This window comes from Brachycentrus maculatus, unplaced genomic scaffold (genome assembly GCF_059751285.1).
Source record: "Brachycentrus maculatus isolate JH-2025_06_01 unplaced genomic scaffold, ASM5975128v1 h1tg000105l, whole genome shotgun sequence".
Taxonomy (NCBI): Eukaryota; Metazoa; Arthropoda; class Insecta; order Trichoptera; family Brachycentridae; genus Brachycentrus; species Brachycentrus maculatus.
In genome coordinates this window covers 1320516-1464694 of record NW_028280859.1, presented here as the reverse complement: position 1 = coordinate 1464694, position 144179 = coordinate 1320516, and the positions used below count along the sequence as shown (strand labels likewise).

Below are 144179 nucleotides of genomic sequence, written 5' to 3'. Positions count from 1 at the left end.
TTAAACGAACATATGATGAAGGACAAAATGGAAGTCTGGGTATTTACGAACTGTCATAGGCTGGTTTATGTGATCACTTTATACACGTGTAGCATTCACCATTCTATCCATGATTGACAACTACACTACTCGAATTTTCGTCACTCATATGCGTATATATGTATATATAAAAATAAAAAATAAATATATATATATATATATATATATATATATATATATATATATATATATATATATATATATATATATATATATATATATATATATATATATATATATATATATATATATATATATATATATATATATATATATATATATATATATATATATATATATATATATATATATATTTATATAAATATTTACTGTTATATTTACGGTTAGTGATATTTACTTTTTCATCTCTCGATTTTCCTTTTTTTATTTTAGCTAAGCCAACCCCAAGGTAGATGACTCCCGGGCAGACCACCAGAGATATTGCTTGACAGCTGGGAATCGTTATCGCAGGAGGTTAATTCCTCTTAAAAACAGGCCACGAGGCCTACACCAAAACAAGAAGAAGAAGAGATTATGCAAACCCGCGAAATTAAGGTATGTATTTTTGTATTAATTTACGATCGTAATTATAAATTTGAAAACTGTCATGTCACCCGTGCATCGATACATTAATTTCAATAATCGGCAGGAGAGAAAGGTAGAATTTAAAATTAAATTATTATCAATGTCCCTTTGGAGCGAATAACGTATAAATACGCCCACTCCAAACAAGGACATTAAGGACCTTACAATATTTGACATGATCCCTTTATGCTTTGTATTGTAAGGCGAACAATTTATGACTAAAAACATTGTGTCAATGGTAATTTATTGTCAGCCTCAAATAAGCTCAGGTAACTCTTGAAATCGTTAAATAGCAGAGAGCTTCATTAAATGCACATAAAATAACGATATTCCTATTTCTTTTGCTGGACGGTTTTATGAGTGGATTCTAGATTTTGGAATTAGTATTATTTTAATATAAAAATGTTTTCTTCTCTTAAATGTTTTTCGCAGATACTTTTTTTCTTCTCTTAATGTAAATAACGGTGTTTTTTTGTTTTTAAATATTAGTTACTAGTTCTCTATTACTTTAGTCTTTAAGTCATTGTTTGTGTTCGTCTTAAATTGTATTCTGTTTTTTTATTTTTATTTTTGGAAACATTGTTATTTTTTTTTGTGTTCTTATTGTTTTTATTTTATTAAAATTAAAAGAGGTAATGAGGGGATCCCGAGGGGTGGGGACGAAGTGTCGGCCTCTGTCCGTACATCCTCCTCCCCCCTCATTAATTGAATAGAGCAATATTTATTTCTTCAGAAATATTTTGAAGATTTTCCTCTATGTGCAGCTGACAGAGAGTCCCTCAGGACTCTATAACTGCTGCGGGTGGATGGTGGGCTCAGATTCCAAAAAAAAAGATACTTTGTGGCACATTTTATAAACTTTATAAAATTAAGCAACTTTGTTTTAACCACGTTTTTTTTATTATGAGTACACTTTAACCTACCGATTTCGACAATAACCTTGTCATCATCAGGGTTTATTAAAAAAAAATGAAACAATAATAAAAAAAAAGTTGTTAAAAAAAGTTGTTTAATTTTATAAAGTTTAAAAATGAAATACTAACATAAGAGCGATTTTGAGTGTATTAATATAAACACGGCTAGTTTTGAGAACTAAAGATGTATTTTGTATTTTAAAAGTTTGTGGTATTGTAATATAACACTTTCCTTATCATTCATCGTCATTAAAGTGGTATTACACAAGGTGAACGATGAATGATAAGGAGAGTGTTAACTAAAGATGTATATATTTATTGATTTATCATCATTTATTTTTAAGTTTCTACATAAAACACTGTTTTTAAGGGTCTATTTAAACAAACATATAAAATAAAATTCGTAATAATTTTTTTGCCTTGTTAGGGCATTATCAAACTGTTGCTGATAATGCTCTAACCCTGTAAATACCCAGACTTTCATATTCTTCTTCATCTATGTTGAAACGTCAAAAATGTAAAAATAACTCCCAAGTGGAAAAAACATATTTTTGAAAAAGTATTGTATTTGGACACACTCAAAATGTTGTCTTTATAAAATTAGATGAATTTGTTAAACTTTGTGTTAGTGTTTTTAAATAATAATTTGAACCATCAAACTGCATCTATAAGTTTCTACTGTTGCTAGTTTAATAGGTTTTTAATTTACCATCATTCAAAAATATCCTAAGTACTTAGAGAAAACCCAGATTTGTGAACAAGTATTTGGACACAATCAAAATGTTGTCTAACGTAATAAAATTGTTTTTTGTTGTAAATTTGGCGTTGATTTAGTTAGAACTCCATTTTGAATCAAATATTAAATATCTTAATCAAACACTGATTTTTAGGGTCTACTAAATTGAATTTTATTATTGAAAACACAAAAACAAAACTTATAACAATTGTTTCGCCTTGTTTTACATAACAAGGCGAGACAATTGTCACAAATTTTATTTTCAACGTACAATTTAGTTTTCCCTAAAAATCAGTGTTTGATTTCAATCTTTAATATAAATTTAAATGTCATAAATTTATTATTATTTTGTGTTAATGTTTTTAAATAATAAATTCACCAACCAAATCTTAGACTTTTTTAAATTGCTTTAATATATTTTTAATTTACCATCATTCATTTCTACTGTCATTTTTCGAATTTAGGAGATTGAACAAAAAATCCCATTGTGTTCCCTTTTGTCCGCGCGCGGCGCTTTGTTCGCGATAACTCAAAATAGGATTTCATTTTTGACAATTCCACCCGCCAATCGATTCCCGAGGGTTCTAAGGGAAGCCGATGGCGATTTTTTCCCTTTTCTGCAGCGGGTGGTCGTATTTGTAAATGTCACAGTCACAGCTCACATAAATTGCATAAAAATGTCAACGGGCCATTACAATGATCGTTAAGTGCAAATTGCAAACACCAGGGATCGTACAGTACGCCCGCAATATGTTGGCACCAAATCAGTTTTTCTTTAAAAAAGAACACATTTTAAAAAAAATACGCACACATAGGTACACGACGGAAGCGAAAACTTTTTTTTTTTAAATAAAAGAATTTGAGAGATTTAGATGATTGCAAAACAGGAGAGTTTCTCAAAAGAAATACAACCATTCAAAATTAGCATAAATAATCACAAATCACGATCATAAAAACTACTTACTCAAAGTGTGATACCTCACATCTCTTGGATTGGAATCAACATCGAAAAAAAAATTCAATAATGTGCCCTAATCGAGTTTTGCCGTGCCGAGGGCACATTTATAATATTTGTTTATGAATTTTATTACAGAAAATTGTTTATGACATGCAATCAAATACGACATAGCCGAAATGATTCGATCTATTTAAAATCTACCCATCTCCAATATCCACTTAAAGATAGCTATTTTATTCATTTTTTCTGCTAAATGTCCCACCTTCGATTAATATGTGTATTATACTAACTAACTAACCATCACGCCGCTTCTCCGCAGGGGTAAGCAGAGAGAATAGAACGCCACACCACTCTGTCTTTGCAAACATTCTTCGCCTCTTCCACGTTCATGCATTGTTTCGGCTCCTAACCTGACCGCTTTCAAGTATTTGACATACCTGATCGTGCCAAGTTTTTCTCGGTCTTCCTCTGCTCCTCTTTCATAAAATTATCCATCTATAGGTTAAACAGTCACGGCGACTTTACACATCCCTGTTAAACACCTTTAGATATGCTAAACCAGGATGAAAATTAACTACTTACCCTAGTGCTATCCTAGTACAAGGATGCAATGCCTTGTGTATTATCATACTCGATATCATTGTATTTATGTATTTCGTAATATAATTTACGTGTATATAAGGTAGTAGTTATGCATATAGGTACTAATGTGGTAGAAAATTATTAGTAATAACTCGCTAGTACTTTGACTATGGTTTATTATAAATAAGTATTACTAGGTAGCTCTTAGTGAGCGACTGGTTTCTTGGAGAGGCAAATCTACATGGAATGCCGCTTGTCAGTTTACGCGGGTATTAACTCAATTGCGGCTGTGTGTTGTCACCACTGTGTTACTAACATCCCCACTTTTTTTGTCATTATAACGCGACTTGACTCTACCTTCGCCCGCAAAGCAGGGCCGGCGCTAGCGCAGACAAAAGGCCCGCGCCCTCGCGAGCGCTATTATTCTACTCGCACCATCTCCTCCAGCCACTTGGCGCTCCGCGACTAATGCGCCGTAATAAGTCACCAGTGTTTCGGGCCACACTGTCCGACTCAGGATGACAATGGGGCACAATAGCGCACAAAGGACACCGGTCCTCGAAAGTACCTGTTACCTGGGCGCAAACACCGGGTGGACAGAATTACGTGACACCATTTTAATTTTGCAAAAAAATAATTACAACTATAATAAAAAGAGCTTTGAGGTAACATACTTCTTGTACCATCCGACGCCTCCTTGCAGGGGTAGGCAAAAATAATAGAACGCCACCAATCATACCCGACGATTATTCCGACTCCTGAGCTGAGTATTTGAAATACACGATTATGCCAAATTTTCCACGGTCTTCCTCTGCTTCTATTTTCAAACTACGATTTCCTCATAAATTGGTTTTGCCGTTCTTTCGTCACTCATTCGATTCACATGCCCAAACCATCTCAACACACAATACTCAATTGTATCGGTAATGCTTATCACAGCCTTGCACACTTTCCTTATTTCGCTATTCAAGCATCCATCATATATCGTTTTTATTTATATTCATTGTATTTCATTTGAGAATTATACAACTTATACATAAAAAAAATATAAAATAGTTAGATTTACGCTAATACTTACATTTATTTTTTTTGGCCACCCGATACTCCAAAAGCACCTAACGAACTTGGTCAACCTGTCGTGTCTCCCACGGGACCCTGTACCTACCTGGGTGCCCCCCTCTTCACCCCCTCCCTCCCCCCCGACCCTACCTCCCGCTGGCGCTTGTGGCGTTACTTCGTCACGGATATATTTTTATTTTTGAACAATAAAAATCATTATCCTTAATGAACTAAATGACTAAATAACGTCACCAAGGATTCAGAACCATTTGAAGAGTGAGTGTTTTTGCCTAGAATTTTCACTCATGAATTACATGAAATTATAGTAACTTTAAACATAAAGAGTAAATCCACTCACGAGTAGGCATAGGCTATGAAAATTAAAAAGTTGAAGCCTGAGTAGGGTCATGATAAGCGGTGTAGCATAAGCCGTAGCTAGATTTCAGAGTCACTTGGACGTTCGGTAATTTAAAAAAAAAACTATTTGAAGAGAAGAAAAAAATAGATGTCTCTAGTGAAGTTCTAGTGATTCATGAACAAGGTTTCTAAACTGGTTCATATATATAGAACTTCCAAGAATTTGAGTAGTGTGGTTGTCAATAATGGGTAGAATCGGTGAATGTTACACGTGTGTAAAGTGATCACTTAAACCAGCCCATGACGGTCGTCAGCCCCGTAAATGCCCAAACTTCCATATTTTTCTTCATCTTTGATGAGATGTCAAAAAATAATAAGAAAAAAATATGTAACTTAGGGATGTTATTGCTTTATTTTTAAGGTTTGTGATAGTTGTGGATGTGCATTTCTTCCTCTTTTCTTTTCTTCTTACATTTTACTTAATTTCCTTTTTTTCTTACATTTTTGGTATGATAAATGGTCAACGAGCTTATTCTAAGCTCTTAAGGCTGAGATATCAGTCGTTAAAGAACGCGAACGTCCGCGTTAGAGTTCGGTCGCAATTCCGCGTACATTTTTTTTAAGATACACAAATTGAAATTAAATTTTTTAAGTTAAAATTTGTTTGACTCCAATAACTCCTTTCTTTTCAAAACTATATAGATTTGATTCGAAGAAAAACTTAATTTTTCAATACATTAACAGCAAAAAAATCGATCACGTCAAGAAATTGATTTTTACCTGGGTTTAAAGAAAATTAATTGCGATTTATCGTATATTGGGCCTTAAAGAGACTTTAAGAGACTCTGTTTTAAAGCTCCCCTCTTTCCTCTTTTTTTTAGTATGATTTTATTTATTATTTTAAGATTTGACGTTTTTTTGCAGCCAGTTGGAACTGCCATCTATCGTATAAATCTGATGCAGTACCATTGAATGCGGACAATGAATACTTGCATATTTTAAAAATTAAAAAAAAAAACGTTATTTCAGAAGTACATTTTCAATATATTTTTATGAAGAAAAAAAACTTTTTAAAAATCATAAAACTATCTGTTGAAACATCGAAATAACGCTGTATTGATATGGTGTAGTGCCCTATGCACCATTGAATACGTACAAAGGATGTACGAATATTTACGCAAATATTTTTTTTATTTATTTTAGAAGTAGATACTAAGCTTTTTTATGAAAAAATGTAAAACTGACTTAAAATTGATCTTCATATTACATGTATTAATATCCATAAAATTCTCATGAACAGCCTATTTTAAGTCTACGTAAATAATTTTACGACTTCCTTTGCAGTTTTCCTTTATTTTTTCCTGTTTCTATATCCTTTACACAGAGCTTTTAATTACTTTTGTTAATACGTACTCCTCGTGAAAGTAATTCTCAGTTACGCTTATTGTGGTATCCTGGAATAAAATCCTTTTAATACGTGAGAAAATATAATTTGTGTTGAGTAAATAAGCCTCGTTGGAGGACTTACGTGTGTATTTTATATGCAGACCCTTATTATCGAAACAATGCGAGATCTTGTCGTTATCGTATCATGTAGAACAAAAATAAATGTATTCAATATTAATCCAAAATATTTCATTGTTATAGTTTTAATGAGTAGTCTGGTATATGAAAAAATTCTTTAATTCCAAATCACTTATTCCTACGTATACCTTTTTTACAGTTTCTTTTATTTTGTGTTTTTCATTTGTAACTAACTAACCATCACGCCGCTTCCCCGCAGGGGTAGGCAGAGAGAATAGAGCGCCACACCACTCTGTCCTTGCAAACATTCTTCGCCTCTTCCACGTTCATGCATCTTCTTATACATACTCACCGAATCTTACGACTCCTAACCTGACCACTTTCAAGTATTTAACAAACCTGATCGTGCCATGGTTTTCTCGGTCTTCTTCTGCTCCTTTTTCCAATTACATTAGCCACATAAATTTGTTTAACCGTTCTTTCCTCACTCATTCGTTCTACATGTCCAAACCATCTCAACATACCTTTCTTAATTTTACCGATAATGCTCATCTCAGATTTGCATTCCTTCCTTATTTCACTATTCGCACATCTATCATACATCGTTTTGTCGCACATTCTAATGAGAGAACGTATTTCGACTGCATTCAGTCTACTTTCATCCTTCTTCATTTGTTTTTTTTTTAAATGATCAATTATAGTTTTACTTGATAGATACTATTATTTCTTACTTATATGATTCCATATTTACTCTAGAATTACAAATGTTCTCATCAACAAGTGAAAATACAAACTTTTGTTTGTTATGTGAAATTCAAAGAGGTATCATAGAAGGTACATTGAAATATATTGAAGGTGTAAAGGCAAGTTACCTAACAACATTGAATTTCATTTGTGTTTTCCTATGCCTTAAGAGCCAAAATTCAAGTATAGGTACAACGTGAAAATAAAAATAAAAAAACGAATCAATATGTTTTTAATTGAACTTTTACAAAGTAAATACTACGATTTCTTAAAACACATTCGTTCGTTAAAAACGCGTTTGATGCATTCCGTATCAATTTCAAACACCGCGGAATGCGTCACAATAGATTTTAAGAACTTGGTGGTATTTACCAAGCAACACTTGAATTAAAAATGCTAAGACTACATAGTGACTACCAAATCAATGAATAAAATTAAATATAAGTATACCATTAAAACATTTTCCAGGTGGTAAATCCTGGTATTCTCAGACTTCCATCTTCTAACATATAAACGATAGATGTTTCATCTCCAGTTGAGTCAGCTATAATATTGATGTAACATCCGTAGAAAGTGAATAATGCAGTGTCTGATAAAATAAATAATATAGCTTTGACATTTTGTTAAAATAAACAGTAGAAGTTTTTAAAAGGATCAAAGTCGATTTTTTTTTCTCTCTTTTAAATTCAGTCGACTTGACTCGAGTATAAGTACCCAAGCACAGGATGGATACGCGTTAAAAGTGAGCGTCCTTACAATAATTAGATTTAATTGCTGCAGTACAAATATCAATCAGGATTTCACGCCATCCTTATAGAATAAAATATAATAAATTCGTTACATCAAGAAAAAATCAAATATAGGGTCTGGCAGGCTAAATTATGAAATAAATATATTTGTATTTCTCATTTGAGTTATGGTTTTATTTGTGATGTTATTACAAGGATGAAAGTAGACTGAATGCAGTCGAAATGCGCGAAGAATGCGCGACAAAACGATGTATGATAGATTTTCGAATAGTGAAATAAGGAAGGAATGCAAAGCTGAGATAAGCATTATCGGTAAAATTAAGAAAGGTGTGTTGAGATGGTTTGGACATGTAGAACAAATGAGTGAGGAAAGAACGGTAAAACAAATTTATGTGGCGAATGTAATTGGAAAAAGGAGCAGAGGAAGACCGAGAAAAACATGGCACGATCAGGTTTGTTAAATACTTGAAAGTGGTCAGGTTAGGAGTCGTAAGATTCGGTGAGTATGTATGAGAAGAGGAAGAGGCGAAGAATGTTTGCAAAGACAGAGTCGTGTGGCCTTAATTCTCTCTGCCTACCCCTGCGGGAAAGCGGTGTGGTGGTTAGTTAGTTAGTTAGGTTTAAAATATAAATTATGATTTAATTTTTCTCATACATAGCATGTGAACATTGGTGGACTAATTGCAATAAAGCAACATCTTACAACTAACCAACAAATAACCAATAATTATGCTCAAGCTATAAGCTATTATAAAGGAGTTTGGAATAAATGGGAAAATTCATAAATTAAAAAACTTGGCCTAAATTATTCTGTGTACAACATTTTGAGTGTGTCCAAATACTTGTTCACAAAATCTGGATTATCTCCAATTACAGGAGTTATTTTCATATTATTTTTTGACATCTCATCAAAGATGAAGAAGAATATGGAAGTCTGGGCATTTACGGGGCTGACGACCGTCATAGGCTGGTTTAAGTGATCACTTTACACACGTGTAACATTCACCCATTCTACCCATTATTGACAACCACACTACTCAAATTCTTGGAAGTTCTATATATATATATGAACCAATTTAGAAACTTTGTTCTTGAATCACCAGAACTTCACTAGAGACATCTATTGGTGAGATGTAAAGAAGCTTTTTTAAATAATGGGTAGAATTGGTGAATGTTACACGTGTGTAAAGTGATCACTTAAACTAGCCTATGACGGTCGTCAGCCCCGTAAATGCCCAGACTTCCATATTCTTCTTCATCTTTGATGAGATGTCAAAAAATAATATTTCAGTTTACATGATTCAAAATAAAACACTTGTTTAATACCACTTTTTGAATTTATTAAAGCGAACATGATTAATTTCGAGAACTACAGATGTTCTCATCAACAAGTGAAAGTACAGATAGTAAGTTTGTGTATATATATTGTAAGAATATTTTAAACAAATTTAAATTTTAAACAATAAATGGTAGTCAGAATAATTGGCGTATATGTATGAGAAGATGTATGAATGTGGATGAGTCGAAAGTTGTGTGCAAAAACAGATTGGTGTGGCATTCTATAATATCTTCCTATCTAAGGGGAAGCGGCGTGATAGTTAGTTTTTTTTTTTTTATATAAAAATGGAGTTCCTATATAATAATCGCCAAATCAATGAAAACGAAATAAATAATGCCAAATGTTCCCTTAATAAGGTAGTATTTTACAAAAATGATTCTATTTAAATTACATACAATTATTATTAGTATTATTAGGTTTTGTACGCCTCCGTAGTGTAATGGTCAGCGCGCTCGGCTACCGTTCTGGAGGTCCCGGGTTCGATTCCCAGAGGGGGATATAACAAATATAAGTGATACATTCACTCTAATATTTATTCAATACTACCCTGGACTGGTGCCTGAAGCGGAGGGCTGATCACCTTTCCTTCGTGTGTTAACGATCAAGATAACACTGCGTTTATATGTTGCAGTGCCCTATGCACCATTGGGGTGCGGATAAGGGTTTGAATGAATTATTAACGCGTAATACGGAAAATAATCGAAACACATTTCTAAAATGTCCCGAAGCATTCCTCGAAAATCGTTTAACGCCGAAGACAGTCAAAGAACACGACATAAAAATGTCGGACAACATTGTTTAGATACTAGATTAAAAATAACAAGGGACGAAAATGTCCAACAACATTTTTGGGGACACGTTGGCGGGCACGAACAAAGAAGACCACGTTTTTTTGTCACCGTGTAACCCAGGAGACGTTCAAAGGACACCGATGACATGTCCCCGTGTAATAAAGCGATTCTAGGGACAAAACAAATTCACACTCTAAAACACAATACGATAAAAGATAGTTTAGAATGTTATCTTATTGACGGTGGGTCAAATAAACACATATAAATGGTGAGATACGGCCAGATTCGTCTCGGTAAACATAGCTGCGGGATGCTTTGGTCCACGGGGTGGCTGTGTAAGGGATCGCCGGTTCAGGGTAGGGGGTAGATGGGACTCGAGATGATATATACATTTGAATAAATTATTACATAATGGTGAAAGAGGGCCAAGGAAAACAATGAAGGAATTAAAATGATTTAAACATGTCCAAAGGTGCACCTACTCTCATATAATATAATACATAATATTTATTTTATTAATTTTTCGTCATAAATGTATTTAATTACAAATTATAATTTACAACAATAAGCGTTCACTAGGTTTTCACATGCCAAGTACACATACAACAATACTTATAAATGAAACTTTATAAAATTTTATTGTTTATGACAACAATTATTTTAACAATATTTTGAGTGTGTCCAAATACTTTTTTTATTGTTTCGGCATTAACTTTGTGGTAAGACATGTTTAAATTGTTAAAGGAAACACTTGTTTTTTTACCACTTGAGTTTATTTATGTCAACTAGTTTCGGAAGCTAAGCTTTTATCTTCAGGTCTAAATGTTAAATAAAACATTAAAATGTTTTTTTGTTATTGATTATTATGTTTTAGTTTACATTTAGACCTGAAGATGGAAGCTTAGCTTCCTAAACTAGTTTCATTAATAAACTCAAGTGGTAAAAAAACAAATGTTTTCTTCAAAACCCCAAATACTTGTCCACAAATCTGGATTATCTCCAATTATAATTGGAAATTCTTTATTGGTCATTTATTTATTATTCAAGAACAATGTAGGTACTTACAAAATTTGTTCATATATATAGAACTTCCAAGGATTTGAGTAGTGTGGTTGTCAATAATGGGTAGAATTGGTGAAGGTTATCCGTGTGTAAAGTGATCACTTAAACCAGCCTACAATGACGGTCGTCAGCCCCGTAAATGCCCAGACTTCCATATTCTTCTTCATCTTTGATGAGATGTCAAAAAATAATATAAATTTTTCGTTCATTCGAACCCTTATCCGCACCCCAACGGTGCATAGGGCACTGCATCATATAAATGCAGTGTTATCTTGATCGTTATCACACGAAGGGAAGGTGATCAGCCCTCCGCTTCAGGTACCAGTCCAGGGTAATATGGAATAAATATTTGAGTGAAAAAATCATTAATATTTATTAGATCCCCCTCTGGGAATCGAACCCGGGACCTCCAGAACGGTAGCCGAGCGCGCAGACTATTACACTACGGAGACGGACAAATATAAAATATATAACTAAAAAACAATACTAGGAATGATTTTCATCATTCCTTTGGTTTTCGCGAAGAAACGAATAAGATCAATTGAATACACAATAAGAAAAAACTTAAATCATCTAACACATAACGCTCACTCCTTTCAAGAACGTCATAAATCAAAAATGGTCAATTTTCAGTTGTGCATGCATTCGAAAGCCCAGAAAAATGTACTTTATCCCAACAAAAGAGGCATATTTTTAACTTAATATTTACCCGCTACAGGGCATAAAATGTTGTTTTTGCATTTTGAAGAAAATGTATTGTTTAATTATTTTTATAAATAAATTAAATATTTTTCAAATGGAGAAAAAACCTTCAGGTTTTACCTAAAAAGATCTGTTGCACAGTAAAAAGTTCAATAAGTGGCTTGATATTTATTTTTAATACATTGTGTTATATTTTAAACTTTAAAATCGTTCTCCTGAAAAATCAAGTATTTTGATTTATGACGTTCTTGAAAGGAGTGAGCGATTTATAATATTTTCATCTACCATTTGGTTTGACTGTTTTTTTTCATAGATGAAATCTCTTATTGATCATTTAGACACGAGATAGGAATATTACGCCGCGATTGTCAATAGCGAATATTACAAAGGGGGCGTGCTGGCGAGGGGTGACGGCTGACGGTGGATCAATCCCCAGAGATGGAGATGGGAGCCCAGGGTTCGCATCCTGCCGAGTCATCGTGCTACACTGTTGTGTGTGTCTCAGCTAAGCGCCGGCTGCCAGGGACGAACTGGAATATGTAACAGGCATGACGAACATCTCGATAGTCAGACAGCTGAATACAATTTATGATAGACCACATTTTATCAACAGTTGCCACTTATCAACAGTTGAAAATAAAATTTTGCATTTTCAACTTATGATGAGAACATGTGTAGTTCTCGAAATTAATCGTCTTATACATTAATAATTGAAAAATGGTCTCAAAAATGTGTTTTTATTGTTTTAGTTTTATCATCATATTAATACACAACGTTTATGCGTAATCAATCAACAATATAATTATTGACAATATTCCAAGTGTCCAAATCTCTGTTCACAAATCTATGTTTATCCACTTAGGATCAACAGGATAATCATGTATTCAGGCGTCTCATAGTTTAAAATAATTCGGGGAAAAGCTTAAAATACATGTATTTCATGAATTTCTACTAAATAAAAAAAAACTTATTTTACTTAATAATAGATGGCGCCGAGAGCTCATAGATAAGGTGTGTATTAAATTATTTATTTATATATATATATATATATATATATATATATATATATATATATATATATATATATATATATATATATATATATATATATATATATACATACATATATATATATATATATATATATATATATATATATATATATATATATATTTATATATATATATATATATATATATATATATATATATATATATATATATATATATATATATACATATATATATATATATATATTTATATAAATATATATTTATATATATATATATTTATATTTATATATATATATATATATATATATATATATATATATATATATATATATATATATATATATATATATATATATATATATATATATATATATATACAAATTTGAGTTGTGTAATAGTCAATCATGGGTAGAATGGTAAATGTTCCTCGTGTATCAAGTGATCACTTAGTAACCAACCTATGACAAATCTTTACCTCTGTAAATACCCAGGTTTTCATATTCTTCTTCATCTACGATATGTTATGATGTCAATATAAATAATATCATATTTGTTTAAACATGCCCCAATTCGATTCTGTCCGACTGTAGGCACTTCTCCAGATGACGTGAGCGGACACCCAATACAGCATCATCATCCTCTCGTTCCTGCTCCTCTCGCGATACTTATCTCCTTCGGACATCTGACGGCGGCTTTCTTCCTCCACACACTCGCGTCTTGCATCCTCCCGGCACGACTCCTTCTAATTCTAATGCACATTACACACTGGTCTGCATGTCATTTCCCATAGGCCATTAGGCACTGATATTCGTATTTTGTAATGACTTATCAATGCAATTATAAGGGCATGATTATTATTCTGCTCAATAAAAAGGCTTCTTCATCTCACCAATAGATGTCACTAGTGAAAATTCTAGCGATTCTTGTACAATGTTTCAAGCATTGGATCATATATTTATATTGAACTTCCAAGAATTTGAGTAGTGTGGTTGTCAATAATGGGTAGAATTGGTGAATGTTACACGTGTGTAACATTCACCAAGACCAATTTAACGTTTAAAAATATAATACAATGTTTTAAAAAATAAATATCAAGCCACTTATTGAACTTTTTACTGTGCAACAGATATTTTCAGGTAAAATCTGAAGGTTTTTTCTCCATTTGAAAAATATTTAAGAAGAAAGAAGAAAAAAATAATTAAACAATACCTTTTCTTCAAAATGCAAGAGCAACACTTTCTGCCCTGTAGCGGGTAAATATTAAGTTAAAAATATGACTCTTTCGCTGGGATATATTATATTTTCTGGGCATTCCAAAAACATACACAACTGAAAATCGACGATTTTTTATTTATGACGTTCTTGAAAGGAGTGAGCGATTTGTATAAAAATACAATTTTGAAAGAGAGAAAGGCGATAAATGAATCTCAATGGGAATATTTTTTTAAAAAGTGGACTCGCAGTTAAATTTAGTCGGTTATTTTATATGGGTATATTATTAAGTCTTAATTGATTGCTTTACTTTTTTCTAATTTTTCTACATTATCTTTATGTGTTTTATTACCATATCACGAAGTTATCAATGCTTTTAATGTACAAAATACTGTTCTTAAAAATTATTTGCTGTTTTATTATTATACTGTATTATTTCAAGATGAAACAGCTACTACATACCATTGTTTTTGTGTTAGCCACTAAATCTAGACTAGACTGTCCAAGTTGTGATGAGACTCCCTGAATATTAATGAACGGACGAAGGATCCATGTACCTTCTACTAACTTATGCAGTGGGCAACCACCCAACTTTGTACCTAGTGCGGTACCAACTATCAGACGCTTTGTGATACATGAGTACGTATTGAAAGGGGTGTAGCCGGGATCTAATATTGTTATCTATTAAATATAAAAGTGAAAATATATTTATATTGACTACTACTACTACTACTACTACCATCACGCCGTTTCCCCGCAGGGGTAGGCAGAGAGGATGGAACGCCACACTCTTCTGTCCTGACATACACTCCTCGCCTCCTTCACATCCATACATCTAGTCATACATGCCCTCCGATTACGCAGACTTTTGATACCGCCAGATTTTAGGTTCTGATTGATCTGATCGTGCCAAGTCTTTTTCGGTCGTCCACGTTCTGTTTTCCCTCTCACATTCGCCACATATATTTTCTTAGTCATTCTCTCGCTATCCATTCGCTCCACATGTCCATACCACCGCAAAGAGCTCTTTCTAATATTTTCAATTATTCCTCGTTCAGCCTTACATTCCTTTCTTATATCTTCGTTTTTAATTCTGTCATACAATGATTTTCCACACATTCGTCTGAGGGAGCGCATTTCTTATATTTGCAAGATGTTAGTTATACTTCGACCCGAATGATTGTACTTTTTGTAGGTTAATATCTCAACAAATATGATATATATTTTAAGGAGTGTTAGGTCATCTCATGACTCATGATTGATTTTCCAGAATATCTACGCCTAAGATCAGTTTTTTGAGTGCCATTTTTTCAAATTTTCATATTTAGGGATTTTTATATATGTTTTACAATACTGAATAATGATCATTTTACTGAGGTCACATTTTTAATTTTTAGTGATGCATAAGCTGGCCTAACACCCCTTAAAAGCAAAACGTTGGATTATGGGACACCCTGTATGTATGAGTTCCAATAACACTGGCCAACAATGATTTTGTAGCTGAAATTTTGATAACTGATTTGGACTAAGTTAATCGTTCTTATTCAAAATCTATATGGTGACAAGCTTGTATCACGTTGTTTTGATGTTACAGTCATATTATTGTTAGTATGTGGTTGGTATCTATGACATGTTTTAGTCTAAGGTCTAAGGGATTAAAAAAAAGTATAGATAATTATGGAGTTACAGTGGAAATATGTAAATTAACTTATTAATATTGAATACGACAGCATTATATGTTAATATATATTTATACATAAATAATAAGATAAACTTTAGTCAATATCAGAATTAAAAATATTCGTAACTAAAAAATCTGACGTACTACATTTTTTTTGCTTTCGTTTTTGAATTCAGTTATGCAAAGTGCATTAAGATCAGGTATTTTCATGCAAGTTACAAAAGTAAAGTTGTAAATTGTTAGCCAGTGTAATTTGAGTTTTTGTATACATTTATTTAAATCACAATTTTTACATATCGCTCACTCCTTTCAAGAACGTCATAAATCAAAAAACTTGATTTTTCAGGAGAACGTTTTTAATGTTTAAAAATATAACACAATGTATTAAAAATAAACATCAAGCCACTTATTGAACTTTTTACTGTGCAACAGATCTTTTTAGGTAAAACCTGAAGGTTTTTTCTCCATTTGAAAAATATTCAATATTTTCAACAAAATAATTAAACAATACCTTTTCTTCAAAATGCAAAAACAACATTTTCTGCCCTGTAGCTGGTAAATATTAAATTAAAAATATGCCTCTTTTTCTGGGATAAAGTACATTTTCTGAGCATTTCGAAAACATGCACAACTGAAAATTGACGATTTTTTATTTATGACGTTCTTGAAAGGAGTGAGCGATATGTAGAACATTTTTTTTTGCAGAGACCCACCAAGCCATTTTTTGTGTCTTTTCAGCGGAGTTCTTTTTTTACATTTTTTATTGTTTTTTTAACCTAATAAACACACAAAAAAAGAGAAAGTTAGTAGCATGGTTGTAAATCATGGTTAGCATGGCAAATGTTACACGCGTGTAAAGTGATCGTCTTACCAGCCTTGACAGGTCACAAGCCCTGTCAATACTCACACATCCATATCCTTCTTCATCTATACTGAGATATGAAAATATAATAATATTTATCACTTATTTCAGGATGCACGCCTTGCCTAGACGAAAGTGAATATTGCATGAGCTTGAGGGTAAGTGGACATATCACAGCTACCCCCACCCTTATCCTTCCTTCTCCCCCCCACTGGGTTCCCACCCCCCACCCATCCCCTGCTCAGACCCACAGAGGTCAAGGGATATATCTTAGTCTGGGTCAACTGACTGGGAACTGATACCGTAGGTATATTTGCATAGAAATAATTTACTACACATTTATATAAACCTATCAGCGAAAGCTTAACTGGCAGTACACAACGGAGTCCTGGTTCCGACCCTTATGCATGGAAGTGAAACATGGAGTTGGCTAAAGAAGGATGAAAGTAGACTGAATGCGGTTGAAATGCGATCTCTCAGAAGTGTTTATCTACAAACATTTTGTTTTTATAACTATGTACTATACATAATTGTTACCATTAATATTTTCAATAATTATAAAATTGATGAATTAATTTTTAAATCAAACACAGATTTTTTTGAGTCTACTTAATTGTATTTTATTAAAAACAAATAAAAATTAATATTGTGACCATTGTTTCGCCTAGTTATTGCATTTTCAAACGAATTCGCTTAAGATGGTGGTTATATACTAATATTATTACCTTTTTTTGTAAAAAAAAAATAAGTAGGTACATAATTTTAGTTAAAGATTTTTGGGAAATTACAAGACAGTATGCCTATTCGTATAATGTCTCAACTTTGTTCCGTATAATGAGACAAAGTCATCTGAATTATTATCTTAATTAATATTAAGCCGTAAAACCCGGAAAAAATCCGTCAGGACATCTGTTCCGCCCTTGTCAAATGAGAACAACTTAATGAACTTTCATTCCGTATATGTTTAAATGATATCCTAGCGGAAATGAATTTAAAAAAAACTCATATAAAGACAGTAAGGACACAATAAGTAAAACAAATTCCTTTTTTTGTCCTCCGCCGACTGTTGTCACCACCTGTTCAATAAAATATAAAAGGAGACCCAATGACATTTAAATTTATTTCACTTTTTATGTGAAACTAAAATTCTGCGATTCTAAACATTTTTCTCGCCATAAAACTTAATCGCCGGATTTAGTTCACTTTGTGGCAAAAAAAAACTTTTTCTTCTTCTTCTTTTAACCCTTATCCGCACCCAATGGTGCATAGGGCACTGCATCGTAGCGACGCGGTGTTATCTTGATGGTTAATTGCACGAAGGCAAGCCCTGCGCTTCTTGTACCAGTCCAGGGTGATATTAAATAAATATGAGAGTGAAAAACGGCCATATTTATTTTGACCCCCCTGGGAATCGAACCCGGGACCTCCAGGATGGTAGTCAAACGCGCTGACCACTGCGCTACGGAGGTGGTGGTAATAAACTTTAGTTATTGAACAAATAAATAGATATATTCATGAAAGACATGGAAGTTTCACAACATTTTGAATGTGTCCAAATACATGTTAAAAAATCTAGGTTATTTTCTTGCGTTTTTAAAAGTATAAATATATCCATAATAAAAATTTATGGTTTGTTTGTGAAAACTTTTATTTATTTAGCGGAGAGGGTATCTTTTATATCAGATTATTTTATATGCTGGAAATTTCCTGATAACTGATATCAAATATTAATGAAGCTTATAATTTAGCCAGTAATTTTATTCACAACATTTGTGTCCAAAACTTTGTTCAAAAATTCTGGATTCAGATCCTCCGTTTTAAAAGATTTTTTAATTGATAATGGAAAAAATGTCACACACCTATATTTTATGAAAGTTTCTGCAAATATTTTTTTAACTTAGAAGTATGTAGCATGTGTACGATTATTTAAATTGAAACGTATATATAACTTCCGAAATTTGATTCGTGTGGTTGGCAATCATGGATTATAAATACCATATTACATATACATACACTGATCGCTTAAACCATCCTATGACAAGCTGTAAACCCTGTTTGTAAATTCCTTGACTTCCATATTGTCGTGAGTTATCAATTTAATGTATCTCGTGTTATTTTAGTATTGAAATAATTTGAGATTTTTTTCTACCCAATTATTTATTGTAAACTCATTATAAAGTACCTTATTTTACCAAAAAATAGATTTAAAATAATTATTTCTTTTTTCGTGACAAAAAACATGTCTTATCACAATTAATTTTTTAATGAACCTTATATCATGGCTATTTTAAAAATAAAATCTAATAGCAACCTACAGACATGTTACATACTTGTAAGTACCTTTATTTCCACTATCTAACCATATACTATCATATATTATAATAGTATATATTTTAAGTCTTTTTTGCGTGTTCGGTAGTTGCAGTAAATGTATTTATAAGTTGTTTCATTTCTTTCAAAATACCGTATAGCAGGTAATAAAGCTATAATTTCTTAACAAACCTATTGCAAAAAAAAAACAGAATACAAATGGACCAAGTAATGAAGATTTAACACGTCTAAATCATCATTAACCCTCTTAATGCCAAAGGCAGAATATATTATAACACATTGTAAAAAATAAAATTGCAGGGTTAAAACCCTGATAAGAATTGGCATAAGTACAAAAGATCGATAAACTGCTGAGAATTAAAATGAGCGTAACCAGTACGTGGTAAGATGATTAGATATATTTAAATTGAATTACAAAAACAGTTTAAAATGATCAGATGATTTAATTTGAGAAATTAACATATTTAAAACGTGCACTCATAATACAAGTGTAATCGGAATGAAATTATTGGTACCGTTTTATAATTTTAATTTTTAATTTAAATACATGTGTTGATACGTTACGTGACTAAAGAACGATGAACCTTTGGAAATATCCTGAAGGAATGGTAATTTTATAGTCATTTCAAAAGTTCTTGATATGCTTTACTATATATGTATGTATGTATATGTAATGTATATACTCGTATATCTAACAGTTTACGAAATAATATTTTATAATGCAAGGATATTTTTTTTTCAAAATAATAAATCAACAGAATTATGCAGAAAAATATGTTTAAATCAACTATAACATACGAAGTTCAGCAATCCAGGAGAAAATTTAATATAACATTATTATAAATAACATTATTAACAATACAAAAATAATAAATTAAACACGAAAAATAACGTTACGTAAAATACAAAATTAATATGGCTAACTAACCATCACGCCACTTCGCCGCAGGGGTAGGCAGAGAGAATAGAGCGCCACACCACTCTGTCCTTGCAAACATTCTTCGCCTCTTCCACGTTCATGCATCTCCTCATACATACCCGCCGATTGTTACGACTCCTAACCTGACCACTTTCAAGTATTTGGCATACCTGATCGTGCCATGTTTTTCTCGGTCTTCCTCTGCTTCTTTTCCCAATAACATTCGCCTCATAAATTTGTTTTACCGTTCTCTCCTCACTCATTCCTTCTACATGTCCAAACCGTCTCAAAACACCTTTCTTAATTTTATCGATAATAGATGTTAATATTAATATGGCAAATTAATATGGCATGGTATGTATATAGTGTATAATCAACATTTTGTGGTAATATCTCTTTTTTAAGACTTTTTTTGGTCAATAATATTTCTTAAAATCCATGGGACAGGTCATCAATTCTGTAAATAAACAGACTTTCTTATTCTTCGTCATCTATGTTGACGTATCAAAATTTATTTTGTGTATATTTTATCCGCCTCCCTAGTGTAATGGTCAGCATGCTCACCTACCGTTCTGGAGGTCCCGGGTTCGATTCCCAGGGGGGTTTAATAAATATAAGTGATTTTTTCACTCTAATATTTATTCAATATTACACTGGACTGGTACCTGGAGTGGAGGGCTGATCACCTTTCCTTCATGTGTAATCGATCGAGATAACACTGCGTTTACAAGAAGCAGTGCCCTATGCACCATTGGGGTGCGGTAAGGGATTTATTTTTTTATTATTATATTTTATAAGTACTACACGTATTTTTAGAGTAGATATCAAGCAAATATATTGATAGATTTATATTATCCACTGACACTTCGTGATGGAATTGCATTTTTAATTTATTATTAGATTAAAACCAATATTTTTATCATATTTTTACCAGTCTGATGATGTCGGTAACGACGAAACCCGGTCGCTGGTCAAATAAAAAAGTGGAAAAGCTAAAAATATTGGTTTTAATCTAATAATAAATTAAATATATTGATGTAATTTGTTCGTAAATAAAAAAAGTTTGATATTCCCAGATCAACCCAACTCGTAAAACATCGAATGGTTCTATTTAATATTTTCAACAAAAGACAAAACATCCCGCGGCTGATATGATAAATTATGCCATGGGACCGAATAAATATCCAAAAATGTCAATTATATCTCACCACGGCGCTTTTTATTTCCATTTAAAGTATTTTTTATCCTGGCAACAAAATGTGGCACGCTTTTGATAAAAAATCGGGAACAATATGTTCATCGTAAACCCTCGATAACGGATAATTAATCACTTTTTTATTTTTTATTTTAAAACAATGGATATTTAAAGAATGTTGTTCATAAAATGTGTAAGTATACGCAGTATCTAACATATGAATAATAAAAAATAAAATGTTCTAACCATTACGTAGTTACAACACTTTGAGTGTGTCCAAATACTTGTTCACAAAATCTGGATTATCTCCAATTACAGGAGTTATTTTCATATTATTTTTGACATCTCATCAAAGATGAAGAAGAATATGGAAGTCTGGCCATTTACGGGGCTGACGACCGTCATAGGCTGGTTTAAGTGATCACTTTACACACGTGTAAAATTCACCAATTCTACCCATTATCGACAACCACACTACTCAAATTCTTGGAAGTTCTATATATATGAACCAATTTAGAAACCTTGTTCTTGAATCACTAGAACTTCACTAGAGACATCTATTGGTGAGATGTAAAGAAGCTTTTTACTAAGCAGAAACTCTTATATTAGTATGTGAGGTCCGAATCCTGGATTATAATCACACACATGAGAAACGCCAGAAAATACCATTTTCATTTTTATTATTTAAGCTTATAATTTGACCAGATAATTTATTTACAACATTTTGAGTGTGTCCAAATACTTGTTCACAAAATCTGGATTATCTCCAATTACAGGAGTTATTTTCATATTATTTTTTGATATCTCATCAAAGATGAATAAAAAAATTGTTTTAACCATTACGTAGATCAGCTGTCCAAACTTAAAACACAGTAACGGACATTTTTTTGTAGTGCGTTTTTTTTTGCATTTTTGGACTAAGTAGAATCTACTCGGTCAAAAAATTCAAAAAAACGAACTTCAAAAAAAATTTCCCTTACTGTGTTTTGAGTTTGGACAGCCGAGATTCTTATTCATTACGTTATCATGAACAAATGAGCAAACCATTTTTTTCCTCCTTCTTACTCCATTGCTCATCCAAGAGTGCATAAGGCACCTTATTTTAACGATGTAGTGATAACTTGAACAAACGTGATCAATCGAGTTTTTCAAAAAAAACTTGATCATGCCAAGTTTCAAGTTTTCCTCGATATGTTCCTTGCCACTTCTCCGCAGGGGTAGGCAGAGAGAGTAGAACGCCACACCAATCTGTCTTTGTAAAACAATCTTCGCCTCTTCCACGTTCATTAATCTCGTCATACATACCAGCCGATAATTGATTCTACCAACTGACACAACCATGCCCAAGTACTTGAAATACTTGATCATTACAAGTTTTCCTCGGCCTTCCTCTGCTTCTATTTCAAACAACATTCACCTCACAAATTTGCTTTTCTTTTATTTCTTCACTCATTCGATTCAGCTTGATCATGTTTTAACTCAGTGTTGCATTATTTCCTTTTACCACCATTTGAACAATTATCATTTTACACCGTTTTGCCGCACTTTCGTCTGAGAAATCGCCATTTGATTGCATTCAATCTACTTTCATGCTTCTTTTGCTAACTCCATGCTTCAGTAAGTTTTGGTATCAGACCTCCATTGTGTACGGCCAGTTTAGCTTTCGTCATAAGCTTTTTTTTGCTTTAACTGACTTCAGTGCACACTTCACTCTGTTCCCAGCACTGACCCTTCTTTCAATATATTTACCAATATTTCCATCCCTAGAAAACATACTTTTCAAATATATGAAAATATCAATTGTTCCACAATTTCCCCTCCACTAATATTTTACACCCAGATCTACATTCGTTTCAATAAAAAACCTTATCGCTCACTCCTTTCAAGATCACGTCATATATCAAAAATAGTCAATTTTTAGTTGTGCATGTTTTCGGAATGCACAGAAAATGTACTATATCTCAGTAAAAACGGCATATTTTTAACTTAATATTTACCCGCTACAGGGCAGAAAGTGTTGTGTTTGCATTTTGAAGAAAAGGTATCGTTTAATTGTTTTTTTTTTAATATACTTAATATTTTTCAAATGGAGAAAAAACATTCATGTTTTACCTAAAAAGATCTGTTGCATAGTAAAAAGTTCAATAAGTGGCTTGATATATATTTTTAATACATTCTCACTGACGATCTCCTGAAAATCTTTTTTTTTATTTATGACGTTGTTGAAAGGAGTGAGCGATATTTTAAGATTTGCTGCACATTCATCAGCAAATCACACATAACTTTTCTTGCACACATTAAACCACATTGTCACCAGCTCCTGTAGATGTCCTCTACTATCGCCAAGAAACACAGCATCTTCAGCATACAAAAGGCAACAGACAGCCAAATCGTTCTTCTTAAATTGTACCCACATAATTATTAAGAACCATATTAAATTTGTTATATTGGTAGATACAAGGACCAATTTTTTATACGCAATTAAAATTATAAATATGTATAATATTGTTCTATATTCTTGTTGTTTGTGTGGTCAGGTCCTTTGTGAAAACAGGCCGACAAAGTCAAGCCCCCCCATGGCCCATGAGACTCTCGGCCACTCGTCCTAAAACTGTAACACCTTTAGATTATATTTGTATTTAAATAATAAAATCAACATTTAATGCCACAGTGATATCAACCGTAAGGTTGATAACCGAATCGAGAAGTGTTTACACATCTTAGAACACCTGAGAGAAGTTCTTAATTATAAGAATTTTATATTATTTATTGATTCGGTATTAACTTAATGGAATGACATGTTAATTTTTTTATTTAACACATTATTTAACAATACCGCTTAGTGAGCTTTATTTCATTACACACGACTAGTTTCGAAAACTAACAGTTTTTTGTTCACACATGTGTTCATCTACAGGTGAAAAGTAAAACAAAAGTATAGTTTTACTTTTCACCTGTATATGAAAACATGTGTTAGTTTTTTAAACTAGTCATGTGTAATGAAATAAAATTATGATTCGTACTGATATTTCTTGTTGGAACTACATTTTATATGATAAAACAATAATTTAATCGTTTTTCCACTTTTTTATTATATTTTACCAGTGGCTAGGTTTTATCATTACCGACATCATCAGACTGATGTCGATGTGATAATTGATGATTTAAACATGAAACGTGATGATTTAAATATTAAAATATAAAATACTTGTTCGACCACTTCTTTTAAAATTTACAAAAACACTAATAGTTTTAACAACTACAAATGTTCTCATCACTTGGTGAAAATACTAAAAGTTTGTATTTTCGCCTGTTTTTGAGAACATCCGTATCCCATGCATCATGTAGTAGGGTTAAGAGTTAGAAATGGGATTTTTTAATTTCACATATTAATTTAGTGTAAGTAGAAAAAGAAGATATATTTTAATAAAATTATGGCGGAATGAATTAGTATGTAAAATGTTAAAAAAATGTTTCGTGTATAAAAAAATCGCGTTCCAACCCTCTGACAGTTTGAGAACCGCTGGTTCGACAGGGAGGGGGCGGCGCTAGGGCTTCCCAGCAGGGCCCTGGGGAAAAGGGGCGCCGAACATCATTATCGTCGATATATCATTTTTATATATTTATAAGCTGTTCCCGCCATACATTCATCTTGCGCGTGATATTCCGATTATCATTTGAATACATCTTGAATCAAAACATTACGCTATTACATCTGACCTTTGATCACCGTTTTACAATGCAATTGATAATAATACTTACAACTTACACGCTTAGAGTGTCAGAAATGAAGACCCTAAGAAGCATATCTGGCAAGAATTTATATGACAGAATAAGAAACACCAGGATAAGGGAAATATGCAAGATCAAAGATGTCGTTAGGCGACGAAGGAGACAATGGTGTGCGCATGTGAGGAGAATGGAACCATCCACACTCCCCCACATTGCACTGTACGACTAACCCCAAGGTAAACGACTCCCGGGTAGACAGCCAAAAAGATGGATCGACAGCTAGGAATTGACATTGCAGGAGGCTAATCCCTCTTAAAAACAGGCCACAAGGCCTAAGTACACCAAGAAGAAGAAGACTTGCAACTTGTGTCGGGTTATGGTCCCGTAGTTAGCGTCGCGGTATCTTGAGTCAGAGTTTCTGGGTTCGAACCCACTCTACCAGAATTTGATACTTATTTTTAAAAATGAGCCGCAGAAATAGTGTGAAATTAAAGTATTTTTGTAAATAATAGAAACACAAATTATTCTGTTTTTCAAAAAAAACATTTTGAGTGTGTCCAAATACTGTGGAATTTCTGGAAAATCATGTATGACAGAATTAAAAACGAAGATGTAAGAAAGGAATGTAAGGTTGAACTAGGGATAATTGAAAAGATTACGAAGAGTTCTTTAAGGTGGTATGGATATGTGGAGCGAATGAGCGAATGATGACTAATAAAGTAGGTATATGTGGCAAATGTACTGAATGAAATCTTGTGGTGTCAAAAGTCTGCGTAATCGGAGAGCATGTTTGACTTGATGTATGGATGTAAAGGAAGCGAGGAGCATATGTCAGGACAGAATAGTGTGCAGTTCCATCCTCTTTGCCTACCCCTGCAAGGAAACCGTGTGATGGTAGCAGTAGTAGAAGTAGTAGTTCATTACATAAATGGATTGATGCAGCTATATTTAAATACCTAGTCAAATGAAATAAATGTATAAAAAAAATTATGTAGGTAATAAAATTAACTGGTCAAACTATAAGTTAAAATAATAAAAATGAAAATGATATTTTCTGGCGTTTCTCATGTGTGTGATTATAATCCAGGATTCGGAACTCACATACTAATATAAGAGTTTCTGCTCAATAAAAAGCTTCTTTTCATCTCACTAATAGATGTCTCTAGTGAAGTTCTAGTGATTCAAGAACAATGTTTCTAAATTAATTCATATATATATATATATGGAACTTCCATGAATTTGAGTAGTTACAATGATTAAGAAAAAAAATGTTTTTATACCACATGAGTTTTATTAAAGACTACTAGTTTCGGAAGCTAAACGTCCATCGTCAGGTCTGAATCATTTTTAATATAACTCAAGTGGTATAAAAACAAGTGTTTTCTTAATCATTGTAACATGTCTTACCACAAAGTTAATACCGAAACAATAAATTAAATTTGAGTAGTGTGGTTGTCAATAATGGGTAGAATTGGTGAATGTTACACGTGTGTAAAGTGATCACTTAAACCAGCCTATGACGGTCGTCAGCCCCGTGAATGCCCAGACTTCCATATTCTCCCTCATCTTTGATGAGATGTAAAAAAATAATATTAATAAAATTTGTTGTGAGAAATACCAAGTTTTGTACACCAAGAAATGGCAGTACAAAACTTAAGTCTTATTAAAAAAATAAAAATAAAAACAGGGCAGAAAATAAATATGGATAATGAACATTACATCGTGTGAACGTAATTGATCCAGATTTGTTTGCATTATTAATTTAGCCGTATAAGTGAATAATTGCAGGCCGGTCCGGCGGCTCAGTGGTTGCGGGCGAGCTTCGGCCGACAAGTACCCGGCTTCGTATCCCCGCGGGGCATCATATTTCTCGCGAGACGGGGTGACCAGGCTTTTGCTTAATTCGGCCCATTTTAAATATTACAGAAAATAAAAATATTCAAACTTGACGCAAACGAGACTTGAAGACACCAAAGAAAAATACGTTGGGCGTTAAACTCTATTTAATGAATGGGTGTTATTAATTGACAAGATATTAAATCATCGATTTAATTATAAACATATATAAAATATTTTAGTCTTCCGGTTTTGAGACGTACCCGTCTCTTCGTCAGGACAATCGCTATATCAGGATGCAAACATGCAAACAATACTTTACCTCACTACCATAGCACCATTATTGTACAAATCTACAAAATATTAATCACATGCGTTTTGAATCGACCTAAATGCACAAAGGACTGCGAACAACGTGCACTAAAAGTAGGTACCTACCCATTACATATAAAAACAAAAATAAATTGGTTTATTGCAAGATGTTGCTTTTGGGCAATAAGCCAGCCAATGTAAAAAAAAAAAACTGTAATACATGAAGTTAAATAAAAAAATATTTCTTACCTACTCTTTCTTTTCGTTATTTTAATTGATAAAAAATAAAATGATTTTTATTATTTTTAAATACAACCATTGAAATAAACAATGAAGTTTTTAATTTTTCATTTATAATTTGTTTTTTTTTTGTCAATACTTTTGCACAAAAAATATCTGCTCTCTTATTTCAAACGAATGTAGATATAAGGTGATAAACATTTAACCAGTAGATATAACAAGTCTGTTTTTGGTTGGTTGAAAGATATTGCTTTTTAGCAATGAGTCTGCCAATGTACCTACATATATTCTGTATAAGAAATATAATTAAAAATAAATTAAAATTATAAAATTAACAAAAATTACAAATTTTGTTTCAAACCACTTTTATTTCCTACCAACTGTTTTCCAACATTGTCATATTTAGGGATGGATAGGTAAGTACAATGAGTACGTATGTATACGTATCCGTCCCTGAAGATAAACAGATGCTTGTCGAAACCGGTTGGAAAAATAATACTAAATATGAAAGTGTTTTTAAACAAAGTTAGTTTTTTTTTTTTATTTTATAAAGTTTACAAAATGTGCCACAAAGTATCAACGAAAATATTATAATTTAAAAAAAAGAATATTTCCCTGTCGCGAAGCGCATTTCCTATATTTAATATAATACCTACAACCGGAAACGAGCTCATTACGATATGTTTACAAGTCAAACGTGTTGATCGCTTCACTACGCAGCAGTCATGCTTCGGACTTTCAGTTGGTAGAGTTTATTCACACTTTTCCAGAAAAAATATTTATTTTCAATATTGCTAGTCCAAACGCTTGTTTACCAATGTGAATTTCTGCATTTAGGAGTTATATTTATATTTTGGCATCTTAACATAGATGAAGAAGAATATGGAAGTCTGGTTTAAGTGATCACTTGATATATGTGTAACATTCACCATTCTACACATGATTAACAACCATACAACTCAAATTTTGGCAGTTTTATGTATCCTTGACATGTGAGCTCTCGGCAGCATCTATGGTTGAATTGAATAATTTTTATTTTTATTTAGAAGAGAACTTTATGAAATTATTATTCTCGAATTATTTCACATACTAGGAGACGCCCGAAAATGTGATATTCAATTTTAACTAAACTATATATTGCATGTATACATACTGCACCAAGAGTTATTTTTGAATGGTCAATGTAAAGTTACTTTCAATTTATATTCATATTGTCGTATAAAACTAATGTCCCAATATAAATACTTTATTTGTACAACAATAAAAAAATAATTTCGCGTAATATCTAAAGCTCTATTTTCGATAATAATACCTCAAGGGCGGTTAAATACTAATATATATTTAATATATAAGCCTTCCCGAATAAAATGTGTAATTAGGCGCCATCTATTCGCAAATCGCTAAGTGCGAATTTCTTCCCAGATATATGCCTCACCCCTCCCCCCTCCCCCCTCCCGCGCTGCTTCTGTGTCCTTTGTTCTTACACATTTCGCGAAAAATCTCCAGAAGCGCGACAAGGACACGGCAATACGCACCGACATCTCCCCCGCTCGCACTCGAAGCAAATTCTGTCCTTTGCCGGGTCACACATATACATATATAAAAAACTCTCAAAAGAGACGGCGCTATACGGACGACGAACTTCGAACTGTGTCCCGCGCGCTGCATCCCCCTCGCACGCGCTATAAAAATGTCCAACCTTGTCTCCTTCGCGGCCTTGTTATCTCACTCCCTCTCGCCCTCTCTCTCTCTTTCTTTCTTTTCGAGAGTCAGCTCCGTCCCTCTCTGTCACTCGCCCGGACAGTCCTGTGTGTGTCATCTCTTTAACGACAGCGCGACGCATTGCCGTCTCTTTCTAACGCACATAAGCCTCCGGGCCTCGCTGTAACTCCGTCTCTCTCTGTGTCGCGGCAATGTCCTCGCGGGCGACAAAACGGTACCGCACATAGTCGTCCCATTCCCGCCGGCGGGAAAAATTTCAGATGTCACCTTCTAGAGAAATTGGTGAAAAAATGCATTTTTTACGATTTTTTCTTACAAATAAAGTGCGTTGCATTCATAAGGTCGATATGTGATAATGTAATACGAAGAATTGCAGTTTTTTTGTTTAGATTTTGCTGTGAAAACAGCACGGTTCATTCGGTCGTCTTTTATCGGTTACACTTTTCGTCAGTCTTATAGTGTTGTCTCGTTCTGTCTTGCCGTCTGCCGTATCGTCCGTCTCCCTCTGTCGCCACGGGAGGCGGGGGCGTCGTTGTCGGCGATGGTTTTGGCTCAGTCGCGCCAAGCGCTCTGTGTCCGAACGTCGGTTTTCGCGGTAAACTATTGTAAAATTTTCTTCTGTACAGTTTTCTAGTGACCCTCCATTGCGGATTATGCGACAGCACACATGATTCAGGTCAGTCGAGACATGTTGCAGTACTAAAATGATTCAAATTTTGACATGGGGCGCGATCGAAATTCAATCGGTTCAACTGCCGAATTTTCTTTCTCAGCTGTCAAATTTGAGTGGTTATTTGTTTTCTTGTTAGAATGAAATAAAGTGACATTGGAATCTCATGAGAATTCTCCTGACATCTTAACTGTAAGACCTCTCTACTTTATAAAATTATTTAATTTATTAAATCACACGTTTTACAAAAAAAAAAAATTTTAGCTTTTCAAAGAAGTTTTCTTTTATATAAGTGAGTATATAAATTAATATAATGTTAGTTTAAGAAATGCTCAACATGAATTTATAAATATATGGGTATTTTTTGTACAAAACAGACAAAAATAATTTTGGCAAATAGGCAACTTTTGTTAAAATTTTATACCTACCTTGTGAGCAAAAAAAAAATCTTAGCAATTATTTTTGCTTTTTTGATTAAATAAATAATTTAACGCATATATTTACGCATAATGCATATAATTATTTCCGTATTTGATGATAATTTTATCGAAGTAAGTATAGATTAAAATCTATTATTTTCCACCCTCATTTTAGACGATTGGGCACTAGCAAGAAAGGCTATTTTAAAATCATTAGTAAATATTTTATGTATTTTTTTTTTGCTAATTTACACTTGGTTCATTTAAACGTCTGATACTCTTACTTATTATAATATTTTGTTCTCAATTTTGAACAATTATTTTATCTTAAAAACGAAAGCAACATTGTACAAAAAATGAATTATGAAAAAAAAAGTTAAATATTATTTTTTCTTTTTCTTATTATGATCTAATGGTGCCAAAGACATGACATAAAAGTGATGTAGTGTTATCTTGATAATTCATTGAAGCAAAGTACGTAATGCGATCAATGTTTCCTCCCATTAGTCTCCAGTCCTTAGCATATTATAATCAAAATTTTATTACGATATAATGAAATGGCAAAAAATATTTGTGTATTTATAATTTAATTTCTAATAAGTTCATAATACAGACAATCATTTTTATGGTGGTTTTGATAAATAAACGTCACCGTAACGTTTATTAGTTATTGAATTTTCCATGATGGTGGAATTGTGTCAATCCAATCGATATCTATTTATATATTGTATTTATTAAATCATCTAATGAATAACCTGACAGGCATATTATAACTTCAAGCAAAGTATATAACTAAATACCAAGACAATTTATTTATCAGAATCTATATAACTATCATCCTACGGATGATATACCGATATATGCCATATGTTATAGATGTCACGACTAGATATACCAGAAGTTTTTAATTAAAAAAAAAACATAACTTTTAAAAATTGATTAAAAATGTATTTCAAATACTTGAAAGTGATGAAGTCAGAAGTTGAAATAATCGTCAGTTATGTATGAAGAGATGCATGAATGTTGAAAGGGCGACAATTGTTCGCAAAGGCAGATTGGTGAGGCCTCATATTCTCTCTGCCTACCCCTGAAGAGAGCTGCGTGACGGTTAGTTAGTCGATGATTTTGTTCTTGACAAAATGCAACCACTTTATGAAAATTTGTTTTTAATACCAGGTGTATGATTTTTACTAACTAACTAACTAACCACGACGCCTCTTTCCGCATAGGTAGGCAGAGAGAATAGAACGCCATGTACCTACCTATTTGCAAGTATTCTTCACCCCTTCCACATCCATGCATCTTCTCATACATATAATATAAAATAAAAACCCTTACCGCACCCCAATGGTGCATAGGGCACTGCTTCATATAAATGCAGTGTTATCTTGATCGTTTCCACATGAAGGAAAGGTGATCAGCCCTCCGCTTCAGGTACCAGTCCAGGGTAATATTGAATAAATATCGTAGTGAAAAAATCACTTAAATTTAGTTGACCCCCCCTGGGAATCGAACCCGGGACCTCCAGAACGGTAGCCGAGCGTGCTGACCATTACACTACGGAGGCGGACCTCATACATACCGCCGATTATTTCGACTCCTGTACCGGCCGCTTTCAAATATTTGACAAAACATTTTTTTAAAGTTTTTCTCGGTCTTCCTTCGCTTCTTTTTCCAACCTCATTCGCCTCATAAATATGTTTCACTATTCTTAGCTCGTTCATTCACGGGAACTCGTATATTGAATTATTGATCAGTTTCGTCTATTGAAAATTAGCTCGTGATACTCGAACAGAGGCCGATAGTAGCTCTAAATATAGTCCTTAATAAAAATAGAAATTCCATTAGAAATTGTTCGATATTTAATAATATCTCCGCACCGCAATTCCCCATGTCCAGGAATGACGAGTCATATTTCACACGACATTCCTTGCAGTGGAGCGTTTCGTGTCGGTTTCCTGGTGTCGTCTTCAAGAAAGCAGTTTTTCTCGTTTAGCCCGTATCAATACGCCGCGGCGTGAATATATCAGAAACCGGTTGCAATTATTATCATCGGGCCTCGTACTCGACTGCCCATAACAGCTAACAACATATCACCAGTGGCGTGCATGGAGAATTCATTAGAATAGGCGGTAGAGCTAGATAGTAAGGTAAGCTTCTTCTTCACCAAACCCTCGTCCGCACCCAATGGGGCATAGGGCACTGCATCCTATAAACGCAGTCGTTAACACATGAATGAAATATGATTAGCCCTCCGCTTCGAGGTAAGCTAGGTACTACTTACTATGATAGGCAGTAGAGGTAGGTAGTAATGTAAGCTTTTACTACTTACTAGGGTAGGCAGTAGAGGTAGGTAGTAAGGTAAGCTGGTACTTTACTCCATTTTGAGTGTGTCTAAATACATGTTTACAAATCACCATATATGTTCCTAGTAAAATTTTAGTGAATTCAAGCAATATGTTTCGAATTTGAGCAATAGAATTAGAAGTTCCAAGAATTTGAATACCGTAGTTGTCAATCATGGGTAGAATTGGTGAATGCACACGTGTGTAAAGTGATCACTTAAACCAGCCTAGGACGACTGTTGTAAGCCCCGTAAATGCCTAGAAATAGATAGGTACTACTTATTCGGGTAAGGTAGGTACTGGTTGCGTTTTTATACGTCACACGGGTAAGTTAGGATAGGCACTGATTTTATGCCTGCATGGAATGCACGCCCCTGCTTTCCACGGGTACTTATGAATAATTTTATTCCGTGACAAGGAATCATTACGCGGTTACAATGCCTCGTAAAATCACACTGGACGCTATGGGCTGCGGTCGCATTTTCAATAAATAAAAAATGAAACTTGTTTTTAATTTTTTTTATTTTATGCAATTCGGCAATCTGTCAATTATCCGTCGATAAAATTGAGATTTTTATTATGTTGACGCCTACATTAAATGTAAAGAATAACACGTGTCAACACCTTGAATTTTAAATCCCTACCAGGGCAACATAACATTACGCTTATCACTTTTATACATGACTTTTTTATACATTACTTTATTATACATTACTTTTTATATGCATTACTTTTTTATCCATGACTTTTTTATACAATACTGCGATATGGCATATAATATAAAACAAAGCGTTGTTTATGCAAAAATGAGATTTGTGAAGAATAGTGGACTATTATTAATTCAATTCAGTGCCTTATGCACCATTACATGCAGATAATGATGAAGATATAATAATAAACGGATAGTAGTAGATTATAATTTTTCAGAATTTCAGCACTTTTGGCTACCATGCTGGAGGCCCTGTGTTCGATTCCCAGAGGGTTCAAATAAAAAAAATATGTGTTTTTTTTATTCGAATATATATTTCATGTTACCCTGGTCTGGTACCTGAAGCGCAGGACTGATCACTTTATCTTACCTAAATATAATAAACGATCAAATCAAAATTGAGTCAAATTTATGCAGTGCCTTATGCACCAATGGATACGGATAAGAGTCGGTAGTAGGTTGATTATACGAAATAATAAAATTAAAATACTCAAAATTATGTGAATTTGCCAATAGGTAACAACATTATGTTTTGTCGTTACTTGTTCAAATATGTTTTTAAAATTTGCAATCATGTTTGTTTATGGGTTCCTTGCAAATTGTCAATGGTAAGTTGAACCTAATATATCGTTCACTCCTTTCAAGAACGTCATAAATCAAAAACTTGATTTATTCAGTAGAACGTTTTTAAAGTTTAACAATATAATACAATGTATTAAAAATAAATATCAAGCCACTTATTGAACTTTTTACTGTGCAACAGATCTTTTTAGGTAAAACTTGAATGTTTTTTCTCCATTTGAAAAATATTTAGTATATTTTAAAAAATACTTAAACAATACCTATTCTTCAAAATGCAAAAACAGCACTTTCTGCCCTGTAGCGGGTAAATATTAAGTTAAAAATATGCCGCTTTTGCTGGGATATAGTACATTTTCTGGGATTCCGAAAACATGCATAATTGAAAATTGACGATTTTTGATTTATGACGTTCTTGAAAGGAGTGAGCGATATATATATTTGCTGAATATTTTCACGCATTTTAGCTCATTTCAAATATACTGAAAATGTAAATTTCATTAATTGATTCGGCAGTCACTTTGTGGTAAAATCTATCCATTTTTAATTAATGTTTTACTTAGTAAATACCACTATTTCTTAAAATCTACTGTGACACGTGTTTCGATGCATTCCGCATCATTTTCAAACACCGTATGTGAAGCTAATTCTAAACTTTAGAGTTGGGTCCTTGGGACGTTGAAGGTTGAATAGGTAATAAACCAACTGGAAAAGAATCATTTACATAAATAAAACATCACATAAAATTACCAAAAAATTCCCAAATAATATAAAACCAGCATTTTACACAAAAAATAATTTAACTAAAATCTTTAAAACACAAAATAATCCTGAAAATATATTGGACAATAGTGGCATATACATATAAATTAAACTGCGACTGTGGAAGCTCGTATATTGGTATGACTTCCCGAAAATTCAAAACAAGAATCAGGGAACATGAATTATGTTTGAGAAATAATAATTTTTCGGAATTCGCTAACCATTTAATAGATAATGATCACAAATTTAACCACAACAACGTAGAAATCCTAAAAATAATCAATACGAAAAGCCATAAACTGCAGCATTTTGAAACAATAGAAATTCATAAGAATATAAATAACAATAAACCCATAATTAACAATATGACAATGACTAAAGCCTCCCCCCTTTTGTCTATGTTCCCTCTGATAAGAAATAAAAATAAAAATAAAAATTTAATTAATAAATAAAAATAAGAAACAGCTACAACCCCCTCTTCAACCTTCAACGTCCCAAGGACCCAACTCTAAAGTTTAGAATTAGCTTCACATACGGTGTTTGAAAATGATGCGGAATGCATCGAAACACGTGTCACAGTAGATTTTAAGAAATAGTGGTATTTACTAAGTAAAACATTAATTAAAAATGAAAATGTAAATATCTAGGCAGAAACGGCTATCACAAAAACGTTTTCGGGTGTATATTTTTATTATTTTAAAATCAAGAATAGGTACCTACCTCGTGATTATTTATTTTTACAGTCGTTATCATGTACTTACAAACATATTTTGCAACATATTAAAACATTCAAAACTAGACTGAAAAAATGCAATTACAATAATTTAATTGTTTGGCCAGGTCTTGTGATATTTTTTATTTATTTATTTGTTTCGATAGTATCTCTTATTATCCATAAGTATACTGTGACCTTATGGAAAAAGTATTATTACGATTACAATAATGATTATAATAAAATTTAAAATATAATTTTTATTGTTATTATGATTATACAAATTTATTTTGTTTGTGCACATGTCTTATAAGTAACTAACTATGTTTAATATTAATTTTCTCTTTTGAATATCAAAACATACACATATCGCTCACTCCTTTCAACAACGTCATAAATCAAAAATCGTCAATTTTCAGTTGTGCATGTTTTCGGAATGCCCAGAAAATGTACTATATCCCAGCAAAAGCGGCATATTTTTAACTTAACATTTACCAGCTTCAAAGCAAAAAGTGTTGTTTTTGCATTTTGAAGAAAAGCTGTTGTTTAATTTTTTTTTTAATAAACTAAATATTTTTCAAATGGAGAAAAAACCTTCAAGTTTTCTTCAAAAGATTTGTTGCACAGTAAAAAGTTCAGTAAGTGGCTTGATATTTATTTTTAATACATTGTATTATATTTTTAAACTTCAAAAACGTTCTCCTGAAAAATCTTTTTTTTTTATTTATGACGTTCTTGAAAGGAGTGAGCGATATTTTATAAGGTTAAACATCAGCACTAGTGCTGTTAATCTAAATTTCTTGTAAATTAAAACGATATCAATACCTACCTACCAAAAAAACGTGTTTTTGAAAATATTACAATTTGATTTAAAAAATTCAATATATCCATTGATTACACTGGCCAACAATGATGCTGTAACTGAAATTTTGATGACTGATTTAGACTAAGTTAATTGTTCTTATTCAAGGTCTATATGGTGACAAGCTTGTATCACTTCAAATTTTGATGTTACCTACATATTATTGTTTGTATGGACCACATACATTACAACCGTAATAGTGGTTGGTATCTAGACATGCTTTAGTCTAAGGTCTAAGGGATTAAAAAAAAGTATTGATAATTATGGAGTACCAGTGAATATATATTAACTTATTAATATTGAATACGATTGCATTAAATGTTTTTATAATATATATTTATACATAAATAATAAGATAAACTTTAGTCAATATCAGAATTAAAAATATCCATAACAAAAAAGGCTGACGTGCTACATTTCTTTTGCTTTCATTTTTGAATTCAGCTATTCAAAGTGCATAAGTGCAAAGTGCGTAAGTTACAAAATAAAAGTTGTAAATTGTTGGCCAGTGTTATCTTTGCATTAAATCCCAAAAACGTATTATTTTTAGTATAGAACTGCCAGCAGTTCTAAAAATATTCATATGAAGTTTACTCAAAACATTTTTAATGTGTGAAATACAGGGTTTTGTCCATTCAAGAGTTATTTTTACGTGAGTTTTTTGAGAACTCAGCATCGATAAAAAAAAAAATATAGAAGTCAAGATATTTTATATATGACATACTATGGGCTGAAATTTTTTATTTATCGAGAATTATAAATATCTAAGGTAAAATGAGTAATTCGATCAATACTGACCAAATGTTTTGTAACAAGTGCCTGGGATTTATTCATATACATATATATTCATTTCTGAGTACCTACTGACATTTTTATTTGTAATTATCATTAAGACCCATTTCTTTATGATATCAAATTTATGTGAATAAGGTTATAGAATAAATTTATTATAAAAACACCACACATATATCTATTTATATGTCTTTTTGTAACACGTGTGTTACATCATGAATATAATACACGTTTTGTATAGAAAGAAAACAAAACCATACAACATTTTGAGTGTGTCCGAATATTTGTTCACAAATTTGGATTATCTCAAATAAGGAGTTATTTTTTACATTATTTTTGACATCTGACTTTTGACATAGATGAATGAATATGGATACTGATCTAAATGAAAGCTTAAATAATAAAAAAAATATGATGTTTTCTAGCGTTTCTCAAGAATGTGAATATAATCCAGGATTCGGACCTCATATACCTACAATGAAAGAGTTTTCGCTTGATAAAAACTTTTCTCATCTCACCATAAATGTCTCTAGTAACTGTCACACACTGTGTTTCGAGTTTCATCAATATATCTAAAAGTTTAAAGTATTTGAGTAGTGTGGTTGTCAATCATGGATATATTTGGTGAATGTTACACGCGTGTAAAGTGATCACTTAAACCAGCCTATGACGGTCGTAAGCCCTGTAAATGCCCAGACTTCCAAATTCTTCTTCATATAGGTATATTGAGATGTCAAAAATTATGTATTTAAAATATAACTCCTAATTGGAGATAATCCAGATTTGTGAACAAGTATTTGGACATACTCAAAATGTTGTATAATTATGTGTTTTTTTTAAATATTCATATAAGTTTATCTAGATTATTTTGATATCAAAAAGGTACCTACCAGACCCTAACACATTTAAAACTTAAATTCCTTCTTAATCCCTTAAATTTTCCTCACCCAACCCTCAGACATTCCAAGTACTCTCGAGAAATGTTTTCAGACATCCTCGTTCTCTCCGTTTCTATTCCGATCACACGCTCTCCCCTCGATTTTTTTCTTTTCATTTCTTTTCCGATCTCGTTCCCACACCCCTACACCCCAGACACCCCCACCGTCCCCTAACTAGCTAGCAAACCGCACGAACCTTTTTTTTCTTCTTTCTTCTGTATACTTATACCTTCTTACAGTACCTACTTGTGTACAATACATAACTTCTGTTTGAAGGTCGTTTCGACGGAATTAATTTCTCTACCATGTAATCATTTTGCTTTATAAAAAAATTAATATATATATATATATATATATATATATATATATATATATATATATATATATATATATATATATATATATATATATATATATACATGTTTATATATAAATATATATATATACATAAATATATATATATATATATATATATATATATATATATATATATATATATATATATATATATATAAATATATATATATATATATATATATACATATATATATATATATATATATATATATATATATATATATATATATATATATATATATATATATATATATATATATATATATATATATACATGTATATATATAAATATATATATATACATATATATATATATATATATATATATATATATATATATATATATATATATATATATATATATATATATATATATATACATATATATATATATATATATATATATATATATATATATATATATACATATATATATATATATATATATATATATACATATATATATATATATGTATATATATATATATATATATATATACGTTCATTACATGTGACTACAACCTGCTGATGTATCAAAGAATCTTTCTTATCTTTCCGACATTTATCTATATCAAATGGCGAAGGCAAAATAGCCAATCTAATGCTTCATGAGTCTTTTCATGGTAACATCGAATTGAAGAGCATACACAGTGCGTACCTACATTGAGAAATAAATCAAATAATACATTAAGTCTAATATATGTATGTTTCAATATGTTATAACATGAACTGCGAAATATTTAATTTGAAAAAATACAAATCTTTTTCGGCGTTCCATCTTTAGTAAAAAAAATTAAGGACCTATTTATTAATAGATGGTTTCGAATTTGAATTATTTATTTTTATGGTTTATTACGATGGTTTAAGTTGGTTTCGAATTATCCCAGTTTTGTTATAATTATAAATACCACATTTAATAGAAATGGTCATATTACCTTTTTTGTTAAATTGACGTATTTGACTCTGTATGTATTATTATGGACTAGTTTCAAATCTTCAAACACACGTGTTAAAATATGATACATACAATATAAATCCGAAGCCGTTTCCTGTAAAGAATTCATTTTAAAAAAATGGGTAAGAAAGTAGGTAATTTTACCTTTTTTTTATCTATAAACCGTTTTTTTGGTCAGTAAATTACAAAATATCTTTTTTAGTTGTCAACAGAAATTATTGATACCGAAATAAGTACGGGCTATATTTTTATATTCACATTTATAAATTATTTATTGAAATCTTTACTAAAAACTTTATTTGCATTACACTGCTATGACTATTAATTTGGCGTTATAACATATGTGAAATTTATTGCAAACATAACATTTAATATTACCATCATTAAAATAATATTATTTATATAAATGGATTTAAAAAAATTTAATTGGTCGAAAATAATTTGATACAAATTTTAATAAAGCTTGTTTATACCTATTTAGATTAAAGATTTCGTCATCAAAATGTATATTGTTCATTTTTTTTAATTACCTAACGTCCTAGTGACTCTGAAATCAAGCTACGGCTTATGCAACACCGCTTATCATGACCCTACTCAGGCTTCAACTTTTTAAGTTTTATAGCCTATGCCTACTCGTTAGTGGATTTACTCTTTATGTTTAAGTTACTATAATTTCATGTAATTCATGTGTGAAAATCTAGGCAAAAACACTCGCTTATATCGTTCATATGCCGATGTAAAATATTAAAATAGTATCATATGAAATTAAAACAATTTATTTTCCGCGATACCTTCACTGCCATCTAGCGGCCATTTCCCGAAACAAAACTCTCGAACAACTGAAATTTGAGATGTTTTATTTTTCTTCATTTTTACGTATTGGAAATTCATGACTATATACCCAGATGAGTATTTCAGTTTTAAATTTGATCAATCAATTATTAGCTTTATATATAAGCTTAGTTTTACACTAAACGTTAAAAAATATAAATTAATAAATAAATAATATTCACTTGAAATCCATTTTTTTAAACTCATTTAAAAAAATTACTTGCAAACCATCATACCGCTTCTCTGAAGGGGTAGGCAGAGAGAATAGTACGCCATACCAATCTGGCATTCCAAACAATCTTCGCCTCTTCCACATACATACATCTTCTCACATATACCTACCTGCCAATTATTCCGATTCCTGATCTGACCACTTTCAAGATTTTGAAATACTTTTTAATAAGTAAGTATGTATTATATTTGGACACACTCAATTTTAAATATAAATATATGTAGCGTATCATTAAATACATGTACATTAATTGATTTAAAAATTGAACAAATTTAAAAATGGTTAAAAACAGATATAAGTTCCTTTTTTCTTTTCGACGTATCACTCACGTAGTAGATGTTTGCTAAGTTTTTTTCTTTTTCATCTTTTTATTTTTTTAATTATTTTTATTTTTTATTTTTAGTATATTTTTAGTTTTCTGTTAGTTGTTGTTATTTGTAGTTTATATTAACACTTTTATTCTTATTTTATTTCTTATCATATCTATTGTATTCTTGCCAGTACTCTTTACTATGACCTAAATTATATTGTATACCCACACACAGGCCATGCCTTTGTGGGATCTTTTTTTTGTATTTATATTATACGTTTTTTTGTATTTGCATTTATTTTATGTTGTAAAATGCAAAAGAATTTAAAATAAAGGAAAAATTACATATAAAAAAATCATTTGACTTTTGCATTCTGGATGATTTATTGGCCATCGTAAACACTGTTTTAATGATTGTTAAATAATAATTAAAATGTCGTGTATTGAAAATAAAATAAAGTACATACAGAATGGGCCATTATGTTTTTTTTTTCTTGCATTTTCAGTCACAAATAATGAGAATACAAGCACATATTATAATGTTCGCTCAAACATCCTGTTTTTCTACGGCTGAGATATCACGACTTTACATATGTGTGTTCACGTAATAAAATATATCGGTGATAAATTAAACAATATAATGTATACACACCTATAATTTAGGGGCTATATATAATCAATTGAGTTTTCTGTAGAAATGTCACGCCAGCTTGATTCGCACCAATAACAGGTGTAAATCTTTGCAAGAAATTCAAATTTGTTCTAGAAACTAATTTCAAATGGACCAATAAAATAATGTCGTCCCGTGACACGATCTGTAGTTGGCGTGATTTTACTCTCACCATTTTTTAAATAGAGAAAGCACGCGTTTTTAATAAAATATGTAACTAAACTAACAAACTTGTCCGCCTCCGTGGTGTAATGGTCAGCGTGTTTAGCTACCGTGCTGGAGGTCCGAGGTTCGATTCCCAGGGGGGGGGTGAGAAATATTAGCGATTTAATACTCTAGTATTTATTTAATATTACTGTGGACTGGTCCCTGAAGCGCAGGAGTGATCACCTTGCCTTCATATAGTTAACGATCAAGATAACATTGCGTCAATACGATGCAGTGCCCCATGCACCATTGGGTGCGGATAAGGGTTAGAGAGAGAAACTAACAAACTAACCAACCAACCTTCACACCGCTTCCTCATAGGAGTAGGCACAGAAAATAGAACGCCACACCACTCTGTCTTTGCAAACTTTCTTTGCCTCTTCTACATTCATGCATCTCCTCATATGCACCATTTTCAAGTTTTTAATATACCTGATCATGCCAAGTTTTTCTCGGTCTTCCTCAGCTCCTTTTTCCAACTACATTCGCTTCATAAATTTGTTTTATTATTCTTACCTCATTCATTCGTTCCACATATCCAAACCATCTCAACAACTTTCTTAAGTTTATCGATAATGCTTATCTCATTTTGCCTTGCATTTTTTCCTTATTTCACCATTCGAACATCCATCATACATTGTTTTGCCGCACATTCGTCTGAGGGAATATATAAAAATTATAAAATTAATAAAGGTCATAAAATTTGTGCTTTGAATAAATAAAACTCGGGTCAGGTCAGAAGTTGAAATAATCGACGGGAATGTATGAGAAAATGCATGAATGTAGAAAAGGCGAAGATTGTTTGCAAAGACAGAGTGGTGTGGCTTTGTTTTCTCTCTCCCTGCCCCTGTAGAGAAGTGGAATGACGGTTAGTTATTTAGTTAGTTATCTATGAAGAAATAAGTGTGAGCGTCACTCGACTTTGAATGAATATAAAACCCATAAAGGTCCATTGTAAATCTGCCTAAAGTGATTGGTATATGATATCCATGGGGAAATATTTTTATATGACCAATACGTATTTATTACATCGATACATTTCGCGACACGAGTGATCTAAAGACATCTGACCATACTCATTTTATGGCATCGAAATAAAATATACTAATTTAATGGGAAATACTCATACCATGCCGACATCGTTACAAACTTTAATAAGAGTCATTTCGCCGTAGAAAATTGTCGATTTATAATTTGGTCACCCAACTAAATACAGGACCAGAGATTCGATCAGTTCGTAATGACTCAAAAAAATGGTCGGTAATAATGACAGTAATAAAAGTGGTCAGTAAAAATTTAAGGTTATGGATTGCAGTCAAATTTTTTTTTACTCATTTTAATATTTTATCATGCCCCGCGGTGGCGATAAGAGATAACAAAATATTATGTGTATAACAGAATTATCTGATAGTTACATTATTTATATATCATTATTTCAAACCTTGGGGTGAAGTGTGCATGTCTATGGTCATTTGGTACATTTTATAATTATTTTTTTTTAAATGAAAGTGAGAACATAAAATTAAGAGAAATAAAAGTATACTGAAAGTAAAATAAAGTATAATTGAAGTAAAAATAAAAATAAAGTATATTAGAGGAGATAAAGAAAAGAAAAAATAACAGTATTAACTTAAATTAGGGTATTACGTCTAATGGTATTGGAACACTGATGATGAGGAAGACGGAAACGTGCAAATGAAGACGATTATTTATTTTTTGAAAATTACAAAGTTATAAGGGCGAGAAGAACAAAGCGACGCCAATAGACAAAGAGCGACCGCGACGTATGTACGTTTGAATTTTAATCTTATCTGAGCACACAAAAAATTGTCCTCCACAGATTTTAAACAATATACGATTTTGAAGGAGTTACATGTGGTGGGATAATATTATAAACAACTAAAGTTGATGAACTGCGTCTCCTTGTTCTTCTCGCATACGTTCATGAATACAATTTTAATACTCAAATTCATATAAAAAATACACAAATTTGGAAGGAACATAAGGAAAATATTAAACAATTCATTCGATCTACATTCATTAAATTATATTAAAATGTCGTCCATAAAAATACTATTTTTAATGAAACCATGAATTATTGGCCCTTTTTCAAATCATAAGATAAAAACAGGTGAAGGCATCAAGGTCGTAATGATCTCGTCTACTAAGTAGGTAGTGGGGACTGCATCCATCCTGCTAAAGCTCTAATTTTTATGATGCCCTGACAAAAGCTTCTATATCGATGGCGAAGTAGATCGAAGAAAGAGTTACTAGAGAATCATAATTATTTTTACACAAAACAAATAAATAAGTCATTATAAAATACAACAATTTCCATCATTAAACATGGACAAAAGTTTGCAAATATATAATAATAAAAAAACCCTTATCCGCACCCAATGGTGCATAGGGCACTGCGTCATATAACGCAGTGTTATCTTGATAGTTTTTACACATGAAGGAAAGGTGATCAGCCGTCCGCTTCAGGTACCAGTCCAGGGTAATATTGAATAAATATTACAGTGGAAAATCACTTATATTTATTCGAACCCCCCTGGGAATCGAACCCGGGACCTACAGAACGGTAGCCGAGCGTGCTGACCATTACACTACGGAGGCAGACAGAGAATCATAATTGTTTTTATACAAAAAAGTCATTATAAAATACAACATTTTTCATCATTAAACATGGATAAAAGTTCGAAAATATACAATATAAATTTATCTTTCTTGAATTTGTATAAATTTTACAAAATTCATCGCAGGTTTCGAGTCTGACAACGATTATATAACACGTCTCAGACATTTTTTAGAGTTTAAGAAAAATGTTACAACTACCTATGGAAAATCATTTTAAACACACGTGTCAAGTATTAGAAGTGTGTTTTAACATTGTACGTAGTATTTACGGAACTGCTTCCGGTCTCGTTATATTATTTTCGTTCAGCTCCGGAAGCTATCGGTAAACAGAAGACGATGTTTTCCTTCACGCGAATGAATCCTAGCGTATTCATCGAACATTAAATGGATGATACAACCTTGGCACACATCAACTTATAATTACCTTTGTATAAACATATGATGTTAAAATAATATTTTAATTTACGATCACGTTACTAACAATTATCTATGTATGTATACACATATTTGTGGGGCTTGATTACAACCTGAGCAATAATGCGTTTATAAATCACGATTTGTAATTTTTATTTTGTTACAATTATAGTACCAAATATGTATATATATATATATATATATATATATATATATATATATATATATATATATATATATATATATATATATATATATATATATATATATATATATATATATATATATAAATATATATATATATAAATATATATATATATATATATATATATATATATATATATATATATATATATATATATATATATATATATATATATATATATATATATATATATATATATATATATATATATATATATAAATATATATATATATATATATATATATATATATATATATATATATATATAAATATATATATATATATATATATATATATATATATATATATATATATATATATATATATATATATATATATATATATATATATATATATATATATATATATATATATATATATATATATATATATATATATATATATATATATATATTGTTACAAAAATATTACACTAACTGGACATTTCTGGAAATCTCTTGACATTTCATTTCCGTCTTAATGGTCAGTACGCTCAATGTAATTAATGGTCAGTACGCTCGCACCGCACTCGAGGTCCCGGGTTCGATTCCTAGGGTGGGGTTAAATAAATAGAACTGATTTTTTACTCCTATATTTATACAATATTACCCTGAACTGGTACTTGAAGGGGAGGGCTGATCACCTTGCCTTCATTTGTTTACGATAATGATAGCACTGCATTTATATGATGGAGGATGGATAATCGGAGCATGATGCAGTGCCCTATGCACCATTTGGTGCAAATAAGGGTTAACAGATGAAGAAGATATTTCAACTTGTAAAATATCTAATTCTAGACACGCTATGCCTCTCCAAAAAAGAGGCTAAGCTCTTGTGATTGGAGAGCGAACACTCGTTGTTTATTGATGTAACAGCATACCATGAAATGCAAAACAAAATACAAATTCAAATGCAATATGGATGTTCAATAATAATTTAGTGAACAAAGTGATCACTCAAGCCAGCCAAATGCCAGGTCTTAAGCTCTGGCATGCTCAGACTCCCACCTTCTTTCGTGTACAAACGTTAATGTTTCATCTCAAATTGAAACATCTATAATATTGAAGAAACAGCATACCATAAAAAATGGCAAATAAATAAATATATAGGTACATATTTGGTTTGGGAAAAAATTACACGTAGTTATTTGAATAGGGTAACACGACTAATTATGGGCAGTCTTCAAAATTTTCGACAGTTCGATCGATATTGGACACAAAATTCGTATGAGTACCCGTGGGTACTTATTAATATGAATTACTAATGAACTTCTAATTATGGACATACGCACACACACACATTAGGTGTGTTTATTTAAATTATCTAGACTAAATTTATCGTTACTTATACCATTAACGTACCTACAATGTAATTATTTAAATATTTTTTAGCTTACTTTTGCGATAATTACGTTCTTTACAGATAAATCGTTAAAAAACAATCTTGATACAAATATTATCTTACATTTTATTAATTATTTCCAAAAAAACTGAATATTTTTTGTGTCAAAAAAATAATATTACATTGAATTGAATTGAATGTAGAGGTATGTAAAGTATTCAATTGTTGAAATAATTCACAAAAACTGCAAGACATAATAAGGTCAAAATAATTGTATGGAAATATTACAATACTGTTGACAGTTAGCATATGTACATATATACAATCATGGACGCAATTTTCCGACAAGATTTAATTCGATGTTTTTACACCAATCAATTTCAATTTTGAAACGATATTTATACAATTTACGTAAGTAGGCAAGACTGATGATTTCGTGATAATTTTAACTTTTCGACAAAATATCGTGAACACCAATTAGAAAAATATCGTTTATTTAGTTAATCTGCTTAAAGTATAAACATATCGCTCACTCCTTTCAAGAACGTCATAAATCAAAAATCGACAATTTTCAGTTGTGCATGTTTTCGGGATGCCCAGAAAATGTACTATATCCCTGCAAAAGAGGCATATTTTTAACTTAATATTTACCCGCTATAGGGCAGAAAATATTGTATTTGCATTTTGAAGAAATGGTATTGTATATATTTTTTTTAAACACTAAATATTTTTCAAATGGAGAAAAAACCTTCAGGTTTTACCTAAAAAGATCTGTTGCACAGTAAAAAGTTCAATAAGTGGCTTGATATTTATGTTTAATACATTGTATTTTATTTTTAAACATTAAAAACGTTCTTCTGGAAAATCAAGTTTTTTTTTATTTATACATTGAGTGATATGCAAACGATCTTTTAAAAAAAATTTAACACGATTTTAAATGAGCAAAATGCAATACCAAATAATTCCTTTAACTTGAATAATTTGGATCCAAGTATTTTAATGACCATCCCACAGATATGAAAAATTGAAAACATGAAAATTCTAAGAAAATAATTAATGCATTTTATACTTGATTGCAAGAAGAAAAGACACACAACAAAAAATAATACAAAGAAGCCAATACTTTTATATTAATAATATGCAAGTATAAACATTAGACATTAAAATGTTTAAAAAAATGCCTTATATGTATATGTTGATAAAAAAAAACACACACACACCAAATTAAAAAAAAAACAAGAAAATTTAATCCCTCACAAACATAAACAATAAATAATAGGTGTAAGTCCTTCTTCAAGCACAAGAGTAGATTTAGTCTTTTTTTTGGAGACATAATTTTAAGATTGCCGAAAAGAGAATTGTCTAGAAATTGACTAAAATTAATATATTTTAGTGTAATTACAATTTATTAAATAAATAATGTGTACATACCAAATATACACCTCTGATAATGTGGATAGAAAAATTTGTCTTTAAGTGTATTTATGACATACATACTTACATGTTACAATGAAAATCCATAATGTTTTATTTATCAATAAATTATGACGTACGTTCATTCACACAACATATAACAGTTTATCATTCCGAAATTGATTGAAAATAAATTTTCGATTATAAAAGTGTCCACAGACAATGCCAAATATTTATGGCGATAAAAAGTTTATTGTGCTTGAAAAGCAATTATTACCGATTGACACAATTCGAATGGAAAATCTGGCTATAATGGAACTCATAACCAAATCATTTTGTGAACATATCCGCTATTTTTGATTCGTGCTAATTTGTCGAAAATAAATTCATCGAAATATCATTTTGTTCGTCGACAAACTACTTAAATAATCAGTATATTTAAAAGTTACAAAAAATTTAGTAGTGTGGTTGTCAATCATGGGTAGAATTGGTAAATGTTACACATGTGTAAAGTGATCACTTAATCAAACCTATGACGGTCGTACTCCCTTAAAGTGCCCAGACTTAAATATTCCTCTTTATCTATGTTGAGATGTTAAAAAATACACAAAACCTATAATTATTATATTTTGACATCTCAATATAGGGAAAAAAGAAAGAAATTAAAATAAAAAATAAAAAATATATAATTTTATTTTAAACATAGATGAAGAATAATAATGAAGTTTGGGTATTTACTGAGCTTGTGACCTGTCATAGGCTGGTTCAGTGATCACTTTAAATACGTGCAACATTCACCATTCTACCCAAGATTGTCAACCACACTTATTAAAATTTTTGAACAATTTCTAGAACTAGTACTATGACTTCATGTCGCTTGAAAGGGTGCCTTATGCACCACTGAGATATGGATTAGTGACAGAAAAATACTCAAATTGTGAGTTGAACGAGCACGATATATTTTTTTCCATAAGCAAATAGTGTGCGTCAGAAAGATCCTCAGGTGATTATTTCGATGAAAATCTTCGTTCGAAAAAATTCGATTATCGTTCATTTCGGATAATCGTAATTCGATTTTTTTGCGGTCCCTGAAATCGGAGCAAAACTGGTTCACAAGAAAGGCAACAAAACTCGAAAAAAAAAATAAACAAGCAAAATGTCAAGTATGCAAGAGTATTATAACGCCGTCGGTAAATCTCGGCACGCGATCCGCAAATTATTATCATTATAGTTGAAAATACGTATATATATAACGAACGATAATGAAATCCCTCTCCTATTGTAGCGTGTCGCGTTTTCGTCCAAATATAATTGCATCGACTCAATTAAAACGATATTATTCTACTTTTCTACAAGTTAACAGTGTAAGCTCCTAGTGCATGTGATTTATATTCATATTAATTACGTCCGTAGAATGAAAAACACCTATCTCTCCCTTTTTTCACATCTTAACCTAGATGGAGACGAATATGTAAGTCTGGGCATTTACACGGTTATGACCGTCATAGGCTGATTTAAGTGATTACTTTACACACGTGTAATTTTTTTTTATTCTCAATTCTTTTGCCTTATACAACATTATATAAATACAAATACAAAAAATATATAAAAATAAAATAAATACAAAAAGATCCCACAAAGGCATAGCCTGTATGTGGGTATATAATATAATTTAGGTCATAGTAAAGGGCACTGGCAAGAACACAATAGATATTATAAGTAGAAATAGAATAATTTTAATGATAAAATTGTCATGTCGCTTCACGTATGAGTTTGGGGCAGTATCTATAATTATTTTACATACTGCGAGACGCCTAAAAATATTATTTAAATTTTTAAATGGAGCTTTTTAATAAATTTACCAATGTAAATACGACAAAACAGTGAATAAAAAATTGTAATTGGAGAAATCCCGATACGCGACATTCTACCCATGATCGCCAACCACACCAACCAACCAACCATCGTGTGTATGTAAGGTTAGAATCTTTGATTAAATTCACATACTCAAGTCCGGCCTGAAAACATGATTTTGAATTTTTTATGCAGCTCATAATTTGACCAGGTGATTTATTAACTATCACTCTTTAATTTTCATTTTACTCGTTTTATTAATAACATTTTTTCGGGATCTTAGTATACCATAAGGTTCATAATGAAGCTAAACGATTATTTTTTTTACACCACATAAAATGCTGTTAAAATTATTTATTATTTTTCTAATCGTTCGCTTTACATTTTTTTTAAGCTGCGTTTGATAGACTTGATATTAATTACACAAAAACTTTAAAATACTTAACTCAGAAAGAAAAGATTAACATATTATGTGTATTTTTTGCCGTATTTTTTTTTGTTACTACCCTGTATAATTTTTTTTAAATGCAACAAAAAGCATATATTTTGGACGTTGATATATCTAATATTACATTTCAATGTACTTACTCCTGCTAAATATGGTACTTCCAATATCGTTAACAAACTGCTATACCTAATTACCATACGCAATGTTCCAGGCTCGCTTCCCGGCTATATCAAAGGAATAATAATAATATTAAATATTATCATTATTAAAACATAAGTAACCGCATATTAAATTGATGTTAAGATGAAATATTATCAAGAAATTCCGCATTATTTTTTTTTTCTCATTCATTTCCTTCTCCATCTTCAAGAGTCCGTTGATCTGCAGTTACATTAACTATGTAAAACAGTAATAATTAATGTTGTTTTTGACAAAATTAATATTTACGTATAATTTCACATTTCTAAATATTGTTAATTTTAAAAATTAACATGGTTCTTTGATGCAATATCCCAATTTTGTTGCATTCGTCATTTATTAAGCATAAGTATGTAACTCATCAGACTAAGATATTTCATTTTTTAACGTTATTTATAATTGGTGTGATTACTTCAATTCAATGCTTATCCTAAGGGGCTTGTGTTGAAAATGTGAATCAAGTTGTGGCTGAGTAGGGATACAAACATAGAGCTTCTGGCTCAAAGTCCGCCACATTGATCATGGGATCAAAACCCAGCTCAAATACTTTTGAAGCAAAACGATGTATGATAGATGTTCGAATGGTGACATAAGGAAATAATGTAAAAAAGTTAAGAAAGGTGTTTTGAAATGGTTTAGGCTTGTTAATCGAATTAGTGAAGAAAGAACAGTAAAACAAAATATTGAAGCGATTGCATTTGGAAATAGAAGCAGAGGAAGACCGAGGAGATGCATAAATGTGGAAAAGTCAAATATTGTTTTCGAAGACAGATTGATGTTCTATTATCTCTGCCTACCCCTGCGTGGAAGCGGCATGATCCTTACATAGTTAGTTATTTGGTTAAAATATATGTATTGTTTTTTTTTTTTTAATAATGGAGATAGGTGTGTTTCATTGTGCTCATGTAAATTATGTCTACTGTTTTTGTCTTTGGAGATCATTAAAATGTAATAAAGTGAGACAAATTTGTGATATGTATTCCGCTGTTGTTTTCTCATACAAATCTATTTTTTCCATGCATAAGAAACAATGCTTTTAATGTTTTACAACGTTAAATCAAAACAGAGTTATGACAGTTTTCTTCCGACGCGAATACGAAAACATAATTAATAATTGTACCAATTTCTTATTATGTGGCATATAAATTTAATTATATTTTTAATATTACTGTTAATTTACTGTAATAAATATCTACCTATGTATCTGTATCTTTGATGAGCAGAATGTATCATATTATGTAAATTATGTAAACTAGGTTTCGAGTTATGTTTTCAGGCGTCTCCTAGTATGTAAAATAATTCAAGAAGAATCTTACATACATTTCATGAAGGTCTCTGCTAAATAAAAAAAACCCACTCAACGCAACCATAGTTGGTGCTAAGAACTCACATGTACAAAGTGTCAATTAGAGAATGTATATAATACAACTTTCGAAATTTTAGTAGTGTGGTTGTCTATCATGGGTAGAATGGTGAATATTACAAGTATATAAAGTGATCACTTAATTCATTCACTCAAACCCTTATCCGCACCTCAATGGTGCATATGGCACTGCATCATACAAACGCAGTGTTATCTTGATCGTTAACACACGAAGGAAAAGTGATCAGCTCTCCGCTTCAGGTACCACCAGTCCAGGGTAATATGGAATAAATATTAGAGTGAAAAAATCACTTATATTTATTTGACCCCCCTGGGAATCGAACCCGGGACCTCCAGAACGGTAGCCGAGCGTTCTGACCATTACACTACGGAGGCGGACACTTAAAACACCCTATAATATATAATAGGTTGTTAGCTCTGTCAATACCCAGACATCCATATTTTTCTTCATCTTATATGTCTGATGTCGAGTAGGATGATGTCAGTAACGACGAATTCCAATCAGTGGTCAAATGGAATAAAATTTTAGTTTGTTACTATCCATCCAAGATATATGAACCATGCGTCTACTGAGCTGCTTATATTCATTTATTATAATATATTATTAGATTAAAACCAATATTTTTAGCTTTTCCACTTTATTTTAATTTGACCAGCGACCGGGTTTCGTCGTTACCGACATCATCAGACTGAAGATGTCGGTAACGACGAAACCCGGTCGCTGGTCAAATTAAAATAAAGTGGAAAAGCTAAAAATATTGGTTTTAATCTAATAATATATTAAAAATGCAATTCCATCACGAAGTGTCAGTGGATAATATAAATCATTTATTATACTTCTACTACCTATTATTACTACCATTAAGCCGTTTCACTGTAGGAGTAGGCAGAGAGGATGGAACGCCACACTCTTCTCGGCTGTCCAAACTTAAAACACAGTAAGGGACATTTTTTGTAGTACGTTTTTTTGCATTTTTGGACTATGTAGAATCTACTAAGTCCAAAAATGCAAAAAAACGTACTTCAAAAAAAATCCCTTACTGTGTTTTGAGTTTGGACAGCCGTTCTGTCCTGACATACACTTCTCGCTTCCTTCACATCCATACGTCTTGTCATACATGCCCTCCGATAACGCAGACTTTTGACACCACCAGATTTAAGGTTCTGATTAATCTGACTAATCTGCCAAGTCTTTTTCGGCCGTCCTCATTCTATTCTCTCGCTCACAATTGCTCTTATATTATACTACTTTTCAAATAAATATATATTTTTGCCTATTAATATAGTGTGTTCATAATTTACTATCCGCGTGTTTAAATTTGCCGTATTTATACAAATCGCTATTATTTTCAATCAAATAAGTTTCCTTCTCCTATATTTTAACATTTTTCTCACATTGCTTATTAATTTATTTATATTTGACGGAAGTTATAAACTAATTTACGTGTTGTTTTGGACCTTCAACTCACCGTTTAAATTATTTCACCATAATTGTGAAGACAACGAACATCGCATGAGAATCATTTTTCTTCGGGCATTTTAAACAAATTGATAAAATATATATACGGATATATTTTTTTTTAAATTTTAGAGTCATAAAACAAAATGTTCTTCATTTAAAAGTTACATGACTGGGTCCTCTTTAAAGTTTACAACATTTTGAGTGTGTCCAAATACTTGTTCACAAAATCTGGATTATCTACAATTACAGGAGTTATTTAAATGTTATTTTTTGATATCTCATCAAATATGAAAAAGAAATCATGTGGTCAAATTATAAGCTTAAATGATAAAAATAAAAATGGTATTTTCTGGCGTTTCTCATGTGTGTGATTGTAATCCAGGATTCGGACCTCACATACTAATATAAGAGTTTCTGCTTAGTAAAAAGCTTATTTTCATCTCACCAATAGATGTCTCTAGTTAAGTTCTAGTGATTCAAGAGCAAGGTTTCTAAATTGGTTCATATATATAGAACTTCCAAGAATTTGAGTACTGTGGTTGTCAATAATAGGTTGATTTGGTGAATGTAACACGTGTGTAAAGTGATCACTTAAACCAGCCTATGACGGTCGTCAGCCCCATAAATGCCCAGACTTCCATATTCTTCTTCATCTTTGATGAGATTTCAAAAAATAATACATCTTTAAAATATTCACCTCCCCGACGCACACACTTGTCTACAACATTAAGTTTTATCTACTTTTGGAAACAGTCCTGGAACACTTTTGTGATGTCCTTCACAGCTCCTTCATCGAATTTACCTTAGTAATAATAATAAAATTGGATAACTTATATAGCGCCATTTTCGTAAAAAAATACCTCAAGGGCGCTTCACTGTGTTACCTTAATCTCGGGAATCGTCTCATATCTTCTTAAATATCAGATAAGAATTTAACATGATATTTTAAAATAATAAAAACATCAAATTTTATGAATATAAATTAAAATCTCTTGAATGTTTTTCGGTAAAAACATTCATCTCTTGAATGTTTTTACCCACTTTGTGGCACATTTTATGAACTTTATAAAATTAAACAACTTAGTTTTTACCACTTTTTATTATTAGTACACTTTCACCTACCGGTTTCATCAAGAACCTTGTCATCATCAGGGTTTATCAATTAATTCTAAAACATTAAAAACATCAAAATACTCATAATTAATTACATTCCTTTACCAAAAACTAAATCCAATAACTTATAAAATTAGGATTTAGTTTTTGGTAAGGGAATGTAATTCTAATTTAATTATGAGTATTTTAATGTTTTAGAATTTAATAAACCCTGATGATGACTAGGTTCTTGTTGAAACCGGTAGGTTAAAGTGTTCTAATAATAAAAAAGTGGTTAGAACAATGTTGTTTAATTTAATAAAGTAAATAATAATCAATATTTATGCTGCATATTTTTGTAAGGAAAAATGTTGTTGTTCACTTTGTGGTATGTAATATGTATCTATTTTTAATTAAATTTTACATGGTAATTATTACAGTTTCTTACAATCTATTGTGACACGTATTTTGATGTATTCAGTATCATACGATGTATGATAATGATGCTGAATGCATCGAAACGCGGGTCACAATTGAATTCAACAAATAGTATAAATTTAATAAAATTTTAATAAAAACGATAAAAAAATATGATAGCTAACTGATTAATTTGAACAATTTTATTAATCTAAATAATTGTATCTAATTTGTTTTATTTTCTTATTTTTTTATGTTGTATTTTTTTATCTGCCACCAATGCTGAATTCACATGTCGCTCACTCCTTTCAAGAACGTCATAAATCAAAAAACTTGATTTTTCAGGAGAACGTTTTTAAAGTTTAACAATAGAACACAATGTATTAAAAATAAATATCAAGCCACTTATTGAACTTTTTACTGTGCAACATATCTTTTTAGGTAAAACCTGACTGTTTTTTCTCCATTTGAAAAATATTTGGTTTATTTTTAAAAAATAATTAAACAATACCTTTTCTTCAAAATGCAAAAATAACAGTTTCTGCCCTGTACCGGGTAAATATTAAGTTAAAGTATGCCGCTTTTGCTGGGATTTAGTAGTTTTTCTGGGCATTCTGAAAACATGCACAACTGAAAATTGACGGTTTTTGATTTATGACGTTCTTGAAAGGAGTGAGCGATATGTCTCAAAGTCACAGACGTTTGACTTTTTGGGGCCAAAATTCTGAAAGTATTCGTGCGATAGAGTGCATATTTTCCCGAGAGTATCAATTAGTTATTCCACTTCATAAAATTCATTATAACGTCACTCAAAAATCAAATCTTTTTAATTTACATTTCGGGTAACGATTCTAATTACAGCTCCATTAATTACATCGAAAAATTAATAATCAGTCCGTTTCTCTCATTGTCTTATCTGTTCCGAATTTTCGCTGTTCAATGCTATAATATTTCCATCACCTGTCGCATAGTCACGAATGACACTTATATTACTTACTAACTAACTAACTAACAAACCATCACGCCGCTTTCCCGCAAGGGTAGGCAGAGAGAATAGAACGCCACACCACTCTGTCTTTGCTACATTCTTCGCCTCTTCCACGTTCATGCATCTTCTCATACACACCCGCCGATTGTTACGACTCCTAACCTGACCACTTTCAAGTATTTGGCATACCTGATCGTGCCATGTTTTTCTCGGTCTTCCTCTGCTCTTTTTTCCACTTACATTCGCCTCATAAATTTGTTTTACCGTTCTTTCCTCTCTCATCGTTCTACATGTCCAAACCATCTCAACCCACTTTCTTAATTTTATCGATAATGCTTATCTCAGCTTTGCATTCCTTCCTTATTTCACTATTCGCACATCTATCATACATCGTTTTGTCGCACTTTGAAATCTTCCACCCTTCCACATTCATGGATCTCCTCATTCATACCTGCAGATTATTTCGACTCCTGACCTGACCAAGCCCAAGTATCAGCCCAAAAATGATTACAACATTTTTAGTGTGTTCAAATACTTGTTCACAAATCTGGATTATCTCCATTATAGGAGTTAATTTTCCTATTATTTTTTGACATCTCATCAAAAATGAAGAAGAATATCACAAAAGTTGTCTAGATCTCACCAATAGATGTCTCTAGTGAAGTTCTAGTGATTCAAGAACAAGGTTTCTGAATTGGTTCATATATAAAGAACTTCCAAGAATTTGAGTAGTGTGGTTGTCAATAATGGGTAGAATTGGTGAATGTTACACGTGTGGAAAGTGACGGTCGCCAGCCCCGTAAATGCCCAGACTTTCATATTCTTCTTCATCTTTCATGAGATGTCAAAAAATAATACTAAAAATACTTATTCATGCCAAGTTTTCATTAGTCTTTCTCTGCTTCTATTAACAACCACATTCGCCTCGCAAATTTGTTTTACTATTCTTTCTTCACTCATTCGATTCACATGCCCAAACCATCTCAACAAACCTTTCTGAATTTTATCGATTATGCTTATCTCAACTTTGCATTATTTTTTTATTAATATAAAGGATAAAATATTATTCTAGCCCGTACCTATCGGCACCTAAGTGGTGTACAAGGCACTGTATTAGAACTACGAGGCAGAAACTCGATCAATGTTGATTATATTATATGAAGGCCAACTTAAATCAATATACTTGATATAATAGAGATGACGTAGGTGAAGAAGCTTGAAGTGAATGAAATTATTGCTACATGGAGAAAGAATAGTTGGTAGGAAAAGGTGTATACCAGGAATGACTAGGGCTCTCGGGGTAACATACCCGTACTAGCAAGACTATGAAACTACCGCGAAGATGTAGGTACAAGCTTATATTAGAATATAAAATATAGTTATATTTAAATTTGAAAAATTAAAATTAAGTATTTATTTTGTATTTGTGGTGTTAAGTATACTTACTAAAGTTTTTTTTCTTATAGATATGAATCGCGAATTAAATTTAAGTAATTTTATTTTTCATATTTATCACTAAGAAGCGTGTACGGACACTTTGTTTTTGTAAAAACGTATCAATAACAAAATCTATGCAGATTTTTAATTGGGGAAAAATAATTGGAGCGTTTCGATATGTAAAAATTGTATATAATCCTAAAAATTCAACTGTACATTACTTTTAATACGCAACATGTTTACGTATACAGGGTGGCAACAAAAGAAAAAATTATAATTTTTTTAAAAAATTTTTTTAACTGTATCAGTAAGTTTCGTCCAGTTCAAGATATAAGAAAGAAATGTATGGCTGAAATTAAACTAGGGATAGTTGAAAATAAAAAGTAACGAAAAGTTCTTTTTTTCTTGAATATTTTTCTCGGATACTTTGTGGCACATTGTATAAACTTTATGAAATAACACAACTTTGTTTTTAACCACTTTTTTATTAAAGAAAAATTCTTCCACATTCATGTATCTCATCTCATACATACCCGCCGATTATTTTGACTCCTCACCCGGCCTCTTTCAAGTATTTGACATAACTGATCATGCCAAGTTTTTCTCAATCTTTTTCTGCTCCTTTTCCATCTACATTCGCTCATATATTTTTTACCGTTCTTTTCTCACTCATTCGTTCCACATGGCCAAACCATCTCAACACACCTTTTTTTTAATTTATCGATAATGCTAATCTAAGCCCTGCATTCGTTTCTAAGCTTACCATTCGAACATCTATCATAAATTGTTTTGCTCACATTTGTCTGAGGGTTGCATTTCGACTGCTTTTATTCTATTTTCATTCTTTTCTAACTCCATGCTTCGCTTCCATATTTATTACTTATTTATTTAATTTTTTCCCTATTTATTTTCATCAGGTCGTAAGTTTCGGAACACCGTGTATATTTTCACTTACGCTACCCATCCATCTAGCCATATGTCTAAAACGGCTAAATTTAAATATCGTCTTTAATAGCGGCAATCTTAATTAAAATCCAACCGTGAAATTTCTTAAATAACGCATTATTGATGGCTATAAACTTGTAACTGGTATACATACCTGTACCTATATATACCCATGTATACAGTGGGTATATGGCTCTAATACACGTCTGCTTAATACGCGTGAAGTTGGCCGGCAGTGAAATGTGTCAATTCGGCCATTTAGTACATCTGCGCGACAGCCACAAATTTCATTAAAAATAACACATTACAGTTTCGAGTCCGCCACTGTAATTAACTGTCATTTTCGAAAATCGAACGCCATAGATGAATTTATTTTGTAAGTAACGCACCAGATTAATTATCGTTCATCTACAGGTGAAACCGAAAGTAGAAACCGAACAAAAATTTAAATATCAATAATAGATCGTCAAAGGCTTGATTAAGCGATCACTTTACACGCGTGTAACATTTACCAATTTTACCCTCATTCCGACATAGATGGCTGTTGTGAACTCACGCATACTGTGTTACGAGTTTAATCTATATATCTAGAAATTCCGAAAATTTGAGTAGGTAGTGTGATTAACAATCATTAGTGTAATTGGTAAATAGTAGGTACCTACACGTGTGTGAAGTGATCACTTAACCAAGCCTATAACGGTCGTAAACCCTGTAAATGCCCAGACTTCCATATTGTTCTTCATCTTTCTTGAGATCTAAAAAAACAACTCCCAGTTAAGTGATCACTTTACTAAGCCCATGACAGGTCGTAGGCCCTGTAAACGCCCAGACTTCCATATTATTCTTCATCTTTATTGAGATATCAAAAAATGGATAAAGGCTATTATTATTATGTATTATCATGTTAAAATATGATAAGAATAAAATAATTTTTAAATGGATTTTGATTGTAAGAAGAATTTAAACACATGAAAGATATTATCTATCTCGGTTAAGCATAATTTACATCAAAATCAATCTCATCTTATAAATATTGTTCTCTTATTTATACATATTTTCGTATATTATGTATGTACATACATACGTAATTACGCTTCACACGGTTAACATGTATTTTCTCGTACATACCTACAAAGTTGTAGGTATATCCATTTGGTGTACGCAACGATTAAATTAACACTTCAAATGGTTCCGTTAAGAAAAAATGGTATTACAGTCATAAAAACAATAATAATTTATCACGCAAAACCCCCCTTATCATTCCGCCATAAGGAGACAGGAGCGCATTCATTACTTTTCAACGGAATTCGGGAATAAATTATTTTTTTACTCGGTATGAATATTGGATTTAAAATACTCTACAAATAAAACATGAAATATTTGTGATTACGCAAAAAAATGTTTTCCCAGGTGAAAGCATTTATCAAAGGGATAAAAAGAAGCACGCGCGTATTCGTATGCTACGTTAGAACAATTTTTCAAGGGAATCGGTGAATATCTTGAGGAGATTTAATATTTTGAACGAACCACCGTTTACATTTTTACTTATATATGGATTATGTACCTCTAAAATATAACTAATTCCAACATTCGTTAAGTCGCAACTTAATTTTCTCTAATCAAGGTAACATTTTACGATTTTTTTGCATTGAAAAAATATGTTTTTCTTCGAAATAATTGTATAGTTTTGAAAAAAAAGAGTTATTGAAAGGTGTAGAGTTAAAAATTTTAAAAAAACTTCTCTCATTCTAAAAAAAAATATCCAATAAAGATTCTTTAAAAAAATTATACAATGCAAACATACTCGTAGGTATTGCTACGAAAATAATATTTTTTAAATTTTATTTAATGTTTCGGAATTCACTTTGTGCTAAGACATGATGAAATTGTAAAAGAAAAACACGTGTTTTTTTCTACTTGAGTTTATTTTATTACAACAACTAGTTTCGGAAGCTATGCTTCCGTCTTCAGGTCTAAATATAAACTATAGCATATTTCTATAAATAAGGAGTGGGGTAAGTTAGGGAGAGGGGGTTTAGTCAACTTAGTCACCCCCTTGACTAACCCCTCCTCCCTATTTATAGAACTATGCTTTAGTTTATATTAAGACCTGAAGATGGAAGCATACCTTCCGAAACTAGTCGTTATAATAAAATAAACTCAAGCGGAAAAAAACAAGTGTTTTTTTTTACAATTTTATATTTTTTTCATTGTTTTTTTTTTCTGAATCCGGATCTGTTGATGCCCGTAATCTGATGCGCGTAATTTGATTACATTTTCATACACACCTCTTGTCAAGCCACAATAATTATGCTATTAGAGCGACACAGGACCATCCCTGCCCCGTGTATAAAATCATACAACTTTGTAAAACTAAGGTCCAAAGCATGCTTTAATGATAATTTGGGTGTATGATAATAATCACCCTCACAAATATGATAAAATGTCGACATTAAGTTAAGTGGGGCAATTTTGTCGCTATGTCGAAGAATTCAGACATGTGATTTTGAGATCTGTGATGTTTTTAACTCTTTACTGACCGATTTTCCTTATGAAACATACCTACCTACCATCACTGATGAGGATGTTATTTTCGTGGGTATTAAAAGCTGTAATTTAAAATTTATTACGTTCATTATTTATACTTTTAACAGATGGCGCTGCCATTTGAGGTCAAAATATATATATTTTTTTTTTTTAAAACATGTTTTACCTGTCTTCAAATCCTTATCTGCACCCGATGACGCATAGGGTACTGCATCATATAATCGCAGTATTATCTTGATCATCAACATATGAAGGAACCGCGATCAACCCTCCGCTTTACAGCCATTTCACTTAACCAGTCCAGGGTCATTTTGCATAAATATTAGAATGAAAAATCACCTATATTTACTTGACCCCACCCCCTGGGAATCGAACCCGAGACCTCCAGTACGGTAGAGTAAGTTATGTTAGTTACCTAAATCGAATGTATCTGCAGATCACAGTGGGGAAGTACCTAAACCTATATTTGTACAGACCATGTCATGCATGTATGTACATTAACGCCAGAAAATACAATTTTCATTTTTATTATTAAAGCTTATAATTTGACCAGATAATTTATTTATAACAAATAAATTATTGTATAATGTTGTAAATAAATTATCTGGTCAAATTAAAAGCTTAAATAATAAAATGAAAATGGTATTTCTGGCGTTTTTCATATGTGTGATTATAATCCAGGATTCGGACCTCACATACTAATATAAGAGTTTCTGCTTAGTAAAAAGCTTCTTTACATCTCACCAATAGATGTCTCTAGTGAAGTTCTAGTGATTCAAGAACAAGGTTTCTAAATTGGTTCATATATATAGAACTTCCGAGAATTCGAGTAGTGTAGTTGTCAATAATGGGTAGAATTGGTGAATGTTATACTTGTGTAAAGTGATCACTTAAACCAGCCTATGACAGTCGTCAGCCCCGTAAATTCCCAGACTTCCATATTCTTCTTCGTCTTTGATGAGATGTCAAAAAATAATGTGAAGGTAACTCCTGTAATTGGAGATAATCCAGATTTTGTGAACAAGTGTTTGGACACACTCAAAATGTTGTACATAACATAAGATAAATCATCTGTTTTTTTTTAATGCAGTTCGTAAACAAAAGATTGCGTACCCCTAGTCGGGGTCACGCAGGGGTGCGTGCAGAAAATAGATACATATCGCCCGACTATTGCAAGCGCCGGCACGCAACCTTTTCAAAGATATTTATAACTATCACTTAGATACGTCCCAGGCCCGGTGCAGAATTAACAACGCGAACTCCCAAATACCCACCCCACCGCTTCCTCGTAATCACTACCTTCTGGACGGCTATCTTTTCTTTTGTTTTATAATGGTTTAATTCACCCAAACTTGTAATTTAGTTTCATTCATTCAAATAAACAGGCAACGAAAAAGAACTCTTGATTTTTTTATCTGGCTCATTTGAGATGCGCAGGTAACTTGGTTAGTTTTTTTTTAATTACCTAACGTCCAAGTGACTCTGAAATCTAGCTACGACTTATGCAACACCGTTCATCATGTCCCTACCCAGGCTTCAACATTATAAGTTTCATAGCCTACGCCTACTCGTGAGTGGATTTACCTAGTAATTCATGAGTGAAAATTCTAGGCAAAAACACTCGCAACTTGGTTAGTTAGTGTATTTTGTATGTTAAAATCATTGTTAACTTTGTGGTATTGTTATATAACACACTCCTCTTATTCATCGTTCACTTTGCGTAATACCAATTAAAAACACTACTTCATGAATAACCGGTTTCGGAATAATCATTCCATCATCAGGTCAAATAAAGACTATGTATACACGGGTCCGCCTCCGTAGTGTAATGGTCAGCACGCTCGGCTACCGTACTGGAGGTCCCGGGTTCGATTCCTAAGTGGGGGGGAGTCAAATAAATATAAGTGATTTTTTCACATTAATATTTATTTAATATTACCCTGGACTGGTACCTGAAGCGGAGGGCTGATCACCTTTCCTTCATGTTTTAACGATCAAGATAACACTGCGTTTAAATGATGCAGTGCCCTATGCACCAGCGGATGCGGATAAGGGTTAGAAGAAGAAGAAGATACACGGGTCTACCAAACAATAAATAAATGACTCGACTACAATCAGTGTTAAAGGCTGCAGCTAGACTGATTTTTACAGTTGCTACATTCAGTCACATCACTCCACTACATCACTAATAGCAACGGTTACGCTTTCCCGAAAGGGTAGTGTATAATCTCTCTCTGTCTTCTTCTTCTTCTGTGTGTGTCATGTCAAGTCCCTCTGACGTCGACTATCACTTGAGAGTAATTATCCTTGTCTTGGGCAGCACTTAACCACGTCTGATCCCCGTCCAATCTCATATATTCCGGAGCCAGGAGATCTGCCTTCTGCCCACACCTCGTTGACTCTCTATTTTGCCTTCTGTCTGCTTCATATATTTAAATTCTGTCTGCTCATATATATATATATATCAACACAGCTCTTGAGTGTCCGAAAAACAGCTGTGAATTCCAGACGAATTTGTAGATGTCATCACACTCCTCGATCGGCTACAAATGCTATAGGAAAAATTATATTACCAGCTCGCAATCAGCGCACTAAATTTGGCGAGCGCGCCTCTGTTGTTGCGGGACCGATAGCGTGGAATGCTACCATCAGTAGTTAAAAACAGTAAAAGTAAGATGATCTTTAGAAAAAAAAGACGCATTAATTTGCTAAATATTTTCCATAATTTTTTTTTTCCCCAATTAAATCCTGTAAATAGTTGTAAAAGGAATTACCGTCAGCATTCAGACATAATTATTTTAATTTATTGATTCGACTGTCACTTTGTGGCATAATATCTATCCATTTTTCTTTTAAGTTTTATGTGGTATAAATACCACTTTTTCTTAAAATCTATTTTGACACGCGTTTCGATGCATTCCATCATTTTCAAACACTGTTGTTTGAAAATTGCATTCTTCAGTGTTTGAAGATGATGTGGAATGCATCGAAATACATGTCACAATAGATGTTTAGAAACAGTGGAGTTTACCATGTGAAATTTAAATTAAAAATAATTATTTTGTTTGTGAAAATATTCCATTGCGGCCATTACATTTATAAAATGATATAAATACGAGTATTATCTTTGGAAAAGCGGTGTTTTTTTTCACTATAAATATAAACGCGGATGATGAGTATTAAGTATCATAAAATTAGTTTAATTTTGGCCAATTTATTTGGGTACAAGCCGTGTCCTCTGCGAGAGTGGCCCGTCGCTTGACAAAACACTTATCCTAAATCCAAATTTGATATCCCCAAATGATAGCTAATCCTTCGGAGGAGGACCACTCGTCATTATGGTAATGGCACCTCTTGTCTCCCTATAAAGCCGCGACCATTATAAATTTGATATAATAAACGACTATAAACTTTTCCGATTAGTATGAAATTGAAGGATTTGAAGCCATGGTAATTTCAAAATTACAGTGTCCACCTCGGGCCAGTTTTTGAATCCTGATTTTAATTCCTTCCGAAAAAAACTTGTTTTAACCTTGAATTTTTTTTCATGAATTGATTCGGTAGTCACTTTGTGGTAAAATCTGTCCATTTTTTATTTTACTTTTAATTAATACATACCAATATTTGTTAAAATCTATTGTGACACGTTTTTCGGCGCATTCCGTATCATTTTCAAACAAATGATACGGAATGCGTCAACACACGTGTCACAATAGATTTTAGGAAAAAGTGGTATTCACTAAGTAAAACTGAAAATTAAAATTGATCATTGTATTGACTTTTTTTGAAGTTAATTAACATTAATGCAATCCATAAGCATAATAATAATAAAAAAAATATATTTTTGAGGAGGGAAATTTGGCATGATCAAGTACTTCAAATAAAATTGAAAGTGGTCAGGTCAGGAGTCGTAATAATTGGCGTGTATGTAACATATGAGAAGATGTATGAATGTGGAAGTAGTGAAGATTGTGTGCAAAGACAGAAGATTGGGTAGCGTTCTGTTCTCTCTGCCTACACCTATGGAGATTGGAGTGATAGTTATATCTTTAAAAAAATTCAATCAATAATTGCAATAAAAATACAATTTCGTATTTCGCTAGAATCGTTGTTATTATATATTTTAAAAGGCTGAAATATTTCAGCTTTTCAATATACTTATAATAAAATAAAATAGTAAGTTATGTTTTTTTTATCAGTTTAATATTGAGTTTTTTTTTTCAAATAATATTTTAACAACGGCCGAAAAACCGAGCGCATTAGGGTGGGTTGTGATGCCAACAGCCAGCACTGACAAATCAAAACTCTTTCCATCCTTTTTCTATCGAAAATTATAGTCCCCAATAATCGTTCGTTTAATTCCGTTTTGTATAAACACAGACGGTACCCACGCGAGGGACATTATTTCCAACGGCACACAAGACGAGACCTCCAAATTACACTAATAACACGGGACTGCACCTGTTAGTGCTAGAAATGCTTAAATTGTATCATTTGCCGTAAATGCATGTCTGGGTCAATCCTCTAACCCTTTGTTTCTGTGCATATGTTGGCATGTGGGACAGGCGAGTGAAGGTTAGATCATTTCACCTGCCACCATATACGAGAATAGTAGGCAGAAAATGACAAACATTTAATACAATATAATAAATGATTAATAACTCAAATGGCAGTAAAAATCTACGTGCCATATTTGAATTCTTCTTCTAACCCTTATCCGCACCCCAATGGTGCATAGGGTACTGCATCATATAAATACAGTGTTATCTTGATCATTAACACATGAAGGAAACAGTCCATGGTAATATTGAAAAAATATTACAGTGAAAAAATCACTTATTCATTTGACCCTCCCCACCCCCCCCCCTAGTAATCGATCCCGAGACCTCCAGAACGGTAGTCGAGCGTTTTGACCATTACACTATGGAGGTGGACAATAATAAGGCTCAAAGTGTGCCATATTTGAATAACGCTCTATAATAAGGCTCAAAGTAAATAAGATGTAAAGCCCTTTTAAAACCTTTTCAATCAGGCGTAAAACGAAAGAAAATGGTTATAAACTAGATTGTTTTAAAAATATTAAATAGTTATGCACATCCTTATTCCCATTTTATAGATATCGAGACATTTATATGCTTGAATACTGAAAAAAAATACTAGTTGACTTATGGTATAAAACTCAATTATGAAATGAAAAAAAAAACAGAAAATCGAGAAATAATATGGTATGATTTGATAAAATAAATTATTACGTTCTGCGTATAGAACTATATCCTAAGCGGATACACGGAGCACTCTGATTGGCTAGAATAACCTACATATCAAAATTGTTCATTTTGTACCGAGAAAAGCTTGATATTAGTTTTTTTTAATCTCTTCTAGGAATAAAATATTATTTTGTATTACAATTTAAAAATTCCTTCCTATCATAATTATTTTATATACCATATACGGGTTAAACGCATGTCATGAACATATGGCTTGAATGTAGGTACATAATGACACGTCACAGATAAACGTTTTTTTACCACTAAAATACATCATTCTAGCATAGTCAAGTGTCTTTTCTAAGAATGGCAATTTACTAAAAAAAAATAGGGACTAAATTATAATGTGAAAATAATTGACAGATTCTTTCGACTCACCCTATGCTCCCATTCGTTTAAGCCCGTAATATTATATTTAAGTAATGGATGGCTGACAATTTGGGTGCCTAGTAGGTACTTCGTACTTACCTAGATTTAAAAAGATTCGGTTATTTTAAAAGGTACGCGATGTAAACGTCATTTAAACAGGTATGTATGTCAAAAAGTGATTTCCAAAAAATCATATAATATACATTTATACGTATTAAATAAAATAGAAAGATGTTATAATTATTATTTATTTAAATTTATTAAAATGTTCAATTATTATATTTTCTCTTCACTTTTCAGGTGAAATTCTAAAAATATCTATTCGAAGTTGAAAATTCACAAATTGTCACAATTTTTACTTTTATGTATTTTTATTAATAAAATACAATTTAGTTGACTCTAAGAATCATTGTAAGATTTTAATATTTAATATTTAATAAATATATAATTATTATAATAAGTAGGTACCAGTTAAGTACTAACACATCTTCGATTTAAAAATTATACAACTCACCCCGTATTTTTCCTGTAAAATATTTTATCGCCGCTCTTTGGGATTTGAATAAAGAATACCCTTTGGATAATGCACACAGTTCCAAATTTGAAGGTGAAATTTAGCATAAATAATTGGCACCCACAGCGGCTACCGAATTGTCGAAACGCAGCCGTGACGTCATTATGACGATTGTAATCGGATACAATCGGCACATTGCGTGCTGGAGACCGATTGATATAAATCTCGCAATTTGATATCGATTATACACGTCTGGACATAACCACACGCTGTTTCGGACTCATACTTCAAAATTTTGTGAGATTTTACTCAGAGACGAAAAAATCTCACAAAATTAGCATATTTTCTGCAAAATGTTTTTTTTTAACACTTTATCATTCACCGATTTCGGATTAACCATTCCATCTTCAGGTCAAATGTACACTTATTATATGTAGACTAATGATATCCAAATGATGTCATAATGTCCGCCTCCGTGGTGTAATGGTTAGCGTGCTTATCTACCTGCTAACTTTCCAATATTTTTTCTCTTCGTGAGGTTCAATGCTCCGATACATGATCTCAATCGGAATATTGTGTGACAACAAAGGGTTAAGGACCGGTTCGGCGAACTCTAAAAAAAAATTGGCACCGGTTCGCTAGAACCGGTGCGAACCTGTTGAATCCCAACACTGCCTTTAAATTGTGAAAAAGTTTTTGGAAACACTCAAAATGCTGTGAATACTAGGAACATTTGATTTTTCATTTTCATCGGATATTAAAATCAGACCTCAGTATGTGATATTTGACATATCGCTCACTCCTTTCAAGAACGTCAAAAATCAAAAAACTTGATTTTTCAGGAGATCGTTTTTAAAGTTTAAAAATATAATACAATTTATTAAAAATAAATATCAAGCCACTTATTGAACTTTTAACTGTGCAACAGATCTTTTTAGGTTAAACCAGAAGGTTTTTTCTCCATTTGAAAAATATTTTGTTTATTTAAAAAAAATAATTAAACTATACCTTTTCTTCAAAATGCAAAAACAACACTTTCTGCCCTGTAGCGTGTAAATATTAAGTTAAAAATATGCCGCTTTTGCTGGCATATAGTACATTTTCTGGGCATTCCGAAAACATGCACCACTAAAAATTGACGATTTTTGATTTATGACGTTCTTGAAAGGAGTGAGCGGATATCTGGACCAAATGGTCTTAGTAAGGTATTCTTAACACGGGAAAGGTGTCTTTTGAAACCAACAAATATTTATTTAACAATTAGTATGAGCAAGGCCATTTTAGTTATTATATTCACATTTGCTTGATAGCTTTAACGTGGAAATCTCGTTGTATTATTGCGATAAATTTTAACAAGCAAACATTTAAAAAATTATGTTAAAAAAAATTAGACACGCTGAGTGACCAGACTATCGATTTTAAGGCGCGAACTAATTACCGACCGCAAGAAAAATCAGGGATCTGTTCTTTTATTTATCCTTGTGATGTTACAAATTATTAGTCAGATATTTCAACAGATGTCATAAGGCCAAGGATTGACGTATTATTTTATTCATTGTTCCACACCATGAAAAAATCCCTCAAAGTTGAACTGAGGTTCGAAACTTGGGGCAAAGTAAAAACACATACGGTTATGTCAGCCGCGTATGGGGCATGTTTTATTAAAACACATACGGTTATGCGAGCCGAGTGGATCCGGTTAATTATCCAATATTTATATTATTTTATGACATCTCAACATAGATGAAGAAGAATATGAAAGCCTGGGCATTTGGGCTTACGACCGTCATAGGCTGGTTTGAGTGATCACTTTACAAACGTGTTACATACACCAATTCTACCCATGATCGACAACCACACTACTCAAATTCTTGGAACTTCTTTATATATTTTTTAATCTCGAAACATTGTATTTGAATTCAGTAGAACTTCACGAGAGACATCTATGGTGAGATGTGTGTTCTTTCCATTGATATATATGTGACGTCCGAATCCTGGATTATATTGACATACTCGAGAAACGCTGGAAAACACGATTTTCAATTTATTCAAGCTTTTAATTTATCCAGTTAATTTTTTTAATAACTCCTAATTTGAGATATGTATGGAAGCGAAGCATGCAGTTGGCAAAAGAAGGATGAAAGCAGACTGAATGCAGTCGAAATGTGATCCCTCAGATGAATGTGCGGCAAAACGATGGTTGATAGATGTTCGAATGATGAAATAAGGAAAGAATGTAAGGCTGAGATAAGCATTATCGATAAAATTAAGAAAGGTGTGTTGAGATGGTTTGGACATGTGGAGCGTATGAGTGAAAAAAGAACGGTTAAACAAATTTATGAGGCGAATGTAGTTGGAAAAAGAAGCAGAGGACGACCGAAGAAAACTTGGCACAATCAGGTATGTCAAATACTTGAAAGCGGCCGGGTCAGGAGTCGTAATAATCGTCGGGTATGTATGAGGAGATGCATGAATGTAGAAGAGGCAAAGAATGTTTGCAAAGACAGAGTGGTGTGGCGTTCGATTCTCTCTGCCTACCCCTGCGGGGAAGCGGCGTGATGGTAAGTTAGTTAGTTTTAATTGGAGATAATCCAGATTTGTAAACTAGTATTGAGACACACTCAAAATGTCCTTCCTATATATTTGATTTGAAGGTATCTACTTAAATTGTTTTAATATTTAGAGTAACCACTCACGATACGTCATTAAAATCGATTTTCGACGTACGATTTTTTTCTAGTGCATAATGAGTTCCTTGCTCATATTTTTTTATTCAGCTGCATAAATGCAATAATTTTTGTATGGAATAAGCAAGTTCATTGAAATAATAATTGCTTATAAAGATATCGCCGCGGGAGTAGATCGTTTATCCTTATTAGAAAGTAAAATTCACACGTCCTAAAGTAAAATAATACTGGCCATGGATCTATGAATAAATACATTATAAATATAGTCAATAAATCTGTTTTGCTGGTGGTGTTATATATGATTTATAACAATTACCTTTTTTATTCAAATTGCGGACGTCCACCAAAAAAACACACATAATTTCTTGTAGGGTGGTTTTCTGTACCTACCCATTTTATTCATTTTACACTATTATGCCTTCATCTTCAACCATTTTTTTCCCGACATGTAAAAGACAATTCATCGAAAAAGGCAATATTAAATTGATTATGAATTACGTGAAATCTTTGTGATCAGTCCTACGTTTTATGTGCCATTCCAGAGTATCAAATATATATTATTAGTAATAACTAAAGCGTTACAATATATATTTTTACGTAGGTAAATATATATTTTTGTCCGCCTCCGTAGTGTAATGGTCAGCACGCTCGACTACCGTTCTGGAGGTCCCGGGTTCGATTCCCAAGGGGGGTAAAATAAATGTAAGTGATATTTCACTGTAATATTTATTTAATATTATATATATAACCCTGGACTGGTACTTGAAGCGGAGGTCTGATCACCTTTCCTTCATGTGTAAACGATCAAGATAACACTACGTTTATATGACGCAGTGCCTTATGCACCATTGGGTGCGGATAAGGGTTTTATATAGGTAGATACTTTTCATTTAAACGTACACGTTAATGATAAAATTGTTTAAACAATTGTCTTCAATTGATTTTATACACAATCTATGTAATAAAATGACTAGCCAAAAAATGTTGATTCGATGTTGAGTTTTCCTAGTACCTACGTGAAATGATTCTTTTTATTCTTATTTTTAATGGCTTTTCATCCTTCTTGAGTGTTCTATCCAGTGTCGAGTTTTTGTGAAAGAATTCAACACACATAATAGTTCAACATAAAGTAGCACCAAAAAATCTAATGGTGCATTATGAGATATTGAATAATCATGAAAGACATTTATTTTGAAGGTCTTTCGGGAGCTGAAAGTAATTTGATGGTAATATTAGCAAAGTCAATAGTACCGTAGAACGGGGCTACTTGAACTTTGATGTGTTACTTGAGCCCAGTACAAAAAAAAATTTAAATCGGTATTCAGTCTACAATAATGAACGTATCGTGATAATAAGTATCACCTGTCAGGGAAACAATGAATCGTGTCGATACGTTCATTATTGTAGACCAAATACAGATCTTTTTTTTCGTACTGGGCTCAAGTAACACATCAATGTTTAAGTAGCCCCGTTCTACGGTACCTACATTACCGATGAGTTACTTATCTATTCATTTTGATTGGAAAACTCGAACTTTTTGCTTATTACGATGTACTGGGATAAATAGCTCGTGAACCTTTTCTAGTGGTCTCCCTCGGATCTCCCGGTAGGTACTCACGGTCCCGCGGACCGGCCCAATATTAGAGATAGCCCCGAGTGGAATATTTCGTAGGAACGGTCAACTGCAAATTGTAATATTATTACGCTACATCCAAATTTTGTCTCTCGACGCCCCGCGGCCAATCCACTCGCCTTGATGTCGGCTGTTACATCAGGCACTCGGCGGCGGGAAAAATCATATTCGCTCCGAGACGAAACAAACATTTGTAAAACGCATCATTAATTATAATCAAATGAAACAAAGATCACTGTAATGTATTTCATTATTCTGTCAACGGATCGCCCACAGCCATTCGGGCTGCGATTTGGATGTGTTGCCTTAAATATATACGTGGCACAAGGACGTCAAACACCAAAGGTCACCTCGTGTGCTGCCATTCAACATCGTTGTAAAGGCAGCATAATGAGCTATTTCCACTAGGAACATGCTCTACACATAAAACTACTTATAAGGTTCTGCAACATCAATACTTACAATAAAAATCCGAAATATCAATACACCACTTAAACATGTATTTATATATCGTAGTCATACAGGAGAGTGACCAAGTGCATTGTTTTACAAAAAAGTGATCATTGACTATTTGCTATCTTACTAGCTTAATATTGACCTGAAAAAATCCCAAAGGATTTTAAACTTGGAAGAATAATATATTGACTTAGTAAAAATGACTAACTGCATTGATGTTTATTTTCTTGCCAAGCAAAAGTGACTTAAATGGCCCTCCTGAACATTTTACGTTTTGGTAGTTGGTCACTTTCTTCTGTACGACTATAATATATATAAATATATATATATATATATATATATATATATATATATATATATATATATATATATATATATATATATATATATATATATATAAACATATATATATATAAACATATATATATATATATATATATATATATATATATATATATATATATATATATATATATATATATATATATATATATATTATAAATATATAAATATATATATTATATATATATATATATATATATATATATATATATATATATATATATATATATATATATATATATATATATATATATATATATATATATATATATACAATTGGCAAAATAGTCTACAAAACAGCAGGCAAGGGTGCAGTTCCATTCGTTACTTTACTGTAAAAGGCATCGTAAACTGTGTATATGGCCAGCACACGCCCTGCCACGTAGAAACCCCGCTTGGTTTTCTAAATCACATAGTTTCTGAGCAGGACTCTCTGCAATTCCTCGATCCGGTGGGATTGACATTCGTAGGATGAAGTCGAACATGATGATGAAGAGAAACGGGGCTAGTACACAGCCTTGCTTTACCCCAGTAGAGACCTCAAATGGTTCACTGGACACATCATCTATTCTAACGCATGATTCGCTGTTATGAAGCGCCCTGTTGATGGCTATATTTTTGACAGGAACTCCGTCTGCTTCTATGGTATTCCAAAGAGAACACCTGTGCGGGCTGTCGAAAGCTTTCTCATAGTCTACAAAACAGCAAGCAAGGGTGCAGTATAATTCGTTACTTTGCTGTAAAAGGCATCGTAAGCTATTTTATGGTCAGCACACGCCCTGCCTGTTGAAAACTTGATTTTCTCTGAGGACAAGCATTATGGGTTGTTGGTTCTTGGCAGAATTTTTCCAGGAACGCTTAGAAGAATGCCACGGTTGTTATCACATAACAGACATAACAGCGGATCACCCTTTTTATGGAGGGATCACCCTTTATTCCAACAAAAAACCTATAATTATTTCTTTTTTAATAAAAAATAACTGTATAAATTTCGGTAATATATTCATTGGATTCAATGGCACCACAAAAATGTAATCTTGCTTGACTCGAAAATATTCATAGCTAAAGCAAAAAGCGTGAAATTGTTTTTTTTTTTCTTCTTTTTTTTTGTTCAATTATGGAGATACATGCAAAGCCATTTGTAATGATTGTCATTACATAAACAACAATATCACTAACGATAATCCGTTAATCCGGACTCGAATTGCGTGGGAGAGACTCGAATATGACTTATGGGATAATTCGTAGTTAGCCTAGATTGTGCCTTAAAAATAACTCTAAAAAAATATATTAAAGATTTTTTTGTATGAACTTGTAATTTTTATTCAAACCTATGGTGGTAGAGCAGGTTCCTAATAAATTATTTCGTAAATTATACGTTTGCGCAGACGGATGTTTAACTAATTTGACGAATTTTATTTATTACATCTCATTGTTCTTAAATGATAACCGCAGATATTTCCGGATTAAATAGATAGAGGTTGGGATAGTTGGACAAGCGGGGTCGTTTTATTTTTATTTTTATTGAATGTATGTAATTTTTTCCACATGAATTTTATTTGACCAGCAACCGGGCTTCGTTTTAACCGACATCATCAGACGGATAACCGACATCACCAGTCTGAATCTCGTTTGCTGGTCAAATAAAATTAATGTGGAAAAAAATACATAGTTGTTATTTTATTCTATAAAATGCAGTTGCACCAAGAAATGACAGTACAAAACTTAAAATTTATTTTCTTTTATTCTTGAATTTAACAGTTTCATAAAATTATTCATATATACGAGTATTACGAAATAGATACTTCTACTGTTTCGATTACAAAATTCCACATTTGTAAATTTGTAAAATACCTGGAAGATGGACGGGAGGGAGGAAAATGGGGAAAGGGGAAAGATCAAACGTAAGTCAAAGACAAATTGTACGAAACGAAGGACACACCACGATATCAATGTCGACTTACAATGTTAGTGTTGAACATAACAAATTCCCTATTTTAATCGTTAATCAATTTTGATGAACGATAAAAATACGAACTTTGTTTAGAGTTTGGTCTACTCGTTCGAAGCGCTAAGGTGTCAGTTGCCCTGATGATTCGACTGGGAACTCTAAAATATATATGTTCCAACAATTTATGCGAGTCAATGTGCGAGTTGATCAAATTTATAAAATAGGATCATCTTCTGAATTTGTGCAATCATCCAGAGGGTCAATTTTAAAGAACATCACAGAGAAATAAATAGACTTTGTTTTTTGATCCAATCACTTTTTATTAACAACCAACTAGTTTCGGCAACTAGCTGTTGCCGAAACTAGTTGGTTATATTAATTTATAAATTGAACCCTGAAGAGGGCAACAGGTTGTTGCCGAAACTAGATGGTTGTTAATAAAAATGTGAGTGGATCAAAAAACAAAGTCTTTTTATTTCTCAAGATAATATATCAATATGATCCACAAAGTTAATGCTTTCAATATTCAAAATAACATCATAGAGTGCCATTTGTATTTTTTGTTCAAAAATAATAAATTGAAAATTGAGGTTTAGTACATTTAATTAACGTTTTATTTTTTATTATTCCAGGAATCACAGAACGGCGGGCTGGACCGCCTGGGGTACTGCCGCCCTGACGGGCCGCTCGTAGTGAGGGATCTGCTGCGGGGAAGGGCGGGTGCGGGGGCGGGCATGCCTCCTCTGGGCCCCCTGCCCCCTCCCGGCCCGCCCGACCCGCGCCTGCTGCACCAGCTGCAACTCGAGGCCGAGTTCAGGAAGCTGGCCGAACATCGGCAGCAGGCGCTGCACGGCTTCAGGTCCTACCTCGGCTACCCTCCAGACCTGGACGCCTTCAAGTACTTCAGAGACCAAAAGTACGAGCAGGAAAAACTCCAAGAGCAGAAGTACCACGAAAGAAATCAAAAGCACCAACAAGAAAAGAGAAGAGCTCAAATCGAATCCGCTAAACATAGTTCTCCTAGTAGAAGACAATCATCCCCCGTGCAACTGCCGAGCCCTCAAGCGCCGCGGCCTCCTGTTTCTTCACACTCTTTGACTCCTCAAAGACACTTCAACAACTCCAAAGCATCGATGACGAATCCATCTCAACATCCCCTGAGTATGAGTGGGTCACCTTTGAACCGCTTGCAAAACATGCAACCCTTCGATTTCCGGAAAATGGGATCCAGTCTGAGCCCATTCACGAACTCTCATTCGCAGCAAATGAGTCCGGATGTCAACAACAGTCACTATCAAAGAAAGAGACGCACATCCGATGCATCGTCTGATAGTGGGCATAATTTGATGAATCTTAATATGGGAAATCCTATGCTACATCTACCCCCTCCGGTTCCAATGCCGCCATCTTCGATGGCCATGTCTTTGAGTAACACGTTCAATCATCATTCAGCAGTCATGGCAGCAGCTGCGGCGGGTAATTCTCTGGCTGCAGCAAGTTTAGCGGCATCTTTCCCAGGTTTGGTAACATCTACTGGGCGTAAGTCACCATCAGCATCAGCGTCCGACTTCATGAGCATCACTGGAAGCAGTGATTTAGGTTCCGAAGATGGTCCATCGGAAGATGATGACAACGCTCTGAACCTAAGTAAAGACGCCGTTCCAAAAGCACCCCGTATAAGTAGATCCACAGTGACATCCAAACCACTAACTCCTACAAAAAGACATTGGGGTTCATCTCAACTCCCTTTAAACCTTGGGACACATTTTATTAATCCGGCTACTGGGAAAAAGAGAGTGCAGTGTAACGTGTGCTTAAAAACTTTTTGTGATAAAGGAGCGCTGAAAATACATTTCTCAGCTGTCCACCTTAGAGAAATGCACAAGTGTACTGTAGAAGGATGTAGTATGATGTTTAGCTCTAGAAGATCCCGAAATAGGCATAGTGCTAATCCTAATCCTAAGCTTCACTCCCCTCACTTACGAAGAAAAATTTCTCCTCACGATGGTCGAAGTTCTCAATCGCATCCGGTGCTTATCCCACCTCATGCGGCCGGACTCGGATTACCGAATCCAGGCGCTCTGGGGTCATTGAATCCGTTTGGAAGTTTCCCGCTTTTGACTCCTCCTCCAGAAATGCGAAATCATCATTCTGGATTACCACAGTCTATAGACTTTAAGCACAACCTAGATTTAAGCTTCCAGCAGAGATACGAAAGAGCTCGTCTTCTTCAAAGTCAAGCGCATGAAGAAGCTATGGCATTAACGTCATCGGGTGCAGAGTATGACCATGCTGACGATGATGGCGATGATGAAGACGATGGCATAGTAGTAGTAGCAGGAGACGACGATGACGACGATACAGATCCAATAGATCCCGTCGATCCTGTTGATCATATCAATCACGTCGATGATCCAAAAGAAGATTTAAAACCGGAAACATTAGAAAATTTATCCGATGAACCTGAAGATTTTAGCATGCCAGAAAAACGCAAAAAGTCGTTATCTGACGCGGAAGATGAAATAACGAACGTTAGTAGTATAGATAATCGTGATGACTTAACGAATGTACGCGAATCACCGAATGTAAAGGAAGATATCTATCCTTTAATAGCGAGTAAAAGAAAGAGAAAAAATCAAAATCCTATCAGGTGTGCAATACCCACATCTCACATGACAGATCACATGTCCGATAATGATAGTGGAGATGACATAAAAATTCCTTTAGATATTGGACTAAATGAAAAAGTTTTAGATTTGAAACGAGTTAAAGTAGAATCACCTAGTCCTCCCGATAAACCTATTGAAGAAAATGTTTATAAAGCTTCCGTCAAATCAGAACCTATCGAACAAGATAATAAAAAAAATAATTTTCAAGATGACATAGAAAATTTATCCTTGAAGAAAGCTCCGCCGTGTAATCAAGATTTGAATGCGAATGAAAAAAAAGTAGAAGAAATTTCAGACATACTACAAATTACTCCACCTTTCCTGAAAAATGAACCTATTTCAGAAATTACCAATTTATCCAAGTCTAAACCAATAGATACTGAAGATGATATTGTCGATTCAGAAAATGCTTTACGAAAACTAGAGACCCTTTCTCAGGCAGATTTCGGCGATATCCCTTGCAAGACTGGTCCAAAAGCTAGTGGAATTTTAAACAGTTTTCCAAACATGGGGTATTCTGTTAACGACGTGTCTACTAGTCCCGCGAGATCTCGTTCCTCCTCCTTAGATAGCATGAGCGACGGAAACTCCGACGATAGTCAAAACGAAATTTATGGCCATTTCGATAACGGGGTCTTTATAAGCACAATGGACGTTCCCATAGACAAAGACAATCCTAGAAAATGCACCGCCTGCGGAAAAATATTCCAAAACCACTTTGGCGTAAAAACGCACTATCAGAATGTGCACTTGAAGCTCATGCATAAATGCAACGTCGATGGATGCAACGCGGCCTTTCCATCCAAGAGAAGTAGAGACAGACATAGCGCTAATCTCAACCTTCATCGGAAGCTTTTATCTACTTCTTCATCCGACAAACCTCCGCTCTTCATGGACAAGTATCCCCTCGCTTCTCTACTGGCGAATCCTCAACTTCATTCCGAATTCCTTGCCCGGCTGTATGCGGAAGGTCACAGGTTACCTTTTCCTGATTCATTCGGCGCCGATTTTTCCCCGTTAGATGCCTTGAAAAACTTACCCCCCAAGTCTGAAGATTTGAATTCGAATAATCCCTTGAATTTCGAGAAGCTGAAACCTCATCCCTTATCGAGCTTGACCGAGCAGATGATAAATGGTCGTGATCTTCCGCCACCTCCGCATTTCATGCTACCTCATTTCGGGATGTTACCAGGATTTCCCGGATTGCCTTTTGGATTGATACCGCCTGAGATGAACGGAGGTTACAAAAAGGGATACTCTGGTTCAGAATCTCCTCACTCCAACTCTTCGCCAAAATCTCACAGTCATGTAGAGAGTTGTCCTCCATCCCCCCAGAGCAACCCTTCGATCATCTATTGCATAGAAGACGAAGCTCCTAACCCTGATCACGAGGGAAAGTTCCCATGCAGAAACTGTCCTTTGAGATTAAAAGATCTCGGGTCTTTAAAAGATCATTGCGAAACTTGTCACAGATCTGAACTGTACAGGTGTAAAGTGGAAGGATGTCCTAAAGCTTTTTTATCCAGGACAAAAAGGAACGCCCATATTGAAAACCAATCCGCTCACTCTCATTTGCTGCAGCAACGCAATTCCGACAATACTCAATCGTGATCACTTTACAAAGCCTGTCAATTTTGTACTAAATTATGAAATACTTATTAAAATAATGTTTATAGTGATAAAGGATTTTTAAAAGGCTGGTATTATTTCAAATACTTAATTATAGAACACCTACTCAAAGTTATCCTCCGAAGATGTTTATAATTTAATGCGATATTTGTAATGTTTTAGATTTAATTTAATCAATTATATTCCTTGTATTTTGACCCTTTGAGGACCCCACGAAAAACGTTGGTCGTGAACAATAATAAATAATTAAATTTATTTCAGGAAATTTGAAATCTTTAAGGTATTATAACTTTTTGTGCATTTTAAGCGTACATAAACTGGTAAAAAAGATCGAAAAATATTATATTCACAGTCAATCCAGATTTATTTAAATAGTTTTTTTTTTCAAGTATTGTTTGAGATGATATAATATTTTCATTAAATGGTAAATAAGTACAAGTTCATAATAGATATTTGCCACATTTTGAGTGTGTCCAAATACTTACTTCATACAATCTGTTGGGAGTTATTTTTACATTTTTAACATTTCAACATAGATGAAGAAGTCTGGATATTTACAGGGTTTAAGACCTGTCATAAGTTGGTTAAGTAATCACTTTACACATGTGCAACATTCACCAATTCTACCCATGATTGACAACCACTCTACTCAATTTTTGGAACTCCTAGATATAATGATTAATCTCACGTGAGTTCGCATATTCTTCTTCATCTATGTTGAGATATTAAAATGTAAAAATCAGTACATATTTCAATTATAATTTTTAAAATCTTTGTGATCGTTGAAAGACACAATTTGCATTGATTTATTACATTTTCACACAAAAAGATTTTTTTTTCATATCGAAATTTTACTGTTTTTACATTTATTAACTGAATTTTATTTTAAAGAATTTACAGGATACGTATGTTAAAAAATAAAATTCAGGTTAGTTTGATGCTTAGTAAAAACAATTAAATGTCTCTTAATAAGTTTAATCACTTTTTAAATCGTTGTGGGTCTGAACGGGTAAAATTGTTTGATACATTGAAGCCAGTACCTCTCAGTATACTCTTGGTATTTTTTTTTTAAGATAAGTAAAATGTCGTTTAAAACGAATAATTGTATCCAGTGATTAAATTTAAATTAATTAGATTAGACGATAATGTATTTGTGTAAAGTTTAAATGTAGCCACCATTGTGTAATTTCCTTATGTAATGTACTTTTTGTAGCATAAATATATAAGATTGAATACGTGCAATAAACCAAATATGTTTCTTTCATTTTGGGGATTTTATTTACCAATAATAATAATACTATAATTATTACACTAGGCCGAAAATTGTGTTGAAATAAAATATGCGCATGCAGCCCCTTATATGTGAAACCTTTTGAAAAATAAAAATTAAGAGAGATCAAATGTTAGAGATAGAGAGAGAGAGCATGTTAAAAGAAATACAATGACACAAAATTCGGAATAAAATTATCTTGTTCTATCGCTTTGTATAGCATTGTCGTTTATTATTGTGTTTAGCTACCGAACTGAAGATCCCGGTTTCGATTCCCACGGGGGGTGAAAATAAATATTAGTGATTTTACACTCTAATATTTATTTAATATTACCTTGGACTGGTTCACGAAGCGCAGGAGTGACCTCCTTGCCTTCATGTGAGTAACGTTCAAGATAACACTGTGTCAATCAATACAAAGCAGTGCCCTATGCACCATTGGGTGCGGAAAAGGGTTAGAAATGTATCGTTGTGTTTATACATCGCTCTCTTTTGCGCCACTCCCGTGGCGTCCTCTTTCTCCTTCTCTCCACGATATATCTTTCTTCTCTCTTATGTAACGATATGCGCCCGATAAACGTGACGCGTACTTGAAATTTCAATTTCAATTCTCATCCGATGATTGATTTTCGAATCACCACCTAAGAGTTTCACTTCAACAAAATACTATAAATGTGATTTTTTAGTTTTGTAATTATTCTATGATTATTTTTCAAAACGTTTTTTTGGGTTAATTTCCCTATTTACTTATGGCCAATATTTTTTTATTATTTTTTTTAACGCTATTTTAGAGAATTAGACTTAATCTAGTACTTTTTTAGTACGTTGCGTACTTAGAAATGTTCATATATTAAATTCTTTATTTTTTTTAAATATGAAAAATGTTTCGAAGCACTGCGAATTCATGTTTATGGATAATATTTAATTTAAATAAAAGGACAAAAATACGTAATAAAAGAAAATGTATGAATTTACATTAAATAAATTTTAAAAAATATGAAGATGTATCAGCTAAGGGTTAATCTATAATACTAATCGTACCCTGTCTTGAAAATTATTCTATTATAACACAATTTTCAAACTATCCCCAATCGAATTTGCTCCAAGCCATAATATAAATTTTTAAGAACTGAATTTTGTGATGTTAAAAAAAACAGTTTTAACCCTTAATTGCTGGCGTAGTTTTTTTTCTTAAAAAGGAAATACATTTTTTTAAATCTATAATATAAAAATTAATAAATGTCTTAACTCAAACTGTTTTTCAAAGTGTGTAGAATGCACCTTTTTTATACGAACAAAATAATACATTTTTATTTAATAAATTTACTTTGTATAATATATTAGAAAACAAATACACTACGACTCATAGATTAAGCCTAGTACTTGCAAATAAACGTTGAATGTTTTCTTTATAATCTTTCCATCGACAGTCAATATAATATTATATAAAATTGTTGATTACCATGGTTTTTAAAAATGTATATAAGTATCCCATCGCTTTTCCTATATTGTTAAGAAACTAGATAATTAAAAATAAATAAATGTCAAAAATGTTCATATGACTAAAACCTTTTTTCAATTGTAATATAGAAAATAGAAAAATGTGATTGTTATACGATGAACCCTCACAGTATTGATGTATGTATTGTAAATATTTTACTATGGAAAATATAAGATTTATTGATTGATTAAAATATTATGAAAGCAATAAAGAGTTTTATTTATTAAAAAAAAACCTTACTTACCATCACCCCGTTTCTCCGCAGAGAGTAAAAAATCACACTACTCTTTGTTTGCCAACATTATTCGCCTCTTCCACATTCATGCATTTCCTCATACATACACGCCGATTATTCCGACTCCTGGCTTTCAAGTATATGAAATACTCAATCATATCAAGTTTTTTCGATCTTCCTCTGCTTCCATCACCAACTTCATTCTTCTCATAAATTTCTTTTGCTGTTCTTTCTTCAGTCATACGATTCACATACCCAAGCCATCTCAACAAACCTTTCCTAATTTTCTTTCATTATTTCCTTGCATTCTTTGCATTTATCACCATTCGAACATCCATTATACATCGTTTTGCCGCACATCCGTCTAAGAGATAGAATTTCAAATTATTTTCAGTCTACTTTCATCCTTATTTAATGAAACAAAAAATGAGTTTTTCGTCGTATAAGGATTTTTTCGGTTTTAATATATTACAATGAAACCTACCCTAATGTCAATTAATAATATAATTAAAATGTAACATTGTTTTAAAATTATAGTGATTTTAAAACAAAGTTAAATTTTAATTATAAAATGGAAAATCACAAAGTTAGTGCTTCAAATATAAAATGTATTAAATTAATAATAGTAAAAATGTATGTATATCTTTGAAAAAGTTCAAAGAAAATTAGAAATCCGAAGAAAAAAGAGAAGAAGAAAACAAAATGGAGACAAATTATTCAATTATATGCTAAAACAATCCTTACATATGCATTTAAGAATTACTCTCACATAACACAAGAAAGCACCTCCCAGCAAAGCACACTAATCACATTTTATGGAAACGTACATAGCACAACAAGATCAGAAACATAGAAACACGTCAAACAAATCTAACACATACCTCTTTCGGTCAAAAGTACCTACTTTTGCAATGAAGTTATACAACCTGCTTCCACTATCCACAAAGTCATCAAAAAAAGAAACTAAGCATAAAAGAGATATTCATAAATGGATAATGAAGGTGGGTAGATCTGAAATAGATCGCATCATTCGACGATCGTATTTGACTGTATGTCATAAACAATTTTCTTTCATATAATTTTATATATAATATAAAACCCTTATCCGCACCCCAATGGTGCATAGGGCACTGTGTCTTATAAACGCAGTGTTATCATGATCGTTTTACTTATGAAGGAAAGGTGATCAGCCCTCCGCTTCAGGTACCAGTCCATGGTAATATTGAATAAATATTACAGTGAAAAAATCACTTATATTTATTTTTACCCCCCTTGGGAATCGAACCCGGGACCTCCAGAACGTTAGCCGAGCGTGCTGACCATTACACTACGGAGGCGGACCCAATTTAATAAAATAAATAAATAATCAATTATCCGTCTCCATGGTGTAATGGTTAGCGGGTTCAGCTACCGTTCTGGAAGTTCCGGGTTCGATTCTCATGGGGGGCTGGTGAAAACAAATATCACTGATTTTACAATCCAATATTTATTTAATATTACCCTGTAAGTAACGATCTAGATAACATGTCAATATGATGCAGTGCCCTATGCACCATTGGGTACGGATAAGGGTAGGAAGAAGAAATAAGTATTTTAAAATGTGCCTTGGGCACGGGAAATCTTGGTGAAGGCACATGTCATTTTTATATGATGAAAAATGAGTAAAGAAATACCATATATCCTAAGGGTGAAGACTGGCCGGAGCATTTCGTCGTAACGTAACACGTTACTATGCGAGCATTCGTATAGTCAGTACAGCGAGCCGAGCGCTCCATCCATAGTTTCGGATGCTCGCTGATGCTCGCCGCGAGCGATGTTACGACGTTATGTTACGAAGAAATGCTCCGGTCAGTCTCCACCTTAATATTTGTGAAGACTACGATGCTCATCACTGTGCAAGGTGTCGAAGAAGACGTTGAATTTGCGAACAAAAAATGCGAAAATTTTTATGGGTTTCTGTTTTCAAGCTGGAATACTCAAGTGTGTTAGGCACTGTACGCTAATGTCCATTGTTGATTAGCGCAAAAAAGTATTTTGAAATTACTGCGAAGAACGTATAAAAAATATCCTCCATTATAGCTGTTAATAAAAGAGGAGTTGAAAACTTAAACGGACAGATACAAATATCACAAGCACCTCCTTATAAATTAATATATTCTCAGTACGTACCCATGTACCTTGCTCCAGCGATTCTCTAACTGCGGTCAGTGAACAGTTAAATGATCAAAGAGATTAATGTATTGTTGACATCTCAACAAAGATGAAATCGAATCATTCAGAAACAGAACTTTCTTACTTAATCCTTTATTATTTTCTCAATAAACTTTTCTTCACCGCACACTCTAATTAATTACTTTTAATTACCTACAGTATGCGGAGCAAATGGATAACGAGAGAATGACTAAGAAAATATATATTTATTGATTTGGCGTTTAATTTGTAGAACTCCATTTTAATTTATGTATTAATTTTTAAATCAAACACAGATTTTTTGAGTCTACTAAGTTGTATTTTATTAACAAAAAAACACATAAAAAATTATATTGTCTTTTGCAAACGGGAAAAAAGAACGAGGATGGCCGAAAAAGACTTGGCACGATTAGATCAATCAGAACCTAAAATCTGGGGGTGTCAAAAGTCTGCGTAACCGGAGGACATGTATGACTAGATGTATGGATGTGAAGGAGGCGAGGAGTGTATTTCAGGACAGAAGAGTATGGCGTTCCATCCTTTCTGCCTACCCCTGCGGGGAAACGGCGTGACAGTGGTAGTGGTAGTAGTAGTATAACCCAAATATGCATAATATCGCATTGACAAATCTGACGATATAATTTTTGTATACTAACTTAAATAATTTATTTACAAAAATAGTATTTATATATTATAACACGTACTTATAATAAAATTAATGACTATATTTTGCAATTTTATTTTTTGACATCTCATCAAAGATGAAGAAGAATACGGAAGTCGGGGCATTTACGGGGCTGACGACCGTCATGGTTGGTTTAAGTGATCACTTTACACACGTGTAACATTCACCAATTCTACCCATTATTGACAATCACACTACTCAAATTCTTGGAAGTTCTATATATATGAACCAATTTAGAAACCTTGTTCTTGAATCACTAGAACTTCAATAGAGACATCTGTTGGTGAAATGTAAAGAAGCTTTTTACTAAGCATTAAGTCTTATATTAGTATGTGAGGTCCGAATCCTGGATTATAATCACACAAATGAGAAACGCCAGAAAATACCATTTTCATTTTTATTATTTAAGCTTATAATTTTACCAGATAATTTATTTACAACATTTTGAGTGTGTCCAAATACTTGTTCACAAAATCTGGATTATCTCCAATTACAGGAGTTATTTTCATATTATTTTTTGACATCTCATCAAAGATGAAGAAGAATATGGAAGTCTGGGCATTTACGGGACTGACGTTTAATATTAAAATAACTCCTGTAATTAAGATAATCCAGATTTTGTGAAAAAGTATTTGGACACACTCAAAATGTTTTAAATGCCTTTTTTATATTTATATTAAAATACGCATAATACTTTTACTCTCAGTTTAAGGATCTCTGGCATCTTCTCTCAAAACTCTGTCACGACTGTGGTATTTTTTTAAAGATAAAAAAATCAACGTGTTCTCAAAGAAACACAACACAAATTACTTAAGCACCTTGAGCTTATAATCCCGTGTCACTTCCGCGGAGACTTACGACGTTTTGTCTCGCACGCAGAGCAGTTAAGAAAACCTTTGACATTGATTGATTTCAGAACACTCTGATTTGTTGAAACAGAATCTTGTTTATGTACTGAGAGTCTCAAAATGAACATGTCGTAAGGGACAACAGATTTATTGGTGGTTACGTCGTTTTGATTTCAAAATCAAAAACAACCATACCATAGAAATAAAATAATACCGTCGATTTAATTCTTACATATTATAAGACAGTTTGATTTTATTTTATTTTATTTAATAGTGTCTGGAACCTATTATACATACATAAGAAATTATAATGCAGTATTAAATTTAAGTATATGTACTGGTACGAGTATATAAAGCTTTCAGAAAATTTAGTAATGTGTTTGTCAGTTATTGATATAATGGTGAATGTTACACAGTTTGTAAAGTGATCACTAAATGCCCAGGCTTCGATATTATCATATTTAAACAGTTGGTTTGGCCGGTACTTATCGGTAGTACGTTTTGAATTTCGAACGACGCCCGACTGCCCGAATACAAGACAAAAGAAAACAAAAGTAAAAAAAACAGTTGCAATTTGACTCTTCACGCGGGCGCTCTATATATTGAATTGTTGTGAATACCTCGCTGTATTTTATTGAATTGTTGTGAATACCTCGCTGTATTTTGTGACCCCATCACCACCATCAAGAGAGAATCGCCCTGATCCCAGCGCTGGATCAAGACCAAATATAAGAATAAAAGGTTAGTTCTTTATTAATACGTGCTATTTGATATTTATCGAACTCGCCATCCCTTAGTACTTGAAAGTTCGAGCATAAATCATCGAACTAACTCGGGAGAGTAACACGACTCCAAATCGATCTAAATATTTCTATCTTGTAGAATCGTCGTCTTATTGTTAATAATATAAGACTGGTCCTTCGAATAATTATTTTTTTTGAGTTTCATTTCGCACTGTGGCGAAACCAACAGTTCTTCATCTATTTTGAGACATCAATAAAAATCTTGATAAGAATAACTCCGTAATAACTGGATCAAATGTGGAATCTGTGGAAAAAGTTTATTTATTTTGATTAGAAGTCAAACTGGCTGTTCACAACGGAGTGCTAGTGCCAACACTGATTTATGTAGAGGTAACATGAAACCGACAAAAGAAGGATGAAAGGTGAATAAACGTCGTTGAATTGCAATTCCCTAGAGGAATGTGTGTAAAAATTCATGGATTGCAGTAATCAAAATGAAGATATCACATACAAATGTAAGGCTGAGATAAGGTTGATTGAAAATATTAAAATTTGTGTTGGGTTGTGGTTCCGTGGTTAGTGTCGTGGACTCTTAAGTCAGAGTATCTCGGTTCGAACCCACTCCACTACAATTTGATTCATATTTCTAATAACGAGCCGCTTAGGCTCACAGAAATAGTATGAAATTAAAATATTTGTGTAAAAAATAAAAACATAAATATTTCATTAAAAAAAGGTTTTTTGTGGTGGTTTGGACATTTGGAGCGAGAGAACGACTTAGAGAGCATGTATGGCAAATGAGACTAGGAGAAAAAAGTTCAGTTTAAATATATAATTAAAATGTAACATTGTTTTGAAATCACTATAAATATTTTATTATAACTTAATTAAAATGTCTAACGGTTTCGAAGCTAACCGCTTCTTTATCAAGACTGATTAATACTAAAACAGAAGTAGAAATAGAAATACTCAGTAATAATCAGTCTTGATAAAGAAGCGGTTAGCTTCGAAACCGGCAGACATTATAATTAAGTTATAATAAAATATTTATAGTGATTTTAAAACAAAGTTATATTTTAATTATAAAATGGAAAATCACGAAGTTAATGCTTCAAATATAAATTTTAAGTTTTAAATGTTTTTTAAATACAGATTAATTTTTAAAATGTTACAATAGTAGCATCACATCCCTTCGTAAGTGTGTCGTGGGCCCTCCACAGTTTGAGAACCAGTCATCTATCGTTTCGTCTACGTTCCGTCTGTTCGGGCGGAATGCGTCAAAAGGTGAGATTCAATTTGCAGATAGTGATTCCGGGTACAATTTGCTAAAGGCACCTACCTACCCGGTGCGGTGTGAATTATTAAGCGCGTGGGTGTGCGCGTGATTAATGCACGCGGTCCCGATTAATCGGCGTCACTTAGCGACTTTACGAGGTTTACAATGCTAATCTAACCGCTTACGCTATATTATGTTATAAGCGGTTACAGGCGAACCCTCTTAGTGCCGAAATACACCAGCGACATAAAGATGTCGGTGTCAACTGCATCAAGCGTTGTAACTAGGTAAGTACCGTAGAACTACTTGAACTTTGATGTGTTACTTGAGCCCAGTACAAAAAAAATCTGTATTTGGTCTACAATAATGAACGGATAAGTGTCACCTCGGCTGTCCAAACTTAAAACACAGTAAAGAATTTTTTTTTGTATGTAGTATTTTTTTGCATTTTTGGACTAAGTAGAATCTACTTAGTCCAAAAATGCAAAAAAAAACTTACCTTCTACAAAAAATATTATTTTCTGTGTTTTGAGTTTAAACAGCCGATCTGTCAGGGATACAATGAATCACGTCTTAACGTTCATTATTGTAGACCAAATACAGATCTATTTTTTTTGTACTGGGCTCAAGTACCTAACACATCAAACATCAAGTAGCCCCGTTCTAAGGTACCTAATAATTATTTTCACGAAACGTCACGTGACAATTTCGTTTTTACTATTTCTGTCTTCTTTTGTTCTTCTTTAGCTTTCTGACTAATCTGAAAAATCGTTTAAGTTAATGTTCACCCACATAAGTGATCACTAAAGCCAGCCAATGTCAAGTGACCACCTGGGATACTTAGATTTCCTATTCACTTACAGGAATTCGATGTCTCTGTTGAAACACCTAAAATATATATCTTGATGTATTGTTCTTTGTGTCTGATAAAATCAGAAAAAAAGTACTTATTTTGACACTCCTGCAAATCGAACCGGGAATCAAACGTACTATCCACTAAACTGTAGTGCTGAATAACTCATTTCTTTATTTAAAAAATTTAAAGAGGGATTTAAAAAAAATAGATAATTTTCAGACCAAGAATGTCAAACGATTACGAAAATAGGTCCGTTTAATAAAATATTTAGACATTTAAAAAAAGTAAATACAAATTGATGTCGTTGAAAACAAAGATGCATTGGAATTTAAATACTTGGACAATTTTCAAATCTAGAATGCTTAACGGCTACAAGAATAAATCCATTTAATAAATTGTTTAGACATTTTTTAAAAAAATGGAATGCAAATTATCTACCACATTGATGCCGTTTAAAATATTTTACATGTATTAAACTTAAAATATTTAGATATTTTTTAAGTGCACGGTTTAATAAATCAATCTATTTACTAAAGTATTTCAAGAATTTTCAAAATGGGATGCAAATCGGCTACCAGATCGATGTCGTTCAAAATATTTGCATTGGAATTTAAAACGCTTATAGGTTATTCGAAGAATGTGATAATCGGGGTTAGTTGTATACATACATAACTCAAATTCGAAGTGGATTTTAGCATAAAAAATGGTCGAACGTGTCGTGTCGTCGTGTGTTCCCATGGATGTCGGTGTCGGCTCTGGGCAATATGCCATCTAGGAATACCTCGAGTGTGATTATGGACGAATTAGGGCGGACTGGCTTGACATCCTGGGGCCATCGTGGGCAGGGCTGGATCAAGGATTTTTTATTTCATTTTTTAAATACTTGTTTAAATTCTTCACAATTACATGTATGCAATTAAGGTATGGATAGTAGAAAATATAATTGGTAAGGAGTTGAGGGGGAGAGGGACAGGACCCAAGGAAAGAATTATATACTATTAATATTATTACTTACTACTATTTGAAATTCAGTTATAAGTGATGTTTGTAAAACAAACTCCCTTCCTAAACAAGAGCAGTACGCTTTATTAGATAGATAATTCGTTATTTTATAAATGAATGCATATATCATGAAGTATATACACAGCAAAATATGTATAAGATTTCTGTTTTCATTTTGTTTCGTTTTTTTATTTAAAAAATTAAGAAAGTTGTTTATTAATGGCAAAAACCAATTTCATCATACAAGATAATGCATTTATTATTTATTATTCGTAATTCGCTATTCGTTACTCTTTATTTGTTATTCGTTTTTCTTAATACGTTCTTCATCATTTGTCATCCGTTATTTGTTATTTGAAATTCGTTATTCGTTGTTCGTTATTTCATATTTATAAATTAATATATATTTTTCAATATTGATTAGTGATTATATATTAATTATTAATTTTTCACTATTCGTTATTTATTATTAATCCTCTTTTGTTTATTGTTTATTTATTATTAATTTTTTGATATTTATTATTTATAATTCATTATTTATTATTTAATATTAATTTTTCATTATTCATTATTTATTATTTATTATTTGTTGTTTCTTATTTTTTATTTTTTATTTATTATTTATTATTTATTATTTGTTATTTATTATATATTATTAATTATTAATGTTATACCGACTCTGCCCTGTCGTATGTGACCGACTACCCCCAGCCCGGGTTACCTCGAGCTGTCCAGCCGAGATGCAGGACGGATAGCGGCCATGGAGCGGACAGCTCCACACACCACACCTTCATGCGTGTCTCCCACCCTCGGGGGATGTGATTTAATCCCAAGATTCCACCCCGACAAGGCCTCATACACTCCATGAGTGCCATGGCATGCGCAGAAAGGTCATACATATGGACATGCAGTTATAACTCACACATCGACTCGCGAGAATTGCTGAAGCGTATAAGTCTTAGATCTCCCAGTCGAATCATCAGGGCAACTGCCACCATAGCGCTTCCCACGAGTAGAACAAACTCTAAACAAAGTTTCTATATTTATCCACAATATTTTTAATGTGTCCAAATGATTTTTCGCAAATCTGGGGTTTTCCACATATTCTCCAAGAAGTTTATTTTTAAACTTTCATTGATTGACTCGGCAGTCAGTTTGAGGTAAAATCTATCCATTTTTAATTTCAGTTTTACTTAGTACATACCACTATTTTTAAAAAAATATTATTTTAATATATTTACAAGATTTTTTTTTCATAATTTAATTCATTTTCTAGACATTTCTTCTTTATAATATTAAAATTAATTACGCTTTTCTCTCTAGTAAAAAAAATTAGCTCTTGTGCTTGGAGAAGGAATTATATTTTTCATTTACTGTTCATTTTTGTTGGTAATATAATTTATTTTATTTTTATTTTTATTATTTTATTGTATTTTTTTTCCTTCGAATATCGTGTATTACTAAGCATTTTCATTTTTTTCCAATTTATTTTATGTTTTTGACATCTCAGCCTAGATGAAGAAGAATATGGAAGTCTGAGGCCTATAATATTTACAAGGCTTGATCTGTCATAGGCTGGTTAAGTCTACTATCTCAGCCTTTGCTAAAATATTATCCCTACAAATAAACGACATAAGGACCAAAAGAACGTATAAAAAACTTTCGAAAAATGAATTATTTACTTTCATTTTTGAGATATCGATTACACAGTTTTTTCTTTCATGTAGGTACCTACTCCTGTTAATATGGTTTTAATTATACTTTCAAAATCCGGCGTTAAAACACACCTTTTTCTTAGACTGATTTGTTCAATAAAAAATGAAATTAAGCATGCTATGGGAAAAAATACAATAATCCTTCAAATCGATTCCAAAACATCACCCTAAGGCTAAGAGTATCCGCAATTTCCATACACCATACATATTCCAATAGGTATTCACATTTCGCCATTCGCCATGCTGTAATGACATGGTCCACCATTATAATCTAACCTGCCCAGGCTTGAGGCTATGATCCTATTCAAATTACATAAAAAATCATTTAAAATACATAAAAAAGCCATTGCGAAAGTACCTATCAGGGAACCATATATCGCATCGATAATGCCGCATTACACTATATTAATTTTCGGACCATAATTTAGTCTCGGCGATCTTTTCCAATGGTAGCTCTCGTGATCATATACTTAGTATTGCACTGAATGCAAAAATAATGTGCAATATAATTACATATTGAGTATCTACTGTGGAGGTATGCATAAGGAGGTATATCTACTATAAACTTATATGCGTTGGCGAGGAATCGGGTCGAGAAAGAGTACAGTAAAACCTAGATATAACGTAATCCTGCTTTGAAAAAGGAATCAAGATTTATTTGTACTTTTGATTTTGTTGTTTTTATATATAATTTGTCCGCCTCCGTAGTGTAATGGTCAGCACGCTCGGATACCGTTCTGGAGGTCCCGGGTTCGATTCCCAAGGGGGGTAAAATAAATATAAGTGATTTTTTCACTGTAATATTTATTCAATATTACCATGGACTGGTACCTGAAACGGAGGGCTGATCACCTTTCCTTCATGTGTAAACGATTAAGATAACACTGCGTTAATATGACACAGTGCCCTATGCACCATTGGGGTGCGGATAAGGGTTTTATTATTATTATTATTATTATATATATAATTAACTCTCTTTAATGCGTATAATAATGTATTTGAACTTGTTTATCTGACAAATATACGCTCACTCCTCACTCACTCATCGCTCACTCCGTTCAACAACGTCATTTGTGATTCAACGTTCAACAACGTCACACATAATTTTTCAGGATATCGTTTTCAAAGTTTCAAAATATAATAAAATGTATAAAAAATAAATATCAAGCCAATTATTGAACTTTTTACTGTGCAACAGATCTTTTTAGGTAAAACTTGAATGTCTTTTCTCCATTTGAAAAATAGTTTGTATATTTAAAAAAAAATAATTAAACCAATACCTTTTCTTCAAAATGGAAAAATAACACTTTCTTCCCTGTAGCAGGTGAATATTTAGTCAAAAATAGCCACTTTTGGTGGGATATTACATTTTCAGGGAATTACGAAAACATGCACAACTGAAAATTGTCGATTTTTGATTTATGACGTCGTTGAAAGGAGTGTGCGATATGTTATTAGATCGTCGAGGTGTGAACTTACCAATGATAACTTCATTTTTGGCAGTGACGTAGTTTCTCCGGCTGAATGATTTTTTCATGTATTGTTTTGGGAAAACGCTATTCACATAACAATTTTTTCGCATAGTGAACTTGCTCTTAGAACGGGTCAAATACGTCATGCGAGGCATCACTGTTTTACGTGGTATTAATTTATTATTATGAGTATGATAATACGATTGTGATCACTCGAGTTGGGACGCAATCGTGATATTGGAGATGATGTTTTTTTAACCTAATTTCAAGGACTCAAGGACGATTTTTAAATATTTTCTTTCTTTAGTTGTCTCCATCAAAGGAATCCTAAATGAGAAAAATTAACAGTGTTGCCTTTATAAAAATCTCATTTTTTCTATATATATTCTAACTGTGTATATTGTTAGGAATTGAACATTTAGTATTGGATGTGTCGAAATCGGTAGAATTAGTATCGACAAAAAAATTACGGATTAAAAAATATATCTAATTTTATTTATTGTTCCGGCATTTACTTTGTGGTAAAGACATGTTAAAATTATCAAAGAAAACACATGTTCTTTTACCACTTGAGTTTATTTATGACTACTAGTTTCAGAAGCTAAGCTTCCATCCTCAGGTCTAAATGTTAACTCAAACATATTTTATTTATTGTTTCGGCATTTACTTTGTGGTAAGACATGTTAAATTTATAAAAGACAACACTTGTTTTTATACTACTTGAGTTTATTTATGACTATTTATGACTCGGAAGCTAATTTTGTTAAAGCTGAGGAGGGAAGCTTAGCTTCCGAAACTAGTAGTCATAAATAAACTCAAGTGGTATAAAAAAATAGTGTTTTCTTTAATAATAAGTATATCTTAAGTGAGTCGAAATTACATCAATTATCCAATTAAAATTTTATTATCTTCTATGAAATTATTATTTAAAAAAATATCTGCAAACAACCTAGAAATTTACTACCCAATAATATTTTATTTTTATTATATTTGATCGTAAAACATTATAGTTTTTTTGTCATCGTAAATGTTTACTAGATTTATTTAATTTAGTTATTCAATTATATATTTAACCTGCTTTGTAGTGGTTGTCATTACTTTTAATTTTTATTTTCTTCTTTTTTGCCACCATATTTATTTCTATTTCCATAATAATAAACTCAAGGGCGCTGCAGTATGATTAAATTATAAAGAAAACAAAATAAAATAAAACGATTATATCATCAATTTGCTTCAAAAATTGGGTAGGTGCCTACTTAAGTAGCTAATTTAGTATATTGATAAATAGGTAGTAATTTTTTTGTTTTATTTAATTTCTATTGCCTTAAGAATAATCTCAAGGGCGTTTCACTGTGATTAAATTGTAAAGAAAGTATTATAATATTAAAATGAAATGGATATAATATCATCAATTTGCTTTGAAAATTGGGTACCTACCTAAGTACCTAATTATCGGTTACCTTACTTACCTACATTGACCTAACAGGTAGTGATTGTTTTATTTTTTTTCTATTACTATAATAATCTTACTGTGATGAAATTGTAAAGAAAAGAAATAAATAAAATGTTGGATATATCATCAAATTGCTTTAAAAAAGTACCTACCCAAGTACCTAATTTTAGATATCGCTCACTCCTTTCAACAACGTCATATATCAAACATCGTCAATTTTCAGTTGTGCATGTTTTCGGAATGCCCAGAAAATGTACTATATTCCAGCAAAAGAGGCATATTTTTAACTTAATATTTACCCGCAACAGGGCAGAAAGTATTGTTTTTGCATTTTGAAGAAAAGGTATTGTTTAATTATTTTTTAAATAAACTGAATATTTTTCAAACGGAGAAAAAAAATCAGGTTTTACCTAACAAGATCTGTTGCACAGTAAAAAGTTCAATAAGTGTCTTGATATTTATTTTTAATTTATTTAAATACATTTTATTATATTCTCAAACTTTAAAAACGATATCCTGAAAAATCCAGTTTTGTTGATATATGACGTTGTTGAAAGGAGTGAGCGATATGTAATCACCTTCCTTTTGAAAGACAAATAATAGTTAGGTACCTACCTTCTCGATATATCTTTACGTAAGTACCTAACTACAATTTATCTAACCGAATTCCAAATTCAAGTAGCCACGAACTACTGTTTAGCCTTCGATTTTCGAAAAACGGCTGCAATTTAAATCGGCAGCAGTCGGTAAGGTGCAGTTTGATCCCTCTCACCTTTACCGGCCGAGTAGCCGGCGTGATTGCGCGCCAATTCGGAGAAAATGGCGCGTGCTACGCTGCGGAATCAAAATTCAATTTGGCATTAATCGATTTCAAACAATTTCGCAATGGCCTCCAGCATAACGCACGTAGTCTGTCAGAGTTATTCCTCCAACATAATTAGGATACATCACGTTAAGATCAACACACGATGGGATAAGCTGGAGCTCTGTGGCGAGTGAATCCTATTAAAGAGTAACTGGGTAGGTACCTACCTACCTTGTATTTTCAAGAAACTTTACTTTGAAACATTCTCTTTTATTCTTACTGGAAATATTTGTTATTTTTATAAGTTTTTTCAATTCCTGACCAATCTCGGATGAAAAATTCTAATATTATAGGTGTCTTAACTTGAGATGCAATTTATATAGTTTATTTATTGATTTGGCGTTTAATTTGTAGAACTCCATTTTAATTTATATATTAATTTTTAAATCAAACACAGATTTTTTGAGTCAACTAAGTTGTATTTTATCAACAAAAACACATAAACAAATAATTGTCACTTATAATTGTATAGCTACATAAGGACCATAACTAGGCGAAACAATTGTCATAATATTATTTTTTTACGTGTTTGTTTAATAAAATACAACTTAGTAGACTTAAAAAATCTGTAAGTATTTGATTTAAAAACTAATACATTAATTTATAGTTTATATGAAAAAAGATGGAAGGCTGAGCTTCCCTGGGTTTACGACCTGGTAAAATCTATTGAATTTGTACCAACATATGTGAGAGATCCAAGATCATTGCATACAAATTAAAAATTAATGCAATGTGGATAATGGGCAGAATGGCATACATTATACAAGTGTATAAAGTGATCACATAATACATTAGCTTCTTTCGCATCCATACATCTAGTCATAAATAATACTATACCACAAAGTTAACAGCAGGTACCTACTTTTAAAATATAAAATAGATTAATACGTATATCGTAGTCGTACAGGAGAAAATGACCAACTAACAAAACGTAAAATGTTCAGGAGGGCCATTTAACCGTTTTTACACCTTTGTCTTCAATGCAGTTAGTCATTTTTAGCAAGTGAATATATATGTCCCCCACTTTCAAAATCCGCCAGATCCATGTAAGTCGATTTTCCAAAAAATGCAATATTCACCGGTTAACATTTATGTTTTAAAGATTTGTCTATATTTCGAAATAAAAAACTTTTTATTTCAGTATTTAAAAAAATACACGAGACACAAACCGATAATGACGTCATCTTAATTTTTAACCTATCCCCGCTCTCTGATTGGCCGATTTGAGTCAGAAGGCAAGTTCCATGAATTTAGCGGAATTCGAAATACAACGCGGTTTTTAAAAGTATTTTTTAGCAGGGTTTTCAAGTATATAAATATTTTAACAATAAAACCCACACTTGGCATTCCGATAGAGTATTTATTTTAAAATCGTATAAAATTGGATCTGGTGGATTTTTAAACTAGTAAGATGTCAAATAGTCAATAATCACGTTTTTGCACTTGGTCATTTTCTCCTGTACGGGGAGGATATATTTGTATTGTATTTTCATGGTAGTGCATCCGTTCAAATCTCACATACGCATTTATTTCGTGTCTTAACTCTGTAATGACTAGTTGGGTGTTTTTAACCCTTCGCTGCAGATGCGGGGACTAATGAATGTGCCGGAGAACCCTTCACGCGTCACGCCATGTCTGCGCCGAGTGCTGAGGGCACAAACGTACGAATTAAACCGATCGGCAATATTCAAATTAGGACGATTTTCGGTAATCTACAATACTATTTTTTCTATGGTTGCCTGATGCCGTGTGGTTAGCTTTATTGGCAGGCAGGTACCTACCTAGTTAGATTGTCGGTTGGCGGTAAGTCGGTAGGTACCATAGCAAAACCACCTGCCCGAATTATAATTATGCCGAATTATGTATTGTAAGTATTGAACGCTGCTGAACGAATTAATTCGATTTTCATTAAAGTTTTATTTTTAAAATATATACTTAATGCCTTATTTTTAAAATATATACGCGGGTGGCATTTTATGCTGGGAAATTTAAGGACACAGAATTCCATATTCGCATGGTGCAAGATTCAAGTCTTAAATGACTGTCAAAATTTAGTTATGGAAGGTGCCATAAGAAATCAGAATTACACATAACCTTTACAAATTCGTATTTAAATAAGTCCATTTTCTTTTCTCGACACTATTTTAGTTTAATCTTGCAATGCGAAACAGCTATCACTAATTCAAAAGCATCATTGCCATCGTCATTTAGAAATGTGTTTTGAGATGGTTTGGGTTTGTCAATCGTATGAGTGAAGAAACAAATTTATCAATCGAATGTGGTTGGTAATATGGAAGCGGAGTATTTATATTTATTTATTTACTAAGCCCACACTCGTTTACAAGTGATTTTAGTTGTAAGAAACAAAATACATTTTGATTACAATAAATACAGGTTATAAGAGGAGATAAGGCGTAGGACGCAGCAAATCTTGGTCACAACTGTCGTCAAGAAAAGGCGATTCAGTTGGCTTGGCCATGTACTCCGCATGCCTCCTGAGAGCCTTAATCAAGCTTGCCTCTTTTACAAGGCATCAGGTTCGCGCCGCCCAGGACGACCATTGCTGACAATTCGTCGGCAGTTCTCGTCAGAACTTCGGGACGCGGATCTGACTTGGGAGGATGCAAGGGAGCTGGCAGCCGACAGAAAAGCCTGGAGACAGTTTGTGGACTCCATATGCTCCACCTAGGGAGCGGATATGGTTTAATATAAGAGGAGACAGAGATAGAAGCAACATAAAAAAATAACAACATCAAAAGATAATAAAAACTAAACTATTCCGTCTACATTGATTAAATCATAACACTACACTACAATATGTGGACAGTAAAAATTAAGAAAATCAACTATTTCAAATCTTTAAATTATGCCAGGAGTTGGAATAATTGGTGGGATACTAAGGAGATGCATGAATGTGAAAGATGGGAAGATTGTTTTCAAAGACAGATTGGTGTGGCGTTCTATTGCGGGTTAGTTGGGTAGGAAGTAAGTTAGTTAGTCAAAAAGTCAATATAAAAATAAGATCTAATACTGCTCTTATCACCCAAAAATCGACGATGTTTGAGAGAAGGAACTCTCACCCATAATGAAATATTATTGTCATATCAATATTTTAAAAATGTAGGTACAAACGAGTGAAGGTGACAATAATTGATTTCACCGTAATTGTATAACTAACTAACCATCACGCCGCTTCCACGCAGGGATAGGCAGAGAGAATGGAACGCCACACCACTCTGTCTTTGCAAACATTCTTCGCCTCTTCTACATTCATGCGTCTCCTCATACATACCCGACGATTATTACGACTCCTGACCCGGTCGCTTTCAAGTTTTTGACACATCTGATCGTGCCAAGTTTTTGTATCCAACCTTAAATAAATTATTACATGTCGCTCACTCCTTTCGAGAACGTCATAAATCAAAATTCGTCAATTTTCAGTTATGCATGTTTTCGGAATGCACAGAAAATATACCATATCCCAGCAAAAGAGGCATATTTTTAACTTAATGTTTACTTGCTACAGGACAGAAAATGTTTGAAGAAAATGTATTGTTTAATTATTTTTTTAAATAAACTAAATATTTTTCAAATGGACAAAAAACCTTCAGGTTTTACCTAAAAAGATTTGTTGCACAGTAAAAAGTTCAATAAATGGCTTGATATTTATTTTTAATACATTGTGTTATATTTTTAAACTTTAAAAACGGTAAAACAAATTTATGAGGCGAATGTAAGTGGAAAAAGGAGCAGAGGAAGACCGAGAAAAACATGGCATGATCAGGTATGCCAAATACTTAAAAGTGGTCAGGTTAGGAGTCGTAACAATCGGCGGGTATGTATGAGGAGATGCATGAACGTGGAAGAGGCGAAGAATGTTTGCAAAGACAGAGTGGTGTGGCGTTCTATTCTCTCTGCCTACCCCTGCGGAGAAGCGGCGTGATGGTTAGTTAGTTAGTTAGTTAGATAAAAACGTTCTCCTGAAAAATCAAGTTTTTTGATTTATGACGTTCTTGAAAGGAGTGAGCGATGTGAGCCAAAAACCCTCGGGTAGAAATCTGGTACAATGTATGTTTAAATACACCAAACCCGATGGACATGCACTTCTGGCACTAATTGAGACCTAATTGCACGATTGAATATTAACATTTATTACGTGCTACGATTGGCCGACATTGCTCTGTAATGCCGCCCCATATACGCCGCCAACCAAATTGGGCAGTTATCCTCAAATATACTTATTCAGAGCCTCGACTGGGCACTCATTATTGGACTTGTTATTATGCCCGTTTAAAAACGTGGTGAAATTTTCATATCTTGAGGTGATTGTTTTGCAACAGGTCAAACATACGTTATTTGCCTTGTTTTCTTAAATTTTATTTGTTTATTTATTTTATTTGTTCGGGAATTGTACAGCTTTACATTTTAAAAAGTATATAATAATAAATACAATTTCAAAAATGAACTTTTTGTATATATTCCATGTGTCCAAATGCTTGTTCACAAATCTGGGTTTTCTCCTTTTTAGGAGTTCGATCTGACATAGATTGCTGATGTGAACTCATATGTACTGTGTCAAAGGATTAATGACATATCTAGGAGTTCCAAAAATTTGAGCAGTGTTGTTATCAGTCACGCGTAGAATGGTGAATGTCGCACGCTTGACTACTTGACAAACGTATAATAGGTCATAAGCCCTGTAAATACCCAGACTTCCATATTCTTCTTCATCGGTAAGCACCTACCGCGTTTCTTGAGGAAACTTTTAAATACGATATCATTTTTATCGAGTGAACCTGATCACAGACAGTAGATATACATATCTAATATAATTATCTTCTACAAGGTGTTAGACAATTTTAAACTACATTACACAAATATCAAAATCGATTACCAAATTTATTATTGATCTAATTTTATAAAGTTTTTTATTCTCCATTTTTTAATCGGCCTTATAGCCGAAGCGTGTTCTAAATTAAATTTAATTTGCTGTCAAAAGCGTTTAAGGTTGTTACAGAAAAATGTTGGTAGCCCATAGCATATACCCACATATATCACAATTTGCATATTATTCGGTAAAACACGGATTTGGTAACGCTTATTTGCATTTTAGGAGGCCTACTTATGTATATTATTAAATTGCCTTCAGTAAGTAGCATTTGTCTGTCTAGAAAATGTGGCCGATTGCTTGTGTGCCTTATGATATTTTTATGATATTTGGAATATTTTAAATTAAATTAGATATAATAGTATCGCTTGATAATCAACTAAGTAGATATGTTAATATAATATATCGGCGATGTATAACTTCTTCTACTTTTTCTTCTTTAACAGGCGTCTCTCCACTTCTGGATGTAGGCCTCTTCTATTTTATGCCAGACTTCTCTCGTTTGGGCTTTTTCGAGCCACTTATCTCATACCCGCGACGGGGACAATGTCATCGGTGCATCTTTTCTAAGGCCCACCTATTCCTCTCTTCGTTCTCTTCATGTCCCATGGTCTCCACCGCAGAACTCTGGATTCCCATCTGTGTATAACGCCATTTGGAAAATCTGATCAATTGTTTTTTTTAAAGCTCAATGACGTTATAATGAAATATCTTATAAAAACAAATCACTATTTTTTTAAACTATTTCATCAATTGATTCGGCTGCGTTTTGTGGTAATATCTATACTCTCATTAAAATATATAATTTGACTTGGTAAATACCAACATTTTAAACCCTTATCACTCGAGAGGTGACGCTACAGCGCCACATAAAATATTAATTGTAAGGGTGCAATGACAGGTTTCTTCATGTTTACTTGTTTTTTCATATATTCGTATACATAAATAAATATACCTTTTGATGCCCTTCAAAAAAAATATTTTCCAATTTTCTTAGAATATCTTAGTTTTTTCTCATATTTTTGCTAAAAAAATCCTTGAGTTGCTGGAGACCTACATATATCATTTTTTTCTCGAGTTTAAAAGGCTTAAAGTCTATTGTGACACGTGTTTTGAAGCATTCGACATCATTATAAAACACCGTATTTTTTTAAGAACTTCTGCACGTCCGCCTCCGTAGTGTAATGGTCAGCAAGCTCGCCTACCGTTCTGGAGGTCCCGGGTTCGATTCCCAGGGGGGTTTAATAAATATAAGTGATTTTTTCACTCTAATATTTATTCAATATTACACTGGACTGGTACCTGAAGTGGAGGGCTGATCACCTTTCCTTCATGTGTAATCGATCGAGATAACACTGCGTTTATATGAAGCAGTGCCCTATGCACCATCGGGGTGCGGTAAGGGATTTATTATTATTATTATCAAGAACTTCTGCAAATTCCTAGATCTGTTCACATTTTTAGTCACATGAACACCAGGTTATCAGTTCTGTGCTCCTATTTCTAGGTTTCATGTATGTAGGAGTGCATTGTTGTATATTTCAATATTTTTTTCTTTTTTTAGTATTGCTTACTTTAGGTAAATCAGTTGTAGTAAAATAAAAACCTAATAGTGGAAACTAAACTAACTGTGCACTGGTAGGTACCAACCCTTACAAATGAAAAATTTAAGTAGACTGAATGCAATTGAAATACCATTACTGCAGATGAATGCGCGGCAAAACGATGTATGATAGATATTTGTTAGTCGAAATAAGAAATGAATGCAAGGGAAATGTATGGGTTATCGGAAAAATAAAAAATAATAAGAATACATTGGTTTTAACGTGTGTAACGAATATTTTCCGTTATTAATTGTTTATTTGTTGTAAGTATGCATTAATCGTCATATTTCGTCCGCCTCCGTAGTGTAATGGTCAGCACGCTCGGCTACCGTTCTGGAGGTCCCGGTTTCAATTCCCAGGAGGGGCCGAATAAATACGAGTGTTTTTTTTCACTCTAATATTTATTCAACATTACCCTGGACTGGTACCCGAAGCGGAGGGCTGATCACCTTTCCTTCATGTGTAAATGATCAAGATAACACTACGTTTATATAAGATAGTGCCCTATGCATCATTGGCGTGCGGATAAGGGTTTTATTATTATTACTATGCATTATTTATTTATAAGTTAGGTGGGTAGGTACCTACCAACTTATTTATTTATCGCATGGTCATAAGTTGACACATTACATCGACATTCTCAACACAAAGTATAACAATACCACAAATATATGTCAAAATATAGGTCAACATATAGGTCAAAATAGGTCAAAATTTAAAAGGGAAATTTTTAAAAGGGTAGGTAGGTAGGTACTGTTGATGAGGATCTCAACCATCGGTTTATTCCAATTTCAAAAGTCTGCTACCAGTTGATGTCTGCAGTAGCGCATGCGTGCTCGCTGCGATCAGTAGATGCCGGCAGGCGAAAGCGATCACGGTAGAGCACGTGACGTTGGGGCCCGATGATTGGCCGGGTGCGTGACTCAAGGACAATATGGCAGACGGGGGGCGAATAAAATAATAAATACTTTTAAATTCGAAAATAAACGCTGGCGTCTGTATTAACTTGGAATCAGAATTTTATAACACGAGGCTATTTTTTTCATTAATATTTACCATGAGAAGGTGCCAAGGTTTTATCTGCCACCAAAGTGTAATGGTTAGCGCGTTAGGCTAACATTCTAGAGGTCCCGGTTTCGATAACCAGAGTAGGGTTCAAAATAAATATTTTTGATATTTACTTACTTACAACATTTTGAGTGTATCCAAATACTTGTTTACAAATATGGATAATCTCCAATTTTAGGTGTTATTTTTCATATACTTATATATTTTTCATCTCATCAATAGATGTCTATAGTGATTCAAACATAAAGTGTTTCAAAATTGGTTCATATATATAGAACTTCCAAGAATTTGAGTAGTGTGGTGTCAATAATGGGTAGAATTAGTTCATGTTACACGTGTGACGGTCTTCAGACCCGTAATTGCTCAGATTTCCATAGTCAAAAGAAAAGATATTTACTGACATACATATAATAAATGTAATTGAAAATTTATATTTGGAGAAAACCCTGACGTGAAGATCGGCAGCAAAATTAAAATACATATATATATATATATATATATATATATATATATATATATATATATATATATATATATATATATATATATATATATATATATATATATATATATATATATATATATATATATATATATATATATATATATATATATATCAGTGGCGTGCCTAGGGTTTACCAGTAAGGCAAACCCACTATTTTTCACATTCGTGAATACATGATGTACCTATAATTCCTTCACCTCATATCATTCCCAGTATATAGTAAGCACCCAGAAAGTATTATAAATATAAACAACGTATTGTAATCATTGTGAAAATATGCATACATGTAACTTTTCTAAGGTATAGCCATCACCTTTAAACAAAGAAAATGTTCACTATAATAAAATATCTTCCTCAGATATCAACCATTATCAATAAGTACCATCACCATATAATGGCATGCGTAGTGTTTAATAAACATATAAGCGCACGATAATTTAAAAATAGTCACACATTAATTATGTATTTTTAATCATTTGGTCTAGATTTAGTCATTTTTATTTGGAGTTTTCGGGCTTTTGGGCTTCTAGGGAAGTACCGCCACTGATATATATATATATATATATATATATATATATATATATATATATATATATATATATATATATATATATATATATATATATATATATAAAACTTGCGTTCCACCAATCATGACATATGGAATCGAATCGAGTGTCAGAAATGAATACCTACTCCAAGGAGCAAAAGAGAGATATATACAAGATCCAAGACGTCATTGGGTGAGGAAGGCAACGATATTATAAATTTATATTCAAAGCCGTAGAAACCATCTTTAGCTTCCGAAACCAGTCGTATCAATATAATATACTTAAACAACTATAGTGGTAAAAAACAAGTGTTATATTAATATTGTTTTTTGGCAACGATAACTCCTATAATTGAACATAATCCAGATTTGTGAACAAGTATTTGAACACACTCAAAATGTTGTTTTATTTATAATTTGATCATATCTTACCCCAAAGTGAATTCCGAAACAATAAATAACACGAAATATGATTGTTCACATATCTTGTAAGAAAAAAATTCTGATTGAAAAAACCACGTGGTTTTGTTTTGACATTTGATTTGAAGCCTCTGAAATAGAAACGTGCGTCGGAGTGAGACGCCCTATACGATTCGCTCCGGTCTCACTCTCAAGTGTCAACTGGCCACGCCCCCGGCTTGGTGACACTGGCAGACGACACGCGACAGTAGTGCCGACTCTCTCACTCTCGTGACACCCCAGGCATGAGGATTCTCCTACTCTGTCTAGCATCTGGTGACAGTTTACGAATGGCCCAGAGCGATTCCTTGAATAGTATATCCCGCTTATGTATACTTGTAGCTTATGATCCAAGCGACACTCCTTCTTGGTGACACTTTTTTTTGTAAAAAAGAGAAATATTTGTGTTTTTATTATTTACGCAAATATTTCAATTTCATACTATTTCTGTGAGCCTAAGCGGCTCATTATTAGCTATAGGTATCAAATTGTGGTAGAGTGAGATCGAACCCAGTAACTCTGACTTGAGAGTCCGCGACACTAACTACGGGACCACAACCAGACACTCATTGTTTGATGCCAATTCATTTTTTTTTTTTTATCAACAATACACAACAGTCACCCAGTGACAGGATGTTTCTGCCAGTGTCAAGTGTTATTTTTATTTACAAACAAAATAATAATAATAAATAATAAAAATTATTTATCTACACCGCGTAGTCAACGTATTATCCATCTCACCAATAGATGTCTCTAGTGAAGTTTTAGTGATTCAAGAATAATGTTTCAAAATTGGTTCATATACTTATATATATATATATATAGAACTTCCAAGAATTTGAGTAGTGTGGTTGTCAAAAATGGGTAGAATTGGTGAATGTTACACGTGTGTAAAGTGATCACCTAAACCAGCCTATGACTGTCGTCAGCCCCGTAAATGCCCAGACTTCCATATTCTTCTTCATCTTTGATGGTGGTTAAAAAAATAATATTTGATGAAATATTACCACTGGACTTTCCCCTACAATATCTACCAACTTACCAAACCATTAAAATTATCTAACCTTACCCTATCTAAGTTTTTCCATTCATCACCATAAACCGACTCAATGCTATAATGACTACGTATTGAAGAAAGAATGAACTGTGGACCTATTAATAATTATTCCTAATGATAATTTGGAACTGCATGAAAACTGCTACATTCTGATTGGTCGTGTGATAGTGTCACAGCTCACTGCGACACCGCTGATTGGCTGACGACGTTTTCCGGAACGCCTATTGCTCAATTACGAACCTCGCGGACAGTCTGTTGTTTTGTAAGAGTAATTAAAGAATTTGGGATTAAAAACACACACACAAACCCAAATACAGTAAAATTTAAATCATATTTAATTTGAGAGATACACATTTTTTTTTAAATATATTTTACGTGTAATCATATACCTACCTAACTAACTAACTAACTAACCATCACGCCGCTTCCCCGCAGGGGTAGGCAGAGAGAATCGAACGCCACACCACTCTGTCTTTGCAAACATTCTTTGCCTCTTCTACATTCATGCATCTCCTCATACATCCCGACGATTATTACGACTCCTGACCCGGCCGCTTTCAAGTATTTGACATACCTGATTGTGCCAAGTTTTCCTCGGTCGTCCTCTGCTTCTTTTTCCGACTACATTCGCCCCATAAATTTGTTTAACCGTTCTTTCTTCACTCATACGCTCCACATGTCCAAACCATCTCAACACACCTTTCTTAATTTTATCGATAGATAATGCTTATCTCAGCCTTACATTCTTTCCTTATTTCATCATTCGAACATCTATCAAACATCGTTTTGCCACACATTCGTCTGAGGGATCGCATTTCGACTGCATTCGCCAACTCCATGCTTCGCTGCCATACATAAGGGTTGGAACCAGAACTCCATTGTCTACTGCCAGTTTAGCTTCCGCTGATAGGTTTCTATTTGCTAAAACTGATTTTAGTGCACCATTCACTCTGTTCCCAGCATTCACTCTCCTTTCTATGTCTTTATCAATCTTTCCATCCCTAGAAAAGATACTACCCAAATATATGAAATCATCTACCTGTTCCAAAATCTCCCCATTTACCAATATTTCACACTCAGATCTACATTCATCTCTTTCAAAAACCATGATTTTGGATTTGCTAACATTCATCAATAAATCACTTTCCTTGCACACATTATACACTTTTGTCACCATCATATACCTACCTACCATAGAAAATTCAACGTAGCTTAAATGAATTCAAGAAATTCATTTTCAATTGGTCTGGGTGTTTGTAAATGTTTTTCACATATAGTCGAACTCGGTTATTATGAGCTCGGATATAGCGAGATCTTAGGTGTAACAAGGATATTTTGGTTTTTGATTTTCTCGATACATTTATTCACGGTTATAACTAGCATCTCTGCTATAGCGAGCAAAAAGATATCGTCTTATATGTACCTTCCTTTTCCTAGCTATCCTAACTGCAGACAAGCCTCTCAAATAAATATAAAAAACCTCATTTTTAACATTCAATCTCGTCGTTTCAGATGCATCGAAAATAAATCCTCTAGGTATTATATATCTACATACTTACCTCGTGCTAAAATAAAAGTAAGTTTAGCTTTATGGATATCATTGTCATAAACGCTCCCCCAACGCTTTAGAAAATTAAATAAAACTACATTTTTACTATGGCCACTTACATCGGCTACCTACTTCCTTTTACTTAGGTAACTGTATCGTGCAAATAACCCCTATAGCAGGGATGGCGAACCCACATTTATTTTTTTTCTTAATCTATGTTGAGATGTCAAAAAATGATAAATAACTCCTATAATTGGAGATAATCCAGATTTGTGAGCAAGTATTTGGACACACTCAAAATTTTATTAATTCAGTAGAAATGTGTTCGACATTTTTATATAGTAGGTAAAAGGATATTTTCCATCTAACACGGCTGTCCAAACTTAAAACACAGTAAGGGACATTTTTTTTTAAAGGTTTTTTTGTATTTTTGGACTAAGTAGAATCTATTAAGTCCAAAAATGCAAAAAAAAAAATTAATAAAAAAAATTTCTCTTATCTACTGTTTTTAAAGTTTAGACAGCTGAACACTGGTCAAGATTGTTTAGTTAATTCAAAAAGCTCTTACGAAATCGTCTGTGAATACTAAAAGAAAGGGTGGCAAGTAACCACAAAACAGAACATTTGAATTCCTTCCACTCTTTTTATTGACTCCTATAAAGTAGCCCCCACTTACTCGAAGGGTTGTGAAAGTAAAGTGGCGTAACAAAATCTGCATACAGCCCGTGGGGTGAATTTGCAATGCAAAGTATTTACTCGTCTGAGGAAACGACAAAGGGATACTATTTGCATTCGAGGGTTGCTTTGAACTGTTGTCATTGTCTTCCCCTTTCAACTTGATAACTGTGAGGGAAAATTGATTTAGCAGACTAAATTTACTAAAAATATACTCACTTCTAACACATTAATAAAAAATAAAAATGTAAATTGGGTGTAAATAATATGTAAAGTAGGTGTATAATAATAAAATAAACAATGTGTTGCTTTGTAATTAAAGTTACGACAGTAAAAGTTTATTCTTAATTAATCTTTACAATATTTTTCTATCTATCTGATTATGACAGTTCACCATATTATATTTTTCTATCTGATGTCTTTGTTTTATTCAGTGCGATGCATGCGACATCTGGTGGTAGATTTGTACTATATGTAGGTACTTAATAAAATGTATAGGTAGGTACCTAGGTATTTTATTACATATATATATATATATATATATATATATATATATATATATATATATATATATATATATATATATGTATATATATATATATATATATATATATATATATATATATATATATATTTTTATATATATATATATATATATATATATATATATATATATATATATATATATATATATATATATATATATATATATATATATATATATATAACGTGGTAATATTTTCCTTTTGAAAATTAAGTGTAAATAATATGTAAAGTGGGTGTATAATAATAAAATAAACAATGTGTTGCTTTGTAATTAAAGTTTATTCTTAATTTATCTTTATAATAATTTTATATCTATCTATCTATCTATCTATCTATCTGATTCTGACAGTTAATAATATTATCGGAAGTCTTTTGTTTAATTCTGTGCGACGCATTCGACATCTAGTGGTAGAACTGTTTTATGTAGGTACTATTGTAAGTACTTAATAAAATGTATAGGTAGGTACCTAGTTATTTTATTACATCTCCCCCCTTGGGGATGAAAATTCATAGTAAAATTTTCACTCGTCCTCCGGATCATCTTCTTGTAGTGAAGGGACTGGTATAAGTTTAGTGATATGATAAAGTTTTTTTTTTTTTTTTTTCTTTCTTTCTTTTTTTTTCTTTTTTTTTCTTTTTTTTTTTCTTTCTTGTTTTTTTTCTTTCTTTTTTTTCCGTTCTTTTTTCTTTCTTTCTTTTTTCTTTCTTTCTTTTTTTTGTTTTTTTTTTTTTTTTTTCTTGACCCTTTTAAAGTAGACACAGTTTTTTTCAATCCATTTGTTTTTTTCTTTTGAATTCCTTCATTTTTATTCAGATCTCTTAAAGTATCTTCTAATATAACCAAATGTACAACTTTTAATTGTTCATCTGCATTTTCATTCGATTCTAAAACTGGATTCCTGCTTAGACAATCTACTTCTAAATTCTTCTTTCCTGGAGTATATTTTGTTTTATCTTTCGTAGAAGTTTTTTCTACTTTATTTTTATTTTCAATTTTCAAGCACTGTTTCTGTGTTATTTGTATATCTTCATTTTTATTCTGATCTTTTAAAATATCTTCTAATTTAACCAAATTTACAACTTTTAATTGTTCATCTGCATTTTCCTTCGATTCTAATACTGGATTCCTGCTCATACAATCTGCTTCGAAATTCTTCTTTTCAGGAGTATATTTTATTTTACATTTTGTAGAAATTTTTTCCACATTATTTTTATTTTCATTCTTCAAGCACTGTTTCTGTGTAATTTGTAAATCTTCATTTTTATTATTAATCTTATCATCCTCTTTTGTTTTAAACCAGCACGTTGCTTCAGAGTGATATCGAGTTCCCTTATTTAAATTTTCACAAATCTTACATGGACTTTTATCTTTAATTTTATCACTAGTTTTTCTATTTCCACGTCTTCTTTGTTTATCTTCTAATCGTTTTCTTTGATCATCTTCTAATTTTTCTCTCTCACTCCGAACATATTGTAGTAATTGTTTTAATACGTCTAATGTTTCATAATCCATTTCCAATTAACAAAATTGTCGTTTTATAACGTGGTAATATTTTCCTTTTGAAAATTAAGTGTAAATAATATGTAAAGTGGGTGTATAATAATAAAATAAACAATGTGTTGCTTTGTAATTAAAGTTTATTCTTAATTTATCTTTATAATAATTTTATATCTATCTATCTATCTATCTATCTATCTGATTCTGACAGTTAATAATATTATCGGAAGTCTTTTGTTTAATTCTGTGCGACGCATTCGACATCTAGTGGTAGAACTGTTTTATGTAGGTACTATTGTAAGTACTTAATAAAATGTATAGGTAGGTACCTAGTTATTTTATTACATATATATATATATATATATATGTATATATTTTATATACAAAAACTTACATACACTCCGTAATAAAATTGATTTTTTGATTGTGTATTTTAATGTTTTAATGTTTTAGAATTTAATAAACCTTAATGATGACAAGGTTCTTGTCGAAACCAGTAGGTTAAACGGTGTAGGAACTAATAATAAAAAAGTGGTTAAAACAAAGTTATTTAATTTTATAAAGTTCAGGATTTCTAGTTTACTTTTGTTATGTGTGATTGTTTTCTGTTAGTAAACTGTAGTGAATCAATAAAACGTAGTAATTTCACATCACGATTGCATTCGGATAGCAGCTGTAACCCAATATTATATAGAAGGCAGTGATGTCCATTTTCCTATTATGGACTGATAAATCGTGCCGCGGAAATTGCGCCAATTTGTCTTGAACTCACTTTTACAATGATGCTGATGAAAATACTCCTGTGTCCAAACCTTTCCAATTACTACAGTCTTCTTCTTCAAACCCTCATCCGCACCCGATGGTGCATAGGGCACTGCATCATATAAAAGTAGTGTTATCTTGATCTAAGGAAAGGTGATCAGTCCTCCGCTTCAGGTACCAGTTCAGGGTGATTAGAGGGAAAAATCACTTATATTTATTCGACCCCCGCCTGGGAATCGAACTCTGATAATTAATCCTAACGTCCAAGTGACTCTGAAATCATGGGCTTCAACATTTTGAGTTTTATAGCCTATGCCTACTCGTGAATGAATTTATTCTTTATGTTAAAAATTTCTATAGTTTTATGTTATTCATGAGTGAAAATTCTAGGTAAAAACATCCGCTATCTCGCTAGAGGCATGAGTTGAAATAGGAATCGAATTCGGGACCTCCAATACGGTACTACGGCTATATGTATATATATATATATATATATATATATATATATATATATATATATATATATATATATATATATACATATATATATGTATATATATATATATATATATATATATATATATATATATATATATATATATATATATATATATATATATATATATATTTATATAAATCAATAAATATTAACATCATTTTATTTCTTTCACTTCCTCTCACTATCCGCGGCATGGTCATTTATTGAATGGAATGTTTCAAGTTGATTTGATGATTTTTATTGGGGGTAGATACTGAAAGCATTGAGGGGATGAAATGCCATGAAGCAACCCCTTTATTTGTACAGAATTGAACCAAGTAGCCGATGCGTTAGTTCGATTGAAATTCTATTCTTTCAAAAGGTATCTACAATAAAATAAAATAAACATTCAGAGCAATCTCAGTGAATGTGGGAAACGTATTTGTAAATGGTCAAGTAGATATTACTTTTCTTCATCTGTTTAGAGTGGAATTTAAAAACAAACGTTTCTTAAGGGGCAACTCGCAAACTAGATGATTCAGTTAGTGATCGGCTGTGCCAGAAGACACGTGTTACGGTGCATTCGGCATAATATTCAAACACCATATTACGATGTTTTAAAAATGATGCGGAATGCATCGAAGCACGTACATCACAGTAAATTTTAAGGAATAATGGTATAAACACCAAAACCAAGTAAAATTTCAATTAAAAATGGATTTATATTACCACAATGTGACTGTCGAATCAATTATTGAAAATATATTTCACTTTTAGGTCCAAAGTTCAAAAAACCTTACACTAATTTCACCTTCAAATAATTTACGATCATGTTAATATTATGCACTATGCACCAATAGCGCGCACAGGCGCACGGTAGGCAGTAGGGTTGGGTAAGGATAAGGCACAGTAGGCACTGGTCGTGTTTCTGTATGGAGCGCGAGTAATCTAGGGTAGGCACTGCTTTTCTGCCTATATATAATGCAAGCCTCTGCTATGCACACTTGGGCGCAAAATATATTTAAAAAAGGACAAAAGTAAATTTTGCATCCAAATCTGAATCGGTATTTTTTGTATTGTAAAGATGGTCCGAGATCATAAGAAATTCATATCACGATTTGGTCCTTCGAGCCGGATTGGGGTAATCCCACATCACACGCGCGTGCAGGAGGAATGATCAATCTTCCATTCCCCGGGGAGGTGACACAAAGGCCCTTGTAATACGGGCCCTCGACATGGAGAGAGATCGGACGGATAGCGGCGGTGTGTCAACACTGCGACTGCTGAAATATTGGACTATCTTCAATTACAATGACAAAGGTTTGGTGAGGTGTTCAAAAAAGTGCTAAAGGATTGCATTTATCATCGTTTAAAAAATGATTTATTGGAGTTTACAGCTTCCTTGGGGGAAAGATTGACTGCAAAGAGAAATTTTGAATATTATTGATGAATAGTATTCGAAATGTAGTAGGTACTTGCAATGCATGCTTCAAATGCTATGGAAGGTGAAGAAAATCTACCATAGGTAGGTACCTACATATATATCCAATCTGGAAGAGTTGGAAAAAATGAGTTTATCCACCATTCGTTATAGCTTAACTGTCCATTATATATAAGAACTTGCTGCACCCCACATGGGTAGGCAGATAATGGAACGCCAAACCAATCTGTATTTGCAAACAATCTTCGCCTCTTCTACATTCATGCATCTCCTCATACATCCCCGTTGATTATTCCGACTCATAACCTGATCACTTTCAAGTATTCGAAATACTTAATTTAATCAAGTTTTTCTCGCTCTTCCTCTGCTACTGTTTTCAACTACATTCGACTGAAAATGTTGTTTTTCTGTTCTTTCTTCACTCATTCCATTCACATACCCAAACCAACTCAACACACCTTTCTTAATTTTATCGATAATGCTTATCTCAGTCTTGCATTCTTTCCTTATATCACAATTTGAACATCTACCAATTTTGATATATTTTTTTAAATTACCTAACGTCCAAGTGACTCTGAAATCTAGCTACGGCTTACGCAACACCGCTTATGATGACCCTACCCAGGCTTCAACTTATTAAGTTTCATAGCCTATGCCTACTCGTGAGTGGATTTACTCTTTATGTTTAAAGTTACTATAATTTCATGTAATTCGTGAGTGAAAATTCTAGGCAAAAACACTCGCTATTTTTATATAATATATAATAAAACCTTTACCGCACCCCAATGGTGCATAGGGCACTGTGTCATATAAACGCAGTGTTATCTTGATCGTTTACACATGAAGGAAAGGTGATCAGCCCTCCGCTTCAGGTACCAGTCCAGGGTAATATTAAATAAATATTACAGTGAAAAAAATCACTTTTATTTATTTTACCCCCCCTGGGAATCGAACCCAGGATCTCCAGAACGGTAGCCGAGTGTGCTGACCATTACACTACGGAGGCGGATTTTTATATAAGGTGATATAAATATTAAATATACTATTCAATATAATATTTATTGTGCGTGTCATGTCAGGTCCCCCTGACGTCGACCATCACTTGAGAGTAATTGTCCTTCTCTTGGGCAGCTCTTAACAGCGTCACCAGCTTTTAACTCTTAACTGTTACGATCTCCGTCCAATTTCCTATATTCCGTATCCAGAAGATCTGTCTTCTGCCCAACGCACATTAAACGGTAAAAATGTCAATATTTCTGCAATTTAAAATACCGTGATATTTTAAAATAATGTTCAATGGATTTTTACCATTATAAACTATGTATTGCGTGTTTTAATACCCTCTTTTTGATTAATTTATGATGTAGGTAATAAAAAAAGTTCTCATTGTAAAAACACTGTATAGTACCCAACGTCACCATCCATCACCCACTAACGGGATACGCTGATAAACCTAATTGAATGGAAGATTCGCTTAATTAATTAACGTTTTGTTTTGTTCTTTTAATTGCCAAAGCTGTCAACTTAGGCGTAGAGTTTTAATTAGATTTGACACACGACTTTATAAAGATATAGCGGATAAAGCTTTTTTTAAATACTTTGGGTGTAGTGAGAAAATTTGTAGTCTTTGAAAATTAGTGAAGAGTAGGGGTTATTGACGACTGTCCATTAGCGGGTCCATTTCATCAACTCGCTTCCCTCCCTATATATAGTATGGTATTTTATTTTTGAAATATGGAAATACTCATATTTATACGTGTAAAATATTGAATGATTAGAGATGGAACTCTTTTTCAGGATTTCTAAAATTAGGCATTTGTTTTTCGATTGTGTAACCAAACTTTATTTCCTTTTATAATTTAAGTTAACTAACTAACTAACTAACCATCACGCCGCTTCCCCGCAGGGGTAGGCAGAGAGAATTGAACGCCACACCACTCTGTCTTTGCAAACATTCTTTGCCTCTTCTACATTCATGCATCTCCTCATACACACCCGACGATTATTACGACTCCTGACCCGGCCGCTTTCAAGTATTTGACATACCTGATTGTGCCAAGTTTTCCTCGGTCATCCTCTGCTTCTTTTTCCAACTACATTCGCTCCATAAATTTGTTTAACCGTTCTTTCTTCACTCATACGCTCCACATGTCCAAACCATCTCAACACACCTTTCTTAATTTTATCGATAATGCTTATCTCAGCCTTACATTCTTTCCTTATTTCATCATTCAAACATCTATCAAACATCGTTTTGCCACACATTCGTCTGAGGGATCGCATTTCGACTGCATTCAGTCTGCTTTCATCTTTCTTTTGCCAACTCCATGCTTCGCTTCCATACATAAGGGTTGGAACCAGAACTCCATTGTGTACTGCCAGTTTAGCTTCCGCTGATAGATTTTTATTTGCTAAAACTGATTTTAGTGCACCATAAGTTTCACTTGGTAAATACCACTATTTCTTAAAATCTATTATGACATGTGTTTTGATGCATTCCGCATTATTTTGAAACATCGTAGGTGAAGCTGAGTCAAAATTTATATAAATTGGTGGTTTATTTATACTCAATATTTTTAACATAATCATTTTTTATTTCACAAATGCTAGACGTGCCCCCAACGACAAACAGTATGCCCTGTATAGGTCCAGACTACTACCATATTCCCTTCAATACATTTCTTCACCCGTGTGGAGAAATCAATGAAAAACCTTGTTATATTTGTTTTCTATATATTCTACCTCAGCAGTATAAGCACTTTGGCTACAGTGCTAAAGATCCTGGGTTCGATTCCAGGCGATCAAAATAAATAAAAGCGATTTTCACTCTCATGTTTATTTAATAACACCCTAGACCGGTACAAGAAGGGAAGGACTGATCAATTTGTCTTCATGCAATTAATGATCAATATAACTCTGCATCAATACAATGTAGTGCCCTATGCACCATTCAGTGCCATAAAACTTTGAAAATATTTTTTTTCAGATTATTTTTAGGTACTTATACACTTTTTTCCTTAAATATATGTACACAGTATTTAGCTCTAGCTGTAGTAAGCATCTAAATTAGAAATGAAAAGTACTTAGATATTTGAAATAATAAAAGAAAAATGTTTTTTATTATAGTTTTATGACTTATGATTAATGTCAAAATAATTATTCTGGAATAGGGGTCGTTATATCATTCCAGATCACCACCCCTTGGAATATAAATGGAGGATATCCCATTGATAAATATTTCATCGTTCGATTTCGTGGTCTCTTTGTTGTTTGACATTTGGCGGACACAATGAATAATATTTTGTGGTTAAAATAGTTTTATCTGCTACTCAGTACCTGAATCAAATTAAACGATATTCACTCCAGTCATTTTTCAACCAAAAATTGCTATGAAATCATAAATTAAACATTAATACGCACTGGTACAGTCTGTTCACAGTAATTTTACCTCTAGTTTTTTTAAATTATTTATACTGCCAAGTAAATATTAAATAAAAAAACTAGAGGTAAAATTACTGTGAATAGACTGTAGGTTTATAGTAGGTATTGTCATACGTAACTATTGAATAATTCACTTTTGACTCTAAAATATTATATCTAACATATAAGTATTAATAAAAATATTCGTTTATTCAAAATCTTGAATCTCCTATTCAACGTTATATGTACCTACCATACACAGGTAAAAAAATAAAAATTTTGAAAACAGCATTTTTTATCACAATGGCTGCGCCATCTGTTGTATTTAACAACAATTTACCTCACAAAACATTGCTCATGGCAGACGGTGTTTTTAAAATAAATTTCCTCCGACTAAACTTTTTTTTTAAAACATATGTTGATATTATACAATATGATAACATGTACCTATGTAGGAAATGATCCCTTAAATGACAGATCTTAAGCCCTGGAATACTCAGACTTCTGTCTTCTTTCGTAAAAAATAGTTGTTTCATCTCACTTGGAACAAGTTTAATATATAATACATTGATATTTCATACATATCATATCATGCAGAGAAAGACCGAGGAAAACGAGGAAGACACAATCAGGTATGTCAAATACTTGAAAGCGGCTGGGTCAGATAAGGTAATAATCGTCGGGTATGTATGAGGAGATGCATGAATATAGAAGAGGCGAAGAATGTTTGCAAGGACAGTATGGTGTGGCGTTCTCTCTGCCTACCCCTGAGGGGAAGCGGCGTGATGGTTAGTTTAGCTTTAGTTTAGTTTAAGATATTTCATACATAAACAATCCACTGTCTTTAAAGGAATAACCCGCAAAGCCTCTTTTTCAGAAACTTGTCTGCAGGTAGGATAGTAAGAATAGAGAAGGTAAATCTGAAAAATACATCACAAACACCCAGATCAATTAAAAATCAATATTTCTTGAATTTACTGTGGAATTAGCTGGAATCGAACCCGCGACGCAAGTTTCGCAATCGTCTACCCAACTAAGCCACGGCGCCTGTCACACATGTATTGTAATTTCCCTCTGATGAGCGTAAGCACATTTTTTTGCTTTTACACAGTTATTGCGCGCTGTGTGAAAAAATGATCTGTTGTGACGCGGTACCCACTAATTAAGCTAAGTGTACCTTGTCTTCGGATGGCTAACAGCTCAGTAAGTTATATTGGTGATAAATCCAAATCGTGCAAGAATGCCTGGTGTTTCGAAACCGTTTAGACGCAACAACAAAAAAATAGCAATTTCGTTATAAAGTAGAAGCATAGAGCGATACCGCTTATTCCTTAATTCGAAAAGGTAACAGCAGCCGCTGAGTGAAGGCGCTTAGAAAATAATAATTATGATAGGCCGGTTAATAACTGCCATTAGGACATTGTTGGAATTATACCATTCCGGGCCCATCTCCACCCATAACGCAAGTCCTCTCTGTACGCCACAGGGGCGGAGTCGGGAAAAACTATCGCCATTTTCTCTTATAATAGGTACCAAAACTATAAACTTTTAGTGCCTATACATTCAATTAACTCCCCATTTACTTGGTAGATTTTTTTTTCACGCGATTTACATAATGTAAAAAAAACATTAACCCAGGAAATCCAAACTAATAGGGGCAGTGGCCTGTTCGGATTTGGAAAAGTTTGGATTAGCCGAGAAATTTGTAATTCAGTATAACCAATGTACTTTACACTACAGTAGTCATGTTGTATACGCATTTTACATTTCAATCGATTTATTTTGTACATTGGAATCTACTTAATAGTATTGGTACTCAAATACTGTAATCAGTATTTGAGTACTAATATACGAAGGTAGGTAGGTACTGTATACTTTATTAACTTTTCAATATTTTAAAATAAAATAAGGTTCTTCAGTTTTGGCGTGTTTTTTAAAAAAATATTATTATAAGAAATTCTGATTTCTGGAGTTCTACTGTACTTAAATAAAAATAAAAACATGATAACAGATAAATGAGGAAAGAATGGTAAAACAAATATATGCACGTATGTACCAAAAATGACAACTGTATTCGCCAAAGAAATCACATTTAGCAACCAAAATGTATAATGAAAAAAATGGTCAGAAGAGAAAAAGGTAAAAGTATATAAAAGGGTCTCTGATAAATAAAACCTTTCTCTAACCAACCACAGATGGCTCCCGTGAATGCAGATATACACCGTCATGAGATTTATGATAAATGGTATGAGTTCTAAAAAATTTACTAGTGTGATTGTCAATACAGTGGGTAGATAGGTCATAAATCCTGTAATACCCAGACTTCCATATTCTTCTTCATCTTTATTGAGATGTCAAAATGTTCGAGTAATATTTTTTGATGTTCATGCATTTATTCATTTTTAACCGAATTAAAACTGCTATGACGTTTTTTAAACGTGACGTCCGGCCCTGTCCACATATTGACCCACGTCAGTGGAGATAGTGATTTACGGCGGTGGATACCGTGGCTTATTACACGACTGGAGAGATGAGGTAGGTACCCGCTACGTAACTAACCTAACCATTAAATTAATCGGGCGCGGGAATTAAAAGTGGCGGGAAGGCTCTGGAAGCATCAAAATGGCCGCCTGGGCGGTGTCAGTATTGTCGTATTGTGCGGATCACGGGGCAAGTTGGAAACCGAGACAAAACTAATCAAAAATTATAACAATATTTAAGTGTGTTCAAATCTTTCTTCACAAATTTAGATTTAACCCCACTTAAGAAGCTTTTACAAGATTTTGGGTGTGTCTAAATAATAATAATAATAAAACCCTTATCCACACCCCAATGGTGCATAGAGCACTGCGTTATATAAACGCAGTGTTATCTTGATCGTATACACATGAAGGAAAGGTGATCAGCCCTCCGCTTCAGGTACCAGTCCAGGGTAATATTGAATAAATATTACAGTGAAAAAATAACTTATATTTATTTTACCCCCCTTGGGAATCGAACCCGGGACCTCCAGAATGGTAGCTGAGCGTGCTGACCATTACACTACGGAGGCGGACAAAAATACAATTACAATTATAAGCTAAAATAATGAAAATGATGTTTTCTGGCGTTTCTCATGTATGTGATTATAATCCAGGATTCGGATTATACTCCCTCAGATGCAAATGAAAGAGTTTCTTGACAATAAAAAACTTCTTTTCATCTCATCAATAGATGTGTCTAGTGAAATTTTACTGATTCATGCACAATGTTTCGAAATTAGATACCTAATATACAATATATAGAACTTCCAAGAATTTGAGCAGTTCAATCATGGATAGAATTGAAGAATGTTACACGTGTGTAAAGTGATCATTTGAACCAGCCTATGACGGTCGTAAGCCCCGTAAATGTCCAGACTTCCATATTCTTCTTCATTTTTGATGAGATGTCGAAAAATAAAATGAAAATAACTCCTGTAATCGGATATAATCCAGATTTTGTGAACAAGTATTTGGACACACTCAAAATGTTGTGAGAAACTCTGACTTAAGAGTCCGCCACACTAACCACGGGACACTAACCCGACACTTTAATCTTGTAAATCGAAGAAAAAAATCCGTGATCATTCTTTTCAGCTTTTTGTCCTGTGTATACTTAATGAAAAGCAAGATTGTGGTAACGTGGTTAGAGTCTCTAGGTTTAATCCCACTCTGCCACAACTTGATTCCCGTTTGATAATACAGGAAGTATCATCAGAATAATATTAGAACGTTTTTCTTGTGTGCGAAGGGTGGTCTGATTCACCCTGTAGGTACGTATCGCACCCCTAGTTCAAAAGAGTATCAACTCAAAAAAACTGTTTTTTCAGTTGAGACGAAAAACGTATAGTGACGTCGCCTTATGTAATACAAGTTTCCTGTTTTCTTTTATGAATAAACAATGCATATAAAGAATATTTATATTAAAACATTTTATACTAACTAACTAACTAACCATCACGCCGCTTCTCCGAAGGGGTAGGCAGAGAGAATCGAACTCTTTTATTCACCAAAAGGAACATACCGTAGTCATACAGGAGAAAGTGACTATGTGCATTGTTTTACAAAAACGTGAACATTGACTATTTGAAATCTACCTTAATATTGCCCTGCAAAACATCCCAAAGGATTTTTAACTTAGAAGTATAATATATTGACTTGGTAAAAATGACTAACTGCATTGATGTTTATTTTCTTGACAAGCAAAAGTGACTTAAATGGCCCTGCTGAACATTTTACGTTTTGGTAGTTGGTCACTTTCTCCTGTGCGACTACGATATAGTGAATTTATATAACACAGTTCTATATTTTGAAGAATATCTGAGATATTGAGAAATCGGATAAATTTATATATCGTAGTCATACAGGAGAAAGTGACCAAGTGCATTTTTTACAAAAACGTGATCATTGACTATTTGATATCTTACTAGCTAATATTGCCCGGAAAAAATTCCAAAGCGATAATAAACCTGGAAGAATAATATATTGACTTACTAAAAATGACTAACTGCATTGATGTTTCTTTTCTTGCCAAGCAAAAGTGACTTCAATGGCCCTCCTGAACATTTTACGTTTTGCGAGTTGGTCACTTTCTCCTGTACGACTACGATATACGTCTTCGTTTGTAGAATTCGAATAAGTGATTATCTAAAAAATCATAATTTTTGAGTTGATACAGTTTTGATTTAGGTGTGCATATCTATGTATGTATTGTATGTAGGTAGGAACAGTTATGTGTTTTATCTCGTTGGCAGTGAAACACTGTGATAAAGGGAGTTACAGGCTTCAGTCCGGTACATCAGCACGAGTGTTCCTAACATGAGAGAAATACTACTATTATACGCTTTAATGGAATCTTGATATCAACATTTTACTAACGCAGAAATGTACCAGAATTAAATGATTCCTGTGAATATGAAGATGTCCTATTTTTTTTTCAAACCGTAAAACCTTAGAACACTTTGTAATGAAAAAAATTATAAGTAAATAAGAGTATTTTTTATTATTTTTTGACATCTCAACATAGATAAAGAATATGAAAGTCTTGGCATTTATCTGGACTGACAACCATCAAAAACTGGTTTAAGTGATCACTTTACATACGTGTAACATTCCCTAATTCTACCCATTATTGACAACCACACTACTCAAATTCTCGGAACTTCATAGAACTTACATATGAACCAATTTTGAAGAATTAGGTATTCTTGAATTACTAGAACTTCACTAGAGACATCGTTCATCTCAGCATAAATGAAGAAGAATATGAAAGTCTGGGCATTTACGGGGCTGACAACCGTCATAAACTGGTTTAAGTGATCACCTTACACACGTGTAACATTCACCAATTCTACCCATTATTGACAACCACACTACTCAAATTCTTGGAAGTTCTATATATATGAACCAATTTAGAAACTTTGTTCTTGAATCACTAGAACTTCACTAGAGACATCTATGGGTGAGACGAAAAGAAGCTTTTTATTGAGCAGAAACTCTTTTATTAGTACCTACCTATGTGAGGTCTGAATCATCACATACTTATAAAAATATTGTTTCCATGTATATTCTTTTTTTTTAATGAGCGTAAGCACATGAGCCCAGAGCGTTGCTGAACGAATTCATGATTTGAATCGCTTGAGACAAGCTTGTAATCTAAGCCTTAATAAATATCATTTGACATAATTTGAAGTGTCAAAGTGTCAAAAAAAGTGCCTGTGACCGTCGACTCAGAAAAGGTAAGACAGCATATTCTTACCGTATAGGAAAAAAAATTCAACGAAAATATATTGCATATATTTTGAATAATATTACTTAAGGTTCAGCACTCACGCTAGGCTGGGAGGACTATTTCATACTGTGGGCAGGCAGAGTGCCGAAGGGCGGATAGCACGTAAAGATAGATATGTGTAGGCAACATGGCTGCGAAATGTGTAAGGTTTACCTGAAAGGTCTCGGCTAATGGCCGAACTAGGCGCGAAGTCTTGATAATCTGCGAAGTAATAATTGCTCGCGAATATTTGAAATTACATTCTCGTTCGAGGCATAACGCTCTGCACCTTTGGAGGGAAGTGCTTATCTAACGTTCGAAGTTCTGAGTGCCCGTGGAACGTTATGCTACCCTGGCAGAAATCAAATCATTTAGAAACAGAATTTTCTTACTAAATCCATAATTTTTTCTCAATTTTATTTTCATCACAGTTATAATACTGTTCTTGAAATTCTTATCTGCATCCCAATGGTGCATAGGGCACTGCATCATAAAAACGCAGTGTTATCTTGATAAGGAAAGGTGATCAGCTCTCCGCTTCAGGTATCAGTCCAGGGTAATATTGAATAAATATTAGTGTAAAAAACACTTGTATTTATTTGACCCCCCCCTGAGAATCGATTACGGGACCTCTAAAACGGTAGCCGATCGCGCTGACCACTACGAAGGCGGACAATAATAATTAATTAGATTATCTTCTTCCTCTTCTTGGTGGTTTTTAAGATGAATTAGTCTCCTGCGATCTCGATTCCCAGCTATCAATCCATCTCTTTGGTGGTCTTTCCCGGAAGTCGTCTCCCTTGGTATTGGCCGTGCAGAACAATGTGGGGGGAGTCTGGATGGTTCCATTCTTCTCACATGGTAGAATTAGATTATACTGTAAAGAAAAGTAAATTGAGAAAAAATAAAGGATTTTGTTAAAATCACCATCATTTGGCCATGTCGTATTTGATTGCATATCATAAACATTTTACTTATATGATATTATAAATGAGTATTGTAAAATGTGCCCTGGACACGGAAAACCCCAGTAAGTGAAGGCACATTATTGTAAATTGTAATAAGTAATTATGTATGTTATTTTTTGACATCTCATCAAAGATGAAGAAGAATATGGAAGTCTGGGCATTTACGGGGCTGACGACCGTCATAGGCTGGTTTAAGTGATCACTTTATTCACGTGTAACATTCACCAATTCTACCCATTATTGACAACCACACTACTCAAATTCTTGGAAGTTCTACATATATATATATGAACCAATTTAGAAACCTTGTTCTTGAATTACTAGAACTTCACTAGAGACATCTATTGGTGAGATGTAAAGAAGCTTTTTTATCAAGCAGAAACTCTTATATTAGTATGTGAGATCCGAATCCTGGATTATATTCACACACATGAGAAACGCCAGAAAATACCATTTTCATTTTTATTATTAAGCTTATAATTTGACCAGATAATTTATTTGGACACACTCAAAATGTTGTAATTATGTATGTATGTATATGATGAAAAATAAATTAAATTAATAAATAACATACTCGTATGTATGGTGAAAATCCCTTGTCTCATAATGATAAAATAAAAATAATATTAAAAAATCTTTTTAATTAGATTTTTGTATTGATTGTTATCTCCTTCCATTTCTTATCTCCTGGTAAGAAACATATGAGGATGGATAAAAATATACATATATTAGTATGTAAAGATATATTCATTGGTAAATGAAGATATGAACACTAGTAGGTATATGATGATATGTACATTGATAGGCACATGTGATAAAAAAAACACTAAGAATGTGATTTTCAATTCTCTTTTGGATAAACTGGAACATTAATCGAAAAATGCTTTCGTGTATTTATTGTGAGAAATAAAATAAAATAAATTGGTTTATAAATTATTGAGTCACTCCCCAACGCACTATCAGATCACAAAAGTGACTTTTAAATCAATCGACATTAATCAAACAAGGTTTTGAGAGGAACGGAAAACACCTTCGGTACCTACAACGACGATAAAACACATAAATTATTTCATTCTATAAATCAAGTCTTGTTTCCTTTACCACTATCGATTCAATATGACTGCTAAATTGCTACACGCGAATTAATCAAACATTTCTTCATTTGTTCTGCCCTCCAACGTATCTGGAACGTACTTAGTCGAGTACTTGCATAAGTACTTACTCTTGTGCTGAGCTAGCAGACCAACGATTTGGTATCAAAAATACAGCGGGTCTTCTAAGACAGTGACGGAAAATAATATAGAAATGTTGGGATCATTCGAGATGTATTACAGAAAAATGTTAAGTATTATTTTTTGACATCTCATCAAAGATGAAGAAGAATATGGAAGTCTTGGCATTTACGGGTCTAACGACCGCTAACGGTTTAAGTGATCACTTTACACACGTGTAACATTCACCAATTCTACCCATTGTTGACAACCACACTACTCAAATTCTTGGAAGTTCTATATATATGAAACATTATTCTTGAATTACTAGAACTTCACTAGCAAATAATATGAAAATAACTCCTGTAATTGGAGATAATCCTGATTTTGTGAACAAGTATTTGGACACACTCAAAATGTTGTAAAAATGTGAATTTGGCCGAACAAAAAAATAATAATGAAGATTCTCAAAGAAGACTGAATGAAAATTAAAGTTTCTTCAAGAAAGGTCACTTCAAATTTTTTTTTATTTTAATTTGTACAAATAAGAAATATGACATTTCTTGGTGAAACTGCTTTTTATATAATAAATAACAATTATATAATTTTTTCCACATATATTTTGTTTGACCAATGACCGGATTTTGTCGTTACCGACATCATTAGACTGGTGGGACCGAATCAATTAATAAAACAGCTAAATGAATAGAGAAATTCCACCTTAGTTTAACAAAGTAAAGATGTATCTTTAGGCAGATGTTCCGTTATACCATCAAGATACTTCGTACGCCTGCTTTATGCTGAATACTCCTCAAACACCATGGATAGAAAACATTTTCAATATAAATTTTCCTGCCTCAAATAAATGTCTGAAAACATGATTTAAAATTTTGTGCTGTTTATAATTTGACCAGTTATGTTTCAACATTTTGCGTATTCAATACTTGTTCACAATTTTGGGTTTTCTACATTAACAAAAAATAACTCCTAAATGCAGAAAACCCACGTCTGTGATCAAGTATTAGGGACACACTCAAAATGTTGAAAAAAACATTCGATTCAAATAAGCGCATCATAGAAGAAGTCAGATGGGAAGACAGCGAAGATGATTCTGGAATGCCCATGTCAACAGATTGCAAGAAAATAGACTGGCTCAATTGTTTTTCAAGAGAACACGGAACGTCACAAGAGACAGATAACGGAACAAACAGATCTGAGGACCTATAAAGAGGAAGAAGAATGTATATATATATATATATATATATATATATATATATATATATATATATATATATATATATATATATATATATATATATATATATATTTGTAAATAAAATACCTGTAGATTTTATTAAATATTGTCCCAACCGTCACAATTGTGACAGTCGGTAAAGCAGATCGCGCAAATCTACCACCAGATGTCGCCATGCGTAGTACTGGGAAAAACAAGAGACATCAGATAAAAATATTATGTTTGTTGAACTGTCATATTATTGTAAAAGATTATTTTAGAATAAACTTTTATTGCCGTTTCTTTTAATACAAAGCAACACATTGTTTATTTTATTATAATTATACACCCACTAATTTACAAAGAAGAATATTACCACGTTTATATCAATTTACTTTGTTTTGTGTTGTATTGCTTGTATTATCTAGGTATATATATATATATATATATATATATATATATGTATATATATATATATATATATATATATATATATATATATATGTATATATATATATATATATATATATATATATATATATATATATATATTTATATATATATATATATATACCGTAAAGTGGGTATACATTGCACCAAAATACTGCATTTTTTCAAAAAATTGTCTATTCAGATCAGGTTTTTTACTTTTTCTGAGGTTTCAACTACTGCAATGTAATAACACATATACCTGTAACATGTTTGATACGTTTTTAAATTTTTATCTATTTTGCCTGTATTTTTTTTTTATATTTATATTTTGGTGCAAAGTATCCCGGGGTAAAGTACAACTTTGCACCATGATATTTTCTCTACACTTTTCGTACTAGAATCCAAATTTATGCAAAGTAAAGGCTATCCTACAAGTTTTGTTGCACCTTATGAAGGGTTTTGGCTCACAGTTCACTAAATGCAGATTATAATATTGTATAATTATGGAAAAATAAGACACTTGATAGAATTTTTTTTTTTAAATATTGAAAAATCTAACAAAAATGTTTTTTTTTTCAATACTGAAGGTTTAAAATTATATGAAATAAAAGGTGGATATTAAAACATATCGTTTTACATAGGTAATAGGAATTAAAATTAAATTAGGTCTAAATATGGTCAAGTTCCGGGACGGTAAAGAAACCTCTTTTGGATTGCATTTTCGGTTCTTTTATGGAACCCGCTACATCCTTCCAAGAATATTGAAGAAAGTCATCCTTCATCGGCCACTTCCACGATTTGAGACTCTCCTGCATGGATTTAACAGCTCTGTCTTTCTTTATTTCCAAAATCTGTCCCGGAAATTTTTCTCCTTCATAATGAAATTCGACATATTCTCCCACCTTCTTTTTTACTGGTCCTAATGAAACGGAAGAACAAATACGATAACTGGTTTCAGTCATCGTTTTTGTTCTTCTCCCTCTTCCTCAAAGCTTCCGTGTGAACTATAATCAGTTAATGCTAGATATGCTGGAAGTTTTGATGCGGAAGGTGGGATCATTGATGTAGTTGGTTCAGGTAGCATTTGTGTCTCGTCAACGTTCATTTCGACATTTGGATCGTGAGCAATGCTCTTACCTGGTTCTATCGGTATCGTTTTCCTGCGTTTTAAGACTGAATTCTTTGGGTTGAATCTGTTTTCTTCCAAAAACTGTTGAAAACTCTGGCACACGTCATCATCATATGCTTTTAATGGCAACCGATTAAGCAACTGACTAGTTTAAGCAACAGTCAAGGTTTTATGTCTTTGCAAAAATGATCTTATCCATTCAGAGCCTGGTACGTTGTTCTTTAATATTCGTACTCTTCTGCAAAATCTATCCAAATAGGCTATTAAAATGTAGCGAATGTTAAAAACACTCACTGGGAAACCGTACTCACTCATGTCTACTATGCAGTTTACGAAGGATTGCTCTTCGCCCTTGTCACATATCGGAGGTTTTCCCACAGGTTTTGTGAGCTGACCTTTGAGCTTATAGTTAATCGTCCTTCTGGGGATTTTGAAAATTTCTTCAGCCTTTCTTTGACTGATTGTACTATTTCAAATGGCCTCCAAACACTGCTCCACTCTCTTCGGTGTAAAATCGCAGTATCGTCTGGCATAAGGCCGCTGTTTGTGTGTTCTTGACATTTTTGAAAAAAATATACCATCAGGAATTAAGTAAGTACACAAAACCTATAGATATTTAGCAAACATGTCAAGTTGTTTTAGCCGTTTTAAGACTTTTCATCAAATTAATTAACTATGGGCTTTTGTGGATACTTTGCACTTGGTGCAATGTTACCCCAAATGTGGTCAAAACAAGTCAGTTCTTAAAAAAATATTATTTTTACATAAACTCGACAACGTAACTAAAAAATACAGCATTTGAGAAAAGCAGGGCCTATCTACCTACGATTTAGAGACCACTCACTTGTTGTAACTAGTTTCAGTATACTGATTCCACTGGATTTTTTCGGACACAATTTTCAGACAGAAAACTTTCTTTATGTTCGGACAGGAAAAACGCATTGAAGCAATAGCGACCGACTGTTACTTCCGTAAACTAAAAAGTAGATTGAAGTGCCATCTATCAGAAACAATAGAAAGTAGAATGAAAAATGACATGTATCAGAGATGACCAGCTCTACAATTTCTTTACAGAAGGTGGTGCAAAGTATCACCCATGGTGCAAAGTATACCCACTTTACGGTATATATTTGTGTCTCCCCGATTGCGACTTGATACTAATTTAACCGTTTTATAGTTTAATAGGTATGCTAGAACTCGAGGCAAACAGGTTTTATTCATTAATAGTAAAATCATTAATATTGTTTGTTCTTCTATTACGTTACATAAAAACGGATCAATAAGACGTTAAAAAAAACAGATGTGTTTTTGATCTCGCTGTGGGAACGCCCTTGACTTCATCTTCCGTGTACATATGCTCTACATACATGCATTTGTTTATCAACTCACCTTTATTCTGACATATCATACTCTACAAGGCCGTAATGATAATTATTCACAGCACTTTCAATAACACATCTCTTTGCACTTCATTATATTACATATCGATCATCATTTATGTTAATTAGAGATGAAGAGATTGTTGTAAACTAAACGAGTTATTTGATCAAAAATAAGCTTTCAGGGCGTTCAAAGTACAGAAAAAAGTATACTGTAAGGCGAGTATATGTACCTACTTGAAAAAGTGTGGTCATAACTGGATAAGCCCGCAACTTAATTTAGTATCAACAACATTTTGAGTGTGTCCAAATACATCACAAATCTGGATTATCTCCAATTACAGGAGTTTTTTCATATTATTTTTTGACATCTCAACATAGATGAAGAATATGGATGTCTGAGCATTTACGAACATTAAAAAAAAATAATAATAAGCTTCTTCATCTCACCAATAGATGTCTCTTGTGAAAATTCTTTTGATTATTGTACAATGTTTCGAAATTGAATCATACATATATATATATATATATATATATATAGAACGTCCAAGAATTTGAATAGTGTGGTTCTCAATCACTGGTTGAATTGATGAATGTTATACGTGTGTTGAGTGACCATTTAATTTCGTATATTTGGGAAAGATGTTTTCTAAGGATGTAATGATTATAGAAAGGTGAACGGTGCACTAAAATCAGTTAAATAAAAACCTATCAAAGAAAGCTTAACTGGCAGTTCACAGCGGTGTCTTGATACTAGCTCTAATGTATGGAAGCGAAGCATGACGTCGGCGAAAGAAGGATAAAAGTATACTGAATGGAGTTGACATACAATTTTTCAGATGAGTATGTGCCAAAACGATGTAAGATAAATGTTCAAATAGTTAAATAAGGAATGAATGCAAACTGAATTAAGCATTGTTGATCAGATTAAGAAAGGTGCGTTGGGATGGTTTGGGCATGTAGAAGGAATGAGTGAAGAAAGAACAAAATAACAAATGTATGATATGAATGTAGTTGGAAATAGGAGCAGAGGAAAATCGAGGCAAACTTGGCATGATCAGGTATTTCCAATACTTGGGTGTAGCCAGGCCAGGAGTCGGAATAATTGGTGGGTATCTATGAAGAGATGCATTTATCGCTCACTCCTTTCAACAACGTCATATATCAAAAATCGTCAATTTTCAGTTGTGCATGTTTTCGGAATGCCCAGAAAATGTACTATATCCCAGCAAAAGCGGCATATTTTTAACATAATATTTACCCGCTGCAGGGCAGAAAGTGTTGTTTTTGCATTTTGAAGAAAATGTATTGTTTAATTATATGTTTAAATATACTAAATATTTTTCACATGGAGAAAAAAATCAGGTTTTACCTTAAATGATCTGTTGCACAGTAAAAAGTTCATTAAATGGCTTGATATTTATTTTTAATTCATTTCATTATATTTTCAAACTTAAAAAAACAATCTCCTGAAAAATCAAGTTTTTTTTTATATATGACGAAAAGAGTGTTGTTGAAAAGAGTGACCGATATGTCGAATAAACGATGATTGTTTCTAAAGACAGATTTCTTTTCTTCCTAGCTACTCCTACGAGGAAGTATGATATGGAAGGAAGAGAGATAGTAAGTTAGTTATTTGGGAAACTTTTATATTTTTTATTCAAAAGTTTCGCCACCAATGCAGTTCCGAGTGAAGCCTGGTGTGTGCGGTGATTGTGAGCGAATAGAGATGCGATGTTACACCTGGACAATGTCGGGGAGGCGTCACAAAAACGTTTGATGACTTTGAAGGCATGGTCAGTCAACGGCGTGCAATACTGAACATATGCAATGCATACCCTATCATTTTTGTGTCCATTTGATTTTTTTAAATTCAATATTATGAATGATCACATCCAAAGGTATTCCCTTTTAATTTCAGTCCATCTGCTTTCTTTTACGGTCTCTAAGCTAGGATTCCATACGGAAGTTAACATTTAAACTACGTGGTGTCCAAACCATCTCAACACACCTTTCTTAATATTATCGAAAGAGCTCATTTCAACTTTGCATTCTAACCATTCGAACATTTGTCATACATGGTTTTGCCACACTGAGGGATCGCATTTGGACTGCATTCAGTCTACTTTCATCCTTCTTTTGCCAGCTCCATGCATTAGGGCTGGAACCAGTTGTGTACTGCCAGTTTACCTCTCGCTGATAGGTTTTTATTTGCCAAAAACTGATTTCAACGCACCATTCACTCCGTTCCCGGTATTCAGTCTCCTATCTATATCTTTATCAATCTTTCCATCCCTAGAAAACCTACTTAATTAAGAAAAATATTTATTCGACTTAAACTTTGTACTGACATTTTATGATGTAACTACATTTTATATAATAGTTCCAGTATATAGGCTAATCCCTTATAAAAACAGACCACAAGACCTAAACCAAGCAGAAGAAGAAGAAGACAGTTTTTTTCACATATATTTGTGTAAAACACAAGTGGAATAATACATGTAGAAAAAACTGAATACTACTTGTTTTTTTATTGTAGAAAATTATTTAATTAATTAAATATGAAAACCATCATAAACGCCATAAATACATATTTTTTAAAAAGTGTTTATTTTTTTCAATAGGATGCAACGCCAAAGAGGTACCTACCTAAAAGGGTATTATAGGGTGTAAAATACAACCTTATCCTTTTCATAAATCTCATACAAAATAACAGCTCTCTGGGCGGCAAATCTATTTTTCTCGTAAAATATAAATATCATAAATATAAGACAAAAAAATCTTCCATAGAGTCGCGTGAGTAATGTCCAACTGTTACCCCGAGCCGAGGGTGGTGGGATAGTATAGTGGTGTGGTGGTATAGTGGTGTGTGGTGTAGCGGTGTGTGGTGTAGTGGTGTACAGCTGACCCTCGGTAATAAATAATGAATTTATGATAGTCAACTCATTAGCTAGTATCGCCGCTTTTGTCTACTTGGCGTTACAAAAAGATCGATTTTTTGCAGTGACGACTCGTGATTTCCATTTTTTTTTAAATAAATATCAGACAAGAAATTGCCATAAAAAATCGCCTTTTGTTTTACTGCAAACTATAACTTTTTATTAATAAAGGTTTTAGTATTTTTTTTTTCAAAATCTTAAAATAAAATAATCTCTGAATGTTTTTTAATAGTTATTATAACATAAATGTGGAGTTGTTTAATTGGCTTTTTTTTAACGTAACTATTTTTTTAAATGTATTGTAATGTTTATTATTGTCAATGTAAGTATTGTTTATTATACAATTCTTTTTATGTAAAGCTGTACAAAACCCGAACAAATAATAAAAATAAAAAATTAAAATTAAAATAATAAAAACTTTGTTTTAACCACTGTTATTTTTGGTAAATTTTTCCATGGCTATAGTCAGCAACGCAAATGTACTCCAAAAAGCAAGAACAGGGAGACAGTTGCTGTCTGATATCAAGGTCCGGAAGGTGCCCTATCTGGGGCATGTGCTGAGATGAGACAAGTACGAGCTATTGCACCTAATGGAGGGTCAACGAGGAGTGAGCAGAAGTCAGATCTCCTGGCTGAATATTCGAGATTGGACGTCGATCAGGACTATCGAGGTGCTGTTTAGAGCTGCCCAAGATAAGGACAATTACTCTCAAGTGATAGTCAACGTCAGGGAGACCTGACATAACACGCAAAGAATTTTTCTCCAACCGATTTCGACAAGAAACTTGTCATCTTTAGGGATGGACATGTACTAAACCTAAAGTAAACATGTAGTTCAGATTAAGGAGTGGGTAATAAGTTGAGAGGGGATGGAGGCATGGAGCTTTTATTACCTACTATTTTTCTAAGAATAGGAAAAGGAAAATATTAGAAATAGGGCTGTTACTTAAATTCAATTGGTTATTAATAAAAAAAAATTAATAGCGCATTTTAAATTAATTGAATCTCTTAGTTATGCAATGATTTTACTTTTTTATCAGGATGTAAAATTTTAATGCCATTTTTTAATTAAAAAAAAAATATTACTATGACTAATGATCATTTAAAAATAATATCCACATAGTCCAATTAAGATCCAACAAATAAACTTACAAATGTATTTGCCTTTTTTTAATATTATTTTTAAAGTGAAAAAAATTATCACGAGCAAGCACTGCGAAATATTGTTTGTGGCTTGTAGGAGGCGTTTAAACAATGTCCGTTGGAACAATGCGGTATAAAAAAGATGGGCTTTAATTTATTATCAAATCGACTTCAAACTACAGACGATATTTTGTCGTACTTACCTACTAATGTTTGACTAATTCAGCACACACTAAATTTACATTATCACACAAATGTTAAATATAATATTTATGAGATGTATGGGTAAAAAATTTTTTTTTTAAATAGTCGAGTACTTGGAAAAATCGAAAAATTTAACATTGTTCGCATCTATAAATCCATGATTTATTTGAGTTTAAGGCATTCACTTGTAACACTCTCCTTATCCTTCATCGATCACTTTGTGTAATACCACTTAAAAACACTACTTCATTTACTACAATAATATAATATAACCATTTCATTATCATGTCAAATTCAGACGACATTTGACTTGAGAATGAAGTGATTATTCTGAAACTGGTAGTCAATAAGGAGTGTTTTAAGTGGTATTACACAAAGTGAATGATTAATGAGAAGGAGAGTTCTATATTACCATACCACAAAGATAACAATGTATTTAATATACAAAATATAAACACAATACAGTTTATTTGTAAGTGTTTTATTATTATATATGTACATACAGTAATACATGAACATTCATCCATATGTATATCAAAAATCATCAATTTTCAGTTGTGCATGTTTTCGGAATGCCCAGAAAATGTACTACATCCCAGCAAAAGCGGCATATTTTTATCTTAATATTTATTAATACTAAATATTTTTCAAATGAAGAAAAAACATTCACGTTTTTCCTAAAAATATCTGTTGTACATTAGAAAGTTCAAAAAATTGCTTGATATTTATTTTTAATACATTTTATTATATTTTAAAACTTTAAAAACGATCTCCTGAAAAATCAAGTTTTTTTTATATTTGACGTTGTTGAAAGGAGTGAGCGATATGTGAAAAAACACATTAACATACAGGTGGCACCAAATTAATAACCCTATCCGATGATGTCGCAATTTTTGCAAATGACGAAGTATTTCAATCATATTTGAAATTTGTGAACTAGACAGCTGCAGTATACAAAATGATTGATAAAACGGGCACAATTGTGTATCAACACTGGTGGCAGCCACTTGATGAATATCATATTTTCCACATAACACAACACTCTCCTTATCATTCATCGTTCACTTTGTGTAGTACCAAAGTGAACGGTGAATGATAAGGAGAATGTTATATTACCACACCATAAAGTTAACAATGCTTTTAATATACAAATTACAGCACAACAATTTTAAATATACTAGTTGAAATGTACGTTGCTTTTATTTTATTTATTTTTTTACTACCTAGATTCTTTACGATAGAAGGTGAAGAAATAAAGACAACGATGCTCTGAAGATAAAGAAATAAATATATATAGATTTGATCAACTGTTGCAGTTTTATTAAGCGTGTGGGCGTATTTAGTACGTAGACGTATCCAGTTGGTAATATTTCCTATGTGTGTACGTATATTTGAGTGATGCATTATGTAAGTTAACATAAAAGATAAGATTGATTACCAAAATACGCTTTTTGTAATATCAGGCACAAAGTTCGTGTCCCAAAGCTTCGCGAGGGACCATAGTAAGAAGACTTTTACCTGTGACGCAATCAATCTATATCCTTTGCTTTATAATGCCTTAAAAATGTTTTAAATATAATATTAATATTATTATAGAAAACACTTGTTTTTTTACCACTTTATTTTATGACGACTTGTTTCGGAAGCCAAACTTCCATCTTCAGGTCTAAATGTAAACAAACTAGATGCCGAAACAATAAATAAAATAAAAATGAAATTATTTTTAATTCAAAGGAGAGGGTAGTTAAAAACGTATTCTTTTGTACTTACAATTTTTTATGTGTTGTTTTTGAAAAAAGATAATTCCAGTCGAAATGCGATCTCTTAGACGAATGCGTAATAAAACAATACATTAATGATGAAAATAAGGGAAGAATGCAAGGCTGAGATAAGCATTATGAATAAAATTAAGTGAAGTTTGGTGAGATGGTTTGGACACGTGGAACAAATGAGTGAAGAAAGAACGGTAAAACAAATTTATGAGATGAACGTAGTCAGAAGTAGGGGCAGAGGAAGGCCGAGGAAAACGTAGCTCGATCAAGCATGTCAAATACTTGAAAGCGGTCAGGTTAAAAATAGGAACATTCGGCGAGTATGTATGAGGAGATGCATGAATGTGATAAAGCATAAATAATCTAAATAAGGTGTATACAAACTTCAAAATTGCCTTTTTGGGTTTTTAGGGAAGAGTCAAAAAGGTTAGTCAAAATTTGGAATACCAGTTTAAATTCGTAAGAAATACCATATTTTTTACATGAAATTTACTCGAATTTATTGATGAAGAGGCCTTCTAACATAGCGTAATAAGATCCCAGTCTAAAATGTAATTTTGAGTTTCCATTCACAAACAAATGACAATATGATTGCCTATTCCGAAGGTGATGTGGTCCGCCACATATCCACGCACAGAATCCACCACAAAGCACACAGCACAGATATAAGGTCACGGACACTATCATTAAATCCGTATATCATACCGAGTATTAATGGAGCCGACCATTAATCATCGACACGTTAATAGCTTCTTATTTATTTTCGAATGAAAAATGTCCATTTTCGAAACGTCTTTTGACGAAAGCGATCTACCCACGTCACTGCGCCCAAAGCTGAATATCATCGACTCTTTATTTGAAGATGTAATGCGTTTGTGAGGAATCAAAGAGATACGTTTCGAAATCAAATTATAGAGATATATCTCTATATATATATATATATATATATATATATATATATATATATATATATATATATATATATATATATATATATATATATATATATATATATATATATATATATATATATATATATATATATATATATATATATATATATATATATATATATATATATATATATATATATATATATATATATATATATGTATATATATATATATATACATATATTCTCTCAATTGATATGGTTACAACATCTTGGGTGTGTTCGAATCCTTGTTCACAAATCTAGATCTCTCCACTTCAGAGTAATTTTTATATTTTTATAAGTCTGGGTATTTAATGGACTGGATAAGTGATCACTCTTCACGCGTACAACATTCACCATTTTACCCATGATTGACACAACACATATGAGTTCACAACAACAATCTATGTTGGATTAAGAAAGCTCTTATTTAGCACAGATCCTTTTCGTTGAATGTATGCAAGATCCGAATTATTTCTACATACTAAGAAACGCCTGAAAATATGATTTTTTTACTGCTTTTTAGTTTAAGTTGACCAGTTATTTTCATTCACATTTTGATTATTTCCAAATATTTGTTTACAAATCTTGGTTTTCTTCATTTAGGAGAAATTCCAGATTCCATATTCTTCTTCATCTATGTTGAGATGGCAAAAAATTAAAAGTAACTCCTAAATGGATAAACCCTAGATTTGTGAACAAGTATTTGGACACACTCAAAATGTTGTGTAAACAATATTACCTTTGGAAACAGAGTTGTTGACAACTGTATTAATTTTCAATAAATTTTAGTCGGTAGGTTTCATAGTTTTTTCATCGTTTTAAAAGTTTTTTTTTTTATTTTGATGTTTTACCAGTCAAAATTGTACCTAAAAGAACAAATAAATAAATTAAATACAACAAAAATACGGAAGCTCATCTAATAATATGTACTCCCTATTATATGATGTCATCGCTTTCAAATTCCAGTAGAATACATACCGAACACATGATCCCTTTCAAGATCATACCAAAGAATTCCAGATAGGTCCGTAATACGGAAGTCCCTATTACTATATGACCGAAATATTTCATCCCTATTACGAGTTGACGACATCCTTAAACTGGTGAAAAACATGTTTTCTTGTCGCCAAGCACGTGACCGGGCGTTTTTTTCTGGAAGACAAACATAGATGTCACCTAATGAACATTCCGGACACTAAAGGTGGACAGAAAGACGTCCCGCCAGGATAAGTTACGACCATGGAAGAGATGCCATGGGAATATAAAAGATTACCATATTTTAATAAAGGACTTGGCGTATTAATCATAGTTCCTATCGCGGTAGATTGAAAAAAATCTCGGTGATTCTTAAACTGTTTTGTCTATACGACACTATAAGGTGGCGTGACTGAACTGCAATCAAAGAAACAGATTTTTTATTTCTTTAATGTAAATTGATATGAAGGTAGTAAATACGCTTTGAAAATTTGTGTGAAAAAAGATTTGCTTGTTTAGTCACCACAGTTGTAGATATCGAACTATTTTTTTATTATTAAAAAAATTAATGACTACCTATTTTGTTTAAAAACTTGAAATTCTTTAAGTTACTCGTATTCACCGTTTGGTTTAAATTTTAAATACAACGATACATTTGAAAATGGGCTTGTTTTTCATATAAAATAAATGCCTGTGACAGGTAAAAAATATGTTTTTTGAGCGCAATGGCAACACTATCGGTTAAAAAACCCCAACACACCTAATTCATTGCTCGTGAAGTATAGAGATCTTTTTGAGATCTGCTGTCATTTTACTATCACATCATTTTCAATGTTTTAGTTTAATTTATAATATTTTCATTGATTCACAAGCGTTGTAAGATTAAACGAATTTGAAATGAGTGCTTTCATTTTCTTGCTTTTTAATTTACTCGTTTAATAGTGTTTAAAAGCCGTGTAAAAAACGCTCGTATTGTCAAAATGTTGTGTCAAAATTTTAATACAATCGAAGCATTAAATTTGCATATTTATTTCATTAATTATTATCATCCATTCAATAAAATTAATAATGTTTTTCGTATTTTTATTTCTTTTTTATGAAATATTTATAGAATGTTAATAAAGGTATCAATGTTTGAGAACCTCATTGATTATGTATGGACACAGGGTGAATAGATCAAAATAGAGTCTCCTGTGGATTGTGTCCTTTCTGTGGCCATTACTCATCAGTCCCTTCATATGCTCCATTATAATTATTATACCTCGGACAGGACGAGAACAGAGAGCCTTTGTATCGGAAAATAAAACCGATCGACATATGAGGCGGGCCGTAACTCATTTGATTTCATAATTTTGAAGGCATAAAAAGTCCTTCGATGCCTGGATAAAAAAACAATACAACAAAAATCTGTTGGCTTACCTACCTAATTTGGCTGTGTATAAGTAGGTACAATATCTATGAACTATGTACATATATTCAAACCCTTATCCGCACCCCAATGGTGCATAGGGCACTGCATCATATAAACGCAGTGTTATCTTGATCGTTAACACATAAAGGAAAGGTGATCAGCCCTCCGCTCCCGGTACCAGTTCAAGGTAATATTGAATAAATATAAGAGTGAAAAAATCACTTATATTTATTCAACCCCCCTAGGAATCGAACCCGGGACCTCCAGTACGGTAGCCGATCGTGCTGACCATTAAACTACGGAGACGGATGAAATATATACACATATGTGTATATATATATATATATATATATATATATATATATATATATATATATATATATATATATATATATATATATACATATATATATATATATATATATATATATATATATATATATATATATATATATTTATGTATATATATATATATATATATATATATATATATATATATATATATATATATATATATATATATATATATATATATATATATATATATATATATATATATATATATATATATATTGAAAATTATTATAATAAAAATAAAACGGGTGATCATTTTTAAAGAAAAATATAATGAAGGAAATTTAAGTATCGGAACGGACACATAAAAAATGTTCGATATTATTTTAACGTCGTGTTTTTATATCGGGTTCAAAGCATCCATGTAAATATTCGATCCACATAAGTTAACCATTAGTCCGCGCCGGTAGTTGATGGCAATTTCGATGATCATGGTGTCACCGCGGGGGGCAGCTCTATGGGAGCCGTTGGACATTGAATCAAAACATAATAAGTCCGATTCGTCTTTAACAAAACAGGGTAAGTCCATTGCATAACAGGATTATCTCACCATACAATATCATCAATAATGTTGTTTTTTTATTGTCTGGCCCGTGTTGATTTGACAATTACAATGGGATTTCGTTTTATTATTTATGTGGGTGTAGTTTTAATTTAAAATCACGAGTGTATCGTTTTTAAAACGCTCTTCTCAGATGAAAACATGATTTGGGAGTTATAAAATAATCAATTGAATATTATAGGTCACGTGGAGCATATTTAATAAAATATTCATCTTCATGTTCATCAGAAACCTTGGCATTTTTTTGGCACTTTCAGGGCTTCAATTCAGAACGTGTTGACTACATATTGTGAATAAATTTGACTTTACTCTCCATTTTCTAAAAAAACACAATGTAAAAATATATTCCTTTTTTTTCAGTAACCATTAATTTCCCAACAGTACGGACAAAGGACCGGTTTCAAAATACCAAATTCGTTAGATGTAAAATTCCAGAAATAATGTTAATTTATCAACACTACACAGTTAACGCCTTTGTAATATCACCCCAGAACTATACTTACTATAGTAATAGACTTTTTTGTAAAAATTTATTGTAAAGAATGGTTATGGTAAAAATTTTGATTTTTCTTATTATTTACAGACTCCACGTCACAGATGAACTAAATAATACAAAACAAGTCGCGCTGATTCAATTCCGGTAAGTTTAAAAACTTTGTTGACTATTTCTCTATGTGATTTTACTACAGTTTACATGTGTTGCGATTGTTTGGGCATGTAAATAGAATGAGTGTAGAAAGAACAGTAAAACAAATTTACCAGGCGAATGTCGTTGAAAAAAAGAGGAGAGGAAAACTGGGCAGGATCAGGTATGTCAAATACTTCAAAGCGGCCGTTTTAAATCGGCGGGTATGTATGAGGAGATGAATGAATGTGGAAAACCGACCGTTGTGTCATTCTTTTCTCTCTGCCTACCCCTGCGAGAAAGCGGCGTGATGGTTAGTCAGTAAGAATTTAAAATAGGCTTTAAGGTAATATTGCTAAATAATAATAAGGTATGATTTTTAATCGGAAATAAGTAGTTATATTTCAAATATTGTACATATTTAGTGGACAATCACTGTAACGTGGCCAATAACTACACAATCCCCCTACTATATTTACCCTACATTCTCAGTAGTACCTACACATCGCTCACTCCTTAAAGGAACGTCATAAATCAAAAAACTTGATTTTTCAGGACATCGTTTTTAATGTTTAAAAATATAATACAATGTATTAAAAATAAATATCAAGCCACTTATTGAACTTTTTACTGTACAACAGATATGTACGTAAAATATGAAGGTTTTTCCTCCATTTGAAAAATATTTAGTACCTATATTTAAAAAAAATAATATTAAACAATACCTTTTCTTCAAAATGCAAAATCAACACTTTCTGCCCTGTAGCGGGTAAATATTAAGTTAAAAATATGCCTCTTTTTTCTGGGCATTCCGAAAACATGCACAACTGAAAATTTACGATTTTTTATTTATGACGTTCTTGATGGAGTGAGCAACATGGCGTCGAGCTCTACTTCGCTGCATGCAAATAGCTATCAAGTCTAAGATGAAAATGGCCTTAATATCAATGTAATCAGCCCGAATTCATCAGTCAGTCTTGTCTCTCCACTGCCTGGGACAATAGAGGCCATGTGTGTTGCAGTCCACATGAAGAACACCCTGGGTGGCCGTGATGCCGGACGATGCCGAGAACCCGACTGGCTTTTTAATTATCCAATTTTTTGGTAGTTTACTTTGTATAGCTGTCAGCGAGCTCACGGAGCATGCGCAAATCGAATGCATAGAAATCCGTGCGTGTAAAGATCTGTCGACCACACATTTATCATGACCACTCGTATTTCATAACACTCTCCTTATCATTCGTCATTCACTTTGTGTAATACCACCTAAAAACACTACTTCGTGACTACCAGTTTTGAAATAACTATTCCATCATCAGGTCAAATGTAGGCAAAAGTTAAATCGCTACGGTCTCCTATTTGTATAAAAATAAAATTGTTATTATTCTTTTAAAAAGAGAGAAAAAGATAAAGAAATCATTCGTATTTTAATTTATTTTAATATTTCAAGGCAAATACAAAAGTAGTAACAAATAATATTAAAATAAGAAATAGAAATTACTCATCGAAAATATTATATATATGACTTATGTATGTAATATAATATGTTTTGAAATAATATGTACATACGAGTATATACAATAGTAAACAAGAGCTCAGTTCCTATCTCTGCAACTCCCGGTTCAAAGCCAGATTTTTCTTCTTCTTCTAATCCTTGTTCGCACCCAAGAGTGCATAGGGCATTACATCGTGTTATCTGGATCGTTAAATACGAGAAGGAAATGTGATTAGCCCTGCTCTTTAAGTTTCAGTTAAATAAATATTACAGTGAAAAATCACTTCTATTTACTTTGCCTCCACTGGAAATTAAACGCGAGACCTCCAGCACAATTGTCAAATGGGCTGTCCACAACGATTTTTAGCCTCTAGATATATCGTTAAATCTTTCCTCTTCTGCTAACTATTCTTTGCTAATGAGGTTCTAGTCTCTTGTTTAAAAAGGTATCTATCAAATAATACTATTATTCCACGAATAATACTGTATAATAATAATAATGTTTGCCACGTATAGCAACATAACAACAATAAATGAACAAAAAACATCAAAAGATAATAAAATAAAAACTCGTGTTTGAAAAATCGACAACTGTACTATATTTTTTTTTTAATTAAAATATAAGTGATTTAATATAATATAAGTGATTTTTTCACTGTAACATTTATTCAATATTACCCTGGACTGGTACCTGAAGCGGAGGGCTGATCACCTTTCCTTCACGTGTAAACGATCAAGATAACTCTGCGTTTATATAACGCAGTATCTTATGCACCATTGGGGTGCGGATAAGGGTTATATTATTTTATTAGTATTAATTAAAATATACACAAATCGTATTCCTAGTCGGAAAAGTCACCAGATCATCATAAAACAAACATCTGCGGATACGCGAAGGTACTTTAATATTTGATCGAAATAAAGTTTTTTCTTAATAAGTCAAATCTTTCATGTACTTTCCTCCAAATGTATTAGATTCGATTGACATTTCATAACAAATATCAAAAATTATTTTATTTTTATTTTTCTCTGCGGGGAGGAGATTCTGGCCTAAGTTAATGTGGCAATACTATACTTACTCAAGAAGTGCTCTGGTCATTAGCTTTGTCTAAGATGCCTTAGTCACATTAAGTTTGGTTTGGTGTGCTTTATTCAACTATATAATACCTTATCTTTCTAATTTCTGTATTGTACGAGTATGCGTTGCTGCATGAATTTTTAAATATAGAGAAAAATGTTACACGGAGAAGTATTTCTTTTAAATTGTCTACTATCATTCTTCTTTTACCAACTCCATGCTTTACTGCCATACATTGAGGTTTGTACTTTACACTGCCAGTTTAGCTTCCGCTGTTGGCCTTTACTTGACACAACTGATTCAATTGTGGTTGCGCCAGTAGGTACCTATAAAAGCATTAATTTTAAATCAAACATAGATTTTTTGAGTCTACTGAGTTGTATTTATTAACAAAAACACATAAAAAATTATATTGTGACAATTGTTTCGCCTTGTTAGGGCAATATCAAACGAATGTGAAGATCAAATGGACTACGGTCCTTATTTAGCTATACAATTCTAAGTGACAGTTGTAAAATTAATACATAAATTTAAATGGAGTTCTACAAATTAAACGCCAAATCAATAAATACCTATAAAAGTAATAATAAACATTGTAAAAAAAAACTTAAACTTTGTTTTTTACCTGTAATATTTTCATTCCTATCCATTCCTGGAGATGACAAGGTGCTGATCGAAACCGGTTTAAAAAATAATAATTTCCCTCGGAAAATACCACTTTTTCCTAAAATCTATAAATGACACGTGTTTCGATGCATTCTGCATCATACGTTGTTTGAAAATTTATTTATTTAGAAATTTAACAGAAAAATAACATAAATACATTTACAATAAGGAATTACAAATAAAACAGGTAATTGTAACAATTCAATTACAAAATTTCATAAATTTTTCAGGAGAACGTTTATAAAGTTTAAAAATATAACACAATGTATTAAAAAAAAATATCAAGCCACTTATTGAACTTTTTACTGTGCAACAAAACCTTTTAGGTAAAACGTGAAGGTTTTTTCTCCATTTAAAAAATATTTAGTTTATTTTAAAAAATAAGTACACAATACCTTTTCTTCAAAATGCAAAAACAACATTTTCTGCCCTGTAGCGGATAAATATTAAGTTAAAAATATGCCGCTTTTGCTGGGATATAGTACATTTTTTGGGTATTCTAAAAAATATGCACAACTGAAAATTGTCGATATTTGAAATATGACGTTCTTGAAAGGAGTGGGCGAAATGTTAAATGAGTTAAAAGTAAACAGCAAGAATAAAATATAGCAAAAGTTAATAAGATTAATAATAGGCAGACTTAATTTAGAGCTAAAGTAAAAATAATAATAATAAAACAAACAGTGATAAAATGTACAGGTTGAGAAGAGCAATAAAGTAAAAATAAGCGCTATAAGGCAACAGCAAAAAAAGGTGATCAATGCATCGAAACACGTGTTACAATCGATTTTAAGAAATATCAAGTTATATTTAAATTAAAAATGGATGGATAATATCACTAAGTGACTGCCGAATCAATTAATGAAAGTAAATTGAACATTTTTTTATTAATTTTACATAACCGTATCCATCCAATATAACACATCCATCCCTCAAGATGACAAATATCTTTTCGAAACCGGTTGGAAAAAAGTACTAAAAATAAAATAGGTTGAAAACGTGAGTTTTATTTTTATTTTATAATAATAATAATAATAATAATAAAACCCTTATCCGCACCCCAATGGTGCATAGGGCACTGTGTCATATAAACGCAGTGTTATCTTGATCGTTTACACATGAAGGAAGGGTGATCAGCCCTCCGCTTCAGGTACCAGTCCATGGTAATATTGAATAAATATCACAGTGAAAAAATCAGTTATATTTATTTTACCCCCCTTGGGAATCGAACCCGGGACCTCCAGAACGGTAGCCGAGTGTGCTGACCATTACACTACGGAGGCGGACAGAAATATAAAGTGTGCCATAAAGTACCTACAGCAAATAATATTAAAAATATTATGAAGAATTAAACCTTGAGACGAATGCGGATGGATACTTAAATATTTCATTAATTAAATAGTAGGTATGTTTTAAATATTATATACAATATTTAAATTTTATATTATATACAGTGATAGATTTGCGGTTCCGCAATTTATCGTACATATATCAACCTGCTAAAGTGGATTCATTGATTGGAGTTCAACTGCATTAAAGCAGCCGGAGGGGAAATTAATGCCAAAAGCGACCACGACTCGAAATACTCGGACAATTAAATTTCTTGAGTACACCTATGTCAAGGTGACGTCAAATGTCCTATCTAACTATCTGCTAACTTACAGTGATGGTTCGTATAACGTACTTAATTCGTTATGCGAAAATTTCGTTGGATGAAACGCGTTTTCTCATAACAATTCATGTTTAAAAATATGGTATTCTTCTTTCTAACCCTTATTCACGCCCAATGTTGCATAGGGCACTGCATCGTATTGACGCAGTATTATCTTGATTGTTACTGACATGAAAGCAAGGATTACTCCTACACTTCAGGGACCAGTCCAGGGTAATATTAAATAAATATGATAGTGTTAAATCACTAATATTTTTTTAAAATTTGGGACTGTAACATAAAAATATATAGCTCAGATCACGTTTTTTTATTTATTTTCTAATTAGACTCAGATCTACGAGTCATCGAGGCTTGCAGGGTCACATCCTTTTGTTCCATCTTTTGTTTTTAGATGTTGGCTTCTTAAAAAACCTTTCCAAGGTTGTCTGTTTCTCCCTCTTCTTCAAAACCTGCCGGAAATATCGGGCAAAGGGGTGTCATTGTAGAGATTGTTGATCCTGTTGTCTGAGTTTGGATAGTGAGTGTTGGTAAACTCCTGAACCTATCCCCATTTGATTAGAAATCCTTTATGACAACAGTTGAGATTGGTTTATTTGATATGCTCCTACTCGTTGTCAGATGAAGCTTCCCTTCGATCTTCATCATGTTGCTGGACTAGATGTGCTTGAAGCTCTTCAGCTGTCAGTTCTTCTCTGTATTTTTCATTAAATCCCTCTATATCCTCCTCTTCTACCTCCAACTCCAACTTTCGGGGCACCGTGATGATATCCTTCACCACTTGCATTGGCTGCTTGCGACCTTGGAGCTGAAATATGATACGGTCCGTTGTATGAGGCGACGTTCGTTGTTAGAATCGCGTAATGAACGAAAAAAATTCGTTATGTGAGGCATCACTGTACATACTTCTTGGGCACTTAGCTTACACAAAACAGTATAATTTATTTGTATTATATCCGTGTGATCGTATCTTTAACAATATAATTATTAGTTTATGCTAAATTATTAGAGGCTAATAATTTAATCCACTTATTTCTGTTGATCAATGCTGGTTATTTAAATAGTCAAAATTATTGTTTACTATCTTTACCGGGCCACGCGTGGCTATGGTGCAATTTAATTTAACAAAAACAGAAAGCCCACATTTTGCATATGTATAATTTCACTTCTGAAGCATTGAAAATATCAAAAATCGATGAAACAAAAATGTAATCGAAAACGTAGGAATCGCTTAGTGACAGCAGCTGTCAAGAATCTTGCTGCCCTCCGTGAGCAATGTTTAGTATTACGTGTGTTACTCTCACGTTCAGCAGATGGCACTGCCATTGTAAAAAAACTGTTTTAAAAAAAACATTTACTTTTTGGACTGACATTTCTTGATGGAAGTGCATTTTATATAATAAAATAACAAAAATATTGTTTAAACGCATATACTTTACTGACCAGTAACCGGATTTCGTCGTTACTGACATCATCAGACTAGTGAACTGACCAGTCATATAAAAGATGGTCATTTGTGTTAAAAGCTATATATTCAAATAGTCGAAAATCGTACGACAATTGAATTCCTACTCGTATTACATTTATTTCGATTAAAATCTTAATGTAATTTCTACGATAGCAATTTGCTCATCAATGACGGAATCATCAAATGAAATCGCAATCAATATTGGACTTATACGGACAGCATTTCACGTCCGGCATCGGCAATTTCCGGTTTACGGCAATCTTTATTCGTTAATATACA

At 32.5% G+C, this 144179-nt stretch overlaps 1 protein-coding gene across 1 annotated transcript; it reads left to right on the top strand.

The window, feature by feature from the left end:
• The first annotated feature begins 29750 nt into the window (after positions 1–29750).
• On the top strand, positions 29751–77967 carry LOC148310128 (zinc finger protein basonuclin-2-like). The gene is made up of 2 exons (XM_088258979.1): positions 29751–29872; positions 74183–77967. Exons 1-2 carry the CDS (start codon positions 29864–29866, stop codon positions 77828–77830), a joined length of 3657 nt encoding a protein of 1218 aa, XP_088115105.1. The 5' UTR covers positions 29751–29863; the 3' UTR covers positions 77831–77967.
• The last annotated feature ends 66212 nt before the right edge of the window (positions 77968–144179 follow it).